This window comes from Petromyzon marinus, unplaced genomic scaffold, assembly GCF_048934315.1.
Source record: "Petromyzon marinus isolate PM22_M1 ecotype Great Lakes invasive population unplaced genomic scaffold, UKy_Petmar_22M1.pri1.0 PM_G_Scaffold_1, whole genome shotgun sequence".
In the NCBI taxonomy this organism is placed as follows: Eukaryota; Metazoa; Chordata; class Hyperoartia; order Petromyzontiformes; family Petromyzontidae; genus Petromyzon; species Petromyzon marinus.
In genome coordinates, this window is record NW_027422650.1 from 11,687,225 (window position 1) to 11,828,831 (window position 141,607).

At 41.3% G+C, this 141,607-nt stretch overlaps 1 protein-coding gene across 1 annotated transcript in view; it reads left to right on the forward strand.

Moving 5' to 3' along the window:
• LOC142908563 (uncharacterized) overlaps positions 1-2,314 on the forward strand; it is a 4,436-nt gene extending 2,122 nt beyond the window's left edge. Inside the window, exons 2-3 of the mRNA XM_076059322.1 lie at positions 1-591; positions 2,271-2,314. The exon at positions 1-591 is cut by the window's left edge and continues 177 nt beyond it. Coding sequence (XP_075915437.1) covers positions 1-591; positions 2,271-2,314 — 635 coding nt within the window. The remainder of the gene's footprint in view (positions 592-2,270) is intronic.
• Positions 2,315-141,607: the final 139,293 nt, after the last annotated feature.

Sequence of the window (141,607 nt, forward strand, 5' to 3'; positions counted from 1 at the left end):
GGGACCAGTGGCGGAGAGAGATGCCCGTGAGGAGGCTGGTGAACCGGTCGGTGCCCCGCGGGGAGGACGTGGAGATGGCGATGCCCAACGCGGAGAGAGCCAGGCTGCTGACGGCGTGGGTGAGACGAGCCATTGGCGAAGAGAGGACGCTCAACAGGGAGGAGGCGGGGAGAGAGAGGCTGGAGGCGGAGAGGGCTGCGTGGGACAGACAGGCAGACGCGAGGAGGCGAGTGGATCAGAGGGTCGGCGACTCGCGGCCAAGGACCGAGGCGCAGCAAGCTCGGTTTGATATTGCCGCGAGGGAGAACGAGAGGACGGTCGACAGACTGGTGGAGAGGGCGGTGGAGGCGACGAGGCGAGAGGTGGGGAGAGCGAGAGAGGGAGGCCGCCGGGACGTGGAGGGGGGGCGGCCGCAGACGGGGGCGGCGGCGGAGCAGAGACGGACGCTGCGGCAGATCGCCGCGGCCGTGGGCGCCGTGGGGCTGCCGGGAAGGGTCGTGCCGATTAGGAACCGACAGGGAGAGAGCGGGAGGGAGGGCGGGAGAGGAGGTGGAGAGAGGGAGGGCGGGAGAGGAGGTGGAGAGAGGGAGGGTGGGAGAGGAGGTGGAGAGAGGGAGGGCGGGAGAGGAGGTGGAGAGAGGGAGGGTGGGAGAGGAGGTGGAGAGAGGGAGGGCGGGAGAGGAGGTGGAGAGGGAGAGAGGCAGAGGGGTCTGTTGAGATTGTTGGGGAGATTCGTTCCGATTAGGAGCCCTGAGGGAGGCCAGGAGAGGGAGGGAGGGAGAGAGTGAGAGGGACACGGGGTGCTGTAAGGAGAGGGTGAGCGGGGGGGAGGGAGGGAGAGGTGTGGGGTAGAAATGAAGGAGAGAGTGAGAGGGCTGGATGTGCGAGAGGAAAGGAGCGCGGTAGCTGTGGCACACTGCAGGTTCACTTCCCTGCAGAGTGGTGCTCACTTTAGTTGTGATGATGATGGGCTGCGTCAACCAGGGATTGAATCTGGCCCCCTTTTCCACTGAGCCACTTTGCCGGTGTTCATTGTTAACTGCTCGTTCACCGTTGGTTCTTCACGGGCGATCATATTTTAATATTTTGACTTGAAGAGGATTTGTCATTCCTTTGCCGAACACGACGATTGTGCGTATATCCGCCGTGTGATGATGCGTAGCGAGAATTGTAATTTGAGAGTTAATTTTACAAACTGCAACTCGATGCCGGGATGTTTAATTGTATTTACTTAATGTTCATTGTAAAAAAAAAAATGTTTTATCATTTCCACCGCCCTCTACGGGACATCGACCGCTCAAACCGAAAGCGAGATAGACACAGACAGGGAGACAGAGAGAGACATGGAGAGACAGAGAGAGAGAGTTGGAGACGGAGAGACATGGGGAAAGAGATGGGGAGAAATAGAGAGAGAGACACAGAGACAGCGGAGACACAGAGAGACAGAGAGATACATGGCCACACAGAGAGACGGATAGGGAGAGGCATGGGGAAAGAGACGGGGAGAAATACAGAGACACAGAGACAGCGGAGACACAGAGAGACAGAGAGATACATGGCCACACAGAGAGATGGATAGGGAGAGGCATGGGGAAAGAGACGGGGAGATATGCACAGAGAGACACAAAGAGACAGAGAGAGAGAGAGACGATGTTGATGATGTTGAAGATGGTGTTAATGATTTTGATGTTGATGATGTTTTGAATGTTGTTAGTGATGTTGAGGATGGTGTTGATGCAAGGTAAATCAACACCCGTTCATAATAAAAATTCATCCATCCACCACTACCACTGCTGCTTGTTGCCTGCTCCTGGTGGTGCGATTCCAACCTTCTGCAGTCCGAACCAGAAATTGCCATTGGCCTGCGAGAGTGCCGAGGCGAGTGGGGGGAGTTGAACACCCGGTCAGCCTATCCCTTGGACAATAAGTTAATGCGCACTTGTTATCGGTGTGCGACTCAAGTCTCCATTTGTCACGAGTCTTAACTTTATCACAAACTCTTAGCTTAGTGCAGTACACCTTCTTGAGGTCCTTGACTCTGCAAGTGACTCGAAATATTAAGAAAAAAAATAAAATAAAACTTTCAGTGATACTTCATCTGCTTGAGCAATAACTGAACTCTTAATTGATCAGAGCTTTTGCTTCTGCAAATCTCAACTTAAGGCTGATTGCGAGTACTACTCGGAATCTGTGCAGGACTGACGAATGTGAAGTTTGTACACGGTACCTGTTATGTAGGAATTTCTACCTTGCTTCATTAATTCTCTTAGACGCATCAAAAGCTCAAAGCTCCTGCCACTTTCACGCCTCCTGAGGATTCATGGGGCCAGCCTTGGGTCATCTTTGCTTCTGGCTCCACGGACCTCCTGGCGTTTAATGTCATCACCCCCCCCCCCCCCCCCGCTAGTATTCTCCCTCCGGAGGTCGTCCCAAAAAACTTGTGTAGATACAGGGCCACTGAATTGCCCCTTGGAATGTTTTTCAACTCATTAGAGCGAGCCCCCGGATGTGGTGTGTTTGTGTATGATGTCACAAAGCAGTCCTTATAAGGGCCTCAGTGCACGTTGGTGTATGACGTCACAAAGCAGTCCTTACAAGGGCCTCAATGCACGTTGGTGTATGACGTCACAAAGCAGTCCTTACAAGGGCCTCAATGCACATTGGTGTATGACGTCACAAAGCAGTCCTTACAAGGGCCTCAATGCACGTTGGTGTATGACGTCACAAAGCAGTCCTTACAAGGGCCTCAATGCACGTTGGTGTATGACGTCACAAAGCAGTCCTTACAAGGGCCTCAATGCACGTTGGTGTATGACGTCACAAAGCAGTCCTTACAAGGGCCTCAATGCACGTTGGTGTATGACGTCACAAAGCAGTCCTTACAAGGGCCTCAATGCACGTTGGTGTATGACGTATCAAAGCAGTCCTTACAAGCGCCTCAATGCACGTTGGTGTATGACATCACAAAGCAGTCACGAGGCCGTCCCCCGGCGCGACAAACGAGGTTTCCTCCTCCTCCACCCCCCCCCCCCCCCCCCACCGAAATCTTTGGCCTTTTCGCGGTGAGAGCATGGAGCGGTTTGCAATTTTTGCAAAATTTGGGCACAAAGCGGCGGTAATACGACAAATCTGCAAACATCACCCACCGACGTGGGGGTTGGCCATGTTGCGCACGCACGCAGTTTTGTTGGGGTCCGTGGCTATCCCCGGACTCGCTGACGACGCGCCCCAAGTAGCGAACCGATGTCTGCAGGAGGTGACACTTGACTGTGGTTTAAACGTAAGATTGGCCGCCCGAACTTTGAACAAACACCGATCGCGGCCGCTGCAGCTGCTCCTGGAACGTGCGTCCGAAGACGATCACGTCGTCCAAATAAACGAGGCGCGAGTCCCATTGGAGGCCTGCTAGGTCCAGCTGCGTGAGTCGCTGGAACGTGACAGGAGCCGAGTGGAGTCCCATCGGGAGACAATTAAACTGGAACAGAGCCCGAGGTGTTCTTAGCTCTTTCGGTAAAGTCACCACGTTGAAGGGAAACAATAAAATAATAAAATATATAAAACAATAAAAATTCTCACGACGTTTCGACCATAACACAAACTGATGATGACCGTTTGCGTTATGGTCGAAACGTCGTGAGAATTTTTATTTTTTATATATATTTTATTATTTTATTGTTTCCCTTCAACGTGACTTTACCGAAAGAGCTAAGAATATGAATCACTGCAGTCACGAAAGCTTTAAATCAAAATTTAGAGCCCGAGGTGTTCAGAACACAGGATTTGGTTTAGAGCTCTCATCAAGAGGCAACTGCCAACACCCCGACGACAAGTCAAGTGTGGTAGAAAACCCACACAGCCGACAGGGCATCCAATGAATCGTCCAACCGTGGGAGCGGGTGTGCATCTGCCACGGAGACCTTGTTCAATTGGCAGAAATCCGCGCGAAGCCGCAGACTCCCATCGTGTTTCTTAACGGGAACAACGTGAGCTCCCCTCGTCGACCGCAGTGGCGAACGTGGTCCTCCTCCTGACGACTGAGCCCGTGTGAATTCTGGCGTACGGAAGCGGCGTTGCCCGTGTCAATGCGGTGCTGCCATCAGGGACGTGCGGCCAAAGTGTCATATTTACCCTGACTGAAAATGTTTTGAAAATTCGCCCCGCCGCTCGCCGGATAAAATCGGAATTCTTGCAACGCAGCGCGTCCATCCATGATTCGCCCGGCTCGCTCCTCCGCTTCACCGTGGCCACGAGACATCTGTGGTCGCCTCGCCGGCCTTCCCGCGACACGCGGCCACTGCGTGGGCCAGAACGGTGCCCGCCTGGACGACCGCAGCACCCAGGCCGACGTTGAACACTCTGAACGACTACGTATGCATAGTCACACCGTTAGTGTCAGTAGCATAACTCTCAACCACTTATCAGTGCCCTACCTTATTACAGACCAACTCAGACCTTACTGATCACCCCGTGGCCCTTATAAATCTCAACGTTCATCCTATACATGGGCCAGAACGGTGCCCGCCTGGACGACCGCAGCACCCAGGCCGACGTTGAACACTCTGAACGACTACGTATGCATAGTCACACCGTTAGTGTCAGTAGCATAACTCTCAACCACTTATCAGTGCCCTACCTTATTACAGACCAACTCAGACCTTACTGATCACCCCGTGGCCCTTATAAATCTCAACGTTCATCCTATACATTATACTACACTATACACTACACAGCTGTCAACCCCTTATCGGCGCTCTGCCTTATTACAGACCAATTCAGACCTTGTCGATCACCCCGTGCCCCTTATAAATCTCAACGTTCATCCTATACATTATACTACACTATACACTACACAGCTGTCAACCCCTTATCAGTGCCCTACCTTATTACAGACCAATTCAGACCTTACTGATCACCCCGTGCCCCTTATAAATCTCAACGTTAATCCTACAAAGTCCCATCACAAGGAAGAAACACAAACAAATCGACACGGATTTGTATTGTTGTTTGCCCGTATTGAAACGGCTGTACGCCCGTACGGGCCTGAGAACTCACTTTGCCTGCGCAAAGACCACGACGGGGTAAAAGCGTGATGGGCTTCTACAGCTCCGCAATAGTCGAGTGTGAATAGTCGCCTAATAGTCGCTATTGGCTATCAGAGGTTCTCCCCAACAACCAGTCAAACAACGTTTGGGCGGTCATCTTGGGTAGGGGGGTGTGTGGTGGCTTCTCCCTTACCAAGATGGCAACCCCCCTCCCACCACGAGTCACGTGGTGTTGATATTTTGTGGGTGTTTTTTTTAATTGGTCAGCTCCATTGCACGTGACATTGAACTTTATTTCATAGCCCGATTAAGGCCCATGGTAAATAGCATAGACTAGATAAGGCGCTGCTGCGTTTCAGACTATACCAAGCATAGCCCGGAAGAGGGGGAGGGGGATGAAAAGCATAAAAACTCAAGACGCGCTGAATAAATGTAGCGAATTTGTTTGATGTTTAATTATTTCATCCATAGCGACAAGAAGCAAGAGGGGCTCGCTAGCGTTAGTGAAAGGTGGAGTTTGCTGTGTACCCCCCTAAATTAAAACAATTTAAGTTCGCCGGTTACATTCACCCCTCCCTCGCCCGCTGCCCGTGTTGGTTTTGCCCACACGACCCTCTCCCTCCACCACCAAAGTGTCGCGTTTTGGCGGGAGAAGGCGGCTGTGTGTTCTGAGGAGACCAGCAACCACCACCACAACATCTATAATCATAAGTATAACTACTACTAAAATAACAACATCTACAATCGTAACTATAACACTAATAATAACATCAACAACTTACAACAACAATAATATAAACAATAATAACATCAACGACTTACAACAGCAATAATATAAACAATTACACTAGTAATAAAAACATGAACTGCTATAATAACTAATACTGTAACAACAACAACTACTACGACTATAATAAAACAAAAACGTGAACGAGAGCGGGCGACACAACATCGAGGGCGGTGAGTGAGAGAGTGGAGCCGACCTCTCGCTCACAGCCTGAGGCCCACAAAGACGCGCGGGCTCTGTCAGCCTCACGCAGCCCGTCAGGGAGACAACACGGGGAGACATTTGTGTTGTCTCTGTGTGTGTGTGTCTGTGTGTGTGTGTCTGTGTGTGTCTCTGTGTGTGTATCTGTGTGTGTATCTGTGTGTGTATCTGTGTGAGTCTCTGTGTGAGTCTCTGTGTGTGTGTGTCTCTGTGTGTGTGTGTCTCTGTGTGTGTGTGTCTCTGTGTGTGTCTCTGTGTGTGTGTCTCTGTGTGTGTCTCTCTGTGTGTCTCTGTAAGCCTCACGCAGCCCGTCAGGGAGACTACACGGGGAGACATTTGTGTTGTGTCTGTGTGTGTGTGTCTGTGTGTGTGTCTGTGTGTGTGTCTCTGTGTGTGTCTGTGTGTGTGTCTCTGTGTGTGTGTCTGTGTATCTGTGTGAGTCTCTGTGTGTGTGTCTCTGTGTGTGTGTGTCTGTGTGTGTAAGCCTCACGCAGCCCGTCAGGGAGACTACACGGGGAGACATTTGTGTTGTGTTTGTGTGTCTGTGTGTGTCTCTTGTGCCGGAGGCCCCGGGGGGCCAGGCGTCTATGACGTCTCCTGGCCAAACCCCAATTGGCGGAGCCAGGAGATTGAATACCTACCCTCGGGGCTACTCCAGAAACAACGAAAAGCCACTACGGGTGGCCACGTGGAATGTTCGAACGCTCACTGCAGAGGAGAGGCTGCCACTCCTCTGTCGGGAGCTGGACCGGTACCGCCTGGATCTATGCGGCATTCAGGAGGTCCGGTGGACCGGCTCTGGCTCCTGCCACCATGAGGGGTGGACAGTCCTCTACTCGGGGCAGCAGACTGCCAAACAACAGGGTGTGGGTCTTCTTTTGAACAAAAGAATGAAGGGGGCGTGGGAGCGTGGCGGTGAGGTGTGGGAAGCTGTAAGCCCCAGGCTACTTTGGGCTCGCCTTCCCATCAACCGGAGGCGAGGAATGGTGGTCGTGGTTACTTATGCCCCCACCGAAGATGAACATCCGTGGAGGGATGCAGGCAAAGCCGATGAGTCAGATGCCTTCTATGACCTCCTGTCATAGGTGCTGGCTAAAGTGGCCCCTCGGGATAGAGTCATCATGTTGGGTGACTTCAATACCCGAGTTGGTCATGATACTGGCACCTGGTCTGGAGTGATTGGAGGGCATGGGCCAGATCAGCTCAATAACAACGGTAGGAGGCTGCTAGATTTTTGTGCAGCCCATGGGCTTGTAATTACCAACACGCTGTTCCGGCATCGGCGCATCCACACAACATCATGGATGCATGCCGGGTCCAAGCAAGAACATCTGCTGGACTACATAGTGACGGACCAGCGAATGCGAGCCCATGTCCTTGACACCAGGACCTACCGTGGAGCTGATCTGCCCTCTGACCATCGACTAGTCATCTGTAAGATGCGCCTGCCATTCTTCCACTCCGGTGGTGGGTGTACACCCAGGACCCCATTCCAACCTAAAGTGGCCTGGTCTCAGTTATCTGATGAAAGTTGCAAGCGAGAATTTCATCATCGCTTGCGGCTGGGATTGGCATCGTCCCCGACTCCTCCTGATGTCGAGGGTAAATGGGCGAGGTTTAGGACTGTGACTCATGCAGCTGCAATGGCTGCTTTGAGTACGCGGTCCAGACCTCCCCAGACACCCTGGATGACAGAGGAGTTGTTCAGGATGGTTGAGAAAAAGCGACAGGCCCACTGTCATTGGCTACAGAATCCCACGTCAGAGAATGAGGAGGCTTACCGCAGCCTTCGCTCGGAGGTTCGGAGAGCCGTGAGGCGCTGCAAGGATGGGTGGTGGTCGCGGGTTGCTGATGAGATGGAGTCTGCCTCAGTGGCCCGTGATCACAAATCTCTATTTAACTCCATCAAAAAAGTAACCTGCAGTGCCACACCTATTACCATCATTAGGGGAAAAAACGGTGATCCAATTTCCGACCCCCAGGAACAGGTTCGCAGATTTGCTGAGCATTTCTGTGAGGTCCTGGGGGAGGGAAAATCCCTCAGCCAGGAAAACATCGTGGCACAAAGTGAGGATGACCCTGCTGAGGCTGCGGTGCCTCAAATATTGGATGAAGTCACCCCCTGTGAGTGGCTGGCTGAGGTGCCATCTGCTGAGGAAGTATTGAAGGCGATCTGGAGTCTGAGACCAGGAAAGGCAGCGGGCAGAGATGATCTCTCAAGCGAAATGCTGAGGGAGGGTGGCGTTTGTGCACAGACTGCCCTATATGACATCATAACAACAGTCTGGACCACTGGACGGGTTCCGCAGGATTGGAAGGATGCCCTGGTGGTCCCCCTTTTTAAGAAGGGGGACCGCACAGACTGTAACAACTACAGGGGCATCTCACTCCTCAGTGTGCCGGGAAAGGTCCTGGCAAGGATTATTCAGCATCGCCTTGCCAGGCACGCTGAGGAGAGGCTTTCGGAGCCCCAATGCGGTTTCAGGAAAGGGCGGTCCTGCACAGATGCCATATTTTCTGTCCGTCTGCTACAGCAGAGGTGTAGGGAATTCCAACAAGACCTACATCTCTGCTTTATTGACCTGGTCAAGGCCTATGATACCATCAGTAGGCCTGGGCTCTGGGTCGTTCTTCGTGCTTTTGGAGTACCTGACCCTCTGCTCACGATCATTAAGGACCTTCATGATGGTGAGCGGGCCCGGGTAAAACTACGTGGCCGGGAGTCAGAGCCATTCCCTGTACACCTTGGGGTGCGACAGGGATGTCCTCTGGCTCCCACATTATTTAACACCTATTTTGACCACGTAGTTCGTGAAGCCTTCAATAGCTGTACCGGGGGAATCTCCATATGGTACAGATATAATGGGAGGCTAATCGATGCCCGGGTGCGGTCAAGGGATGGCTCCCTATTGCTCAACCACGTTATGTATGCTGATGACTTGATAATAGCTGCTCAGTCAGAGGAGGAGTTGGAGACGCTGCTGCTGAGACTGGAGCGTGCCACTAAGAGGTGGGGCCTTACCATCAGCCCCACCAAAACTAAGCACCTGCCTGGGTATTTTGTACCATCGGACACTCCACCCCCACAACTCCCAATCGGTGATGGGGCAGTTGTGGAGAGAGTGGAGAGTTTCCCATACCTGGGCAGTGTGCTTATGACTGGCTCCAGTTTAACAGCAGAGGTCTCACTCCGAATCAGTCGAGCGGCAATATCTTTTCATCGGTTGCGTAACGCTGTGTGGAAGCTACCTGGTCTGTCGCTCCGCACTAAGCTTCAGGTCTTCTCGGCCACGGTCATTCCCTCCCTTCTCTACGCTTGCGAAACGTGGACCCCCCTAATGGAACATCTTCGCCGGTTAGAAACATTTAGGCTGGCCTGCCTACGATCCATCCTGGGTTTAACCAGACTGGATTGTGTGAGGAGCTCACAAATCCTTGAAAGATCTGGGCAGGGTCCCATCGGTGAGCTCCTCCGGCAGGCAAGGCTGCGATGGCTGGGTCATGTAGCCCGCATGCCCAGCCACCGCATGCCGAAACAGCTTTTGTTTGGCCGGATTGAGGGGGCTAAGCGGGCGCGGCACGGGCTAGAGAAGAGATGGAGTGATGTGGTACAGGAGGACGTGGAGCTGAGTGGACTTGCCGATGACTGGTACCAGCGGTGTCAAGATCGGCCTCTGTGGAGGAGGCTCGTGAAGGATGCTACTGGGCAGTTGGAGGCAGTCGCCCTCCAACAACAACGGAGGGCGGAGGAGCGACGCTCACAACAGCGAGCGGAGCGCCGGGTGGCTAAAGCACAGCAGGTTGGCACAGTAGGGGGCACAGGTGGTGCATCAGCCAGTCATCTCAGTCAGTCGACCCGTGGCACCTGGGTCTGCCCCGTGACCTCCTGCCAGCGGGCGTTCGACACTTCACGTGGCCTCAGGGTGCACATAGCTTGGCACAAGCGTCGTGGTGACGTCACCGCCACTTAGTGGCGAATGGCGGTTGTTGTTGTTGTTGTCTCTGTGTATGTCTCTGTGTGTGTGTCTCTGTGTGTGTGTCTCTGTGTGTGTGTCTCTGTGTGTGTAAGCCTCACGCAGCCCGTCAGGGAGACTACACGGGGAGACATTTGTGTTGTGTTTGTGTGTCTGTGTGTGTCTCTGTTTGTGTATGTCTGTGTGTGTGTGTCTGTGTGTGTGTGTGTCTCTGTGTGTGTCTGTGTCTCTGTGTGTGTCTGTGTCTCTGTGTGTCTCTGTGTGTGTAAGCCTCACGCAGCCCGTCAGGGAGACTACACGGGGAGACATTTGTGTTGTGTTTGTGTGTCTGTGTGTGTCTCTGTTTGTGTATGTCTGTGTGTGTGTGTCTGTGTGTGTGTCTTTGTGTGTGTCTGTGTCTCTGTGTGTGTCTGTGTCTCTGTGTGTGTTTGTGTGTAAGCCTCACGCAGCCCGTCAGGGAGACTACACGGGGAGACATTTGTGTTGTGTCTGTGTGTGTGTGTCTGTGTGTGTGTGTCTGTGTGTGTCTCTGTGTGTGTATCTGTGTGTGTATCTGTGTGTGTATCTGTGTGAGTCTCTGTGTGTGTGTGTCTCTGTGTGTGTGTGTCTCTGTGTGTGTCTCTGTGTGTGTCTCTGTGTGTGTGTCTGTGTGTGTGTCTCTGTGTGTGTGTGTCTGTGTGTGTGTCTGTGTGTGTGTCTGTGTCTCTGTGTGTGTGTGTGTCTCTGTGTGTGTGTGTCTCTGTGTGTGTTGTGTCTGTTGTGTCTGTGACTTCAATGCCCGAGTTGGTCACGATACTGGCACCTGGTCTGGAGTGATTGGAGGGCATGGGCCAGATCAGCTCAATAACAATGGTAGGAGGCTGCTAGATTTTTGTGCAGCCCATGGGCTTGTAATTACCAACATGCTGTTCCGGCATCGGCGCATCCACACAACATCATGGATGCATGCCGGGTCCAAGCAAGAACATCTGCTGGACTACATAGTGACGGACCAGCGGATGCGAGCCCATGTCCTTGACACCAGGACCTACCGTGGAGCTGATCTGCCCTCTGACCATCGACTAGTCATCTGTAAGATGCGCCTGCCATTCTTCCACTCCGGTGGTGGGTGTACACCCAGGACCCCATTCCGACCTAATTTGGCCTGGTCTCAGTTATCTGATGAAAGTTGCAAGCGAGAATTTCATCATCGCTTGCGGCTGGGATTGGCATCGTCCTCGACTCCTCCTGATGTCGAGGGTAAATGGGCGCGGTTTAGGACTGTGACTCATGCAGCTGCAATGGCTGCTTTGGGTACGCGGTCCAGACCTCCCCAGAGACCCTGGCTGACAGAGGAGGTGTTCAGGATGGTTGAGAAAAAGCAATAGGCCCACTGCCATCGGCTACAGAATGCCACGTCAGAGAATGAGGAGGCTTACCGCAGCCTTTGCTCGGAGGTTCGGAGAGCCGTGAGGCGCTGCAAGGATGGGTGGTGGTCGCGGGTTGCTGAGGAGATGGAGTCTGCCTCAGTGGCCCGTGATCACAAATCTCTATTTAACTCCATCAAAAAAGTAACCTGCAGCGCCACACCTATTACCATCATTAGGAGAAAAAACGGTGATCCAATCTCAGGAACAGGTTTGCAGATTTGCTGAGCATTTCTGTGAGGTCCTGGGGGAGGGAAAATCCCTCAGCCAGGAAAACATCTTGGCACAAAGTGAGGATGACCCTGCTGAGGCTGCGGTGCCTCAAATATTGGAAGAAGTCACCCCCTGTGAGTGGCTGGCTGAGGTGCCATCTGTTGAGGAAGTACTGAAGGCGATCTGGAGTCTGAGACCAGGAAAGGCAGCTGGCAGAGATGATCTCCCAAGCGAAATGCTGAGGGAGGGTGGCGTTTGTGCACAGACTGCCCTATATAACATCATAACAACAGTCTGGACCACTGGACGGGTTCCGCAGGATTGGAAGGATGCCCTGGTGGTCCCCCTTTTTAAGAAGGGGGACCGCACAGACTGTAACAACTACAGGGGCATCTCACTCCTCAACGAGTAGAGTTGCATAATAATCAGTCACCCTATTGTTAACAACGTGACAATAAGGGCCGCGCATGATCAATGACCGAATGCTGTGTTGTGTGACAATTCAAGTAACGAAACATTGCGGCCATTGAGTGGTATTGATAAGGCAATTAGAAGTATTTCAGTCGAACACTTTAATTTCATAATCGTTATGAATCAATGAACGAACATCGACGTGGTACTGTGCTGACGATTTCAAGCATAATAACTTCGCATATCAGAATGTGTTAAGGATTGGATACGAATCAAAGACCGAGTGCCGTGTTGTGTAACAATTCAAGTATACGAGTTTGCATATTATAAAGTTAAGGTTTGATAGAATAGTTTGCATGTTTTTAATCTCTCTCTCAACAACCGATCGTTTGCGTTACGCGTCGGGAATTAACCACAGGTGCAGCTATCGAGGTGAAACAACGCAATCGTGATGGTATCATGTTAACGCTGTGTTGAAATTCCAAAATCCCGAGATTGAGTTTTCATATTATCCAAAAATTAAAGTTAGCTAGAAAATATAATTGATTAAAGCAGAAGGTTTGTGTGTGATTCTTCCTGAAATTCTGCATAATATTGTTCTGCGTATGAGATCTGAATCCTGGGGACCTATCATAAGCACACTATCACCACACATAATCCATAACACACATAATTCATAATGTTCAATCAAGAGTAATCGTATCCTTATCGATAATACGGAATTAAAGAGCAGAGTCGAATCGACTCTCTCTCATTCACGCTCACAACGCCTGCGTCACTGCATACGATTAATTGCGTTATTCCAATTCATAACACAATCCTAGTCACCGAGGCTCGACCTGATAATCCATAACGACCTGCATTATCCTAACCACGCTCACTCGCATAAATGAATACGATTATCTCTCGAATCAGCATAATTTATGCGCATAATTACACCAATTAACATAAATTCGGATAAATTATGCAAATATCAAATTTCATTTAATTTTCATCATTTTCATCAATTTTCATAACACCTATATATACAACAGTGTACACAGACAGTGTACACACACACTGTACACACAGTATACACACAGTGTAAACACAGTATAAACACACTGTACACACACACAGTGTACACACACAGTGTACACACACGCATTGTGTACACACACAAACAGTGTACACACACATTATGTACACACACATTGTGTACACACACATTGTGTACACACACAGTGTACACACTGTGCACACAGTGTACACACACAGTTTACACACACACAGTGTACACACACACAGTGTACACACACAGTGTACACACACACGCAGTGTACACACACACACAGTGTACACACAAACAGTGTATACACACAGTGTACACACACACATTGTACACACACAGTATATACACACAGTGTGCACACACAGTATATATACACACACACAGTGTACACACACAGTGTAAACACACACAGAGTAAACACACACAGTGTAAACACACACAGTGTAAACACACAAAGTGTACACACACGCATTGTGTACACACACAAACAGTGTACACACACATTGTGTACACACACACATTATGTACACACACATTGTGTACACACACAGTGTACACACTGTGCACACACAGTGTACACACACAGTTTACACACACACAGTGTACACACAGACACATTGCGTACACACACAGTGTACACACAGACACATTGCGTACACACACAGTGTATACACACACAGTGTACACACACACAGTGTACACACGCAGTGTACACACACACATTGTGTACACACACAGTGTACACAAACACTGTACACACACACACACACAGTGTACACACACACACAGTGTACACACACACAGTGTACACACACAGTGTACACACACATATTGTGTACATACACACAGTGTACACACACACACAGTGTACACACACACACACAGTGTACACACAAACAGTGTATACACACAGTGTACACACACACATTGTACACACACACAGTATATACACACAGTGTGCACACACAGTATATATACACACACAGTGTACACACAGTGTACACACACACACACTGTCCACACACACACTGTCCACACACACACAGTGTACACACACACAGTATACACACAGTGTACACACACACACAGTGTACACACACACTGTACACACACACAGTGTATACACACAGTGTATACACACAGAGTGTACACACACACACACAGTGTATACACACAGTGTACACACACACGGTGTATACACAATAATGTCCACGTTGTTGTAGCTGAGCCCACGCACCCAAGGGAGGGAGCAATGGAAAATGAATCTAAATCAACTTAAACTCCAATCCCGCACCACTCAGCATTACTTCATCGGCGTGAAACGCCAGGGGGGGTGTTCCTCGCTAGTGACGTCATGTTACCAAGGTATTCCACCGAGCTCTTGAGCGTGACGTCAGCTCCGCTTGGGTTACTGCCGATTGCATTCCAGTGCCAATCCTTATTTGGGCAAAGCTACGCCCAGTGACGGCAACTCATTAACATAATGTGTTCGTTAAAGCCATCCCGAGTTTTTTGCGACGAGTTCATTGCCCACGACACACGGGACGAGTAACATTAACATAATTTATTCATTCTCTAATTTATTTAGTTACGGAGCCGCTCATTGTGGGAGGAGCGTGTCTCGTACCCCGGATGTGACGTCACGTCACCTGCTGCCGCGTGACGTCACTAGGTAACAGGAAGCTATCGCTTCCTGCACTGAAATCCGAGGTGAAAAATTCTCATTGCGATTGTGGTGGTGGTCGTTGTGGTGGTTGTGGTGATGGCTGTTGTGGTTGTTGTTTACCAAGGTAGAGCCTCGCTCTCTCTCGTAGGGATGTCAGTTGAGTAGCAGCGGGCATGGGAATCGATGTCCAGGTTGGAACTTTACAACGCGGGGCCTAGCCACGCGGGGCCTTGCCTCCTGCCCTCGCCTGATTGAATTCACTTTAATTATCTCGCTTAAGTTTAATTTGTCTTCACCCGGCTCGCCACTTTGTAACTTTGTTTTATTGTAAATATTCACGCAGTTTTTATTTTCTTTTGTTAGCAGGCCAAGCCCGCTTGAGCTGCTATACCGCTCTTGTTATTAGAAGCGACCTGCCCACAACAACACAAGGTGAGGCTTTGTCAACGTGTGTGAATGTTTTGACTTAAAACTTTGGTGACTGCAGGAATTAATATTCTTGGTTCTTTCGGTAAAGTCACGTAGATAAAAAATACAATAAAAATAAAATATTTTTTTTAAAATAAAGCAAAAAACCCACAACGTTTCGATCGCAACACAAGTGGTCTTTATCTTATTAAATTTAATCTGTTATTTTTATTTTCTATCTACGTGACTTTACTGAAAGAACCAACAATACGTGTGTCAATGTATCTATCGGTCAAAGACGCTAAGCGCGTGCCGCTGTTGACTCTGAATGTGTGGAGGGGAACACCTTCACCACGGGGAGAGAGAGACAGAGACACGGATAGCCTCGGCTGTGTTGATTGATCCTCGATTCATTACTTGGTGGAGTGAGGAAGAATTGATGCTGAGCAGATGAAGGTGGCCAGGCATGGTTCTGGTCACACCACCACCTGTTTACTCATGGCAGTGTGTGACAGTGTCAAGTTTGTGTTTGCAGTAAAGTCTATTAACTCTGTTGAACACGGAGGTTATATCAAAATAATAGTTTATTTTTGTTTTCCTCTGGAACTCTTTATACGAATGGAAACAGGAGGTGAACACAGCACACACATGCATCTGAGCCTGGATTCACACCTCTAAGTTGCGATTGAACATTGATTTATGCATTTCTGCATAACACAAATAGTATTGTTTTCAACACCCTTTGCTATGTCAGCTGAATTTAGCTCTCATAAATATTCCTTTTGTAGTCAGACAGCCGAAATTGTGTGCTTAGAGTTTTGGGTTAACATTCATCTTGAAGATATGAAGGCTTCCAGGCATATTAATGACATTTGCCCTCTCATTGTGTGCCATAGCAGCCCGTGGAGAGAAACCCTTCAGGTGCACTCTGTACGTGAAGGCGTTTGCACGTTCATCAAATCTGATGAATTTGGGAAACTTTTTCACTACATCATGAATATATTAATAAGTATAGACGTGTAAGTCACGTGTGCATTCCTCTGTGCCTGACGTGTAGATGGTGTGGATATTCTTTTTTATGTCTGCAGCTGACGCTTCCTCTGCAGAATTGGTCTGATGGAGCAAAGGCAGTCAGCCCAGCAGCTCGGTACGACAAGTCAACAATGCGACCAGCATGCATACAGCACGGATCGGACTGGAAATTTGACACGGCACCAGAGAACTCACACAGGAGAGAAACCCTTCAAGTGCACTGTGTGTGACAAGGCATTTGCATGGCCATCAGTTCTTGAGACCCACCAGAGAACTCACACAGGAGAGCAACCCTTCAAATGTACTGTGTGTGGGAAGGCATTTTCACGGTCATCTGCTCTTAAAAAACACCAGAGAACACACACTGGAGAGAAACCCTTCAGGTGCAGTGTTTGTGGGAAGACATTTTCATGGTCATCTACTCTTAAAAAACACCAGAGAACACACACAGGAGAGAAACCCTTCAAGTGCAGTGTGTGTGGGAAGACATTTTCAGATTCATATAATCTTGTAACACACCAGAGAACACACACGGGAGAGAAACCCTTCAGGTGCACTCTGTGCGGGAAGGCGTTTGCACAGTCACCACATCTTAAAGTACACCAGAGAACACACACGGGAGAGAAACCCTTCAAGTGCAGTGTGTGCATGAAGGCATTTGCACATTCATCTGCTCTTGTAAAACACCAGAGAACACACACGGGAGAGAAACCCTTCAGGTGCACGATGTGCGGGATGGCGTTTACACAGTCATCAACTTTTCGAAGACACCAGAGAACACAAAAGCATCTGAAGATCCACAAGGAGCGGAGTCGGAGTCTGAAATCAGCTTGTGAAAGTCAAAGTGCCGCAATGATCCCATCCCTCATGAAACAAGAACCGGACGAAAATCTCAGCTTGGACACTTTTAAAGGTATAAAGGTGAAATATGAAGAGGTGATGGTGAAATGTGAAGAAGTGATGAGCGAAGAAGTGAAGGTAAAAAGTGAAGATGAAGATTCAACTCCAAAATGGGACCTTCACATCGTGAAGCAGGAGGAGAATTCTGACTGTGAATCAGAGTGAGGCAACTCCCAGCAGTTTGTGGAAGTGGAGGTGTGGGTGGACTTGCTCCTAGACAATACAAAGTCAAGTGGAGACCCGGTAGATGTGTAAGCCAGAGACGATGTCGCTACAATAGATGCACCTTTGTCACAGGCCTTTAATGATAAGAACGTGAATTTGGACACTCAATTCCTAGGTTCAACCTGCAGAGTAAGGGCGGCCAGTCTTAGTGGGCCCGTGGGTTGGGTAGACCTCTAGCCAGGAGCAAGAGCGAATAAGCTTCCACTATGTTATAATAATTGCTTTTACATGGTGCTTGCTTAATTGCCTCAGCAACTCGGAGTTTTGTGACGTACCTCGCCTCAAACACTCGAAGAGCATCCCCAAGTAGCAGCTTCCCCTGTGTGGCACAAGGTGGTGGCCCTGCACCGGCCTGCATGTGGACAAGAGCCTGTCAGTAGGGGGCGATGATTGATGTGTCATCTCAGTTGTGTAGTTTGTAGGTAATGTTTAGAATTTGCTACATTTTCACTCAGACGCCAGCATGCAATGGCCTACTCGTTTTGAATGACACAATAGTATGTTTTACATACACTGTGAAGCACAATGTGCAACTTTTTTTAAAAGCTTCTTGTTAATACGATGTAACGTGATGCAGTATATTTCACTGCAGTAATCCAATTTTGTTAATATGCCTGTCAATAATTTAGAATGTATACTTGTCTGGTTTTGTGCATACTTGTAACATTTGATCTATAAGGGTCAAACATTGATTAAGTGATGTTAGGACAAAGTGTGTGTGTGTGTTTGAAAGTAACCTGTACAGAGAACTCAGGTGAGACCCGTTGTTCTTGTGATACAGGTCAAACGGTGTTTTTGTGTTCCACGAAGCATCTGGAGCAACTCATTGTGTTTGAAATAGGTAGCACGCTCGGATCATTCATCAGTTACAAGGCATACCACTTAAATGTTACACGTATAGGAGGAGGTACATTCTCTACAACATGAATTGTTGTTTTGTCTTACGTGTTGACGTAGATTTTGTCTAGCTAGGACTAGAAATGCTCCTTGCTGATTCACGTCTGGATGTTCGTAACCATCGGTTGAAGCAAACCCCACTGCTGTTGAGACGCTGTGCACCAATAATGGTCAAACACATTGACGGCCTTTAGGCCAGGAAAGTCACAACATTTGCACACGAAGGACGCATTCACGCAAGTACCCCATGCTCCGTTTTGAAGTTTTAAAATGAAACATCTTTGAATTGTGTTGTGTTTTGAATTAGATTATTTTATTTCTTCATTAAAAGCTTATATACACTACAATATGCACTACTATACACTACACACTACTATACACTACACTATACACTACACTATACACTACACTACTATACACTACACTATACACTACACCATACACTACTATACACTACACTATACACTACTATACACTACACTACTATACACTACACTACTATACACTACACTATCCACTACATTATACACTACTATACACTACTATACAATACACTATACACTACACTATACACTACACCATACACTACTTTACACTACACTATACACTACTATACACTACTATACACTACACTATACACTACTATGCACTACACTACTATACACTACACTATACACTACTACACACTAGTGCTGCACTAGTCCCCAAAATGCAAAGACAAAGGCTCCCCAATGTAGACTGACGCATCCACAGACCCACACGTGGACCCACGGACTCGCACAGAAACCCACGGACTCATCGACTCCCACTGGGCGTGCGCTGTTAGCGAGCAACGGTGAGGGTCGCGATGGAACATCACCAGGGGCTGGTGTGGACAGAACCACAGCTGGCCGCTCGTCTCTCCAATTCTGATGTTAGCACCCCCACCCACCTCACCACCTCCTTAATTATGGCTGAGTCCACCTAAGTGACGCTCAGGACTGCTTCAGGTCAGGGGCCGACCTTAAATGACGTCACGTGATTTTAGAGGATTTTTGACCCCCCCCGCCCCCATCGTCACACGACGTCACAAAGTCAGACCCCTCCCCCTCAAATATGACGTCACAAAGCTCTGCCCCCCTCCGCCCCCTCCACCCAAAAAAAAGATAAAACATGCTTCAAATCGCTTTAAACTATTGTTGTCATTGTAGTGCGTTGTTAATGTGGCGCTGCACTCTGATGTAGGTAGAAAACATTTATTACAAAGTCTAATTAAGTAGAACGTGTCTATATTTATTTAAAGTTGCGCAATTTGGTGTGATGTCACATTTCTCAAACCCCCCCCCCTCGTCACACATCGTCACAAACGTCTGACCCCGCCCACCCCCCCCCCCCCCCTCTAGGTGCGTGACGTCATTCACGGACGGCCCCTAATTGTCGCTGGTATTTGCCGTGAGCGAGAATAGCGCAGCGCCGCTAACCGCTACGCCGTGATGGTGCCCTTACCTGCATGAACGGAGACGCGGTCAGACGATGCGTGAGCCGCTGGTGCGGGCAGGACGAATGATCTCGGGCGTACCTCCTGACGTGGAAGGCGAGGGAGGTCGGAGTGCGCGTGTGAAGAGAGACAGCAAGGGGCGGGAGGAGAGGGGGGCGATCGGACGGAGCGGAAGCAGGAGGACGAGGGCAGGAGAGGCAGCGGAGCCGTGGAGGAGTCTGGGCGCGCTTGATGGTGAAACTTGACGTGGACGCACGCTGCAGAAGAGAAGAAAATCTTCACGCTCGGCACCACACACAGCCAGACGTAGCTCACCTCATCCGTCTTGCTGACGATGTGTAGGACGACTAGACTCTGATTGTCTTGTAGCTCTGTGGAAAGAAGGAGAGGTGTCTTCTTTGGTTCTTTCGGTAAAGTCACGTAGAATGAGAATAAAATAATAAATTGATCAAATAAAATAACACAATAATATTCTCACGACGTTTCGGCCACAACACAAGCGGCCTTCATCAGGTGAAGGGAGCGAGACTGTCTGGTAGGACAGCGCTGGAGTGAGAGAGCCACGTTCAGATCACGGCTTTTAAGCTGTGTGAGAGGAACAAAGAGCCTTGACGAAGGAATTAGCATAAAATTTAGCATTGAAAAGGCTGAATGATTAGCTTGTGACTGGTCACAGAAATAGCTATGTTAAAAGTTAAAGCATACACATCCGCAGAGGCACCCATTGTTAAAAGGAATTAGCATAGAATTTAGCATTGAAATAGCTAAATTAAGGCATTCGCTTGTAACTGCTACAGAAATAGTTACGTTGAAGTCAGAGCATACACATTCACCGAGGCACTTAGTACAAATCAAAACAGGAGAATTTAGCATTGAAATAACTAGGCGAATTTAGCATTGAAATAACTGGGTGATTTGCTAGTGACTGGTCACAGAAATGCCTACACATCTGAGCTATTCACAGTACTATATAGTGAACCAATAAAAAACTAAAATATAAATTACCTTCATGTTATCAATAAACTCTATATTCTCCAATCAGCTAAGCTACCAACCATAAGTCGTTATATATCACAATGCTATATGGCGAAAAAATGGGTGGATTCTTACTCTCAAATTTCCGTACCACGGATAGCTACGGGCCCCGTTCAGACGGACGAGTTCGTCCATGGTCGGAACAGAGGAGGGGGAGAGAGACAGCTGCGAAGCCCTAGTATACTCCATGTTGTAAACCATACCATTAACCGTGGTGTGAGAGGTATTAAGAGGCAATGCTGGCGAAAGAGCTGCGGTCTGAAGGTCATCGTAAAATTACAATTAATTAAGAACAGAAATTATTTAACACATCTTTCCAGTGGTTACTAAGCCTGAATCCATCTTCTCGGTTGAAATTGTCTCTGTGCTTGTATATGTGAATGGCCTCATGAACGAATCTCTCATGGTAGCCAGTTGGTTTGCAAAGAACCTCCGTCTTGGAGAAGTCAATGTCATGTGAGCCCACTGAATTGTAACAGTGATCTGCCACGGCAGAGGAGTTCGTCTTACCGTGTTTCAAGTCTGCTTTATGTTCGCGGATGCGGTCCGAGATATGTCTTTTGGTTTCTCCAATGTAGCTACTACCACAGAGGCACTTTAGTTTGTAAACGCCCGGGTACTGTATGTCTGGAAGAGCATCTTTTACAGATGGAACTAAATCACGGATTTTGTGTACTGTGTTGAATCGGACCTGGATCTTGTGTTTATTCAGGATTTTGGAGATCTTTTTAGTGACCCCTGCAATGTAGGGTAAGGTGATGGTTTTGAGTGGCTCCACAAGAGGATCCTTCTTCATGACTGGAGTGATGGCTTTGCGGATTGTGTAGTCGGAGTAGCCATTAGCCCTGAGAGCCTGGTGTACGTGCTTGAGTTCACTGGTAATGTGTTCCTGGTCGGAAATGCATTGGGCTCTATGGTATAGAGTCTTGATGAGGCAGTTCTTCTGGGATGGATGGTGGTGGGAATCCGGTTTCAAGTAAGCATCTGTATGGGTAGCTTTCCTGTAGACAGAGTGGCTCATTGAACCATCATGTCTCCTTTTAATTAAGACATCCAGAAAGGGTAGTTTGCCATCTTTTTCGACCTCCATGGTAAATCTGATGGCTGGTTGTATGGAATTGATGTGGTCGCGGAATTGGTCTAGAGCAGGCTGGCCATGTGGCCAGATGACAAAGGTGTCATCAACGTACCTCTTCCATAAGGTCGGGCGTAGAGTGGCAGTCTGGATGGCGTCAGTTTCAAATTTTTCCATGAATACGTTGGCTACAACCGGAGATAGGGGGGAGCCCATTGGGGTGCCCTCAGTTTGTTTGTAGAAAGTTCCATTCCAGGTGAAGTATGTGTTGGTTAAGCAATGTCTCACCAGGGGGGGTACATCAGTATGCAGTCCTTGATGAACCAGGTCGTCAATGATAGCGATGGTGTCAGGTACCGGGACTTTGGTGAACAAGGACACCACATCAAAACTGACAAGCAGGTCGTTTGGGGACAGGGAAATGTCTTTGATTGTCGATACCAGGTGAGTAGAATTTAGTACCGCAGAGGTGGTTTTTCCAGTGAAAGGTCGCAGTATATCAGCCAGAAAACGTGCCAGTTTGTAGGTGGGGGAGCTGATAGTAGAGACGATGGGACGAAGGGGTGTATCTTCTTTGTGTATCTTTGGAAGGCCATATAATCTTGGTGGTCTGGCAGCAGAGGGTTTCAACAAGAACTGTTTGTTCTCATCAATTAATGCTGTTGAATCAGAGATAATTTTGTTCGTTTTGGTGACCAGGCTGTTGGTGGGATCTCTTTTTATTTTTGTATAGCTGCCATCGTTGAGTAGTTCTTGAATTTTGTTGTTATATTCTGTTTTGTCCATGATGACAGTGGCATTGCCTTTGTCGGCTGAGAGAACGACAATATCATCCCTCTTTTTTAATTGAGATAATTCAAAACGTTCGTCTTTGCTGATGTTGCTAGGTGGCAACTTAGCGTTTTTGAGGGTTGCAGCGATTTCAGATCTTGCTACGTCTGCAGAGATGTGACTCAAGCCCTTGAGTGCAACGTCGACATGGGCAATGATATCATTAACCGGTAAGTGTCTCGGTGTGACAGCAAAGTTTAGACCTTTAGCTAAAACGGATTTCAGACCATCAGAAATGGAACTGTTACTGCGATTAATTACGACTTTGTTGACGTCTATCTTTTCGGTGTGTGGATCCGATTTTTTGCTGGAGAGGTGATTGAATTTGGAAATCAAATTGTCCCTACATTGGTTCGACATAGTGGCAGCCGAAGAGGTAGTCATATTGTTTACATGTTCCCAATCCGATGTAGACATTGTTGCTGTCAATTTTAAGTGTGATTTGTAGAGTGTCTTGTCTAACTGATCGAGTTCGGTGCGTGTAAGTCTGATTTTTTCCGAGATAAGAGCGAAGCTAGTTCTAGCTAGAATTCGTTTTGCATTGAGAGAAGTTGCAACAGCAGAGGTAGCCTACACATCTGATGCGGTTGGTATTACCTTAGAGTCGCGGCATCTCTTCAGAAAGGTGAGAGACTCGATTAGTTGAGCCTTCTTATCCCGAAGTCTGTTGAATGATCTTAAGGATGTGTGGAATCCCTCCCCGTAGAGGCGGTTAAATTTCGATTTAAAGCTTTCGTGACTGCAATGATTCATCTTCTTTGGTTCTTTCGGTAAAGTCACGTAGAATGAGAATAAAATAATAAATTGATAAAATAAAATAACACAATAATATTCTCACGACGTTTCGGCCACAACACAAGCGGCCTTCATCAGGTGAAGGGAGCGAGACTGTCTGGTAGGACAGTGCTAGAGTGAGAGAGCCACGTTCAGATCACGGCTTTTAAGCTGTGTGAGAGGAACAAAGAGCCTTGACGAAGGAATTAGCATAAAATTTAGCATTGAAAAGGCTGAATGATTAGCTTGTGACTGGTCACAGAAATAGCTATGTTAAAAGTTAAAGCATACACATCCGCAGAGGCACCCATTGTTAAAAGGAATTAGCATAGAATTTAGCATTGAAATAGCTAAATTAAGGCATTCGCTTGTAACTGCTACAGAAATAGTTACGTTGAAGTCAGAGCATACACATTCACCGAGGCACTTAGTACAAATCAAAACAGGAGAATTTAGCATTGAAATAACTAGGCGAATTTAGCATTGAAATAACTGGGTGATTTGCTAGTGACTGGTCACAGAAATGCCTACACATCTGAGCTATTCACAGTACTATATAGTGAACCAATAAAAAACTAAAATATAAATTACCTTCATGTTATCAATAAACTCTATATTCTCCAATCAGCTAAGCTACCAACCATAAGTCGTTAAGACTCTATACCATAGAGCCCAATGCATTTCCGACCAGGAACACATTACCAGTGAACTCAAGCACGTACACCAGGCTCTCAGGGCTAATGGCTACTCCGACTACACAATCCGCAAAGCCATCACTCCAGTCATGAAGAAGGATCCTCTTGTGGAGCCACTCAAAACCATCACCTTACCCTACATTGCAGGGGTCACTAAAAAGATCTCCAAAATCCTGAATAAACACAAGATCCAGGTCCGATTCAACACAGTACACAAAATCCGTGATTTAGTTCCATCTGTAAAAGATGCTCTTCCAGACATACAGTACCCGGGCGTTTACAAACTAAAGTGCCTCTGTGGTAGTAGCTACATTGGAGAAACCAAAAGACATATCTCGGACCGCATCCGCGAACATAAAGCAGACTTGAAACACGGTAAGACGAACTCCTCTGCCGTGGCAGATCACTGTTACAATTCAGTGGGCTCACATGACATTGACTTCTCCAAGACGGAGGTTCTTTGCAAACCAACTGGCTACCATGAGAGATTCGTTCATGAGGCCATTCACATATACAAGCACAGAGACAATTTCAACCGAGAAGATGGATTCAGGCTTAGTAACCACTGGAAAGATGTGTTAAATAATTTCTGTTCTTAATTAATTGTAATTTTACGATGACCTTCAGACCGCAGCTCTTTCGCCAGCATTGCCTCTTAATACCTCTCACACCACGGTTAATGGTATGGTTTACAACATGGAGTATACTAGGGCTTCGCAGCTGTCTCTCTCCCCCTCCTCTGTTCCGACCATGGACGAACTCGTCCGTCTGAACGGGGCCCGTAGCTATCCGTGGTACGGAAATTTGAGGGTAAGAATCCACCCATTTTTTCGCCATATAGCATTGTGATATATAACGACTTATGGTTGGTAGCTTAGCTGATTGGAGAATATAGAGTTTATTGATAACATGAAGGTAATTTATATTTTAGTTTTTTATTGGTTCACTATATAGTACTGTGAATAGCTCAGATGTGTAGGCATTTCTGTGACCAGTCACTAGCAAATCACCCAGTTATTTCAATGCTAAATTCGCCTAGTTATTTCAATGCTAAATTCTCCTGTTTTGATTTGTACTAAGTGCCTCGGTGAATGTGTATGCTCTGACTTCAACGTAACTATTTCTGTAGCAGTTACAAGCGAATGCCTTAATTTAGCTATTTCAATGCTAAATTCTATGCTAATTCCTTTTAACAATGGGTGCCTCTGCGGATGTGTATGCTTTAACTTTTAACATAGCTATTTCTGTGACCAGTCACAAGCTAATCATTCAGCCTTTTCAATGCTAAATTTTATGCTAATTCCTTCGTCAAGGCTCTTTGTTCCTCTCACACAGCTTAAAAGCCGTGATCTGAACGTGGCTCTCTCACTCCAGCGCTGTCCTACCAGACAGTCTCGCTCCCTTCACCTGATGAAGGCCGCTTGTGTTGTGGCCGAAACGTCGTGAGAATATTATTGTTATTTTATTTGATCAATTTATTATTTTATTCTCACTCTACGTGACTTTACCGAAAGAACCAAAGAAGATGAATCATTGCAGTCACGAAAGCTTTAAATCGAAATTTAACCGCCTCTACGGGGAGGGATTCCACACATCCTTAAGATCATTCAACAGACTTCGGGATAAGAAGGCTCAACTAATCGAGTCTCTCACCTTTCTGAAGAGATGCCGCGACTCTAAGGTAATACCAACCGCATTTACACTAACCTCTGCTGTTGCAACTTCTCTCAAAGCAAAACGAATTCTAGCTAGAACTAGCTTCGCCCTTATCTCGGAAAAAATCAGACTTACACGCACCGAACTCGATCAGTTAGACAAGACACTCTACAAATCACACTTAAAATTGACAGCAACAATGTCTACATCGGATTGGGAACATGTAGACAATATGACTACCTCTTCGGCTGCCACTATGTCGAACCAATGTAGGGACAATTTGATTTCCAAATTCAATCACCTCTCCAGCAAAAAATCGGATCCACACACCGAAAAGATAGACGTCAACAAAGTCGTAATTAATCGCAGTAACAGTTCCATTTCTGATGGTCTGAAATCCGTTTTAGCTAAAGGTCTAAACTTTGCTGTCACACCGAGACACTTACCGGTTAATGATATCATTGCCCATGTCGACGTTGCACTCAAGGGCTTGAGTCACATCTCTGCAGACGTAGCAAGATCTGAAATCGCTGCAACCCTCAAAAACGCTAAGTTGCCACCTAGCAACATCAGCAAAGACGAACGTTTTGAATTATCTCAATTAAAAAAGAGGGATGATATTGTCGTTCTCTCAGCCGACAAAGGCAATGCCACTGTCATCATGGACAAAACAGAATATAACAACAAAATTCAAGAACTACTCAACGATGGCAGCTATACAAAAATAAAAAGAGATCCCACCAACAGCCTGGTCACCAAAACGAACAAAATTATCTCTGATTCAACAGCATTAATTGATGAGAACAAACAGTTCTTGTTGAAACCCTCTGCTGCCAGACCACCAAGATTATATGGCCTTCCAAAGATACACAAAGAAGATACACCCCTTCGTCCCATCGTCTCTACTATCAGCTCCCCCACCTACAAACTGGCACGTTTTCTGGCTGATATACTGCGACCTTTCACTGGAAAAACCACCTCTGCGGTACTAAATTCTACTCACCTGGTATCGACAATCAAAGACATTTCCCTGTCCCCAAACGACCTGCTTGTCAGTTTTGATGTGGTGTCCTTGTTCACCAAAGTCCCGGTACCTGACACCATCGCTATCATTGAAGACCTGGTTCATCAAGGACTGCATACTGATGTACCCCCCCTGGTGAGACATTGCTTAACCAACACATACTTAACCTGGAATGGAACTTTCTACAAACAAACTGAGGGCACCCCAATGGGCTCCCCCCTATCTCCGGTTGTAGCCAACGTATTCATGGAAAAATTTGAAACTGACGCCATCCAGACTGCCACTCTACGCCCGACCTTATGGAAGAGGTACGTTGATGACACCTTTGTCATCTGGCCACATGGCCAGCCTGCTCTAGACCAATTCCGCGACCACATCAATTCCATACACCCAGCCATCAGATTTACCATGGAGGTCGAAAAAGATGGCAAACTACCCTTTCTGGATGTCTTAATTAAAAGGAGACATGATGGTTCAATGAGCCACTCTGTCTACAGGAAAGCTACCCATACAGATGCTTACTTGAAACCGGATTCCCACCACCATCCATCCCAGAAGAACTGCCTCATCAAGACTCTATACCATAGAGCCCAATGCATTTCCGACCAGGAACACATTACCAGTGAACTCAAGCACGTACACCAGGCTCTCAGGGCTAATGGCTACTCCGACTACACAATCCGCAAAGCCATCACTCCAGTCATGAAGAAGGATCCTCTTGTGGAGCCACTCAAAACCATCACCTTACCCTACATTGCAGGGGTCACTAAAAAGATCTCCAAAATCCTGAATAAACACAAGATCCAGGTCCGATTCAACACAGTACACAAAATCCGTGATTTAGTTCCATCTGTAAAAGATGCTCTTCCAGACATACAGTACCCGGGCGTTTACAAACTAAAGTGCCTCTGTGGTAGTAGCTACATTGGAGAAACCAAAAGACATATCTCGGACCGCATCCGCGAACATAAAGCAGACTTGAAACACGGTAAGACGAACTCCTCTGCCGTGGCAGATCACTGTTACAATTCAGTGGGCTCACATGACATTGACTTCTCCAAGACGGAGGTTCTTTGCAAACCAACTGGCTACCATGAGAGATTCGTTCATGAGGCCATTCACATATACAAGCACAGAGACAATTTCAACCGAGAAGATGGATTCAGGCTTAGTAACCACTGGAAAGATGTGTTAAATCATTTCTGTTCTTAATTAATTGTAATTTTACGATGACCTTCAGACCGCAGCTCTTTCGCCAGCATTGCCTCTTAATACCTCTCACACCACGGTTAATGGTATGGTTTACAACATGGAGTATACTAGGGCTTCGCAGCTGTCTCTCTCCCCCTCCTCTGTTCCGACCATGGACGAACTCGTCCGTCTGAACGGGGCCCGTAGCTATCCGTGGTACGGAAATTTGAGGGTAAGAATCCACCCATTTTTTCGCCATATAGCATTGTGATATATAACGACTTATGGTTGGTAGCTTAGCTGATTGGAGAATATAGAGTTTATTGATAACATGAAGGTAATTTATATTTTAGTTTTTTATTGGTTCACTATATAGTACTGTGAATAGCTCAGATGTGTAGGCATTTCTGTGACCAGTCACTAGCAAATCACTCAGTTATTTCAATGCTAAATTCGCCTAGTTATTTCAATGCTAAATTCTCCTGTTTTGATTTGTACTAAGTGCCTCGGTGAATGTGTATGCTCTGACTTCAACGTAACTATTTCTGTAGCAGTTACAAGCGAATGCCTTAATTTAGCTATTTCAATGCTAAATTCTATGCTAATTCCTTTTAACAATGGGTGCCTCTGCGGATGTGTATGCTTTAACTTTTAACATAGCTATTTCTGTGACCAGTCACAAGCTAATCATTCAGCCTTTTCAATGCTAAATTTTATGCTAATTCCTTCGTCAAGGCTCTTTGTTCCTCTCACACAGCTTAAAAGCCGTGATCTGAACGTGGCTCTCTCACTCCAGCGCTGTCCTACCAGACAGTCTCGCTCCCTTCACCTGATGAAGGCCGCTTGTGTTGTGGCCGAAACGTCGTGAGAATATTATTGTGTTATTTTATTTGATCAATTTATTATTTTATTCTCACTCTACGTGACTTTACCGAAAGAACCAAAGAAGATGAATCATTGCAGTCACGAAAGCTTTAAATCGAAATTTAACCGCCTCTACGGGGAGGGATTCCACACATCCTTAAGATCATTCAACAGACTTCGGGATAAGAAGGCTCAACTAATCGAGTCTCTCACCTTTCTGAAGAGATGCCGCGACTCTAAGGTAATACCAACCGCATCAGATGTGTAGGCTACCTCTGCTGTTGCAACTTCTCTCAATGCAAAACGAATTCTAGCTAGAACTAGCTTCGCTCTTATCTCGGAAAAAATCAGACTTACACGCACCGAACTCGATCAGTTAGACAAGACACTCTACAAATCACACTTAAAATTGACAGCAACAATGTCTACATCGGATTGGGAACATGTAAACAATATGACTACCTCTTCGGCTGCCACTATGTCGAACCAATGTAGGGACAATTTGATTTCCAAATTCAATCACCTCTCCAGCAAAAAATCGGATCCACACACCGAAAAGATAGACGTCAACAAAGTCGTAATTAATCGCAGTAACAGTTCCATTTCTGATGGTCTGAAATCCGTTTTAGCTAAAGGTCTAAACTTTGCTGTCACACCGAGACACTTACCGGTTAATGATATCATTGCCCATGTCGACGTTGCACTCAAGGGCTTGAGTCACATCTCTGCAGACGTAGCAAGATCTGAAATCGCTGCAACCCTCAAAAACGCTAAGTTGCCACCTAGCAACATCAGCAAAGACGAACGTTTTGAATTATCTCAATTAAAAAAGAGGGATGATATTGTCGTTCTCTCAGCCGACAAAGGCAATGCCACTGTCATCATGGACAAAACAGAATATAACAACAAAATTCAAGAACTACTCAACGATGGCAGCTATACAAAAATAAAAAGAGATCCCACCAACAGCCTGGTCACCAAAACGAACAAAATTATCTCTGATTCAACAGCATTAATTGATGAGAACAAACAGTTCTTGTTGAAACCCTCTGCTGCCAGACCACCAAGATTATATGGCCTTCCAAAGATACACAAAGAAGATACACCCCTTCGTCCCATCGTCTCTACTATCAGCTCCCCCACCTACAAACTGGCACGTTTTCTGGCTGATATACTGCGACCTTTCACTGGAAAAACCACCTCTGCGGTACTAAATTCTACTCACCTGGTATCGACAATCAAAGACATTTCCCTGTCCCCAAACGACCTGCTTGTCAGTTTTGATATGGTGTCCTTGTTCACCAAAGTCCCGGTACCTGACACCATCGCTATCATTGAAGACCTGGTTCATCAAGGACTGCATACTGATGTACCCCCCCTGGTGAGACATTGCTTAACCAACACATACTTCACCTGGAATGGAACTTTCTACAAACAAACTGAGGGCACCCCAATGGGCTCCCCCCTATCTCCAGTTGTAGCCAACGTATTCATGGAAAAATTTGAAACTGACGCGATCCAGACTGCCACTCTACGCCCGACCTTATGGAAGAGGTACGTTGATGACACCTTTGTCATCTGGCCACATGGCCAGCCTGCTCTAGACCAATTCCGCGACCACATCAATTCCATACACCCAGCCATCAGATTTACCATGGAGGTCGAAAAAGATGGCAAACTACCCTTTCTGGATGTCTTAATTAAAAGGAGACATGATGGTTCAATGAGCCACTCTGTCTACAGGAAAGCTACCCATACAGATGCTTACTTGAAACCGGATTCCCACCACCATCCATCCCAGAAGAACTGCCTCATCAAGACTCTATACCATAGAGCCCAATGCATTTCCGACCAGGAACACATTACCAGTGAACTCAAGCACGTACACCAGGCTCTCAGGGCTAATGGCTACTCCGACTACACAATCCGCAAAGCCATCACTCCAGTCATGAAGAAGGATCCTCTTGTGGAGCCACTCAAAACCATCACCTTACCCTACATTGCAGGGGTCACTAAAAAGATCTCCAAAATCCTGAATAAACACAAGATCCAGGTCCGATTCAACACAGTACACAAAATCCGTGATTTAGTTCCATCTGTAAAAGATGCTCTTCCAGACATACAGTACCCGGGCGTTTACAAACTAAAGTGCCTCTGTGGTAGTAGCTACATTGGAGAAACCAAAAGACATATCTCGGACCGCATCCGCGAACATAAAGCAGACTTGAAACACGGTAAGACGAACTCCTCTGCCGTGGCAGATCACTGTTACAATTCAGTGGGCTCACATGACATTGACTTCTCCAAGACGGAGGTTCTTTGCAAACCAACTGGCTACCATGAGAGATTCGTTCATGAGGCCATTCACATATACAAGCACAGAGACAATTTCAACCGAGAAGATGGATTCAGGCTTAGCAACCACTGGAAAGATGTGTTAAATCATTTATGTTCTTAATTAATTGTAATTTTACGATGACCTTCAGACCGCAGCTCTTTCGCCAGCATTGCCTCTTAATACCTCTCACACCACGGTTAATGGTATGGTTTACAACATGGAGTATACTAGGGCTTCGCAGCTGTCTCTCTCCCCCTCCTCTGTTCCGACCATGGACGAACTCGTCCGTCTGAACGGGGCCCGTAGCTATCCGTGGTACGGAAATTTGAGGGTAAGAATCCACCCATTTTTTCGCCATATAGCATTGTGATATATAACGACTTATGGTTGGTAGCTTAGCTGATTGGAGAATATAGAGTTTATTGATAACATGAAGGTAATTTATATTTTAGTTTTTTTATTGGTTCACTATATAGTACTGTGAATAGCTCAGATGTGTAGGCATTTCTGTGACCAGTCACTAGCAAATCACCCAGTTATTTCAATGCTAAATTCGCCTAGTTATTTCAATGCTAAATTCTCCTGTTTTGATTTGTACTAAGTGCCTCGGTGAATGCGTATGCTCTGACTTCAACGTAACTATTTCTGTAGCAGTTACAAGCGAATGCCTTAATTTAGCTATTTCAATGCTAAATTCTATGCTAATTCCTTTTAACAATGGGTGCCTCTGCGGATGTGTATGCTTTAACTTTTAACATAGCTATTTCTGTGACCAGTCACAAGCTAATCATTCAGCCTTTTCAATGCTAAATTTTATGCTAATTCCTTCGTCAAGGTTCTTTGTTCCTCTCACACAGCTTAAAAGCCGTGATCTGAACGTGGCTCTCTCACTCCAGCGCTGTCCTACCAGACAGTCTCGCTCCCTTCACCTGATGAAGGCCGCTTGTGTTGTGGCCGAAACGTCGTGAGAATATTATTGTGTTATTTTATTTTATCAATTTATTATTTTATTCTCATTCTACGTGACTTTACCGAAAGAACCAAAGAAGATGAATCATTGCAGTCACGAAAGCTTTAAATCGAAAGGAGAGGTGTCTTGGGTCCAACAAGGCCCTCTGCCACCGGTGTGCACGGGGGGGGGGGGGGGGTACCCTAGTGGAGGGCTGATCGTGGGAGTGAGTCGAGGGGAGGGTGAGTGGTGGTTGACATGAATTTGAATTCTTATACATGCTATGTATTGTAACATTTATTGTCGTATGGGTTTACATATGGTAGAACATATATGCTATTAGACGAGGACCAATTCAATACTAACATGGTTAACACGGACCCACATCGTCATCAGGGACCAACATCGTCAACAGGGATGCTCGCCTCGTCAATAGAGACCCACATCAAAAGAGACGCTCACCTCTTTAATCCGGACCCATATCTTCAATCGGGACCCACATCGTCAACAGTGACCCACAACATGAATATGGACACTCACCTCGTCAGTAGGGACCCATATCGTCAACAGTGACCCACAACATGAATATGTTCACGTTTTTTGTTTGTTGCGGTTGCACCCGAGTCAAGGGCCGCACGGCTCACAGGGCTCTACACCTAAAACGTGAAACTTAAACTGAAGACGACGTCTCGCCAGCATGCGTCTATCCTCCACGCGTGGCCTCTGTCACGCGACTTCCACAATTTCGCCTGAGAGTCTCCCGCCGCGTGCCCCCATAGGTCTTCTCCATCGGTCGCTCGACTCGTGTAGACCATTCATCCGTGTGGTCCATGTGGTCAAAGAAGAAGTTGGTACCAGCCAAGGCAGCACAACGCCAGTAACAGACTTATGTAAATGGTCGGTAAGAGTGAAGTACAGTACGTCATAACCCACTCATTTCAAATGCTTGCCACGTAATTCGTTGCTATTGGTCACATAAAGAACTTGGAATTGCTAATGCTGTGCCACCTCTGGTTCTAAGGCAAAGTGAAATGTCTGCTCTGGGCCGGTCAAGGACACCATTTCTGGGATGAAACTATCACATTCACGACACGTGATAAAGCATATAAGCAGTATGCACTGCTGTAACCTTAGCAGGTACCACCACGGTCAGTATGCACTGCTGTAGTGAAAGCAGGTACCACCACAGTATGCACTGATGTAATTATAGCAGGTACCACTAGTCAGTATACCTGCTGTAATCATAGCAGGTACCACTAGTCAGTATGTACTGCTGTAATCATAGCAGGTACCACCACAGCCAGTATGCACTGCTGTTATAGGATAAAAAATATAACGATACTATCATAGAATGTTAACTAAACGAGCATACATTTTTAACTAATTTAGGATAAACATTAAACTTAATGAGTATGGATAAATAAACTACAATAGCATACAGATTAAAACTAATTAGCATACCAAAATTAGCATAGGACACCTGTTGACCAATCGCTGCGCACCACCGCCGGAGACGCGCCCAGGTTTGCCTCTCGACCAATCGGATCGCTGGCCCTCCCCCCTCCCCACTTTGGCACGCAGGGCGACCAATCAGATCGCGGGAGGACGCTACCATTTTTAATGCGCTGCACGCTGAACGTTGCGCGCCCATGTGCGTGTGAGTGTTTAGTTTTGTTTTAATTATTTTAATCTTTAAAGTTCGCGAGTGTCAAGGTAAGCTACGTTGACTTTTTTTTAAAGCATTTTCTCAAGAGAACCGTTGTTGCTGCTGCTGCTGTTGTGAAAGGCCCGGTACACCCTGAGGCCTTGCCTAGACTAGGACAGCCTTGATGTCACGTGGGTCCACACTCTTTGTTTCTTTCGGTAAAGTCACGGAGATAAAAAATAAAAATTATTTATTAATGAATTTAATTACATTTTATTTTATACCTACGTTAAATTCCATTTAAATTTTTATTTAATTAAAATGTATTTTATACCTACGTATTTTTTTATAAATGAATGAGTTTTTTTATTTAAATTAAATTCATTTTATTGTATACCTACGTTACATTTAATTTAAATGTATTTTATTTCATACCTACGTTAAATTAAATTGAAATTTTTAATAAATTTATTTTATTAAAATAACATTTATTTTATTTAATACCTACGTTTAATTTATTTATTTTAAATTAATTTCATTTATTTAAATTAATTTTATTTTATACCTACGTTAAATTATTTTTTTTATAAATTAAAATTATTTTATTTCAATTAAATTTATTTTATACCTACGTTAAATTATTTTTTTACATTTTTATTTTATTTAAATTAAATTTATTTTATACCTAAGTTAAATTAAGTGTCTGTATGTAAGTGTCTGTATGTAAGTGTCTGTATTTAAGTGTCTCAGTGTCTGTAAGTAAGTGTCTAAGTAAGTGTCTGTATGTAAGTGTCTCTATGTAAGTGTCTGTATATAAGTGTCTGTATGTAAGTGTCTGTATGTTAAGTGTTTGTATGTAAGTGTCTGTATGTAAATATCTCAGTGTCTGTATGTAAGTGTCTGTATGTAAGTGTCTGTATGTAAGTGTCTCAGTGTCTGTATTTAAGTGTCTGTATGTAAGTGTCTGTATGTGTCTGTATGTAAGTGTCTGTATGTAAGTCTCTGTATGTAGGTGGCTGTATGTAAGTGTCTGTAAGTGTCTGTATGTAAGTATCTGTATGTAAGTGTCTGTGTGTAAGTTTCTGTATGTAAGTGTCTGTTTGTAAGTGTCTGTATGTAAGTGTCTGTATGTAAGTGTCTGTATGTAAGTGTCTTCGTGTCTGTATGTAAGTGTCTGTATGTAAGTGTCTGTATGTAAGTGTCTCAGTGTCTGTATGTAAGTGTCTGTATGTAAGCGTCTGTATGTAAGTGTCTATGTAAGTGTCTCAGTGTCTTTATGTAAGTGTCTGTATGTAAGTGTCTCAGTGTCTGTATGTAAGTGTCTCAGTGTCTGTATGTAAGTGTCTGTATGTAAGTGTCTCAGTGTCTGTATGTAAGTGTCTTTATGTAAGTGTCTGTATGTAAGTGTCTGTATGTAAGTGTCTCAGTGTCTGTATGTAAGTGTCTGTATGTAAGTGTCTCAGTGTCTGTATGTAAGTGTCTGTATGTAAGTGTCTGTATGTAAGTGTCTGTATGTAAGTGTCTCAGTGTCTGTATGTAAGTGTCTCAGTGTCTGTATGTAAGTGTCTGTATGTAAGTGTCTCAGTGTCTGTATGTAAATGTCTGTATGTAAGTGTCTGTATGTAAGTGTCTTAGTGTCTGTATGTAAGTGTCTGTATGTAATTGTCTGTATGTAAGTGTCTTTATGTAAGAGTCTGTAAGTGTCTGTATGTAAGTGTCTAAGTGTCTGTATGTAAGTGTCTTTATGTAAGAGTCTGTATGTAAGTGTCTGCATGTAAGTGTCTAAGTGTCTGTATGTAAGGGTCTGTATGTAAGTGTCTGTATGTAAGTGTCTGTATGTAAGTGTCTGTATGTAAGTGTTTGTATGTAAGTGTCTGTATGTAAGTGTCTCAGTGTCTGTTTGTGTCAGTATGTAAGTGTCTGTATGTAAGTGTCTATGTAAGTGTCTGTATGTAAGTGCCTGTATGTAAGTGTCTGTATGTAAGTGTGTGTATGTAAGTGTCTGTATGTAAGTGTCTGTATGTAAGTGTCTCAGTGTCTGTATGTAAATGTCTTTATGTAAGTGTCTGTATGTAAGTGTCTGTATGTAAGTGTCTGTATTTAAGTGTCTCAGTGTCTATAAGTAAGTGTCTAAGTAAGGGTCTGTATGTAAGTGTCTGTATGTAAGTGTCTGTATTTAAGTGTCTCAGTGTCTGTAAGTAAGTGTCTAAGTAAGTGTCTGTATGTAAGTGTCTGTATGTAAGTGTCTGTATGTTAAGTGTTTATATGTAAGTGTCTGTATGTGAATATCTCAGTGTCTGTATGTAAGTGTCTGTATGTAAGTGTCTGTATGTAAGTGTCTCAGTGTCTGTATGTAAGTGTCTGTATGTAAGTTTCTGTATGTAAGTGTCTGTATGTAAGTGTCTGCATGTTAAGTGTCTGTATGTAAGTGTCTGTATGTAAGTATCTCAGTGTCTGTATGTAAGTTTCTGTATGTAAGTGTCTGTATGTAAGTGTCTCAGTGTCTGTATGTAAGTGTCTGTATGTAAGTGTCTGTATGTAAGTATCTGTATGTAAATGTCTGTGTGTAAGTGTCTTAGTGTCTGTATGTAATTGTCTGTATGTAAGTGTCTGTATGTGTCTGTATGTAAGTGTCTGTATGTAAGTGTCTGTATGTAAGTGTCTGTATGTAAGTGGCTGTATGTAAGTGTTTGTATGTAAGTGTCTGTATGTAAAACAACCCCCTACCTCCTCGCGGTGCCGGACGGGCAACTCTGTCGTGGACAGCGCTGTGGGGGGAGATCCAATTTTGATTGGCTCCTCCCCTCATGGCATATGTGTCCACCACAGGGGCTAAACGGGGGCTCTGGACGGGTGCGAGGGGCTGGTAACCCCTCCACCTTCAATTAATTACCACGAAACTACGAATTAAACTGAAATATGTAACAACTAAGCTTGTGCCGGAGGCCCCGGGGGGCCAGGCGTCTATGACGTCTCCTGGCCAAACCCCAATTGGCGGAGCCAGGAGATTGAATACCTACCCTCGGGGCTACTCCAGAAACAACGAAAAGCCACTACGGTTGGCCACGTGGAATGTTCGAACGCTCACTGCAGAGGAGAGGCTGCCACTCCTCTGTCGGGAGCTGGACCGGTACCGCCTGGATCTATGCGGCATTCAGGAGGTCCGGTGGACCGGCTCTGGCTCCTGCCACCATGAGGGGTGGACAGTCCTCTACTCGGGGCAGCAGACTGCCAAACAACAGGGTGTGGGTCTTCTTTTGAACAAAAGAATGAAGGGGGCGTGGGAGCGTGGCGGTGAGGTGTGGGAAGCTGTAAGCCCCAGGCTACTTTGGGCTCGCCTTCCCATCAACCGGAGGCGAGGAATGGTGGTCGTGGTTACTTATGCCCCCACCGAAGATGAACATCCGTGGAGGGATGCAGGCAAAGCCGATGAGTCAGATGCCTTCTATGACCTCCTGTCACAGGTGCTGGCTAAAGTGGCCCCTCGGGATAGAGTCATCATGTTGGGTGACTTCAATGCCCGAGTTGGTCATGATACTGGCACCTGGTCTGGAGTGATTGGAGGGCATGGGCCAGATCAGCTCAATAACAACGGTAGGAGGCTGCTAGATTTTTGTGCAGCCCATGGGCTTGTAATTACCAACACGCTGTTCCGGCATCGGCGCATCCACACAACATCATGGATGCATGCCGGGTCCAAGCAAGAACATCTGCTGGACTACATAGTGACGGACCAGCGAATGCGAGCCCATGTCCTTGACACCAGGACCTACCGTGGAGCTGATCTGCCCTCTGACCATCGACTAGTCATCTGTAAGATGCGCCTGCCATTCTTCCACTCCGGTGGTGGGTGTACACCCAGGACCCCATTCCAACCTAAAGTGGCCTGGTCTCAGTTATCTGATGAAAGTTGCAAGCGAGAATTTCATCATCGCTTGCAGCTGGGATTGGCATCGTCCCCGACTCCTCCTGATGTCGAGGGTAAATGGGCGAGGTTTAGGACTGTGACTCATGCAGCTGCAATGGCTGCTTTGGGTACGCGGTCCAGACCTCCCCAGACACCCTGGATGACAGAGGAGTTGTTCAGGATGGTTGAGAAAAAGCGACAGGCCCACTGTCATCGGCTACAGAATCCCACGTCAGAGAATGAGGAGGCTTACCGCAGCCTTCGCTCGGAGGTTCGGAGAGCCGTGAGGCGCTGCAAGGATGGGTGGTGGTCGCGGGTTGCTGAGGAGATGGAGTCTGCCTCAGTGGCCCGTGATCACAAATCTCTATTTAACTCCATCAAAAAAGTAACCTGCAGCGCCACACCTATTACCATCATTAGGGGAAAAACGGTGATCCAATTTCCGACCCCCAGGAACAGGTTCGCAGATTTGCTGAGCATTTCTGTGAGGTCCTGGGGGAGGGAAAATCCCTCAGCCAGGAAAACATCGCGGCACAAAGTGAGGATGACCCTGCTGAGGCTGCGGTGCCTCAAATATTGGATGAAGTCACCCCCTGTGAGTGGCTGGCTGAGGTGCCATCTGCTGAGGAAGTATTGAAGGCGATCCGGAGTCTGAGACCAGGAAAGGCAGCGGGCAGAGATGATCTCCCAAGCGAAATGCTGAGGGAGGGTGGCGTTTGTGCACAGACTGCCCTATATGACATCATAACAACAGTCTGGACCACTGGACGGGTTCCGCAGGATTGGAAGGATGCCCTGGTGGTCCCCCTTTTTAAGAAGGGGGACCGCACAGACTGTAACAACTACAGGGGCATCTCACTCCTCAGTGTGCCGGGAAAGGTCCTGGCAAGGATTATTCAGCATCGCCTTGCCAGGCACGCTGAGGAGAGGCTTGCGGAGCCCCAATGCGGTTTCAGGAAAGGGCGGTCCTGCACAGATGCCATATTTTCTGTCCGTCTGCTACAGCAGAGGTGTAGGGAATTCCAACAAGACCTACATCTCTGCTTTATTGACCTGGTCAAGGCCTATGATACCATCAGTAGGCCTGGGCTCTGGGTCGTTCTTCGTGCTTTTGGAGTACCTGACCCTCTGCTCACGATCATTAAGGACCTTCATGATGGTGAGCGGGCCCGGGTAAAACTACGTGGCCGGGAGTCAGAGCCATTCCCTGTACACCTTGGGGTGCGACAGGGATGTCCTTTGGCTCCCACATTATTTAACATCTATTTTGACCACGTAGTTCGTGAAGCCTTCAATAGCTGTACCGGGGGAATCTCCATATGGTACAGATATAATGGGAGGCTAATCGATGCCCGGGTGCGGTCAAGGGATGGCTCCCTATTGCTCAACCACGTTATGTATGCTGATGACTTGGTAATAGCTGCTCAGTCAGAGGAGGAGTTGGAGACGCTGCTGCTGAGACTGGAGCATGCCACTAAGAGGTGGGGCCTTACCATCAGCCCCACCAAAACTAAGCACCTGCCTGGGTATTTTGTACCATCGGACACTCCACCCCCACAACTCCCAATCGGTGATGGGGCAGTTGTGGAGAGAGTGGAGAGTTTCCCATACCTGGGCAGTGTGCTTATGACTGGCTCCAGTTTAACAGCAGAGGTCTCACTCCGAATCAGTCGAGCGGCAATATCTTTTCATCGGTTGCGTAACGCTGTGTGGAAGCTACCTGGTCTGTCGCTCCGCACTAAGCTTCAGGTCTTCTCGGCCACGGTCATTCCCTCCCTTCTCTATGCTTGCGAAACGTGGACCCCCCTAATGGAACATCTTCGCCGGTTAGAAACATTTAGGCTGGCCTGCCTACGATCCATCCTGGGTTTAACCAGACTGGATTGTGTGAGGAGCTCACAAATCCTTGAAAGATCTGGGCAGGGTCCCATCGGTGAGCTCCTCTGGCAGGCAAGGCTGCGATGGCTGGGTCATGTAGCCCGCATGCCCAGCCACCGCATGCCGAAACAGCTTTTGTTTGGCCGGATTGAGGGAGCTAAGCGGGCGCGGCACGGGCTAGAGAAAAGATGGAGTGATGTGGTACAGGAGGACGTGGAGCTGAGTGGACTTGCCGATGACTGGTACCAGCGGTGTCAAGATCGGCCTCTGTGGAGGAGGCTCGTGAAGGATGTTACTGGGCAGTTGGAGGCAGTCGCCCTCCAACAACAACGGAGGGCGGAGGAGCGACGCTCACAACAGCGAGCGGAGCGCCGGGTGGCTAAAGCACAGCAGGTTGGCACAGTAGGGGGCACAGGTGGTGCATCAGCCAGTCATCTCAGTCAGTCGACCCGTGGCACCTGGGTCTGCCCCGTGACCTCCTGCCAGCGGGCGTTCGACACTTCACGTGGCCTCAGGGTGCACATAGCCTGGCACAAGCGTCGTGGTGACGTCACCGCCACTTAGTGGCGAATGGCGGTTGTTGTTGTTGTTGTATGTAAGTGTCTCAGTGTCTGTTTGTGTCAGTATGTAAGTGTCTGTATGTAAGTGTCTATGTAAGTGTCTGTATGTAAGTGCCTGTATGTAAGTGTCTGTATGTAAGTGTGTGTATGTAAGTGTCTGTATGTAAGTGTCTGTATGTAAGTGTCTCAGTGTCTGTATGTAAATGTCTTTATGTAAGTGTCTGTATGTAAGTGTCTGTATGTAAGTGTCTGTATTTAAGTGTCTCAGTGTCTATAAGTAAGTGTCTAAGTAAGGGTCTGTATGTAAGTGTCTGTATGTAAGTGTCTGTATTTAAGTGTCTCAGTGTCTGTAAGTAAGTGTCTAAGTAAGTGTCTGTATGTAAGTGTCTGTATGTAAGTGTCTGTATGTTAAGTGTTTATATGTAAGTGTCTGTATGTGAATATCTCAGTGTCTGTATGTAAGTGTCTGTATGTAAGTGTCTGTATGTAAGTGTCTCAGTGTCTGTATGTAAGTGTCTGTATGTAAGTTTCTGTATGTAAGTGTCTGTATGTAAGTGTCTGCATGTTAAGTGTCTGTATGTAAGTGTCTGTATGTAAGTATCTCAGTGTCTGTATGTAAGTTTCTGTATGTAAGTGTCTGTATGTAAGTGTCTCAGTGTCTGTATGTAAGTGTCTGTATGTAAGTGTCTGTATGTAAGTATCTGTATGTAAATGTCTGTGTGTAAGTGTCTTAGTGTCTGTATGTAATTGTCTGTATGTAAGTGTCTGTATGTGTCTGTATGTAAGTGTCTGTATGTAAGTGTCTGTATGTAAGTGGCTGTATGTAAGTGTCTGTAAGTGTCTGTATGTAAGTATCTGTATGTAAGTGTCTGTATGTAAGTTTCTGTATGTAACTGTCTCTATGTAAGTATCTGTATGTAAGTGTCTGTATGTCAGTGTCACAGTGTCAGTATGTAAGTGTCTGTATGTAAGTGTCTGTATGTAAGTGTCTGTATGTAAGTGTCTGTATGTAAGTGTCTGTGTGTAAGTGTCTGTATGTAAGTGTCTCAGTGTCTGTATATAAGTGTCTGTATGTAAGCGTCTGTATGTAAGTGTCTCAGTGTCTGTATGTAAGTGTCTGTATGTAGGTGTCTGTATGTAAGTGTCTCAGTGTTTGTATGTAAGTGTCTGTATGTAAGCGTCTGTATGTAAGTGTCTGTGTAAGTGTCTCAGTGTCTTTATGTAAGTGTCTGTATGTAAGTGTCTCAGTTTCTGTATGTAAGTGTCTCAGTGTCTGTATGTAAGTGTCTGTATGTAAGTGTCTCAGTGTCTGTATGTAAGTGTCTGTATGTAAGTGTCTGTATGTAAGTGTCTGTATGTAAGTGTCTCAGTGTCTGTATGTAAGTGTCTGTATGTAAGTGTCTCAGTGTCTGTATGTAAGTGTCCGTAGTAAGTGTCTGTATGTAAATGTCTCAGTGTCTGTATGTAAGTGTATGTAAGCATCTGTATGTAAGTGTCTATGTAAGTGTCTCAGTGTCTGTATGTAAGTGTCTGTATGTAAGTGTCTGTATGTAAGTGTCTTAGTGTCTGTATGTAAGTGTCTGTATGTAATTGTCTGTATGTAAGTGTCTTTATGTAAGAGTCTGTATGTAAGTGTCTGTATGTAAGTGTCTAAGTGTCTGTATGTAAGTGTCTTTACGTAAGAGTCTGTATGTAAGTGTCTGTATGCAAGTGTCTAAGTGTGTGTATGTAAGGGTCTGTATGTAAGTGTCTGTATATAAGTGTCTGTATGTAAGTGTCTGTATGTAAGTGTTTGTATGTAAGTGTCTGTATGTAAGTGTCTCAGTGTCTGTTTGTGTCAGTATGTAAGTGTCTGTATGTAAGTGTCTATGTAAGTGTCTGTATGTAAGTGCCTGTATGTAAGTGTCTGTATGTAAGTGTCTGTATGTAAGTGTCTGTATGTAAGTGTCTGTATGTAAGTGTCTCAGTATCTGTATGTAAATGTCTTTATGTAAGTGTCTGTATGTAAGTGTCTGTATGTAAGTGTCTGTATGTAAGTCTCAGTGTCTGTATGTCAGTGTGTGTTTGTAAGTGTCTGTATGTAAGTGTCTGTATTTAAGTGTCTCAGTGTCTGTAAGTAAGTGTCTAAGTAAGTGTCTGTATGTAAGTGTCTGTATGTAAGTGTCTGTATGTTAAGTGTTTGTATGTAAGTGTCTGTATGTGAATATCTCAGTGTCTGTATGTAAGTGTCTGTATGTAAGTGTCTGTATGTAAGTGTCTCAGTGTCTGTATGTAAGTGTCTGTATGTAAGTGTCTGTATGTAGGTGTCTCAGTGTCTGTATGTTAAGTGTCTGTATGTAAGTGTCTGTATGTAAGTATCTCAGTGTCTGTATGTAAGTTTCTGTATGTAAGTGTCTGTATGTAAGTGTCTCAGTGTCTGCATGCAAGTGTCTGTATGTAAGTGTCTGTATGTAAGTATCTGTATGTAAATGTCTGTGTGTAAGTGTCTGTATGTAAGTGTCTTAGTGTCTGTATGTAAGTGTCTGTATGTAAGTGTCTGTATGTGTCTGTATGTAAGTGTCTGTATGTAAGTGTCTGTATGTAAGTGTCTGTATGTAAGTGGCTGTATGTAAGTGTCTGTAAGTGTCTATATGTAAGTATCTGTATGTAAGTGTCTGTATGTAAGTTTCTGTATGTAAGTGTATGTTTGTAAGTGTCTGTATGTAAGTGTCTGTATGTAAGTGCCTGTTTGTAAGTGCCTGTATGTAAGTGTCTGTATGTAAGTGCCTCAGTGTCTGTATGTAAGTGTCTGTATGTAAGTGTCTCAGTGTCTGTATGTAAGTGTCTGTATGTCAGCTTCTGTATGTAAGTGTCTGTAAGTAGTGTCTCTATGCAAGTGTCTCAGTGTCTGTATGTAAGTGTCTGTATGTAAGTGTCTCAGTGTCTGTATGTAAGTGTCTGTATGTAAGTGTCTGTATGTAAGTGTCTGTATGTAAATGTCTCAGTGTCTGTATGTAAGTGTATGTAAGCGTCTGTATGTCAGTGTCTATGTAAGTGTCTCAGTGTCTGTATGTAAGTGTCTGTATGTAAGTGTCTGTATGTAAGTGTCTTAGTGTCTGTATGTAAGTGTCTGTATGTAATTGTCTGTGTGTAAGTGTCTTTATGTAAGAGTCTGTATGTAAGTGTCTGTATGTAAGTGTCTAAGTGTCCGTATGTAAGTGTCTTTATGTAAGAGTCTGTATGTGTCTCTATGTAAGTGTCTAAGTGTGTGTATGTAAGGGTCTGTATGTAAGTGTCTGTATGTAAGTGTCTGTATGTAAGTGTCTGTATGTAAGTGTTTGTATGTAAGTGTCTGTATGTAAGTGTCTCAGTGTCTGTTTGTGTCAGTATGTAAGTGTCTGTATGTAAGTGTCTATGTAAGTGTCTGTATGTAAGTGTCTGTATGTAAGTGTCTGTATGTAAGTGTCTCAGTATCTGTATGTAAATGTCTTTATGTAAGTGTCTGTATGTAAGTGTCTGTATGTAAGTGTCTGTATGTAAGTGTCTCAGTGTCTGTATATAAGTGTATGTATGTAAGCATCTGTATGTAAGTGTCTCAGTGTCTGTATGTAAGTGTCTGTATGTAAGTGTCTGTATGTAAGTGTCTCAGTGTCTGTATGTAAGTGTCTGTATGTAAGCGTCTGTATGTAAGTGTCTATGTAAGTGTCTCAGTGTCTTTATGTAAGTGTCTGTATGTAAGTGTCTCAGTGTCTGTATGTAAGTGTCTCAGTGTCTGTATGTAAGTGTCTGTATGTAAGTGTCTCAGTGTCTGTATGTAAGTGTCTGTATGTAAGTGGCTGTATGTAAGTGTCTGTATGTAAGTGTCTCAGTGTCTGTATGTAAGTGTCTGTATGTTAGTGTCTCAGTGTCTGTATGTAAGTGTCTGTATGTAAGTGTCTGTATGTAAGTGTCTGTATGTAAATGTCTCAGTGTCTATATGTAAGTGTATGTAAGCGTCTGTATGTAAGTGTCTATGTAAGTGTCTCAGTGTCTGTATGTAAGTGTCTGTATGTAAGTGTCTGTATGTAAGTGTCTTAGTGTCTGTATGTAAGTGTCTGTATGTAATTGTCTGTATGTAAGTGTCTTTATGTAAGAGTCTGTATGTAAGTGTCTGTATGTAAGTGTCTGTATGTAAGCGTCTGTATGTAAGTGTCTATGTAAGTGTCTCAGTGTCTTTATGTAAGTGTCTGTATGTAAGTGTCTCAGTGTCCGTATGTAAGTGTCTCAGTGTCTGTATGTAAGTGTCTGTATGTAAGTGTCTCAGTGTCTGTATGTAAGTGTCTGTATGTAAGTGGCTGTATGTAAGTGTCTGTATGTAAGTGTCTCAGTGTCTGTATGTAAGTGTCTGTATGTTAGTGTCTCAGTGTCTGTATGAAAGTGTCTGTATGTAAGTGTCTGTATGTAAGTGTCTGTATGTAAATGTCTCAGTGTCTGTATGTAAGTGTATGTAAGCGTCTGTATGTAAGTGTCTATGTAAGTGTCTCAGTGTCTGTATGTAAGTGTCTGTATGTAAGTGTCTGTATGTAAGTGTCTTAGTGTCTGTATGTAAGTGTCTGTATGTAATTGTCTGTATGTAAGTGTCTTTATGTAAGTGTCTGCATGTAAGTGTCTAAGTGTGTGTGTGTAAGGGTCTGTATGTAAGTGTCTGTATGTAAGTGTCTGTATGTAAGTGTCTGTATGAAAGTGTTTGTATGTAAGTGTCTGTATGTAAGTGTCTCAGTGTCTGTTTGTGTCAGTATGTAAGTGTCTGTATGTAAGTGCCTGTATGTAAGTATCTGTATGTAAGTGTCTGTATGTAAGTTTCTGTATGTAACTGTCTCTATGTAAGTATCTGTATGTAAGTGTCTGTATGTCAGTGTCACAGTGTCAGTATGTAAGTGTCTGTATGTAAGTGTCTGTATGTAAGTGTCTGTATGTAAGTGTCTGTATGTAAGTGTCTCAGTGTCTGTATATAAGTGTCTGTATGTAAGCATCTGTATGTAAGTGTCTCAGTGTCTCTATGTAAGTGTCTGTATGTAAGTGTCTGTATGTAAGTGTCTCAGTGTCTGTATGTAAGTGTCTGTATGTAAGCGTTTGTATGTAAGTGTCTATGTAAGTGTCTCAGTGTCTTTATGTAAGTGTCTGTATGTAAGTGTCTCAGTGTCTGTATGTAAGTGTCTCAGTGTCTGTATGTAAGTGTCTGTATGTAAGTGTCTCAGTGTCTGCATGTAAGTGTCTGTAGGTAAGTGTATGTATGTAAGTGTCTGTATGTAAGTGTCTCAGTGTCTGTATGTAAGTGTCTGTATGTAAGTGTCTCAGTGTCTGTATGTAAGTGTCTGTATGTAAGTGTCTGTATGTAAGTGTCTGTATGTAAATGTCTCAGTGTCTGTATGTAAGTGTATGTATGTAAGTGTCTGTATGTAAGTGTCTTAGTGTCTGTATGTAAGTGTCTGTATGTAATTGTCTGTATGTAAGTGTCTTTATGTAAGAGTCTGTATGTAAGGGTCTGTATGTAAGTGTCTCAGTGTCTGTATGTAAGTGTCTTTATGTAAGAGTCTGTATGTAAGTATCTGTATGAAAGTGTCTAAGTGTGTGTATGTAAGGGTATGTATGTAAGTGTCTGTATGTAAGTGTCTGTATGTAAGTGTCTGTATGTAAGTGTTTGTATGTAAGTGTCTGTATGTAAGTGTCTCAGTGTCTGTTTGTGTCAGTATGTAAGTGTCTGTATGTAAGTGTCTATGTAAGTGTCTGTATGTAAGTGCCTGTATGTAAGTGTCTGTATGTAAGTGTCTGTATGTAATGTGTGTATGTAAGTGTCTGTATGTAAGTGTCTGTATGTAAGTGTCTCAGTATCTGTATGTAAATGTCTTTATGTAAGTGTCTGTATGTAAGTGTCTATATGTAAGTGTCTGTATGTAAGTCTCAGTGTCTGTATGTAAGTGTCTGTATGTAAGTGTCTGTATGTGTCTGTATGTAAGTGTCTGTATGTAAGTGTCTGTATGTAAGTGTCTGTATGTAAGTGGCTGTATGTAAGTGTCTGTAAGTGTCTATATGTAAGTATCTGTATGTAAGTGTCTGTATGTAAGTTTCTGTATGTAAGTGTATGTTTGTAAGTGTCTGTATGTAAGTGTCTGTATGTAAGTGCCTGTTTGTAAGTGCCTGTATGTAAGTGTCTGTATGTAAGTGCCTCAGTGTCTGTATGTAAGTGTCTGTATGTAAGTGTCTCAGTGTCTGTATGTAAGTGTCTGTATGTAAGCTTCTGTATGTAAGTGTCTGTAAGTAGTGTCTCTATGCAAGTGTCTCAGTGTCTGTATGTAAGTGTCTGTATGTAAGTGTCTCAGTGTCTGTATGTAAGTGTCTGTATGTAAGTGTCTGTATGTAAGTGTCTGTATGTAAATGTCTCAGTGTCTGTATGTAAGTGTATGTAAGCGTCTGTATGTTAGTGTCTATGTAAGTGTCTCAGTGTCTGTATGTAAGTGTCTGTATGTAAGTGTCTGTTTGTAAGTGTCTTAGTGTCTGTATGTAAGTGTCTGTATGTAATTGTCTGTGTGTAAGTGTCTTTATGTAAGAGTCTGTATGTAAGTGTCTGTATGTAAGTGTCTAAGTGTCTGTATGTAAGTGTCTTTATGTAAGAGTCTGTATGTGTCTCTATGTAAGTGTCTAAGTGTGTGTATGTAAGGGTCTGTATGTAAGTGTCTGTATGTAAGTGTCTGTATGTAAGTGTCTGTATGTAAGTGTTTGTATGTAAGTGTCTGTATGTAAGTGTCTCAGTGTCTGTTTGTGTCAGTATGTAAGTGTCTGTATGTAAGTGTCTATGTAAGTGTCTGTATGTAAGTGTCTGTATGTAAGTGTCTGTATGTAAGTGTCTCAGTATCTGTATGTAAATGTCTTTATGTAAGTGTCTGTATGTAAGTGTCTGTATGTAAGTGTCTCAGTGTCTGTATATAAGTGTATGTATGTAAGCATCTGTATGTAAGTGTCTCAGTGTCTGTATGTAAGTGTCTGTATGTAAGTGTCTGTATGTAAGTGTCTCAGTGTCTGTATGTAAGTGTCTGTATGTAAGCGTCTGTATGTAAGTGTCTATGTAAGTGTCTCAGTGTCTTTATGTAAGTGTCTGTATGTAAGTGTCTCAGTGTCTGTATGTAAGTGTCTCAGTGTCTGTATGTAAGTGTCTGTATGTAAGTGTCTCAGTGTCTGTATGTAAGTGTCTGTATGTAAGTGGCTGTATGTAAGTGTCTGTATGTAAGTGTCTCAGTGTCTGTATGTAAGTGTCTGTATGTTAGTGTCTCAGTGTCTGTATGTAAGGGTCTGTATGTAAGTGTCTGTATGTAAGTGTCTGTATGTAAATGTCTCAGTGTCTGTATGTAAGTGTATGTAAGCGTCTGTATGTAAGTGTCTATGTAAGTGTCTCAGTGTCTGTATGTAAGTGTCTGTATGTAAGTGTCTGTATGTAAGTGTCTTAGTGTCTGTATGTAAGTGTCTGTATGTAATTGTCTGTATGTAAGTGTCTTTATGTAAGAGTCTGTATGTAAGTGTCTGTATGTAAGTGTCTAAGTGTTTGTATGTAAGTGTCTTTATGTAAGAGTCTGTATGTAAGTGTCTGCATGTAAGTGTCTAAGTGTGTGTATGTAAGGGTCTGTATGTAAGTGTCTGTATGTAAGTGTCTGTATGTAAGTGTCTGTATGTAAGTGTTTGTATGTAAGTGTCTGTATGTAAGTGTCTCAGTGTCTGCTTGTGTCAGTATGTAAGTGTCTGTATGTAAGTGTCTATGTAAGTGTCTGTATGTAAGTGCCTGTATGTAAGTATCTGTATGTAAGTGTCTGTATGTAAGTTTCTGTATGTAACTGTCTCTATGTAAGTATCTGTATGTAAGTGTCTGTATGTCAGTGTCACAGTGTCAGCATGTAAGTGTCTGTATGTAAGTGTCTGTATGTAAGTGTCTGTATGTAAGTGTCTGTATGTAAGTGTCTCAGTGTCTGTATATAAGTGTCTATATGTAAGCATCTGTATGTAAGTGTCTCAGTGTCTCTATGTAAGTGTCTGTATGTAAGTGTCTGTATGTAAGTGTCTCAGTGTCTGTATGTAAGTGTCTGTATGTAAGCGTTTGTATGTAAGTGTCTATGTAAGTGTCTCAGTGTCTTTATGTAAGTGTCTGTATGTAAGTGTCTCAGTGTCTGTATGTAAGTGTCTCAGTGTCTGTATGTAAGTGTCTGTATGTAAGTGTCTCAGTGTCTGCATGTAAGTGTCTGTAGGTAAGTGTATGTATGTAAGTGTCTGTATGTAAGTGTCTCAATGTCTGTATGTAAGTGTCCGTATGTAAGTGTCTCAGTGTCTGTATGTAAGTGTCTGTATGTAAGTGTCTGTATGTAAGTGTCTGTATGTAAATGTCTCAGTGTCTGTATGTAAGTGTATGTATGTACGTGTCTGTATGTAAGTGTCTTAGTGTCTGTATGTAAGTGTCTGTATGTAATTGTCTGTATGTAAGTGTCTTTATGTAAGAGTCTGTATGTAAGGGTCTGTATGTAAGTGTCTCAGTGTCTGTATGTAAGTGTCTTTATGTAAGAGTCTGTATGTAAGTGTTTGTATGTAAGTGTCTAAGTGTGTGTATGTAAGGGTCTGTATGTAAGTGTCTATGTAAGTGTCTGTATGTAAGTGCCTGTATGTAAGTGTCTGTATGTAAGTGTCTGTATGTAAGTGTGTGTATGTAAGTGTCTGTATGTAAGTGTCTGTATGTAAGTGTCTCAGTATCTGTATGTAAATGTCTTTATGTAAGTGTCTGTATGTAAGTGTCTATATGTAAGTGTCTGTATGTAAGTCTCAGTGTCTGTATGTCAGTGTGTGTTTGTAAGTGTCTGTATGCAAGTGTCTGTATTTAAGTGTCTCAGTGTCTGTAAGTAAGTGTCTAAGTAAGTGTCTGTATGTAAGTGTCTGTATGTAAGTGTCTGTATGTTAAGTGTTTGTAAGTAAGTGTCTGTATGTGAATATCTCAGTGTCTGTATGTAAGTGTCTGTATGTAAGTGTCTGTATGTAAGTGTCTCAGTGTCTGTATGTAAGTGTCTGTATGTAAGTGTCTGTATGTAAGTGTCTGTATGTTAAGTGTCTGTATGTAAGTGTCTGTATGTAAGTATCTCAGTGTCTGTATGTAAGTTTATGTATGTAAGTGTCTGTATGTAAGTGTCTTTAATGTAAGAGTCTGTATGTAAGTGTCTGTATGTAAGTGTCTGTATGTTAAGTGTTTGTAAGTAAGTGTCTGTATGTGAATATCTCAGTGTCTGTATGTAAGTGTCTGTATGTAAGTGTCTGTATGTAAGTGTCTCAGTGTCTGTATGTAAGTGTCTGTATGTAAGTGTCTGTATGTAAGTGTCTGTATGTTAAGTGTCTGTATGTAAGTGTCTGTATGTAAGTATCTCAGTGTCTGTATGTAAGTTTCTGTATGTAAGTGTCTGTATGTAAGTGTCTCAGTGTCTGTATGTAAGTGTCTGTATGTAAGTTTCTGTATGTAAGTATCTGTATGTAAATGTCTGTGTGTAAGTGTCTGTATGCAAGTGTCTTAGTGTCTGTATGTAAGTGTCTGTATGTAAGTGTCTGTATGTAAGTGGCTGTATGTAAGTGTCTGTAAGTGTCTGTATGTAAGTATCTGTATGTAAGTGTCTGTATGTAAGTTTCTGTATGTAAGTGTATGTTTGTAAGTGTATGTATGTAAGTGTCTGTATGTAAGTGCCTGTTTGTAAGTGCTTGTATGTAAGTGTCTGTATGTAAGTGTCTCAGTGTCTGTATGTAAGTGTCTGTATGTAAGTGTCTCAGTGTCTGTATGTAAGTGTCTGTATGTAAGCTTCTGTATGTAAGTGTCTGTAAGTAGTGTCTCTATGTAAGTGTCTCAGTGTCTGTATGTAAGTGTCTGTATGTAAGTGTCTCAGTGTCTGTATGTAAGTGTCTGTATGTAAGTGTCTGTATGTAAGTGTCTGTATGTAAATGTCTCAGTGTCTGTATGTAAGTGTATGTAAGCGTCTGTATGTAAGTGTATATGTAAGTGTCTCAGTGTCTGTATGTAAGTGTCTGTATGTAAGTGTCTTTATGTAAGTGTCTTAGTGTCTGTATGTAAGTGTCTGTATGTAATTGTCTGTGTGTAAGTGTCTTTATGTAAGAGTCTGTATGTAAGTGTCTGTATGTAAGTGTCTAAGTATCTGTATGTAAGTGTCTTTATGTAAGAGTCTGTATGTAAGTGTCTGTATGTAAGTGTCTAAGTGTGTGTATGTAAGGGTCTGTATGCAAGTGTCTGTATGTAAGTGTCTGTATGTAAGTGTCTGTATGTAAGTGTTTTTATGTAAGTGTCTGTATGTAAGTGTCTCAGTGTCTGTTTGTGTCAGTATGTAAGTGTCTGTATGTAAGTGTCTATGTAAGTGTCTGTATGTAAGTGCCTGTATGTAAGTGTCTGTATGTAAGTGTCTGTATGTAAGTGTCTGTATGTAAGTGTGTGTATGTAAGTGTCTGTATGTAAGTGTCTGTATGTAAGTGTCTCAGTATCTGTATGTAAATGTCTTTATGTAAGTGTCTGTATGTAAGTGTCTATGTAAGTGTCTGTATGTAAGTGTCTCAGTGTCTGTATATAAGTGTCTGTATGTAAGCATCTGTATGTAAGTGTCTCAGTGTCTGTATGTAAGTGTCTGTATGTAAGTGTCTGTATGTAAGTGTCTCAGTGTCTGTATGTAAGTGTCTGTATGTAAGCGTCTGTATGTAAGTGTCTATGTAAGTGTCTCAGTGTCTTTATGTAAGTGTCTGTATGTAAATGTCTCAGTGTCTGTATGTAAGTGTCTCAGTGTCTGTATGTAAGTGTCTGTATGTAAGTGTCTCAGTGTCTGTATGTAAGTGTCTGTATGTAAGTGTCTGTATGTAAGTGTCTGTATGTAAGTGTCTCAGTGTCTGTATGTAAGTGTCTGTATGTTAGTGTCTCAGTGTCTGTATCTAAGTGTCTGTATGTAAGTGTCTGTATGTAAGTGTCTGTATGTAAATGTCTCAGTGTCTGTATGTAAGTGTATGTAAGCGTCTTTATGTAAGTGTCTATGTAAGTGTCTCAGTGTCTGTATGTAAGTGTCTGTATGTAAGTGTCTGTATGTAAGTGTCTTAGTGTCTGTATGTAAGTGTCTGTATGTAATTGTCTGTATGTAAGTGTCTTTATGTAAGAGTCTGTATGTAAGTGTCTGTATGTAAGTGTCTAAGTGTGTGTATGTAAGGGTCTGTATGTAAGTGTCTGTATGTAAGTGTCTGTATGTAAGTGTCTGTATGTAAGTGTTTGTATGTAAGTGTCTGTATGTAAGTGTCTCAGTGTCTGTTTGTGTCAGTATGTAAGTGTCTGTATGTAAGTGTCTATGTAAGTGTCTGTATGTAAGTGCCTGTATGTAAGTGTCTGTATGTAAGTGTCTGTATGTAAGTGTGTGTATGTAAGTGTCTGTATGTAAGTGTCTGTATGTAAGTGTCTCAGTATCTGTATGTAAATGTCTTTATGTAAGTGTCTGTATGTAAGTGTCTGTATGTAAGTGTCTGTATGTAAGTCTCAGTGTCTGTATGTCAGTGTGTGTTTGTAAGTGTCTGTATGTAAGTGTCTGTATGTAAGTGTCTGTATTTAAGTGTCTCAGTGTCTGTAAGTAAGTGTCTGTATGTAAGTGTCTGTTTGTAAGTGTCTTAGTGTCTGTATGTAAGTGTCTGTATGTAATTGTCTGTGTGTAAGTGTCTTTATGTAAGAGTCTGTATGTAAGTGTCTGTATGTAAGTGTCTAAGTGTCTGTATGTAAGTGTCTTTATGTAAGAGTCTGTATGTGTCTCTATGTAAGTGTCTAAGTGTGTGTATGTAAGGGTATGTATGTAAGTGTCTGTATGTAAGTGTCTGTATGTAAGTGTCTGTATGTAAGTGTTTGTATGTAAGTGTCTGTATGTAAGTGTCTCAGTGTCTGTTTGTGTCAGTATGTAAGTGTCTGTATGTAAGTGTCTATGTAAGTGTCTGTATGTAAGTGTCTGTATGTAAGTGTCTGTATGTAAGTGTCTCAGTATCTGTATGTAAATGTCTTTATGTAAGTGTCTGTATGTAAGTGTCTGTATGTAAGTGTCTCAGTGTCTGTATATAAGTGTATGTATGTAAGCATCTGTATGTAAGTGTCTCAGTGTCTGTATGTAAGTGTCTGTATGTAAGCGTCTGTATGTAAGTGTCTCAGTGTCTGTATGTAAGTGTCTGTATGTAAGCGTCTGTATGTAAGTGTCTATGTAAGTGTCTCAGTGTCTTTATGTAAGTGTCTGTATGTAAGTGTCTCAGTGTCTGTATGTAAGTGTCTCAGTGTCTGTATGTAAGTGTCTGTATGTAAGTGTCTCAGTGTCTGTATGTAAGTGTCTGTATGTAAGTGGCTGTATGTAAGTGTCTGTATGTAAGTGTCTCAGTGTCTGTATGTAAGTGTCTGTATGTTAGTGTCTCAGTGTCTGTATGTAAGGGTCTGTATGTAAGTGTCTGTATGTAAGTGTCTGTATGTAAATGTCTCAGTGTCTGTATGTAAGTGTATGTAAGCGTCTGTATGTAAGTGTCTATGTAAGTGTCTCAGTGTCTGTATGTAAGTGTCTGTATGTAAGTGTCTTTATGTAAGTGTCTTAGTGTCTGTATGTAAGTGTCTGTATGTAATTGTCTGTATGTAAGTGTCTTTATGTAAGAGTCTGTATGTAAGTGTCTGTATGTAAGTGTCTAAGTGTTTGTATGTAAGTGTCTTTATGTAAGAGTCTGTATGTAAGTGTCTGCATGTAAGTGTCTAAGTGTGTGTATGTAAGGGTCTGTATGTAAGTGTCTGTATGTAAGTGTCTGTATGTAAGTGTCTGTATGTAAGTGTTTGTATGTAAGTGTCTGTATGTAAGTGTCTCAGTGTCTGCTTGTGTCAGTATGTAAGTGTCTGTATGTAAGTGTCTATGTAAGTGTCTGTATGTAAGTGCCTGTATGTAAGTATCTGTATGTAAGTGTCTGTATGTAAGTTTCTGTATGTAACTGTCTCTATGTAAGTATCTGTATGTAAGTGTCTGTATGTCAGTGTCACAGTGTCAGTATGTAAGTGTCTGTATGTAAGTGTCTGTATGTAAGTGTCTGTATGTAAGTGTCTGTATGTAAGTGTCTCAGTGTCTGTATATAAGTGTCTGTATGTAAGCATCTGTATGTAAGTGTCTCAGTGTCTCTATGTAAGTGTCTGTATGTAAGTGTCTGTATGTAAGTGTCTCAGTGTCTGTATGTAAGTGTCTGTATGTAAGCGTTTGTATGTAAGTGTCTATGTAAGTGTCTCAGTGTCTTTATGTAAGTGTCTGTATGTAAGTGTCTCAGTGTCTGTATGTAAGTGTCTCAGTGTCTGTATGTAAGTGTCTGTATGTAAGTGTCTCAGTGTCTGCATGTAAGTGTCTGTAGGTAAGTGTATGTATGTAAGTGTCTGTATGTAAGTGTCTCAATGTCTGTATGTAAGTGTCCGTATGTAAGTGTCTCAGTGTCTGTATGTAAGTGTCTGTATGTAAGTGTCTGTATGTAAGTGTCTGTATGTAAATGTCTCAGTGTCTGTATGTAAGTGTATGTATGTAAGTGTCTGTATGTAAGTGTCTTAGTGTCTGTATGTAAGTGTCTGTATGTAATTGTCTGTATGTAAGTGTCTTTATGTAAGAGTCTGTATGTAAGGGTCTGTATGTAAGTGTCTCAGTGTCTGTATGTAAGTGTCTTTATGTAAGAGTCTGTATGTAAGTGTTTGTATGTAAGTGTCTAAGTGTGTGTATGTAAGGGTCTGTATGTAAGTGTCTGTATGTAAGTGTCTGTATGTAAGTGTCTGTATGTAAGTGTTTGTATGTAAGTGTCTGTATGTAAGTGTCTCAGTGTCTGTTTGTGTCACTATGTAAGTGTCTGTATGTAAGTGTCTATGTAAGTGTCTGTATGTAAGTGCCTGTATGTAAGTGTCTGTATGTAAGTGTCTGTATGTAAGTGTGTGTATGTAAGTGTCTGTATGTAAGTGTCTGTATGTAAGTGTCTCAGTATCTGTATGTAAATGTCTTTATGTAAGTGTCTGTATGTAAGTGTCTATATGTAAGTGTCTGTATGTAAGTCTCAGTGTCTGTATGTCAGTGTGTGTTTGTAAGTGTCTGTATGTAAGTGTCTGTATTTAAGTGTCTCAGTGTCTGTAAGTAAGTGTCTAAGTAAGTGTCTGTATGTAAGTGTCTGTATGTAAGTGTCTGTATGTTAAGTGTTTGTAAGTAAGTGTCTGTATGTGAATATCTCAGTGTCTGTATGTAAGTGTCTGTATGTAAGTGTCTGTATGTAAGTGTCTCAGTGTCTGTATGTAAGTGTCTGTATGTAAGTGTCTGTATGTAAGTGTCTGTATGTTAAGTGTCTGTATGTAAGTGTCTGTATGTAAGTATCTCAGTGTCTGTATGTAAGTTTCTGTATGTAAGTGTCTGTATGTAAGTGTCTTTAATGTAAGAGTCTGTATGTAAGTGTCTGTATGTAAGTGTCTGTATGTTAAGTGTTTGTAAGTAAGTGTCTGTATGTGAATATCTCAGTGTCTGTATGTAAGTGTCTGTATGTAAGTGTCTGTATGTAAGTGTCTCAGTGTCTGTATGTAAGTGTCTGTATGTAAGTGTCTGTATGTAAGTGTCTGTATGTAAGTGTCTGTATGTTAAGTGTCTGTATGTAAGTGTCTGTATGTAAGTATCTCAGTGTCTGTATGTAAGTTTCTGTATGTAAGTGTCTGTATGTAAGTGTCTCAGTGTCTGTATGTAAGTGTCTGTATGTAAGTTTCTGTATGTAAGTATCTGTATGTAAATGTCTGTGTGTAAGTGTCTGTATGCAAGTGTCTTAGTGTCTGTATGTAAGTGTCTGTATGTAAGTGTCTGTATGTAAGTGGCTGTATGTAAGTGTCTGTAAGTGTCTGTATGTAAGTATCTGTATGTAAGTGTCTGTATGTAAGTTTATGTATGTAAGTGTATGTTTGTAAGTGTCTGTATGTAAGTGTCTGTATGTAAGTGCCTGTTTGTAAGTGCTTGTATGTAAGTGTCTGTATGTAAGTGTCTCAGTGTCTGTATGTAAGTGTCTGTATGTAAGTGTCTCAGTGTCTGTATGTAAGTGTCTGTATGTAAGCTTCTGTATGTAAGTGTCTGTAAGTAGTGTCTCTATGTAAGTGTCTCAGTGTCTGTATGTAAGTTTCTGTATGTAAGTGTCTCAATGTAAGTGTCTGTATGTAAGTGTCTGTATGTAAGTGTCTGCATGTAAGTGTCTGTATGTAAATGTCTCAGTGTCTGTATGTAAGTGTATGTAAGCGTCTGTATGTAAGTGTATATGTAAGTGTCTCAGTGTCTGTATGTAAGTGTCTGTATGTAAGTGTCTTTATGTAAGTGTCTTAGTGTCTGTATGTAAGTGTCTGTATGTAATTGTCTGTGTGTAAGTGTCTTTATGTAAGAGTCTGTATGTAAGTGTCTGTATGTAAGTGTCTAAGTGTCTGTATGTAAGTGTCTTTATGTAAGAGTCTGTATGTAAGTGTCTGTATGTAAGTGTCTAAGTGTGTGTATGTAAGGGTCTGTATGCAAGTGTCTGTATGTAAGTGTCTGTATGTAAGTGTCTGTATGTAAGTGTTTTTATGTAAGTGTCTGTATGTAAGTGTCTCAGTGTCTGTTTGTGTCAGTATGTAAGTGTCTGTATGTAAGTGTCTGTATGTAAGTGCCTGTATGTAAGTGTCTGTATGTAAGTGTCTGTATGTAAGTGTCTGTATGTAAGTGTCTGTATGTAAGTGTCTGTATGTAAGTGTCTCAGTATCTGTATGTAAATGTCTTTATGTAAGTGTCTGTATGTAAGTGTCTATGTAAGTGTCTGTATGTAAGTGTCTCAGTGTCTGTATATAAGTGTCTGTATGTAAGCATCTGTATGTAAGTGTCTCAGTGTCTGTATGTAAGTGTCTGTATGTAAGTGTCTGTATGTAAGTGTCTCAGTGTCTGTATGTAAGTGTCTGTATGTAAGCGTCTGTATGTAAGTGTCTATGTAAGTGTCTCAGTGTCTTTATGTAAGTGTCTGTATGTAAATGTCTCAGTGTCTGTATGTAAGTGTCTCAGTGTCTGTATGTAAGTGTCTGTATGTAAGTGTCTCAGTGTCTGTATGTAAGTGTCTGTATGTAAGTGTCTGTATGTAAGTGTCTGTATGTAAGTGTCTCAGTGTCTGTATGTAAGTGTCTGTATGTTAGTGTCTCAGTGTCTGTATCTAAGTGTCTGTATGTAAGTGTCTGTATGTAAGTGTCTGTATGTAAATGTCTCAGTGTCTGTATGTAAGTGTATGTAAGCGTCTTTATGTAAGTGTCTATGTAAGTGTCTCAGTGTCTGTATGTAAGTGTCTGTATGTAAGTGTCTGTATGTAAGTGTCTTAGTGTCTGTATGTAAGTGTCTGTATGTAATTGTCTGTATGTAAGTGTCTTTATGTAAGAGTCTGTATGTAAGTGTCTGTATGTAAGTGTCTAAGTGTCTGTATGTAAGTGTCTTTATGTAAGAGTCTGTATGTAAGTGTCTGTATGTAAGTGTCTAAGTGTGTGTATGTAAGGGTCTGTATGTAAGTGTCTGTATGTAAGTGTCTGTATGTAAGTGTCTGTATGTAAGTGTTTGTATGTAAGTGTCTGTATGTAAGTGTCTCAGTGTCTGTTTGTGTCAGTATGTAAGTGTCTGTATGTAAGTGTCTATGTAAGTGTCTGTATGTAAGTGCCTGTATGTAAGTGTCTGTATGTAAGTGTCTGTATGTAAGTGTGTGTATGTAAGTGTCTGTATGTAAGTGTCTGTATGTAAGTGTCTCAGTATCTGTATGTAAATGTCTTTATGTAAGTGTCTGTATGTAAGTGTCTGTATGTAAGTGTCTGTATGTAAGTCTCAGTGTCTGTATGTCAGTGTGTGTTTGTAAGTGTCTGTATGTAAGTGTCTGTATGTAAGTGTCTGTATTTAAGTGTCTCAGTGTCTGTAAGTAAGTGTCTAAGTAAGTGTCTGTATGTAAGTGTCTGTATGTAAGTGTCTGTATGTTAAGTGTTTGTATGTAAGTGTCTGTATGTGAATATCTCAGTGTCTGTATGTAAGTGTCTGTATGTAAGTGACTGTATGTAAGTGTCTCAGTGTCTGTATGTAAGTGTCTGTATGTAAGTGTCTGTATGTAAGTGTCTGTATGTAAGTGTCTGTATGTAAGTGTCTGTATGTAAGTGTCTGTATGTAAGTGTCTGTATGTAAGTGTCTGTATGTAAGTGTCTGTATGTAAGTGTCTCAGTATCTGTATGTAAATGTCTTTATGTAAGTGTCTGTATGTAAGTGTCTATGTAAGTGTCTGTATGTAAGTGTCTCAGTGTCTGTATATAAGTGTCTGTATGTAAGCATCTGTATGTAAGTGTCTCAGTGTCTGTATGTAAGTGTCTGTATGTAAGTGTCTGTATGTAAGTGTCTCAGTGTCTGTATGTAAGTGTCTGTATGTAAGCGTCTGTATGTAAGTGTCTATGTAAGTGTCTCAGTGTCTTTATGTAAGTGTCTGTATGTAAATGTCTCAGTGTCTGTATGTAAGTGTCTCAGTGTCTGTATGTAAGTGTCTGTATGTAAGTGTCTCAGTGTCTGTATGTAAGTGTCTGTATGTAAGTGTCTGTATGTAAGTGTCTGTATGTAAGTGTCTCAGTGTCTGTATGTAAGTGTCTGTATGTTAGTGTCTCAGTGTCTGTATCTAAGTGTCTGTATGTAAGTGTCTGTATGTAAGTGTCTGTATGTAAATGTCTCAGTGTCTGTATGTAAGTGTATGTAAGCGTCTTTATGTAAGTGTCTATGTAAGTGTCTCAGTGTCTGTATGTAAGTGTCTGTATGTAAGTGTCTGTATGTAAGTGTCTTAGTGTCTGTATGTAAGTGTCTGTATGTAATTGTCTGTATGTAAGTGTCTTTATGTAAGAGTCTGTATGTAAGTGTCTGTATGTAAGTGTCTAAGTGTCTGTATGTAAGTGTCTTTATGTAAGAGTCTGTATGTAAGTGTCTGTATGTAAGTGTCTAAGTGTGTGTATGTAAGGGTCTGTATGTAAGTGTCTGTATGTAAGTGTCTGTATGTAAGTGTCTGTATGTAAGTGTTTGTATGTAAGTGTCTGTATGTAAGTGTCTCAGTGTCTGTTTGTGTCAGTATGTAAGTGTCTGTATGTAAGTGTCTATGTAAGTGTCTGTATGTAAGTGCCTGTATGTAAGTGTCTGTATGTAAGTGTCTGTATGTAAGTGTGTGTATGTAAGTGTCTGTATGTAAGTGTCTGTATGTAAGTGTCTCAGTATCTGTATGTAAATGTCTTTATGTAAGTGTCTGTATGTAAGTGTCTGTATGTAAGTGTCTGTATGTAAGTCTCAGTGTCTGTATGTCAGTGTGTGTTTGTAAGTGTCTGTATGTAAGTGTCTGTATGTAAGTGTCTGTATTTAAGTGTCTCAGTGTCTGTAAGTAAGTGTCTAAGTAAGTGTCTGTATGTAAGTGTCTGTATGTAAGTGTCTGTATGTTAAGTGTTTGTATGTAAGTGTCTGTATGTGAATATCTCAGTGTCTGTATGTAAGTGTCTGTATGTAAGTGACTGTATGTAAGTGTCTCAGTGTCTGTATGTAAGTGTCTGTATGTAAGTGTCTGTATGTAAGTGTCTGTATGTAAGTGTCTGTATGTTAAGTGTCTGTATGTAAGTGTCTGTATGTAAGTATCTCAGTGTCTGTATGTAAGTTTCTGTATGTAAGTGTCTATATGTAAGTGTCTCAGTGTCTGTATGTAAGTGTCTGTATGTAAGTGTCTGTATGTAAGTATCTGTATGTAAATGTCTGTGTGTAAGTGTCTGTATGTAAGTGTCTTAGTGTCTGTATGTAAGTGTCTGTATGTAAGTGTCTGTATGTGTCTGTATGTAAGTGTCTGTATGTAAGTGTCTGTATGTAAGTGTCTGTATGTAAGTGTCTGAGACCAGGAAAGGCAGCGGGCAGAGATGATCTCCCAAGCGAAATGCTGAGGGAGGGTGGCGTTTGTGCACAGACTGCCCTATATGACATCATAACAACAGTCTGGACCACTGGATGGGTTCCGCAGGATTGGAAGGATGCCCTGGTGGTCCCCCTTTTTAAGAAGGGGGACCGCACAGACTGTAACAACTACAGGGGCATCTCACTCCTCAGTGTGCCGGGAAAGGTCCTGGCAAGGATTATTCAGCATCGCCTTGCCAGGCACGCTGAGGAGAGGCTTGCGGAGCCCCAATGCGGTTTCAGGAAAGGGCGGTCCTGCACAGATGCCATATTTTCTGTCCGTCTGCTACAGCAGAGGTGTAGGGAATTCCAACAAGACCTACATCTCTGCTTTATTGACCTGGTCAAGGCCTATGATACCATCAGTAGGCCTGGGCTCTGGGTCGTTATTCGTGCTTTTGGAGTACCTGACCCTCTGCTCACGATCATTAAGGACCTTCATGATGGTGAGCGGGCCCGGGTAAAACTACGTGGCCGGGAGTCAGAGCCATTCCCTGTACACCTTGGGGTGCGACAGGGATGTCCTCTGGCTCCCACATTATTTAACATTTATTTTGACCACGTAGTTCGTGAAGCCTTCAATAGCTGTACCGGGGGAATCTCCATATGGTACAGATATAATGGGAGGCTAATCGATGCCCGGGTGCGGTCAAGGGATGGCTCCCTATTGCTCAACCACGTTATGTATGCTGATGACTTGGTAATAGCTGCTCAGTCAGAGGAGGAGTTGGAGATGCTGCTGCTGAGACTGGAGCGTGCCACGAAGAGGTGGGGCCTTACCATCAGCCCCACCAAAACTAAGCACCTGCCTGGATATTTTGTACCATCGGACACTCCACCCCCACAACTCCCAATCGGTGATGGGGCAGTTGTGGAGAGAGTGGAGAGTTTCCCATACCTGGGCAGTGTGCTTATGACTGGCTCCAGTTTAACAGCAGAGGTCTCACTCCGAATCAGTCGAGCGGCAATATCTTTTCATCGGTTGCGTAACGCTGTGTGGAAGCTACCTGGTCTGTCGCTCCACACTAAGCTTCAGGTCTTCTCGGCCACGGTCATTCCCTCCCTTATCTACGCTTGCGAAACGTGGACCCCCCTAATGGAACATCTTCGCCGGTTAGAAACATTTAGGCTGGCCTGCCTACGATCCATCCTGGGTTTAACCAGACTGGATTGTGTGAGGAGCTCACAAATCCTTGAAAGATCTGGGCAGGGTCCCATCGGTGAGCTCCTCCGGCAGGCAAGGCTGCGATGGCTGGGTCATGTAGCCCGCATGCCCAGCCACCGCATGCCGAAACAGCTTTTGTTTGGCTGGATTGAGGGTGCTAAGCGGGCGCGGCACGGGCTAGAGAAGAGATGGAGTGATGTGGTACAGGAGGACGTGGAGCTGAGTGGACTTGCCGATGACTGGTACCAGCGGTGTCAAGATCGGCCGCTGTGGAGGAGGCTCGTGAAGGATGCTACTGGGCAGTTGGAGGCAGTCGCCCTCCAACAACAACGGAGGGCGGAGGAGAGACGCTCACAACAGCGAGCGGAGCGCCGGGTGGCTAAAGCACAGCAGGTTGGCACAGTAGGGGGCACAGGTGGTGCATCAGCCAGTCATCTCAGTCAGTCGACCCGTGGCACCTGGGTCTGCCCCGTGACCTCCTGCCAGCGGGCGTTCGACACTTCACGTGGCCTCAGGGTGCACATAGCCTGGCACAAGCGTCGTGGTGACGTCACCGCCACTTAGTGGCGAATGGCGGTTGTTGTTGTTGTATGTAAGTGTCTGTATGTAAGTGGCTGTATGTAAGTGTCTGTAAGTGTCTGTATGTAAGTATCTGTATGTAAGTGTCTGTATGTAAGTTTCTTTATGTAAGTGTATGTTTGTAAGTGTCTGTAAGTAGTGTCTCTATGTAAGTGTCTCAGTGTCTGTATGTAAGTTTCTGTATGTAAGTGTCTCAATGTAAGTGTCTGTATGTAAGTGTCTGTATGTAAGTGTCTCAGTGTCTGTATGTAAGTGTCTGTATGTAAGCGTCTGTATGTGTCTATGTAAGTGTCTCAGCGTCTGTATTTAAGTGTCTGTATGTAAGTGTCTGTATGTAAGTGTCTCAGTGTCTGTATGTAAGTGTATGTAAGTGTCTGTATGTAAGTGTCTCAGTGTCTGTATGTAAGTGTATGTAAGCGTCTGTATGTAAGTGTCTATGTAAGTGTCTCAGTGTTTGTATGTAAGTGTCTGTATGTAAGTGTCTTTATGTAAGTGTCTGTATGTAAGTGTCTATGTAAGTGTCTGTATGTAAGTGTCTCAGTGTCTGTATATAAGTGTCTGTATGTAAGCATCTGTATGTAAGTGTCTCAGTGTCTGTATGTAAGTGTCTGTATGTAAGTGTCTGTATGTAAGTGTCTCAGTGTCTGTATGTAAGTGTCTGTATGTAAGCGTCTGTATGTAAGTGTCTATGTAAGTGTCTCAGTGTCTTTATGTAAGTGTCTGTATGTAAATGTCTCAGTGTCTGTATGTAAGTGTCTCAGTGTCTGTATGTAAGTGTCTGTATGTAAGTGTCTCAGTGTCTGTATGTAAGTGTCTGTATGTAAGTGTCTGTATGTAAGTGTCTGTATGTAAGTGTCTCAGTGTCTGTATGTAAGTGTCTGTATGTTAGTGTCTCAGTGTCTGTATCTAAGTGTCTGTATGTAAGTGTCTGTATGTAAGTGTCTGTATGTAAATGTCTCAGTGTCTGTATGTAAGTGTATGTAAGCGTCTTTATGTAAGTGTCTATGTAAGTGTCTCAGTGTCTGTATGTAAGTGTCTGTATGTAAGTGTCTGTATGTAAGTGTCTTAGTGTCTGTATGTAAGTGTCTGTATGTAATTGTCTGTATGTAAGTGTCTTTATGTAAGAGTCTGTATGTAAGTGTCTGTATGTAAGTGTCTAAGTGTCTGTATGTAAGTGTCTTTATGTAAGAGTCTGTATGTAAGTGTCTGTATGTAAGTGTCTAAGTGTGTGTATGTAAGGGTCTGTATGTAAGTGTCTGTATGTAAGTGTCTGTATGTAAGTGTCTGTATGTAAGTGTTTGTATGTAAGTGTCTGTATGTAAGTGTCTCAGTGTCTGTTTGTGTCAGTATGTAAGTGTCTGTATGTAAGTGTCTATGTAAGTGTCTGTATGTAAGTGCCTGTATGTAAGTGTCTGTATGTAAGTGTCTGTATGTAAGTGTGTGTATGTAAGTGTCTGTATGTAAGTGTCTGTATGTAAGTGTCTCAGTATCTGTATGTAAATGTCTTTATGTAAGTGTCTGTATGTAAGTGTCTGTATGTAAGTGTCTGTATGTAAGTCTCAATGTCTGTATGTCAGTGTGTGTTTGTAAGTGTCTGTATGTAAGTGTCTGTATGTAAGTGTCTGTATTTAAGTGTCTCAGTGTCTGTAAGTAAGTGTCTAAGTAAGTGTCTGTATGTAAGTGTCTGTATGTAAGTGTCTGTATGTTAAGTGTTTGTATGTAAGTGTCTGTATGTGAATATCTCAGTGTCTGTATGTAAGTGTCTGTATGTAAGTGACTGTATGTAAGTGTCTCAGTGTCTGTATGTAAGTGTCTGTATGTAAGTGTCTGTATGTAAGTGTCTGTATGTAAGTGTCTGTATGTTAAGTGTCTGTATGTAAGTATATCAGTGTCTGTATGTAAGTTTCTGTATGTAAGTGTCTATATGTAAGTGTCTCAGTGTCTGTATGTAAGTGTCTGTATGTAAGTGTCTGTATGTAAGTATCTGTATGTAAATGTCTGTGTGTAAGTGTCTGTATGTAAGTGTCTTAGTGTCTGTATATAAGTGTCTGTATGTAAGTGTCTGTATGTGTCTGTATGTAAGTGTCTGTATGTAAGTGTCTGTATGTAAGTGTCTGTATGTAAGTGTCTGAGACCAGGAAAGGCAGCGGGCAGAGATGATCTCCCAAGCGAAATGCTGAGGGAGGGTGGCGTTTGTGCACAGACTGCCCTATATGACATCATAACAACAGTCTGGACCACTGGATGGGTTCCGCAGGATTGGAAGGATGCCCTGGTGGTCCCCCTTTTTAAGAAGGGGGACCGCACAGACTGTAACAACTACAGGGGCATCTCACTCCTCAGTGTGCCGGGAAAGGTCCTGGCAAGGATTATTCAGCATCGCCTTGCCAGGCACGCTGAGGAGAGGCTTGCGGAGCCCCAATGCGGTTTCAGGAAAGGGCGGTCCTGCACAGATGCCATATTTTCTGTCCGTCTGCTACAGCAGAGGTGTAGGGAATTCCAACAAGACCTACATCTCTGCTTTATTGACCTGGTCAAGGCCTATGATACCATCAGTAGGCCTGGGCTCTGGATCGTTATTCGTGCTTTTGGAGTACCTGACCCTCTGCTCACGATCATTAAGGACCTTCATGATGGTGAGCGGGCCCGGGTAAAACTACGTGGCCGGGAGTCAGAGCCATTCCCTGTACACCTTGGGGTGCGACAGGGATGTCCTCTGGCTCCCACATTATTTAACATTTATTTTGACCACGTAGTTCGTGAAGCCTTCAATAGCTGTACCGGGGGAATCTCCATATGGTACAGATATAATGGGAGGCTAATCGATGCCCGGGTGCGGTCAAGGGATGGCTCCCTATTGCTCAACCACGTTATGTATGCTGATGACTTGGTAATAGCTGCTCAGTCAGAGGAGGAGTTGGAGACGCTGCTGCTGAGACTGGAGCATGCCACGAAGAGGTGGGGCCTTACCATCAGCCCCACCAAAACTAAGCACCTGCCTGGATATTTTGTACCATCGGACACTCCACCCCCACAACTCCCAATCGGTGATGGGGCAGTTGTGGAGAGAGTGGAGAGTTTCCCATACCTGGGCAGTGTGCTTATGACTGGCTCCAGTTTAACAGCAGAGGTCTCACTCCGAATCAGTCGAGCGGCAATATCTTTTCATCGGTTGCGTAACGCTGTGTGGAAGCTACCTGGTCTGTCGCTCCACACTAAGCTTCAGGTCTTCTCGGCCACGGTCATTCCCTCCCTTATCTACGCTTGCGAAACGTGGACCCCCCTAATGGAACATCTTCGCCGGTTAGAAACATTTAGGCTGGCCTGCCTACGATCCATCCTGGGTTTAACCAGACTGGATTGTGTGAGGAGCTCACAAATCCTTGAAAGATCTGGGCAGGGTCCCATCGGTGAGCTCCTCCGGCAGGCAAGGCTGCGATGGCTGGGTCATGTAGCCCGCATGCCCAGCCACCGCATGCCGAAACAGCTTTTGTTTGGCTGGATTGAGGGTGCTAAGCGGGCGCGGCACGGGCTAGAGAAGAGATGGAGTGATGTGGTACAGGAGGACGTGGAGCTGAGTGGACTTGCCGATGACTGGTACCAGCGGTGTCAAGATCGGCCGCTGTGGAGGAGGCTCGTGAAGGATGCTACTGGGCAGTTGGAGGCAGTCGCCCTCCAACAACAACGGAGGGCGGAGGAGAGACGCTCACAACAGCGAGCGGAGCGCCGGGTGGCTAAAGCACAGCAGGTTGGCACAGTAGGGGGCACAGGTGGTGCATCAGCCAGTCATCTCAGTCAGTCGACCCGTGGCACCTGGGTCTGCCCCGTGACCTCCTGCCAGCGGGCGTTCGACACTTCACGTGGCCTCAGGGTGCACATAGCCTGGCACAAGCGTCGTGGTGACGTCACCGCCACTTAGTGGCGAATGGCGGTTGTTGTTGTTGTTGTTGTATGTAAGTGTCTGTATGTAAGTGGCTGTATGTAAGTGTCTGTAAGTGTCTGTATGTAAGTATCTGTATGTAAGTGTCTGTATGTAAGTTTCTTTATGTAAGTGTATGTTTGTAAGTGTCTGTATGTAAGTGTCTCAGTGTCTGTATGTAAGTGTCTGTATGTAAGTGTCTCAGTGTCTGTATGTAAGTGTCTGTATGTAAGCTTCTGTATGTAAGTGTCTGTAAGTAGTGTCTCTATGTAAGTGTCTCAGTGTCTGTATGTAAGTGTCTGTATGTAAGTGTCTGTATGTAAGTATCTGTATGTAAATGTCTGTGTGTAAGTGTCTGTATGTAAGTGTCTTAGTGTCTGTATATAAGTGTCTGTATGTAAGTGTCTGTATGTGTCTGTATGTAAGTGTCTGTATGTAAGTGTCTGTATGTAAGTGTCTGTATGTAAGTGTCTGAGACCAGGAAAGGCAGCGGGCAGAGATGATCTCCCAAGCGAAATGCTGAGGGAGGGTGGCGTTTGTGCACAGACTGCCCTATATGACATCATAACAACAGTCTGGACCACTGGATGGGTTCCGCAGGATTGGAAGGATGCCCTGGTGGTCCCCCTTTTTAAGAAGAGGGACCGCACAGACTGTAACAACTACAGGGGCATCTCACTCCTCAGTGTGCCGGGAAAGGTCCTGGCAAGGATTATTCAGCATCGCCTTGCCAGGCACGCTGAGGAGAGGCTTGCGGAGCCCCAATGCGGTTTCAGGAAAGGGCGGTCCTGCACAGATGCCATATTTTCTGTCCGTCTGCTACAGCAGAGGTGTAGGGAATTCCAACAAGACCTACATCTCTGCTTTATTGACCTGGTCAAGGCCTATGATACCATCAGTAGGCCTGGGCTCTGGGTCGTTCTTCGTGCTTTTGGAGTACCTGACCCTCTGCTCACGATCATTAAGGACCTTCATGATGGTGAGCGGGCCCGGGTAAAACTACGTGGCCGGGAGTCAGAGCCATTCCCTGTACACCTTGGGGTGCGACAGGGATGTCCTCTGGCTCCCACATTATTTAACATTTATTTTGACCACGTAGTTCGTGAAGCCTTCAATAGCTGTACCGGGGGAATCTCCATATGGTACAGATATAATGGGAGGCTAATCGATGCCCGGGTGCGGTCAAGGGATGGCTCCCTATTGCTCAACCACGTTATGTATGCTGATGACTTGGTAATAGCTGCTCAGTCAGAGGAGGAGTTGGAGACGCTGCTGCTGAGACTGGAGCGTGCCACGAAGAGGTGGGGCCTTACCATCAGCCCCACCAAAACTAAGCACCTGCCTGGATATTTTGTACCATCGGACACTCCACCCCCACAACTCCCAATCGGTGATGGGGCAGTTGTGGAGAGAGTGGAGAGTTTCCCATACCTGGGCAGTGTGCTTATGACTGGCTCCAGTTTAACAGCAGAGGTCTCACTCCGAATCAGTCGAGCGGCAATATCTTTTCATCGGTTGCGTAATGCTGTGTGGAAGCTACCTGGTCTGTCGCTCCACACTAAGCTTCAGGTCTTCTCGGCCACGGTCATTCCCTCCCTTATCTATGCTTGCGAAACGTGGACCCCCCTAATGGAACATCTTCGCCGGTTAGAAACATTTAGGCTGGCCTGCCTACGATCCATCCTGGGTTTAACCAGACTGGATTGTGTGAGGAGCTCACAAATCCTTGAAAGATCTGGGCAGGGTCCCATCGGTGAGCTCCTCCGGCAGGCAAGGCTGCGATGGCTGGGTCATGTAGCCCGCATGCCCAGCCACCGCATGCCGAAACAGCTTTTGTTTGGCTGGATTGAGGGTGCTAAGCGGGCGCGGCACGGGCTAGAGAAGAGATGGAGTGATGTGGTACAGGAGGACGTGGAGCTGAGTGGACTTGCCGATGACTGGTACCAGCGGTGTCAAGATCGGCCGCTGTGGAGGAGGCTCGTGAAGGATGCTACTGGGCAGTTGGAGGCAGTCGCCCTCCAACAACAACGGAGGGCGGAGGAGAGACGCTCACAACAGCGAGCGGAGCGCCGGGTGGCTAAAGCACAGCAGGTTGGCACAGTAGGGGGCACAGGTGGTGCATCAGCCAGTCATCTCAGTCAGTCGACCCGTGGCACCTGGGTCTGCCCCGTGACCTCCTGCCAGCGGGCGTTCGACACTTCACGTGGCCTCAGGGTGCACATAGCCTGGCACAAGCGTCGTGGTGACGTCACCGCCACTTAGTGGCGAATGGCGGTTGTTGTTGTTGTTGTATGTAAGTGTCTGTATGTAAGTGGCTGTATGTAAGTGTCTGTAAGTGTCTGTATGTAAGTATCTGTATGTAAGTGTCTGTATGTAAGTTTCTTTATGTAAGTGTATGTTTGTAAGTGTCTGTATGTAAGTGTCTCAGTGTCTGTATGTAAGTGTCTGTATGTAAGTGTCTCAGTGTCTGTATGTAAGTGTCTGTATGTAAGCTTCTGTATGTAAGTGTCTGTAAGTAGTGTCTCTATGTAAGTGTCTCAGTGTCTGTATGTAAGTGTCTGTATGTAAGTGTCTGTATGTAAGTATCTGTATGTAAATGTCTGTGTGTAAGTGTCTGTATGTAAGTGTCTTAGTGTCTGTATATAAGTGTCTGTATGTAAGTGTCTGTATGTGTCTGTATGTAAGTGTCTGTATGTAAGTGTCTGTATGTAAGTGTCTGTATGTAAGTGTCTGAGACCAGGAAAGGCAGCGGGCAGAGATGATCTCCCAAGCGAAATGCTGAGGGAGGGTGGCGTTTGTGCACAGACTGCCCTATATGACATCATAACAACAGTCTGGACCACTGGATGGGTTCCGCAGGATTGGAAGGATGCCCTGGTGGTCCCCCTTTTTAAGAAGAGGGACCGCACAGACTGTAACAACTACAGGGGCATCTCACTCCTCAGTGTGCCGGGAAAGGTCCTGGCAAGGATTATTCAGTATCGCCTTGCCAGGCACGCTGAGGAGAGGCTTGCGGAGCCCCAATGCGGTTTCAGGAAAGGGCGGTCCTGCACAGATGCCATATTTTCTGTCCGTCTGCTACAGCAGAGGTGTAGGGAATTCCAACAAGACCTACATCTCTGCTTTATTGACCTGGTCAAGGCCTATGATACCATCAGTAGGCCTGGGCTCTGGGTCGTTCTTCGTGCTTTTGGAGTACCTGACCCTCTGCTCACGATCATTAAGGACCTTCATGATGGTGAGCGGGCCCGGGTAAAACTACGTGGCCGGGAGTCAGAGCCATTCCCTGTACACCTTGGGGTGCGACAGGGATGTCCTCTGGCTCCCACATTATTTAACATTTATTTTGACCACGTAGTTCGTGAAGCCTTCAATAGCTGTACCGGGGGAATCTCCATATGGTACAGATATAATGGGAGGCTAATCGATGCCCGGGTGCGGTCAAGGGATGGCTCCCTATTGCTCAACCACGTTATGTATGCTGATGACTTGGTAATAGCTGCTCAGTCAGAGGAGGAGTTGGAGACGCTGCTGCTGAGACTGGAGCGTGCCACGAAGAGGTGGGGCCTTACCATCAGCCCCACCAAAACTAAGCACCTGCCTGGATATTTTGTACCATCGGACACTCCACCCCCACAACTCCCAATCGGTGATGGGGCAGTTGTGGAGAGAGTGGAGAGTTTCCCATACCTGGGCAGTGTGCTTATGACTGGCTCCAGTTTAACAGCAGAGGTCTCACTCCGAATCAGTCGAGCGGCAATATCTTTTCATCGGTTGCGTAATGCTGTGTGGAAGCTACCTGGTCTGTCGCTCCACACTAAGCTTCAGGTCTTCTCGGCCACGGTCATTCCCTCCCTTATCTATGCTTGCGAAACGTGGACCCCCCTAATGGAACATCTTCGCCGGTTAGAAACATTTAGGCTGGCCTGCCTACGATCCATCCTGGGTTTAACCAGACTGGATTGTGTGAGGAGCTCACAAATCCTTGAAAGATCTGGGCAGGGTCCCATCGGTGAGCTCCTCCGGCAGGCAAGGCTGCGATGGCTGGGTCATGTAGCCCGCATGCCCAGCCACCGCATGCCGAAACAGCTTTTGTTTGGCTGGATTGAGGGTGCTAAGCGGGCGCGGCACGGGCTAGAGAAGAGATGGAGTGATGTGGTACAGGAGGACGTGGAGCTGAGTGGACTTGCCGATGACTGGTACCAGCGGTGTCAAGATCGGCCGCTGTGGAGGAGGCTCGTGAAGGATGCTACTGGGCAGTTGGAGGCAGTCGCCCTCCAACAACAACGGAGGGCGGAGGAGAGACGCTCACAACAGCGAGCGGAGCGCCGGGTGGCTAAAGCACAGCAGGTTGGCACAGTAGGGGGCACAGGTGGTGCATCAGCCAGTCATCTCAGTCAGTCGACCCGTGGCACCTGGGTCTGCCCCGTGACCTCCTGCCAGCGGGCGTTCGACACTTCACGTGGCCTCAGGGTGCACATAGCCTGGCACAAGCGTCGTGGTGACGTCACCGCCACTTAGTGGCGAATGGCGGTTGTTGTTGTTGTTGTATGTAAGTGTCTGTATGTAAGTGGCTGTATGTAAGTGCCTGTAAGTGTCTGTATGTAAGTATCTGTATGTAAGTGTCTGTATGTAAGTTTCTGTATGTAAGTGTATGTTTGTAAGTGTCTGTATGTAAGTGTCTCAGTGTCTGTATGTAAGTGTCTGTATGTAAGTGTCTCAGTGTCTGTATGTAAGTATCTGTATGTAAGCTTCTGTATGTAAGTGTCTGTAAGTAGTGTCTCTATGTAAGTGTCTCAGTGTCTGTATGTAAATATCTGTATGTAAGTGTCTCAATGTAAGTGTCTGTATGTAAGTGTCTGTATGTAAGTGTCTGTATGTGTCTATGTAAGTGTCTCAGTGTCTGTATTTAAGTGTCTGTATATAAGTGTCTGTATGTAAGTGTCTCAGTGTCTGTATGTAAGTGTATGTAAGTGTCTGTATGTAAGTGTCTGTATGTAAGTGTCTCAGTGTCTGTATGTAAGTGTATGTAAGCGTCTGTATGTAAGTGTCTATGTAAGTGTCTCAGTGTTTGTATGTAAGTGTCTGTATGTAAGTGTCTGTATGTAAGTGTCTGTATGTAAGTGTCTGTATATAAGTGTCTGTATGTAAGTGTCTGTATGTAAGTGTTTGTATGTAAGTGTCTCAGTATCTGTATGTAAATGTCTTTATGTAAGTGTCTGTATGTAAGTGTCTCAGTGTCTGTTTGTGTCAGTATGTAAGTGTCTGTATGTAAGTGTCTGTATGTAAGTGTCTATGTAAGTGTCTCAGTGTCTGTATGTAAGTGTCTGTATGTAAGTGTCTGTATGTAAGTGTCTTAGTGTCTGTATGTAAGTGTCTGTATGTAATTGTCTGTATGTAAGTGTCTTTATATAAGAGTCTGTATGTAAGTATCTGTATGTAAGTGTCTAAGTGTCTGTATGTAAGTGTCTTTATGTAAGAGTCTGTATGTAAGTGTCTGTATGTAAGTGTCTAAGTGTGTGTATGTAAGGGTCTGTATGTAAGTGTCTGTATGTAAGTGTCTGTATGTAAGTGTCTGTATGTAAGTGTTTGTATGTAAGTGTCTGTATGTAAGTTTCTCAGTGTCTGTTTGTGTCAGTATGTAAGTGTCTGTATGTAAGTGTCTGTATGTAAGTGTCTGTATGTAAGTGTGTGTATGTAAGTGTCTGTATGTAAGTGTCTGTATGTAAGTGTCTCACTATCTGTATGTAAATGTCTTTATGTAAGTGTCTGTATGTAAGTGTCTGTATGTAAGTGTCTGTATGTAAGTCTCAGTGTCTGTATGTCAGTGTGTGTTTGTAAGTGTCTGTATGTAAGTATCTGTATGTAAGTGTCTGTATTTAAGTGTCTCAGTGTCTGTAAGTAAGTGTCTAAGTGTCTGTATGTAAGTGTCTATATGTAAGCTTCTGTATGTAAGTGTCTGTATGTAAGTGTCTCAATGTAAGTGTCTGTATGTAAGTGTCTGTATGTCAGTGTCACAGTGTCTGTATGTAAGTGTCTGTATGTAAGTGTCTCAGTGTCTGTATGTAAGTGTCTGTATGTAAGCATCTGTATGTGTCTATGTAAGTGTCTCAGTGTCTGTATGTAAGTGTCTGTATGTAAGTGTCTGTATGTAAGTGTCTCAATGTCTGTATGTAAGTGTATGTAAGTGTCTGTATGTAAGTGTCTCAGTGTCTGTATGTAAGTGTATGTAAGCATCTGTATGTAAGTGTCTATGTAAGTGTCTCAGTGTCTGTATGTAAGTGTCTGTATGTAAGTGTCTGTATGTAAGTGTCTCAGTGTCTGTATGTAAGTGTCTGTATGTAATTGTCTGTGTGTAAGTGTCTTTATGTAAGAGTCTGTATGTAAGTGTCTGTATGTAAGTGTCTAAGTGTCTGTATGTAATTGTCTTTATGTAAGAGTCTGTATGTAAGTGTCTGTATGTAAGTGTCTAAGTGTGTGTATGTAAGGGTCTGTATGTAAGTGTCTGTATGTAAGTGTCTGTATGTAAGTGTTTTTATGTAAGTGTCTGTATGTAAGTGTCTCAGTGTCTGTTTGTGTCAGTATGTAAGTGTCTGTATGTAAGTGTCTATGTAAGTGTCTGTATGTAAGTGTCTGTATGTAAGTGTGTGTATGTAAGTGTCTGTATGTAAGTGTCTGTATGTAAGTGTCTCAGTATCTGTATGTAAATGTCTTTATGTAAGTGTCTGTATGTAAGTGTCTATGTAAGTGTCTGTATGTAAGTGTCTCAGTGTCTGTATATAAGTGTCTGTATGTAAGCATCTGTATGTAAGTGTCTCAGTGTCTGTATGTAAGTGTCTGTATGTAAGTGTCTGTATGTAAGTGTCTCAGTGTCTGTATGTAAGTGTCTGTATGTAAGCGTCTGTATGTAAGTGTCTATGTAAGTGTCTCAGTGTCTTTATGGAAGTGTCTGTATGTAAATGTCTCAGTGTCTGTATGTAAGTATCTCAGTGTCTGTATGTAAGTGTCTGTATGTAAGTGTCTCAGTGTCTGTATGTAAGTGTCTGTATGTAAGTGTCTGTATGTAAGTGTCTGTATGTAAGTGTCTCAGTGTCTGTATGTAAGTGTCTGTATGTTAGTGTCTCAGTGTCTGTATCTAAGTGTCTGTATGTAAGTGTCTGTATGTAAGTGTCTGTATGTAAATGTCTCAGTGTCTGTATGTAAGTGTATATAAGCGTCTTTATGTAAGTGTCTATGTAAGTGTCTCAGTGTCTGTATGTAAGTGTCTGTATGTAAATGTCTGTATGTAAGTGTCTTAGTGTCTGTATGTAAGTGTCTGTATGTAATTGTCTGTATGTAAGTGTCTTTATGTAAGAGTCTGTATGTAAGTGTCTGTATGTAAGTGTCTAAGTGTCTGTATGTAAGTGTCTGTATGTAAGTGTCTAAGTGTGTGTATGTAAGGGTCTGTATGTAAGTGTCTGTATGTAAGTGTCTGTATGTAAGTGTCTGTATGTAAGTGTTTGTATGTAAGTGTCTGTATGTAAGTTTCTCAGTGTCTGTTTGTGTCAGTATGTAAGTGTCTGTATGTAAGTGTCTGTATGTAAGTGTCTGTATGTAAGTGTGTGTATGTAAGTGTCTGTATGTAAGTGTCTGTATGTAAGTGTCTCACTATCTGTATGTAAATGTCTTTATGTAAGTGTCTGTATGTAAGTGTCTGTATGTAAGTGTCTGTATGTAAGTCTCAGTGTCTGTATGTCAGTATGTGTTTGTAAGTGTCTGTATGTAAGTATCTGTATGTAAGTGTCTGTATTTAAGTGTCTCAGTGTCTGTAAGTAAGTGTCTAAGTGTCTGTATGTAAGTGTCTATATGTAAGCTTCTGTATGTAAGTGTCTGTAAGTAATGTCTCTATGTAAGTGTCTCAGTGTCTGTATGTAAGTGTCTGTATGTAAGTGTCTCAATGTAAGTGTCTGTATGTAAGTGTCTGTATGTCAGTGTCACAGTGTCTGTATGTAAGTGTCTGTATGTAAGTGTCTCAGTGTCTGTATGTAAGTGTCTGTATGTAAGCATCTGTATGTGTCTATGTAAGTGTCTCAGTGTCTGTATGTAAGTGTCTGTATGTAAGTGTCTGTATGTAAGTGTCTCAGTGTCTGTATGTAAGTGTATGTAAGTGTCTGTATGTAAGTGTCTCAGTGTCTGTATGTAAGTGTATGTAAGCATCTGTATGTAAGTGTCTATGTAAGTGTCTCAGTGTCTGTATGTAAGTGTCTGTATGTAAGTGTCTGTATGTAAGTGTCTCAGTGTCTGTATGTAAGTGTCTGTATGTAATTGTCTGTGTGTAAGTGTCTTTATGTAAGAGTCTGTATGTAAGTGTCTGTATGTAAGTGTCTAAGTGTCTGTATGTAATTGTCTTTATGTAAGAGTCTGTATGTAAGTGTCTGTATGTAAGTGTCTAAGTGTGTGTATGTAAGGGTCTGTATGTAAGTGTCTGTATGTAAGTGTCTGTATGTAAGTGTTTTTATGTAAGTGTCTGTATGTAAGTGTCTGTATGTAAGTGTCTGTATGTAAGTGTCTGTATGTAAGTGTGTGTATGTAAGTGTCTGTATGTAAGTGTCTGTATGTAAGTGTGTGTATGTAAGTGTCTGTATGTAAGTGTCTGTATGTAAGTGTCTCAGTGTCTGTATATAAGTGTCTGTATGTAAGCATCTGTATGTAAGTGTCTCAGTGTCTGTATGTAAGTGTCTGTATGTAAGTGTCTGCATGTAAGTGTCTCAGTGTCTGTATGTAAGTGTCTGTATGTAAGTGCCTGTATGTAAGTGTCTGTATGTAAGTGTCTGTATGTAAGTGTCTGTATGTAAGTGTGTGTATGTAAGTGTCTGTATGTAAGTGTCTGTATGTAAGTGTCTCAGTATCTGTATGTAAATGTCTTTATGTAAGTGTCTGTATGTAAGTGTCTATGTAAGTGTCTGTATGTAAGTGTCTCAGTGTCTGTATATAAGTGTCTGTATGTAAGCATCTGTATGTAAGTGTCTCAGTGTCTGTATGTAAGTGTCTGTATGTAAGTGTCTGTATGTAAGTGTCTCAGTGTCTGTATGTAAGTGTCTGTATGTAAGCGTCTGTATGTAAGTGTCTATGTAAGTGTCTCAGTGTCTTTATGGAAGTGTCTGTATGTAAATGTCTCAGTGTCTGTATGTAAGTGTCTCAGTGTCTGTATGTAAGTGTCTGTATGTAAGTGTCTCAGTGTCTGTATGTAAGTGTCTGTATGTAAGTGTCTGTATGTAAGTGTCTGTATGTAAGTGTCTCAGTGTCTGTATGTAAGTGTCTGTATGTTAGTGTCTCAGTGTCTGTATGTAAGTGTCTGTATGTAATTGTCTGTGTGTAAGTGTCTTTATGTAAGAGTCTGTATGTAAGTGTCTGTATGTAAGTGTCTAAGTGTCTGTATGTAATTGTCTTTATGTAAGAGTCTGTATGTAAGTGTCTGTATGTAAGTGTCTAAGTGTGTGTATGTAAGGGTCTGTATGTAAGTGTCTGTATGTAAGTGTCTGTATGTAAGTGTTTTTATGTAAGTGTCTGTATGTAAGTGTCTCAGTGTCTGTTTATGTCAGTATGTAAGTGTCTGTATGTAAGTGTCTATGTAAGTGTCTGTATGTAAGTGTCTAAGTGTCTGTATGTAATTGTCTTTATGTAAGAGTCTGTATGTAAGTATCTGTATGTAAGTGTCTAAGTGTGTGTATGTAAGGGTCTGTATGTAAGTGTCTGTATGTAAGTGTCTGTATGTAAGTGTTTTTATGTAAGTGTCTGTATGTAAGTGTCTCAGTGTCTGTTTGTGTCAGTATGTAAGTGTCTGTATGTAAGTGTCTATGTAAGTGTCTGTATGTAAGTGCCTGTATGTAAGTGTCTGTATGTAAGTGTCTGTATGTAAGTGTCTGTATGTAAGTGTGTGTATGTAAGTGTCTGTATGTAAGTGTCTGTATGTAAGTGTCTCAGTATCTGTATGTAAATGTCTTTATGTAAGTGTCTGTATGTAAGTGTCTATGTAAGTGTCTGTATGTAAGTGTCTCAGTGTCTGTATATAAGTGTCTGTATGTAAGCATCTGTATGTAAGTGTCTCAGTGTCTGTATGTAAGTGTCTGTATGTAAGTGTCTGTATGTAAGTGTCTCAGTGTCTGTATGTAAGTGTCTGTATGTAAGCGTCTGTATGTAAGTGTCTATGTAAGTGTCTCAGTGTCTTTATGTAAGTTTCTGTATGTAAATGTCTCAGTGTCTGTATGTAAGTGTCTCAGTGTCTGTATGTAAGTGTCTGTATGTAAGTGTCTCAGTGTCTGTATGTAAGTGTCTGTATGTAAGTGTCTGTATGTAAGTGTCTGTATGTAAGTGTCTCAGTGTCTGTATGTAAGTGTCTGTATGTTAGTGTCTCAGTGTCTGTATCTAAGTGTCTGTATGTAAGTGTCTGTATGTAAGTGTCTGTATGTAAATGTCTCAGTGTCTGTAGGTAAGTGTATATAAGCGTCTTTATGTAAGTGTCTATGTAAGTGTCTCAGTGTCTGTATGTAAGTGTCTGTATGTAAATGTCTGTATGTAAGTGTCTTAGTGTCTGTATGTAAGTGTCTGTATGTAATTGTCTGTATGTAAGTGTCTTTATGTAAGAGTCTGTATGTAAGTGTCTGTATGTAAGTGTCTAAGTGTCTGTATGTAAGTGTCTTTATGTAAGAGTCTGTATGTAAGTGTCTGTATGTAAGTGTCTAAGTGTGTGTATGTAAGGGTCTGTATGTAAGTGTCTGTATGTAAGTGTCTGTATGTAAGTGTCTGTATGTAAGTGTTTGTATGTAAGTGTCTGTATGTAAGTGTCTCAGTGTCTGTATGTAAGTGTCTGTATGTAAGTATCTGTATGTAAGTGTCTCAGTGTCTGTATGTAAGTGTCTGTATGTTAGTGTCTCAGTGTCTGTATCTAAGTGTCTGTATGTAAGTGTCTGTATGTAAGTGTCTGTATGTAAATGTCTCAGTGTCTGTATGTAAGTGTATATAAGCGTCTTTATGTAAGTGTCTATGTAAGTGTCTCAGTGTCTGTATGTAAGTGTCTGTATGTAAATGTCTGTATGTAAGTGTCTTAGTGTCTGTATGTAAGTGTCTGTATGTAATTGTCTGTATGTAATTGTCTTTATGTAAGAGTCTGTATGTAAGTGTCTGTATGTAAGTGTCTAAGTGTCTGTATGTAAGTGTCTTTATGTAAGAGTCTGTATGTAAGTGTCTGTATGTAAGTGTCTAAGTGTGTGTATGTAAGGGTCTGTATGTAAGTGTCTGTATGTAAGTGTCTGTATGTAAGTGTCTGTATGTAAGTGTTTGTATGTAAGTGTCTGTATGTAAGTGTCTCAGTGTCTGTTTGTGTCAGTATGTAAGTGTCTGTATGTAAGTGTCTATGTAAGTGTCTGTATGTAAGTATCTGTATGTAAGTGTCTCAGTGTCTGTATGTAAGTGTCTGTATGTTAGTGTCTCAGTGTCTGTATCTAAGTGTCTGTATGTAAGTGTCTGTATGTAAGTGTCTGTATGTAAATGTCTCAGTGTCTGTATGTAAGTGTATATAAGCGTCTTTATGTAAGTGTCTATGTAAGTGTCTCAGTGTCTGTATGTAAGTGTCTGTATGTAAATGTCTGTATGTAAGTGTCTTAGTGTCTGTATGTAGGTGTCTGTATGTAATTGTCTGTATGTAATTGTCTTTATGTAAGAGTCTGTATGTAAGTGTCTGTATGTAAGTGTCTAAGTGTCTGTATGTAAGTGTCTTTATGTAAGAGTCTGTATGTAAGTGTCTGTATGTAAGTGTCTAAGTGTGTGTATGTAAGGGTCTGTATGTAAGTGTCTGTATGTAAGTGTCTGTATGTAAGTGTCTGTATGTAAGTGTTTGTATGTAAGTGTCTGTATGTAAGTGTCTCAGTGTCTGTTTGTGTCAGTATGTAAGTGTCTGTATGTAAGTGTCTATGTAAGTGTCTGTATGTAAGTGCCTGTGTGTAAGTGTCTGTATGTAAGTGTCTGTATGTAAGTGTGTGTATGTAAGTGTCTGTATGTAAGTGTCTGTATGTAAGTGTCTCAGTATCTGTATGTAAATGTCTTTATGTAAGTGTCTTTATGTAAGTGTCTGTATGTAAGTGTCTGTATGTAAGTCTCAGTGTCTGTATGTCAGTGTGTGTTTGTAAGTGTCTGTATGTAAGTGTCTGTATGTAAGTGTCTGTATTTAAGTGTCTCAGTGTCTGTAAGTAAGTGTCTAAGTAAGTGTCTGTATGTAAGTGTCTGTATGTAAGTGTCTGTATGTTAAGTGTTTGTATGTAAGTGTCTGTATGTGAATATCTCAGTGTCTGTATGTAAGTGTCTGTATGTAAGTGTCTTAGTGTCTGTATGTAAGTGTCTGTATGTAATTGTCTGTATGTAAGTGTCTTTATGTAAGAGTCTGTATGTAAGTGTCTGTATGCAAGTGTTAAAGTGTCTGTATGTAAGTGTCTTTATGTAAGAGTCTGTATGTAAGTGTCTGTATGTAAGTGTCTAAGTGTGTGTATGTAAGGGTCTGTATGTAAGTGTCTGTATGTAAGTGTCTGTATGTAAGTGTCTGTATGTAAGTGTTTGTATGTAAGTGTCTGTATGTAAGTGTCTCAGTGTCTGTTTGTGTCAGTATGTAACTGTCTGTATGTAAGTGTCTATGTAAGTGTCTGTATGTAAGTGCCTGTATGTAAGTGTCTGTATGTAAGTGTCTGTATGTAAGTGTGTGTATGTAAGTGTCTGTATGTAAGTGTCTGTATGTAAGTGTCTCAGTATCTGTATGTAAATGTCTTTATGTAAGTGTCTGTATGTAAGTGTCTGTATGTAAGTGTCTGTATGTAAGTCTCAGTGTCTGTATGTCAGTGTGTGTTTGTAAGTGTCTGTATGTAAGTGTCTGTATGTAAGTATCTGTATGTAAGTGTCTGTATGTAAGTGTCTGTATGTACGTGTCTTAGTGTCTGTATGTAAGTGTCTGTATGTAAGTGTCTGTATGTAAGTGTCTGTATGTAAGTGGCTGTATGTAAGTGTCCGTATGTAAGTGTCTGTATGTAAGTGTCTGTATGTGTCTGTATGTAAGTGTCTGTATGTAAGTGTCTGTATGTAAGTGTCTGTATGTAAGTGTCTGTATGTTAAGTGTCTGTATGTAAGTATCTCAGTGTCTGTATGTAAGTTTCTGTATGTAAGTGTCTGTATGTAAGTGTCTCAGTGTCTGTATGTAAGTGTCTGTATGTAAGTGTCTCAGTGTCTGTATGTAAGTGTCTGTATGTAAGCTTCTGTATGTAAGTGTCTGTAAGTAATGTCTTTATATAAGTGTCTCAGTGTCTGTATGTAAGTGTCTGTATGTAAGTTTCTCAATGTAAGTGTCTGTATGTAAGTGTCTGTATGTCAGTGTCACAGTGTCTGTATGTAAGTGTCTGTATGTAAGTGTCTCAGTGTCTGTATGTAAGTGTCTGTATGTAAGCATCTGTATGTGTCTATGTAAGTGTCTCAGTGTCTGTATATAAGTGTCTGTATGTAAGTGTCTGTATGTAAGTGTCTCAGTGTCTGTATGTAAGTGTATGTAAGTGTCTGTATGTAAGTGTCTCAGTGTCTGTATGTAAGTGTATGTAAGCGTCTGTATGTAAGTGTCTATGTAAGTGTCTCAGTGTCTGTATGTAAGTGTCTGTATGTAAGTGTCTCAGTGTCTGTATGTAAGTGTATGTAAGTGTCTGTATGTAAGTGTCTCAGTGTCTGTATGTAAGTGTATGTAAGCGTCTGTATGTAAGTGTCTATATAAGTGTCTCAGTGTCTGTTTGTAAGTGTCTGTATGTAAGTGTCTGTATGTAAGTGTCTCAGTGTCTGTATGTAAGTGTCTGTATGTAATTGTCTGTATGTAAGTGTCTTTATGTAAGAGTCTGTATGTAAGTGCCTGTATGTAAGTGTCTAAGTGTCTGTATGTAAGGGTCTGTATGTAAGTGTCTGTATGGAAGTGTCTGTATGTAAGTGTTTGTATGTAAGTGTCTGTATGTAAGTGTCTCAGTGTCTGTTTGTAAGTGTCAGTATGTAAGTGTCTGTATGTAAGTGTCTATGTAAGTGTCTGTATGTAAGTATCTGTATGTAAGTGTCTGTATGTAAGTGTCTGTATGTAAGTGGCTGTATGTAAGTGTCCGTATGTAAGTGTCTGTATGTAAGTGTCTGTATGTGTCTGTATGTAAGTGTCTGTATGTAAGTGTCTGTATGTAAGTGTCTGTATGTAAGTGTCTGTATGTTAAGTGTCTGTATGTAAGTGTCTGTATGTAAGTATCTCAGTGTCTGTATGTAAGTTTCTGTATGTAAGTGTCTGTATGTAAGTGTCTCAGTGTCTCTATGTAAGTGTCTGTATGTAAGTGTCTGTATGTAAGTATCTGTATGTAAATGTCTGTGTGTAAGTGTCTGTATGTAAGTGGCTTAGTGTCTGTATGTAAGTGTCTGTATGTAAGTGTCTGTATGTGTCTGTATGTAAGTGTCTGTATGCAAGGGTCTGTATGTAAGTTTCTGTATGTAAGTGTATGTTTGTAAGTGTCTGTATGTAAGTGCCTGTTTGTAAGTGTCTGTATGTAAGTGCGTGTATATAAGTGCATGTATGTAAGTGTCTGTATGTAAGTGTCTCAGTGTCTGTATGTAAGTGTCTGTATGTAAGTGTCTGTATGTAAGTGTCTCACTATCTGTATGTAAATGTCTTTATGTAAGTGTCTGTATGTAAGTGTCTGTATGTAAGTGTCTGTATGTAAGTCTCAGTGTCTGTATGTCAGTGTGTGTTTGTAAGTGTCTGTATGTAAGTATCTGTATGTAAGTGTCTGTATTTAAGTGTTTCAGTGTCTGTAAGTAAGTGTCTAAGTGTCTGTATGTAAGTGTCTGTATGTAAGCTTCTGTATGTAAGTGTCTGTAAGTAATGTCTCTATGTAAGTGTCTCAGTGTCTGTATGTAAGTGTCTGTATGTAAGTGTCTCAATGTAAGTGTCTGTATGTAAGTGTCTGTATGTCAGTGTCACAGTGTCTGTATGTAAGTGTCTGTATGTAAGTGTCTCAGTGTCTGTATGTAAGTGTCTGTATGTAAGCATCTGTATGTGTCTATGTAAGTGTCTCAGTGTCTGTATGTAAGTGTCTGTATGTAAGTGTCTTTATGTAAGTGTCTCAGTGTCTGTATGTAAGTGTATGTAAGTGTCTGTATGTAAGTGTCTCAGTGTCTGTATGTAAGTGTATGTAAGCGTCTGTATGTAAGTGTCTATGTAAGTGTCTCAGTGTCTGTATGTAAGTGTCTGTATGTAAGTGTCTGTATGTAAGTGTCTCAGTGTCTGTATGTAAGTGTCTGTATGTAATTGTCTGTATGTAAGTGTCTTTATTTAAGAGTCTGTATGTAAGTGTCTGTATGTAAGTGTCTAAGTGTCTGTATGTAAGTGTCTCTATGTAAGAGTCTTTATGTAAGTGTCTGTATGTAAGTGTCTAAGTGTCTGTATGTAAGGGTCTGTATGTAAGTGTCTATATGTAAGTGTCTGTATGTAAGTGTCTGTATGTAAGTGTATGTATGTAAGTGTTTGTATGTAAGTGTCTGTATGTAAGTGTCTCAGTGTCTGTTTGTAAGTGTCAGTATGTAAGTGTCTGTATGTAAGTGTCTATGTAAGTGTCTGTATGTAAGTGCCTGTATGTAAGTGTCTGTATGTAAGTGTCTGTATGTAAGTATCTGTATGTAAGTGACTGTATGTAAGTGTGTGTATGTAAGTGTCTGTATGTAAGTGTCTGTATGTAAGTGTCTCTATGTAAGTCTCAGTGTCTGTATGTCAGTGTGTGTTTGTAAGTGTCTCTATGTAAGTGTCTGTATGTAAGTGTCTGTATTTAAGTGTCTCAGTGTCTGTAAGTAAGTGTCTAAGTAAGTGTCTGTATGTAAGTGTCTGTATGTAAGTGTCTGTATATAAGTGTCTGTATGTAAGTGTCTGTATGTAAGTGTCTAAGTGTGTGTATGTAAGGGTCTGTATGTAAGTGTCTGTATGTAAGTGTCTGTATGTAAGTGTCTGAATGTAAGTGTCTGTATGTAAGTATCTGTATGTAAGTGTCTGTATGTAAGTGTCTGTATGTACGTGTCTTAGTGTCTGTATGTAAGTGTCTGTATGGAAGTGTCTGTATGTAAGTGTCTGTATGTAAGTGTCTCAGATCTCTATGTGTCTGTATGTAAGTGTCTGTATGTAAGTGTCTGTATGGAAGTGGCTGTATGTAAGTGTCCGTATGTAAGTGTCTGTATGCAAGTGTCTGTATGTGTCTGTATGTAAGTGTCTGTATGTAAGTGTCTGTATGTAAGTGTCTGTATGTAAGTGTCTGTATGTTAAGTGTCTGTATGTAAGTATCTCAGTGTCTGTATGTAAGTTTCTGTATGTAAGTGTCTGTATGTAAGTGTCTCAGTGTCTGTATGTAAGTGTCTGTATGTAAGTGTCTCAGTGTCTGTATGTAAGTGTCTGTATGTAAGCTTCTGTATGTAAGTGTCTGTAAGTAATGTCTCTATGTAAGTGTCTCAGTGTCTGTATGTAAGTGTCTGTATGTAAGTGTCTCAATGTAAGTGTCTGTATGTAAGTGTCTGTATGTCAGTGTCACAGTGTCTGTATGTAAGTGTCTGTATGTAAGTGTCTCAGTGTCTGTATGTAAGTGTCTGTATGTAAGCATCTGTATGTGTCTATGTAAGTGTCTCAGTGTCTGTATATAAGTGTCTGTATGTAAGTGTCTGTATGTAAGTGTCTCAGTGTCTGTATGTAAGTGTATGTAAGTGTCTGTATGTAAGTGTCTTTATGTAAGAGTCTGTATGTAAGTGTCTGTATGTAAGTGTCTAAGTGTGTGTATGTAAGGGTCTGTATGTAAGTGTCTGTATGTAAGTGTCTGTATGTAAGTGTCTGTATGTAAGTGTTTGTATGTAAGTGTCTGTATGTAAGTTTCTCAGTGTCTGTTTGTGTCAGTATGTAAGTGTCTGTATGTAAGTGTCTGTATGTAAGTGTCTGTATGTAAGTGTGTGTATGTAAGTGTCTGTATGTAAGTGTCTGTATGTAAGTGTCTCACTATCTGTATGTAAATGTCTTTATGTAAGTGTCTGTATGTAAGTGTCTGTATGTAAGTGTCTGTATGTAAGTCTCAGTGTCTGTATGTCAGTGTGTGTTTGTAAGTGTCTGTATGTAAGTATCTGTATGTAAGTGTCTGTATTTAAGTGTCTCAGTGTCTGTAAGTAAGTGTCTAAGTGTCTGTATGTAAGTGTCTGTATGTAAGCTTCTGTATGTAAGTGTCTGTAAGTAATGTCTCTATGTAAGTGTCTCAGTGTCTGTATGTAAGTGTCTGTATGTAAGTGTCTCAATGTAAGTGTCTGTATGTAAGTGTCTGTATGTCAGTGTCACAGTGTCCGTATGTAAGTGTCTGTATGTAAGTGTCTCAGTGTCTGTTTGTAAGTGTCAGTATGTAAGTGTCTGTATGTAAGTGTCTATGTAAGTGTCTGTATGTAAGTGCCTGTATGTAAGTGTCTGTATGTAAGTGTCTGTATGTAAGTATCTGTATGTAAGTGACTGTATGTAAGTGTGTGTATGTAAGTGTCTGTATGTAAGTGTCTGTATGTAAGTGTCTCTATGTAAGTCTCAGTGTCTGTATGTCAGTGTGTGTTTGTAAGTGTCTCTATGTAAGTGTCTGTATGTAAGTGTCTGTATTTAAGTGTCTCAGTGTCTGTAAGTAAGTGTCTAAGTAAGTGTCTGTATGTAAGTGTCTGTATGTAAGTGTCTGTATATAAGTGTCTGTATGTAAGTGTCTGTATGTAAGTGTCTAAGTGTGTGTATGTAAGGGTCTGTATGTAAGTGTCTGTATGTAAGTGTCTGTATGTAAGTGTCTGAATGTAAGTGTCTGTATGTAAGTATCTGTATGTAAGTGTCTGTATGTAAGTGTCTGTATGTACGTGTCTTAGTGTCTGTATGTAAGTGTCTGTATGGAAGTGTCTGTATGTAAGTGTCTGTATGTAAGTGTCTCAGATCTCTATGTGTCTGTATGTAAGTGTCTGTATGTAAGTGTCTGTATGGAAGTGGCTGTATGTAAGTGTCCGTATGTAAGTGTCTGTATGCAAGTGTCTGTATGTGTCTGTATGTAAGTGTCTGTATGTAAGTGTCTGTATGTAAGTGTCTGTATGTAAGTGTCTGTATGTTAAGTGTCTGTATGTAAGTATCTCAGTGTCTGTATGTAAGTTTCTGTATGTAAGTGTCTGTATGTAAGTGTCTCAGTGTCTGTATGTAAGTGTCTGTATGTAAGTGTCTCAGTGTCTGTATGTAAGTGTCTGTATGTAAGCTTCTGTATGTAAGTGTCTGTAAGTAATGTCTCTATGTAAGTGTCTCAGTGTCTGTATGTAAGTGTCTGTATGTAAGTGTCTCAATGTAAGTGTCTGTATGTAAGTGTCTGTATGTCAGTGTCACAGTGTCTGTATGTAAGTGTCTGTATGTAAGTGTCTCAGTGTCTGTATGTAAGTGTCTGTATGTAAGCATCTGTATGTGTCTATGTAAGTGTCTCAGTGTCTGTATATAAGTGTCTGTATGTAAGTGTCTGTATGTAAGTGTCTCAGTGTCTGTATGTAAGTGTATGTAAGTGTCTGTATGTAAGTGTCTTTATGTAAGAGTCTGTATGTAAGTGTCTGTATGTAAGTGTCTAAGTGTGTGTATGTAAGGGTCTGTATGTAAGTGTCTGTATGTAAGTGTCTGTATGTAAGTGTCTGTATGTAAGTGTTTGTATGTAAGTGTCTGTATGTAAGTTTCTCAGTGTCTGTTTGTGTCAGTATGTAAGTGTCTGTATGTAAGTGTCTGTATGTAAGTGTCTGTATGTAAGTGTGTGTATGTAAGTGTCTGTATGTAAGTGTCTGTATGTAAGTGTCTCACTATCTGTATGTAAATGTCTTTATGTAAGTGTCTGTATGTAAGTGTCTGTATGTAAGTGTCTGTATGTAAGTCTCAGTGTCTGTATGTCAGTGTGTGTTTGTAAGTGTCTGTATGTAAGTATCTGTATGTAAGTGTCTGTATTTAAGTGTCTCAGTGTCTGTAAGTAAGTGTCTAAGTGTCTGTATGTAAGTGTCTGTATGTAAGCTTCTGTATGTAAGTGTCTGTAAGTAATGTCTCTATGTAAGTGTCTCAGTGTCTGTATGTAAGTGTCTGTATGTAAGTGTCTCAATGTAAGTGTCTGTATGTAAGTGTCTGTATGTCAGTGTCACAGTGTCCGTATGTAAGTGTCTGTATGTAAGTGTCTCAGTGTCTGTATGTAAGTGTCTGTATGTAAGTGTCTCAGTGTCTGTATGTAAGTGTATGTAAGTGTCTGTATGTAAGTGTCTGTATGTAAGTGTCTCAGTGTCTGTATGTAAGTGTATGTAAGCGTCTGTATGTAAGTGTCTGTATGTAAGTGGCTGTATATAAGTGTCTGTATGTAAGTGTCTGTATGTAAGTGTTTGTATGTAAGTGTCTCAGTATCTGTATGTAAATGTCTTCATGTAAGTGTCTGTATGTAAGTGTCTCAGTGTCTGTTTGTGTCAGTATGTAAGTGTCTGTATGTAAGTGTCTGTATGTAAGTGTCTATGTAAGTGTCTCAGTGTCTGTATGTAAGTGTCTCTATGTAAGTGTCTGTATGTAAGTGTCTTAGTGTCTGTATGTAAGTGTCTGTATGTAATTGTCTGTATGTAAGTGTCTTTATGTAAGAGTCTGTATGTAAGTGTCTGTATGTAAGTGTCTAAGTGTGTGTATGTAAGGGTCTGTATGTAAGTGTCTGTATGTAAGTGTCTGTATGTAAGTGTCTGTATGTAAGTGTTTGTATGTAAGTGTCTGTATGTAAGTTTCTCAGTGTCTGTTTGTGTCAGTATGTAAGTGTCTGTATGTAAGTGTCTGTATGTAAGTGTCTGTATGTAAGTGTGTGTATGTAAGTGTCTGTATGTAAGTGTCTGTATGTAAGTGTCTCACTATCTGTATGTAAATGTCTTTATGTAAGTGTCTGTATGTAAGTGTCTGTATGTAAGTGTCTGTATGTAAGTCTCAGTGTCTGTATGTCAGTGTGTGTTTGTAAGTGTCTGTATGTAAGTATCTGTATGTAAGTGTCTGTATTTAAGTGTCTCAGTGTCTGTAAGTAAGTGTCTAAGTGTCTGTATGTAAGTGTCTGTATGTAAGCTTCTGTATGTAAGTGTCTGTAAGTAATGTCTCTATGTAAGTGTCTCAGTGTCTGTATGTAAGTGTCTGTATGTAAGTGTCTCAGTGTCTGTATGTAAGTGTCTGTATGTAAGTGTCTGTATGTAAGTGTCTGTATGTAAGTGTTTGTATGTAAGTATCTATATGTAAGTGTCTCAGTGTCTGTTTGTAAGTGTCAGTATGTAAGTGTCTGTATGTAAGTGTGTCAGTATCTGTATGTAAGTGTCTGTATGTAAGTGTCTGTATGTAAGTGTCTCTATGTAAGTCTCAGTGTCTGTATGTCAGTGTGTGTTTGTAAGTGTCTGTATGTAAGTGTCTGTATGTAAGTGTCTGTATTTAAGTGTCTCAGTGTCTGTAAGTAAGTGTCTAAGTAAGTGTCTGTATGTAAGTGTCTGTATGTAAGTGTCTGTATATAAGTGTCTGTATGTAAGTGTCTGTATGTAAGTGTCTAAGTGTGTGTATGTAAGGGTCTGTATGTAAGTGTCTGTATGTAAGTGTCTGTATGTAAGTGTCTGAATGTAAGTGTCTGTATGTAAGTATCTGTATGTAAGTGTCTGTATGTAAGTGTCTGTATGTACGTGTCTTAGTGTCTGTATGTAAGTGTCTGTATGTGAGTGTCTGTATGTAAGTGTCTGTATGTAAGTGGCTGTATGTAAGTGTCCGTATGTAAGTGTCTGTATGTAAGTGTCTGTATGTGTCTGTATGTAAGTGTCTGTATGTAAGTGTCTGTATGTAAGTGTCTGTATGTAAGTGTCTGTATGTTAAGTGTCTGTATGTAAGTATCTCAGTGTCTGTATGTAAGTTTCTGTATGTAAGTGTCTGTATGTAAGTGTCTCAGTGTCTGTATGTAAGTGTCTGTATGTAAGTGTCTCAGTGTCTGTATGTAAGTGTCTGTATGTAAGCTTCTGTATGTAAGTGTCTGTAAGTAATGTCTTTATATAAGTGTCTCAGTGTCTGTATGTAAGTGTCTGTATGTAAGTTTCTCAATGTAAGTGTCTGTATGTAAGTGTCTGTATGTCAGTGTCACAGTGTCTGTATGTAAGTGTCTGTATGTAAGTGTCTCAGTGTCTGTATGTATGTGTCTGTATGTAAGCATCTGTATGTGTCTATGTAAGTGTCTCAGTGTCTGTATATAAGTGTCTGTATGTAAGTGTCTGTATGTAAGTGTCTCAGTGTCTGTATGTAAGTGTATGTAAGTGTCTGTATGTAAGTGTCTCAGTGTCTGTATGTAAGTGTATGTAAGCGTCTGTATGTAAGTGTCTATGTAAGTGTCTCAGTGTCTGTATGTAAGTGTCTGTATGTAAGTGTCTCAGTGTCTGTATGTAAGTGTATGTAAGTGTCTGTATGTAAGTGTCTATGTAAGTGTCTCAGTGTCTGTATGTAAGCGTCTGCATGTAAGTGTCTATGTAAGTGTCTCAGTGTCTGTATGTAAGTGTCTGTATGTAAGTGTCTGTATGTAAGTGTCTCAGTGTCTGTATGTAAGTGTCTGTATGTAATTGTCTGTATGTAAGTGTCTTTATGTAAGAGTCTGTATGTAAGTGTCTGTATGTAAGTGTCTAAGTGTCTGTATGTAAGTGTCTCTATGTAAGAGTCTGTATGTAAGTGTCTGTATGTAAGTGTCTAAGTGTCTGTATGTAAGGGTCTGTATGTAAGTGTCTGTATGGAAGTGTCTGTATGTAAGTGTTTGTATGTAAGTGTCTGTATGTAAGTGTCTCAGTGTCTGTTTGTAAGTGTCAGTATGTAAGTGTCTGTATGTAAGTGTCTATGTAAGTGTCTGTATGTAAGTATCTGTATGTAAGTGTCTGTATGTAAGTGTCTGTATGTAAGTGGCTGTATGTAAGTGTCCGTATGTAAGTGTCTGTATGTAAGTGTCTGTATGTGTCTGTATGTAAGTGTCTGTATGTAAGTGTCTGTATGTAAGTGTCTGTATGTAAGTGTCTGTATGTTAAGTGTCTGTATGTAAGTGTCTGTATGTAAGTATCTTAGTGTCTGTATGTAAGTTTCTGTATGTAAGTGTCTGTATGTAAGTGTCTCAGTGTCTCTATGTAAGTGTCTGTATGTAAGTGTCTGTATGTAAGTATCTGTATGTAAATGTCTGTGTGTAAGTGTCTGTATGTAAGTGGCTTAGTGTCTGTATGTAAGTGTCTGTATGTAAGTGTCTGTATGTGTCTGTATGTAAGTGTCTGTATGCAAGTGTCTGTATGTAAGTGTCTGTATGTAAGTGGCTGTATGTAAGTGTCTGTAAGTGTCTGTATGTAAGTATCTGTATGTAAGTGTCTGTATGTAAGTTTCTGTATGTAAGTGTATGTTTGTAAGTGTCTGTATGTAAGTGTCTGTATGTAAGTGCCTGTTTGTAAGTGTCTGTATGTAAGTGCGTGTATATAAGTGCATGTATGTAAGTGTCTGTATGTAAGTGTCTCAGTGTCTGTATGTAAGTGTCTGTATGTAAGTGTCTGTATGTAAGTGTCTCACTATCTGTATGTAAATGTCTTTATGTAAGTGTCTGTATGTAAGTGTCTGTATGTAAGTGTCTGTATGTAAGTCTCAGTGTCTGTAAGTAAGTGTCTAAGTGTCTGTATGTAAGTGTCTGTATGTAAGCTTCTGTATGTAAGTGTCTGTAAGTAATGTCTCTATGTAAGTGTCTCAGTGTCTGTATGTAAGTGTCTGTATGTAAGTGTCTCAATGTAAGTGTCTGTATGTAAGTGTCTGTATGTCAGTGTCACAGTGTCTGTATGTAAGTGTCTGTATGTAAGTGTCTCAGTGTCTGTATGTAAGTGTCTGTATGTAAGCATCTGTATGTGTCTATGTAAGTGTCTCAGTGTCTGTATGTAAGTGTCTGTATGTAAGTGTCTTTATGTAAGTGTCTCAGTGTCTGTATGTAAGTGTATGTAAGTGTCTGTATGTAAGTGTCTCAGTGTCTGTATGTAAGTGTATGTAAGCGTCTGTATGTAAGTGTCTATGTAAGTGTCTCAGTGTCTGTATGTAAGTGTCTGTATGTAAGTGTCTGTATGTAAGTGTCTCAGTGTCTGTATGTATGTGTCTGTATGTAATTGTCTGTATGTAAGTGTCTTTATGTAAGAGTCTGTATGTAAGTGTCTGTATGTAAGTGTCTAAGTGTCTGTATGTAAGTGTCTCTATGTAAGAGTCTTTATGTAAGTGTCTGTATGTAAGTGTCTAAGTGTCTGTATGTAAGGGTCTGTATGTAAGTGTCTATATGTAAGTGTCTGTATGTAAGTGTCTGTATGTAAGTGTCTGTATGTAAGTGTTTGTATGTAAGTGTCTGTATGTAAGTGTCTCAGTGTCTGTTTGTAAGTGTCAGTATGTAAGTGTCTGTATGTAAGTGTCTATGTAAGTGTCTGTATGTAAGTGCCTGTATGTAAGTGTCTGTATGTAAGTGTCTGTATGTAAGTATCTGTATGTAAGTGACTGTATGTAAGTGTGTGTATGTAAGTGTCTGTATGTAAGTGTCTGTATGTAAGTGTGTCAGTATCTGTATGTAAGTATCTGTATGTAAGTGTATGTTTGTAAGTGTCTGTATGTAAGTGTCTGTATGTAAGTGCCTGTTTGTAAGTGTCTGTATGTAAGTGCGTGTATATAAGTGCATGTATGTAAGTGTCTGTATGTAAGTGTCTCAGTGTCTGTATGTAAGTGTCTGTATGTAAGTGTCTGTATGTAAGTGTCTCACTATCTGTATGTAAATGTCTTTATGTAAGTGTCTGTATGTAAGTGTCTGTATGTAAGTGTCTGTATGTAAGTCTCAGTGTCTGTAAGTAAGTGTCTAAGTGTCTGTATGTAAGTGTCTGTATGTAAGCTTCTGTATGTAAGTGTCTGTATGTAAGCATCTGTATGTGTCTATGTAAGTGTCTCAGTGTCTGTATGTAAGTGTCTGTATGTAAGTGTCTTTATGTAAGTGTCTCAGTGTCTGTATGTAAGTGTATGTAAGTGTCTGTATGTAAGTGTCTCAGTGTCTGTATGTAAGTGTATGTAAGCGTCTGTATGTAAGTGTCTATGTAAGTGTCTCAGTGTCTGTATGTAAGTGTCTGTATGTAAGTGTCTGTATGTAAGTGTCTCAGTGTCTGTATGTATGTGTCTGTATGTAATTGTCTGTATGTAAGTGTCTTTATGTAAGAGTCTGTATGTAAGTGTCTGTATGTAAGTGTCTAAGTGTCTGTATGTAAGTGTCTCTATGTAAGAGTCTTTATGTAAGTGTCTGTATGTAAGTGTCTAAGTGTCTGTATGTAAGGGTCTGTATGTAAGTGTCTATATGTAAGTGTCTGTATGTAAGGTGTCTGTATGTAAGTGTCTGTATGTAAGTGTTTGTATGTAAGTGTCTGTATGTAAGTGTCTCAGTGTCTGTTTGTAAGTGTCAGTATGTAAGTGTCTGTATGTAAGTGTCTATGTAAGTGTCTGTATGTAAGTGCCTGTATGTAAGTGTCTGTATGTAAGTGTCTGTATGTAAGTATCTGTATGTAAGTGACTGTATGTAAGTGTGTGTATGTAAGTGTCTGTATGTAAGTGTCTGTATGTAAGTGTGTCAGTATCTGTATGTAAGTATCTGTATGTAAGTGTCTGTATGTAAGTGTCTCTATGTAAGTCTCAGTGTCTGTATGTCAGTGTGTGTTTGTAAGTGTCTCTATGTAAGTGTCTGTATGTAAGTGTCTGTATTTAAGTGACTCAGTGTCTGTAAGTAAGTGTCTAAGTAAGTGTCTGTATGTAAGTGTCTGTATGTAAGTGTCTGTATATAAGTGTCTGTATGTAAGTGTCTGTATGTAAGTGTCTGTATGTAAGTGTCTAAGTGTGTGTATGTAAGGGTCTGTATGTAAGTGTCTGTATGTAAGTGTCTGTATGTAAGTGTCTGAATGTAAGTGTCTGTATGTAAGTATCTGTATGTAAGTGTCTGTATGTAAGTGTCTGTATGTACGTGTCTTAGTGTCTGTATGTAAGTGTCTGTATGGAAGTGTCTGTATGTAAGTGTCTGTATGTAAGTGTCTCAGATCTGTATGTGTCTGTATGTAAGTGTCTGTATGTAAGTGTCTGTATGTAAGTGTCTGTATGTAAGTGTCTGTATGTAAGTGTCTGTATGTAAGTGTCTGTATATAAGTGTCTGTATGTAAGTGTCTGTATGTAAGTGTCTGTATGTAAGTGTCTAAGTGTGTGTATGTAAGGGTCTGTATGTAAGTGTCTGTATGTAAGTGTCTGTATGTAAGTGTCTGAATGTAAGTGTCTGTATGTAAGTATCTGTATGTAAGTGTCTGTATGTAAGTGTCTGTATGTACGTGTCTTAGTGTCTGTATGTAAGTGTCTGTATGGAAGTGTCTGTATGTAAGTGTCTGTATGTAAGTGTCTCAGATCTGTATGTGTCTGTATGTAAGTGTCTGTATGTAAGTGTCTGTATGTAAGTGGCTGTATGTAAGTGTCCGTATGTAAGTGTCTGTATGTAAGTGTCTGTATGTGTCTGTATGTAAGTGTCTGTATGTAAGTGTCTGTATGTAAGTGGCTGTATGTAAGTGTCTGTATGTTAAGTGTCTGTATGTAAGTATCTCAGTGTCTGTATGTAAGTTTCTGTATGTAAGTGTCTGTATGTAAGTGTCTCAGTGTCTGTATGAAAGTGTCTGTATGTAAGTGTCTCAGTGTCTGTATGTAAGTGTCTGTATGTAAGCTTCTGTATGTAAGTGTCTGTAAGTAATGTCTCTATGTAAGTGTCTCAGTGTCTGTATGTAAGTGTCTGTATGTAAGTGTCTCAATGTAAGTGTCTGTATGTAAGTGTCTGTATGTCAGTGTCACAGTGTCTGTATGTAAGTGTCTGTATGTAAGTGTCTCAGTGTCTGTATGTAAGTGTCTGTATGTAAGCATCTGTATGTGTCTATGTAAGTGTCTCAGTGTCTGTATATAAGTGTCTGTATGTAAGTGTCTGTATGTAAGTGTCTCAGTGTCTGTATGTAAGTGTATGTAAGTGTCTGTATGTAAGTGTCTCAGTGTCTGTATGTAAGTGTATGTAAGCGTCTGTATGTAAGTGTCTATGTAAGTGTCTCAGTGTCTGTATGTAAGTGTCTGTATGTAAGTGTCTCAGTGTCTGTATGTAAGTGTATGTAAGTGTCTATATGTAAGTGTCTCAGTGTCTGTATGTAAGTGTATGTAAGCGTCTGTATGTAAGTGTCTATGTAAGTGTCTCAGTGTCTGTATGTAAGTGTCTGTATGTAAGTGTCTGTATGTAAGTGTCTCAGTGTCTGTATGTAAGTGTCTGTATGTAATTGTCTGTATGTAAGTGTCTTTATGTAAGAGTCTGTATGTAAGTGTTTGTATGTAAGTGTCTAAGTGTCTGTATGTAAGTGTCTCTATGTAAGAGTCTGTATGTAAGTGTCTGTATGTAAGTGTCTAAGTGTCTGTATGTAAGGGTCTGTATGTAAGTGTCTATATGTAAGTGTCTGTATGTAAGTGTCTGTATGGAAGTGTCTGTATGTAAGTGTTTGTATGTAAGTGTCTGTATGTAAGTGTCTCAGTGTCTGTTTGTAAGTGTCAGTATGTAAGTGTCTGTATGTAAGTGTCTATGTAAGTGTCTGTATGTAAGTGCTTGTATGTAAGTGTCTGTATGTAAGTGTCTGTATGTAAGTGTCTGTATGTAGGTGACTGTATGTAAGTGTGTGTATGTAAGTGTCTGTATGTAAGTGTCTGTATGTGTGTCAGTATCTGTATGTAAGTGTCTGTATGTAAGTGTCTGTATGTAAGTGTCTGTATGTTAAGTGTCTGTATGTAAGTGTCTGTATGTAAGTATCTCAGTGTCTGTATGTAAGTTTCTGTATGTAAGTTTCTGTATGTAAGTGTCTCAGTGTCTGTATGTAAGTGTCTGTATGTAAGTGTCTGTATGTAAGTATCTGTATGTAAATGTCTGTGTGTAAGTGTCTGTATGTAAGTGGCTTAGTGTCTGTATGTAAGTGTCTGTATGTAAGTGTCTGTATGTGTCTGTATGTAAGTGTCTGTATGCAAGTGTCTGTATGTAAGTGGCTGTATGTAAGTGTCTGTAAGTGTCTGTATGTAAGTATCTGTATGTAAGTGTCTGTATGTAAGTTTCTGTATGTAAGTGTATGTTTGTAAGTGTCTGTATGTAAGTGTCTGTATGTAAGTGCCTGTTTGTAAGTGTCTGTATGTAAGTGCGTGTATATAAGTGCATGTATGTAAGTGTCTGTATGTAAGTGTCTCAGTGTCTGTATGTAAGTGTCTGTATGTAAGTGTCTCAGTGTCTGTATGTAAGTGTCTGTATGTAAGCTTCTGTATGTAAGTGTCTGTAAGTAGTGGCTCTATGTAAGTTTCTCAGTGTCTGTATGTAAGTGTCTGTATGTAAGTGTCTCAGTGTCTATATGTAAGTGTCTGTATGTAAGTGTCTGTATGTAAGTGTCTGTATGTAAATGTCTCAGTGTCTGTATGTAAGTGTATGTAAGCGTCTGTATGTAAGTGTCTATGTAAGTGTCTCAGTGTCTGTATGTAAGTGTCTGAATGTAAGTGTCTGTATGTAAGTGTCTTAGTGTCTGTATGTAAGTGTCTGTATGTAATTGTCTGTGTGTAAGTGTCTTTATGTAAGAGTCTGTATGTAAGTGTCTGTATGTAAGTGTCTAAGTGTGTGTATGTAAGGGTCTGTATGTAAGTGTCTGTATGTAAGTGTCTGTATGTAAGTGTCTGTATGTAAATGTTTGTATGTAAGTGTCTGTATGTAAGTGTCTCAGTGTCTGTTTGTGTCAGTATGTAAGTGTCTGTATGTAAGTGTCTATGTAAGTGTCTGTATGTAAGTGCCTGTATGTAAGTGTCTGTATGTAAGTGTCTGTATGTAAGTGTCTGTATGTAAGTGTGTGTATGTAAGTGTCTGTATGTAAGTGTCTGTATGTAAGTGTCTCAGTATCTGTATGTAAATGTCTTTATGTAAGTGTCTGTATGTAAGTGTCTGTATGTAAGTGTCTGTATGTAAGTCTCAGTGTCTGTATGTCAGTGTGTGTTTGTAAGTGTCTGTATGTAAGTGTCTGTATGTAAGTGTCTGTATTTAAGTGCCTCAGTGTCTGTAAGTAAGTGTCTAAGTAAGTGTCTGTATGTAAGTGTCTGTATGTAAGTGTCTGTATGTTAAGTGTTTGTATGTAAGTGTCTGTATGTGAATATCTCAGTGTCTGTATGTAAGTGTCTGTATGTAAGTGTCTGTATGTAAGTGTCTCAGTGTCTGTATGTAATTGTCTGTATATAAGTGTCTGTATGTAAGTGTCTGTATGTAAGTGTCTGTGTGTTAAGTGTCAGTCCGGCAAAACAACCCCCTACCTCCTCGCGGTGCCGGACGGGCAACTCTGTCGTGGACAGTGCTGTGGGGGGAGTTCCAATTTTGATTGGCTCCTCCCCTCATGGCATATGTGTCCACCACAGGGGCTAAACGGGGGCTCTGGACGGGTGCGAGGGGCTGGTTACCCCTCCACCTTCAATTAATTACCACAAAACCACGAATTAAAGTGAAATATGTAACAACTAAGCTTGTGCCGGAGGCCCCGGGGGGCCAGGCGTCTATGACGTCTCCTGGCAAAACCCCAATTGGCGGAGCCAGGAGATTGAATACCTACCCTCGGGGCTACTCCAGAAACAACGAAAAGCCACTACGGGTGGCCACGTGGAATGTTCGAACGCTCACTGCAGAGGAGAGGCTGCCACTCCTCTGTCGGGAGCTGGACCGGTACCGCCTGGATCTATGCGGCATTCAGGAGGTCCGGTGGACCGGCTCTGGCTCCTGCCACCATGAGGGGTGGACAGTCCTCTACTCGGGGCAGCAGACTGCCAAACAACAGGGTGTGGGTCTTCTTTTGAACAAAAGAATGAAGGGGGCGTGGGAGCATGGCGGTGAGGTGTGGGAAGCTGTAAGCCCCAGGCTACTTTGGGCTCGCCTTCCCATCAACCGGAGGCGAGGAATGGTGGTCGTGGTTACTTATGCCCCCACCGAAGATGAACATCCGTGGAGGGATGCAGGCAAAGCCGATGAGTCAGATGCCTTCTATGACCTCCTGTCACAGGTGCTGGCTAAAGTGGCCCCTCGGGATAGAGTCATCATGTTGGGTGACTTCAATGCCCGAGTTGGTCATGATACTGGCACCTGGTCTGGAGTGATTGGAGGGCATGGGCCAGATCAGCTCAATAACAATGGTAGGAGGCTGCTAGATTTTTGTGCAGCCCATGGGCTTGTAATTACCAACACGCTGTTCCGGCATCGGCGCATCCACACAACATCATGGATGCATGCCGGGTCCAAGCAAGAACATCTGCTGGACTACATAGTGACGGACCAGCGAATGCGAGCCCATGTCCTTGACACCAGGACCTACCGTGGAGCTGATCTGCCCTCTGACCATCGACTAGTCATCTGTAAGATGCGCCTGCCATTCTTCCACTCCGGTGGTGGGTGTACACCCAGGACCCCATTCCAACCTAAAGTGGCCTGGTCTCAGTTATCTGATGAAAGTTGCAAGCGAGAATTTCATCATCGCTTGCGGCTGGGATTGGCATCGTCCCCGACTCCTCCTGATGTCGAGGGTAAATGGGCGAGGTTTAGGACTGTGACTCATGCAGCTGCAATGGCTGCTTTGGGTACGCGGTCCAGACCTCCCCAGACACCCTGGATGACAGAGGAGTTGTTCAGGATGGTTGAGAAAAAGCGACAGGCCCACTGTCATCGGCTACAGAATCCCACGTCAGAGAATGAGGAGGCTTACCGCAGCCTTCGCTCGGAGGTTCGGAGAACCGTGAGGCGCTGCAAGGATGGGTGGTGGTCGCGGGTTGCTGAGGAGATGGAGTCTGCCTCAGTGGCCCGTGATCACAAATCGCTATTTAACTCCATCAAAAAAGTAACCTGCAGCGCCACACCTATTACCATCATTAGGGGAAAAAACGGTGATCCAATTTCCGACCCCCAGGAACAGGTTCGCAGATTTGCTGAGCATTTCTGTGAGGTCCTGGGGGAGGGAAAATCCCACAGCCAGGAAAACATCGTGGCACAAAGTGAGGATGACCCTGCTGAGGCTGCGGTGCCTCAAATATTGGATGAAGTCACCCCCTGTGAGTGGCTGGCTGAGGTGCCATCTGCTGAGGAAGTATTGAAGGCGATCCGGAGTCTGAGACCAGGAAAGGCAGCGGGCAGAGATGATCTCCCAAGCGAAATGCTGAGGGAGGGTGGCGTTTGTGCACAGACTGCCCTATATGACATCATAACAACAGTCTGGACCACTGGACGGGTTCCGCAGGATTGGAAGGATGCCCTGGTGGTCCCCCTTTTTAAGAAGGGGGACCTTTTTAAGAAGGGGGACCGCACAGACTGTAACAACTACAGGGGCATCTCACTCCTCAGTGTGCCGGGAAAGGTCCTGGCAAGGATTATTCAGCATCGCCTTGCCGGGCACGCTGAGGAGAGGCTTGCGGAGCCCCAATGCGGTTTCAGGAAAGGGCGGTCCTGCACAGATGCCATATTTTCTGTCCGTCTGCTACAGCAGAGGTGTAGGGAATTCCAACAAGACCTACATCTCTGCTTTATTGACCTGGTCAAGGCCTATGATACCATCAGTAGGCCTGGGCTCTGGGTCGTTCTTCGTGCTTTTGGAGTACCTGACCCTCTGCTCACGATCATTAAGGACCTTCATGATGGTGAGCGGGCCCGGGTAAAACTACGTGGCCGGGAGTCAGAGCCATTCCCTGTACACCTTGGGGTGCGACAGGGATGTCCTCTGGCTCCCACATTATTTAACATCTATTTTGACCACGTAGTTCGTGAAGCCTTCAATAGCTGTACCGGGGGAATCTCCATATGGTACAGATATAATGGGAGGCTAATCGATGCCCGGGTGCGGTCAAGGGATGGCTCCCTATTGCTCAACCACGTTATGTATGCTGATGACTTGGTAATAGCTGCTCAGTCAGAGGAGGAGTTGCAGACGCTGCTGCTGAGACTGGAGCGTGCCACTAAGAGGTGGGGCCTTACCATCAGCCCCACCAAAACTAAGCACCTGCCTGGGTATTTTGTACCATCGGACACTCCACCCCCACAACTCCCAATCGGTGATGGGGCAGTTGTGGAGAGAGTGGAGAGTTTCCCATACCTGGGCAGTGTGCTTATGACTGGCTCCAGTTTAACAGCAGAGGTCTCACTCCGAATCAGTCGAGCGGCAATATCTTTTCATCGGTTGCGTAACGCTGTGTGGAAGCTACCTGGTCTGTCGCTCCGCACTAAGCTTCAGGTCTTCTCGGCCACGGTCATTCCCTCCCTTCTCTACGCTTGCGAAACGTGGACCCCCCTAATGGAACATCTTCGCCGGTTAGAAACATTTAGGCTGACCTGCCTACGATCCATTCTGGGTTTAACCAGACTGGATTGTGTGAGGAGCTCACAAATCCTTGAAAGAAATGGGCAGGGTCCCATCGGTGAGCTCCTCCGGCAGGCAAGGCTGCGATGGCTGGGTCATGTAGCCCGCATGCCCAGCCACCGCATGCCGAAACAGCTTTTGTTTGGCCGGATTGAGGGGGCTAAGCGGGCGCGGCACGGGCTAGAGAAGAGATGGAGTGATGTGGTACAGGAGGACGTGGAGCTGAGTGGACTTGCCGATGACTGGTACCAGCGGTGTCAAGATCGGCCTCTGTGGAGGAGGCTCGTGAAGGATGCTACTGGGCAGTTGGAGGCAGTCGCCCTCCAACAACAACGGAGGGCGGAGGAGCGACGCTCACAACAGCGAGCGGAGCGCCGGGTGGCTAAAGCACAGCAGGTTGGCACAGTAGGGGGCACAGGTGGTGCATCAGCCAGTCATCTCAGTCAGTCGACCCGTGGCACCTGGGTCTGCCCCGTGACCTCCTGCCAGCGGGCGTTCGACACTTCACGTGGCCTCAGGGTGCACATAGCCTGGCACAAGCGTCGTGGTGACGTCACCGCCACTTAGTGGTGAATGGCGGTTGTTGTTGTTGTATGTAAGTATCTCAGTGTCTGTATGTAAGTTTCTGTATGTAAGTGTCTGTATGTAAGTGTCTCAGTGTCTGTATGTAAGTGTCTGTATGTAAGTATCTGTATGTAAATGTCTGTGTGTAAGTGTCTGTATGTAAGTGTCTTAGTGTCTGTATGTAAGTGTCTGTATGTAAGTGTCTGTATGTGTCTGTATGTAAGTGTCTGTATGTAAGTGTCTGTATGTAAGTGTCTGTATGTAAGTGGCTGTATGTAAGTGTCTGTAAGTGTCTGTATGTAAGTATCTGTATGTAAGTGTCTGTATGTAAGTTTCTGTATGTAAGTGTATGTTTGTAAGTGTCTGTATGTAAGTGTCTGTATGTAAGTGCCTGTTTGTAAGTGTCTGTATGTAAGTGTCTGTATATAAATGCCTGTATGTAAGTGTCTGTATGTAAGTGTCTCAGTGTCTGTATGTAAGTGTCTGTATGTAAGTGTCTCAGTGTCTGTATGTAAGTGTCTGTATGTAAGCTTCTGTATGGAAGTGTCTGTAAGTAGTGTCTCTATGTGTCTCAGTGTCTGTATGTAAGTTTCTGTATGTAAGTGTCTGAATGTAAGTGTCTGTATGTAAGTGTCTGTATGTCAGTGTCTCAGTGTCTATATGTAAGTGTCTGTATGTAAGTGTCTCAGTGTCTGTATGTAAGTGTCTGTATGTAAGCGTCTGTATGTGTCTATGTAAGTGTCTCAGTGTCTATATTTAAGTGTCTGTATGTAAGTGTCTGTATGTAAGTGTCTCAGTGTCTGTATGTAAGTGTATGTAAGTGTCTGTATGTAAGTGTATGTATGTAAGTGTCTTAGTGTCTGTATGTAAGTGTATGTAAGCGTCTGTATGTAAGTGTCTATGTAAGTGTCTCAGTGTCTGTATGTAAGTGTCTGTATGTAATTGTCTGTATGTAAGTGTCTGTATGTAAGTGTCTGTATATAAGTGTCTGTATGTAAGTGTCTGTATGTAAGTGTCTCAGTGTCTGTTTGTCAGTATGTAAGTGTCTGTATGTAAGTGTATGTATGTAAGTGTCTGTATGTAAGTGTCTGTATGTGTCTGTATGTAATTGTCTGTATGCAAGTGTCTGTATGTAAGTGTCTGTATGTAAGTGGCTGTATGTAAGTGTCTGTAAGTGTCTGTATGTAAGTATCTGTATGTAAGTGTCTGTATGTAAGTTTCTGTATGTAAGTGTATGTTTGTAAGTGTCTGTAGTAAGTGTCTGTATGTAAGTGCCTGTTTGTAAGTGTCTGTATGCAAGTGCGTGTATATAAGTGCATGTATGTAAGTGTCTGTATGTAAGTGTCTCAGTGTCTGTATGTAAGTGTCTGTATGTAAGTGTCTCAGTGTCTGTATGTAAGTGTCTGTATGTAAGCTTCTGTATGTAAGTGTCTGTAAGTAGTGGCTCTATGTAAGTGTCTCAGTGTCTGTATGTAAGTGTCTGTATGTAAGTGTCTCAGTGTCTGTATGTAAGTGTCTGTATGTAAGTGTCTGTATGTAAGTGTCTGTATGTAAATGTCTCAGTGTCTGTATGTAAGTGTATGTAAGCGTCTGTATGTAAGTGTCTATGTAAGTGTCTCAGTGTCTGTATGTAAGTGTCTGTATGTAAGTGTCTGTATGTAAGTGTCTTAGTGTCTGTATGTAAGTGTCTGTATGTAATTGTCTGTGTGTAAGTGTCTTTATGTAAGAGTCTGTATGTAAGTGTCTGTATGTAAGTGTCTAAGTGTCTGTATGTAAGTGTCTTTATGTAAGAGTCTGTATGTAAGTGTCTGTATGTAAGTGTCTAAGTGTGTGTATGTAAGGGTCTGTATGTAAGTGTCTGTATGTAAGTGGCTGTATGTAAGTGTCTGTAAGTGTCTGTATGTAAGTATCTGTATGTAAGTGTCTGTATGTAAGTTTCTGTATGTAAGTGTCTCTATGTAAGTATCTGTATGTAAGTGTCTGTATGTCAGTGTCACAGTGTCAGTATGTAACTGTCTGTATGTAAGTGTCTGTATGTAATTGTCTGTATGTAAGTGTCTGTATGTAAGTGTCTGTATGTAAATGTCTCAGTGTCTGTATGTAAGTGTCTGTATGTAAGCGTCTGTATGTAAGTGTCTCAGTGTCTGTATGTAAGTGTCTGTATGTAAGCGTCTGTATGTAAGTGTCTATGTAAGTGTCTCAGTGTCTTTATGTAAATGTCTGTATGTAAGTGTCTCAGTGTCTGTATGTGTCTCAGTGTCTGTATGTAAGTGTCTGTATGTAAGTGTCTCAGTGTCTGTATGTAAGTGTCTGTATGTAAGTGTCTGTATGTAAGTGTGTGTATGTAAGTGTCTGTATGTAAGTGTCTCAGTGTCTGTATGTAAGTGTCTGTATGTAAGTGTCTCAGTGTCTGTATGTAAATGTCTGTATGTAGGTGTCTGTATGTAAGTGTCTTAGTGTCTGTATGTAAGTGTCTGTATGTAATTGTCTGTATGTAAGTGTCTTTATGTAAGAGTCTGTATGTAAGTGTCTGTATGTAAGTGTCTAAGTGTCTGTATGTAAGTGTCTTTATGTAAGAGTCTGTATGTAAGTGTCTGTATGTAAGTGTCTAAGTGTCTGTATGTAAGGGTCTGTATGTAAGTGTCTGTATGTAAGTGTCTGTATGTAAGTGTCTGTATGTAAGTGTTTGTATGTAAGTGTCTGTATGTAAGTGTCTCAGTGTCTGTTTGTGTCAGTATGTAAGTGTCTGTATGTAAGTGTCTGTATGTAAGTCTCAGTGTCTGTATGTCAGTGTGTGTTTGTAAGTGTCTGTATGTAAGTGTCCGTATGTAAGTGTCTGTATTTAAGTGTCTCAGTGTCTGTAAGTAAGTGTCTAAGTAAGTGTCTGTATGTAAGTGTCTGTATGTAAGTGTCTGTAAGTAGTGGCTCTATGTAAGTGTCTCAGTGTCTGTATGTAAGTGTCTGTATGTAAGTGTCTCAGTGTCTGTATGTAAGTGTCTGTATGTAAGTGTCTGTATGTAAGTGTCTGTATGTAAATGTCTCAGTGTCTGTATGTAAGTGTATGTAAGCGTCTGTATGTAAGTGTCTATGTAAGTGTCTCAGTGTCTGTATGTAAGTGTCTGTATGTAAGTGTCTGTATGTAAGTGTCTTAGTGTCTGTATGTAAGTGTCTGTATGTAATTGTCTGTGTGTAAGTGTCTTTATGTAAGAGTCTGTATGTAAGTGTCTGTATGTAAGTGTCTAAGTGTCTGTATGTAAGTGTCTTTATGTAAGAGTCTGTATGTAAGTGTCTGTATGTAAGTGTCTAAGTGTGTGTATGTAAGGGTCTGTATGTAAGTGTCTGTATGTAAGTGGCTGTATGTAAGTGTCTGTAAGTGTCTGTATGTAAGTATCTGTATGTAAGTGTCTGTATGTAAGTTTCTGTATGTAAGTGTCTCTATGTAAGTATCTGTATGTAAGTGTCTGTATGTCAGTGTCACAGTGTCAGTATGTAACTGTCTGTATGTAAGTGTCTGTATGTAATTGTCTGTATGTAAGTGTCTGTATGTAAGTGTCTGTATGTAAATGTCTCAGTGTCTGTATGTAAGTGTCTGTATGTAAGCGTCTGTATGTAAGTGTCTCAGTGTCTGTATGTAAGTGTCTGTATGTAAGCATCTGTATGTAAGTGTCTATGTAAGTGTCTCAGTGTCTGTATGTGTCTCAGTGTCTGTATGTAAGTGTCTGTATGTAAGTGTCTCAGTGTCTGTATGTAAGTGTCTGTATGTAAGTGTCTGTATGTAAGTGTGTGTATGTAAGTGTCTGTATGTAAGTGTCTCAGTGTCTGTATGTAAGTGTCTGTATGTAAGTGTCTCAGTGTCTGTATGTAAATGTCTGTATGTAGGTGTCTGTATGTAAGTGTCTTAGTGTCTGTATGTAAGTGTCTGTATGTAATTGTCTGTATGTAAGTGTCTTTATGTAAGAGTCTGTATGTAAGTGTCTGTATGTAAGTGTCTAAGTGTCTGTATGTAAGTGTCTTTATGTAAGAGTCTGTATGTAAGTGTCTGTATTTAAGTGTCTAAGTGTCTGTATGTAAGGGTCTGTATGTAAGTGTCTGTATGTAAGTGTCTGTATGTAAGTGTCTGTATGTAAGTGTTTGTATGTAAGTGTCTGTATGTAAGTGTCTCAGTGTCTGTTTGTGTCAGTATGTAAGTGTCTGTATGTAAGTGTCTGTATGTAAGTCTCAGTGTCTGTATGTCAGTGTGTGTTTGTAAGTGTCTGTATGTAAGTGTCTGTATGTAAGTGTCTGTATTTAAGTGTCTCAGTGTCTGTAAGTAAGTGTCTAAGTAAGTGTCTGTATGTAAGTGTCTGTATGTAAGTGTCTGTAAGTAGTGGCTCTATGTAAGTGTCTCAGTGTCTGTATGTAAGTGTCTGTATGTAAGTGTCTCAGTGTCTGTATGTAAGTGTCTGTATGTAAGTGTCTGTATGTAAGTGTCTGTATGTAAATGTCTCAGTGTCTGTATGTAAGTGTATGTAAGCGTCTGTATGTAAGTGTCTATGTAAGTGTCTCAGTGTCTGTATGTAAGTGTCTGTATGTAAGTGTCTGTATGTAAGTGTCTTAGTGTCTGTATGTAAGTGTCTGTATGTAATTGTCTGTGTGTAAGTGTCTTTATGTAAGAGTCTGTATGTAAGTGTCTGTATGTAAGTGTCTAAGTGTCTGTATGTAAGTGTCTTTATGTAAGAGTCTGTATGTAAGTGTCTGTATGTAAGTGTCTAAGTGTGTGTATGTAAGGGTCTGTATGTAAGTGTCTGTATGTAAGTGGCTGTATGTAAGTGTCTGTAAGTGTCTGTATGTAAGTATCTGTATGTAAGTGTCTGTATGTAAGTTTCTGTATGTAAGTGTCTCTATGTAAGTATCTGTATGTAAGTGTCTGTATGTCAGTGTCACAGTGTCAGTATGTAACTGTCTGTATGTAAGTGTCTGTATGTAATTGTCTGTATGTAAGTGTCTGTATGTAAGTGTCTGTATGTAAATGTCTCAGTGTCTGTATGTAAGTGTCTGTATGTAAGCGTCTGTATGTAAGTGTCTCAGTGTCTGTATGTAAGTGTCTGTATGTAAGCATCTGTATGTAAGTGTCTATGTAAGTGTCTCAGTGTCTTTATGTAAATGTCTGTATGTAAGTGTCTCAGTGTCTGTATGTGTCTCAGTGTCTGTATGTAAGTGTCTGTATGTAAGTGTCTCAGTGTCTGTATGTAAGTGTCTGTATGTAAGTGTCTGTATGTAAGTGTGTGTATGTAAGTGTCTGTATGTAAGTGTCTCAGTGTCTGTATGTAAGTGTCTGTATGTAAGTGTCTCAGTGTCTGTATGTAAATGTCTGTATGTAGGTGTCTGTATGTAAGTGTCTTAGTGTCTGTATGTAAGTGTCTGTATGTAATTGTCTGTATGTAAGTGTCTTTATGTAAGAGTCTGTATGTAAGTGTCTGTATGTAAGTGTCTAAGTGTCTGTATGTAAGTGTCTTTATGTAAGAGTCTGTATGTAAGTGTCTGTATTTAAGTGTCTAAGTGTCTGTATGTAAGGGTCTGTATGTAAGTGTCTGTATGTAAGTGTCTGTATGTAAGTGTCTGTATGTAAGTGTTTGTATGTAAGTGTCTGTATGTAAGTGTCTCAGTGTCTGTTTGTGTCAGTATGTAAGTGTCTGTATGTAAGTGTCTGTATGTAAGTCTCAGTGTCTGTATGTCAGTGTGTGTTTGTAAGTGTCTGTATGTAAGTGTCTGTATGTAAGTGTCTGTATTTAAGTGTCTCAGTGTCTGTAAGTAAGTGTCTAAGTAAGTGTCTGTATGTAAGTGTCTGTATGTAAGTGTCTGTAAGTAGTGGCTCTATGTAAGTGTCTCAGTGTCTGTATGTAAGTGTCTGTATGTAAGTGTCTCAGTGTCTGTATGTAAGTGTCTGTATGTAAGTGTCTGTATGTAAGTGTCTGTATGTAAATGTCTCAGTGTCTGTATGTAAGTGTATGTAAGCGTCTGTATGTAAGTGTCTATGTAAGTGTCTCAGTGTCTGTATGTAAGTGTCTGTATGTAAGTGTCTGTATGTAAGTGTCTTAGTGTCTGTATGTAAGTGTCTGTATGTAATTGTCTGTGTGTAAGTGTCTTTATGTAAGAGTCTGTATGTAAGTGTCTGTATGTAAGTGTCTAAGTGTCTGTATGTAAGTGTCTTTATGTAAGAGTCTGTATGTAAGTGTCTGTATGTAAGTGTCTAAGTGTGTGTATGTAAGGGTCTGTATGTAAGTGTCTGTATGTAAGTGGCTGTATGTAAGTGTCTGTAAGTGTCTGTATGTAAGTATCTGTATGTAAGTGTCTGTATGTAAGTTTCTGTATGTAAGTGTCTCTATGTAAGTATCTGTATGTAAGTGTCTGTATGTCAGTGTCACAGTGTCAGTATGTAACTGTCTGTATGTAAGTGTCTGTATGTAATTGTCTGTATGTAAGTGTCTGTATGTAAGTGTCTGTATGTAAATGTCTCATTGTCTGTATGTAAGTGTCTGTATGTAAGCGTCTGTATGTAAGTGTCTGTATGTAAATGTTTGTATGTAAGTGTCTGTATGTAAGTGTCTCAGTGTCTGTTTGTGTCAGTATGTAAGTGTCTGTATGTAAGTGTCTGTATGTAAGTGTCTGTATGTAAATGTTTGTATGTAAGTGTCTGTATGTAAGTGTCTCAGTGTCTGTTTGTGTCAGTATGTAAGTGTCTGTATGTAAGTGTCTATGTAAGTGTCTGTATGTAAGTGCCTGTATGTAAGTGTCTGTATGTAAGTGTCTGTATGTAAGTGTCTGTATGTAAGTGTGTGTATGTAAGTGTCTGTATGTAAGTGTCTGTATGTAAGTGTCTCAGTATCTGTATGTAAATGTCTTTATGTAAGTGTCTGTATTTAAGTGTCTGTATGTAAGTGTCTGTATGTAAGTCTCAGTGTCTGTATGTCAGTGTGTGTTTGTAAGTGTCTGTATGTAAGTGTCTGTATGTAAGTGTCTGTATTTAAGTGCCTCAGTGTCTGTAAGTAAGTGTCTAAGTAAGTGTCTGTATGTAAGTGTCTGTATGTAAGTGTCTGTATGTTAAGTGTTTGTATGTAAGTGTCTGTATGTGAATATCTCAGTGTCTGTATGTAAGTGTCTGTATGTAAGTGTCTGTATGTAAGTGTCTCAGTGTCTGTATGTAAGTGTCTGTATGTAAGTGTCTGTATGTAAGTGTCTGTATGTAAGTGTCTGTGTGTTAAGTGTCTGTATGTAAGTGTCTGTATGTAAGTATCTCAGTGTCTATATGTAAGTTTCTGTATGTAAGTGTCTGTATGTAAGTGTCTCAGTGTCTGTATGTAAGTGTCTGTATGTAAGTATCTGTATGTAAATGTCTGTGTGTAAGTGTCTGTATGTAAGTGTCTTAGTGTCTGTATGTAAGTGTCTGTATGTAAGTGTCTGTATGTGTCTGTATGTAAGTGTCTGTATGTAAGTGTCTGTATGTAAGTGTCTGTATGTAAGTGGATGTATGTAAGTGTCTGTAAGTGTCTGTATGTAAGTATCTGTATGTAAGTGTCTGTATGTAAGTTTCTGTATGTAAGTGTATGTTTGTAAGTGTCTGTATGTAAGTGTCTGTATGTAAGTGCCTGTTTGTAAGTGTCTGTATGTAAGTGTCTGTATATAAGTGCCTGTATGTAAGTGTCTGTATGTAAGTGTCTCAGTGTCTGTATGTAAGTGTCTGTATGTAAGTGTCTCAGTGTCTGTATGTAAGTGTCTGTATGTAAGCTTCTGTATGGAAGTGTCTGTAAGTAGTGTCTCTATGTGTCTCAGTGTCTGTATGTAAGTTTCTGTATGTAAGTGTCTGAATGTAAGTGTCTGTATGTAAGTGTCTGTATGTCAGTGTCTCAGTGTCTGTATGTAAGTGTCTGTATGTAAGTGTCTCAGTGTCTGTATGTAAGTGTCTGTATGTAAGCGTCTGTATGTGTCTATGTAAGTGTCTCAGTGTCTATATTTAAGTGTCTGTATGTAAGTGTCTGTATGTAAGTGTCTCAGTGTCTGTATGTAAGTGTATGTAAGTGTCTGTATGTAAGTGTATGTATGTAAGTGTCTTAGTGTCTGTATGTAAGTGTATGTAAGCGTCTGTATGTAAGTGTCTATGTAAGTGTCTCAGTGTCTGTATGTAAGTGTCTGTATGTAATTGTCTGTATGTAAGTGTCTGTATGTAAGTGTCTGTATATAAGTGTCTGTATGTAAGTGTCTGTATGTAAGTGTCTCAGTGTCTGTTTGTGTCAGTATGTAAGTGTCTGTATGTAAGTGTATGTATGTAAGTGTCTGTATGTAAGTGTCTGTATGTGTCTGTATGTAATTGTCTGTATGCAAGTGTCTGTATGTAAGTGTCTGTATGTAAGTGGCTGTATGTAAGTGTCTGTAAGTGTCTGTATGTAAGTATCTGTATGTAAGTGTCTGTATGTAAGTTTCTGTATGTAAGTGTATGTTTGTAAGTGTCTGTAGTAAGTGTCTGTATGTAAGTGCCTGTTTGTAAGTGTCTGTATGCAAGTGCGTGTATATAAGTGCATGTATGTAAGTGTCTGTATGTAAGTGTCTCAGTGTCTGTATGTAAGTGTCTGTATGTAAGTGTCTCAGTGTCTGTATGTAAGTGTCTGTATGTAAGCTTCTGTATGTAAGTGTCTGTAAGTAGTGGCTCTATGTAAGTGTCTCAGTGTCTGTATGTAAGTGTCTGTATGTAAGTGTCTCAGTGTCTGTATGTAAGTGTCTGTATGTAAGTGTCTGTATGTAAGTGTCTGTATGTAAATGTCTCAGTGTCTGTATGTAAGTGTATGTAAGCGTCTGTATGTAAGTGTCTATGTAAGTGTCTCAGTGTCTGTATGTAAGTGTCTGTATGTAAGTGTCTGTATGTAAGTGTCTTAGTGTCTGTATGTAAGTGTCTGTATGTAATTGTCTGTGTGTAAGTGTCTTTATGTAAGAGTCTGTATGTAAGTGTCTGTATGTAAGTGTCTAAGTGTCTGTATGTAAGTGTCTTTATGTAAGAGTCTGTATGTAAGTGTCTGTATGTAAGTGTCTAAGTGTGTGTATGTAAGGGTCTGTATGTAAGTGTCTGTATGTAAGTGGCTGTATGTAAGTGTCTGTAAGTGTCTGTATGTAAGTATCTGTATGTAAGTGTCTGTATGTAAGTTTCTGTATGTAAGTGTCTGTATGTCAGTGTCACAGTGTCAGTATGTAACTGTCTGTATGTAAGTGTCTGTATGTAATTGTCTGTATGTAAGTGTCTGTATGTAAGTGTCTGTATGTAAATGTCTCAGTGTCTGTATGTAAGTGTCTGTATGTAAGCGTCTGTATGTAAGTGTCTCAGTGTCTGTATGTAAGTGTCTGTATGTAAGCGTCTGTATGTAAGTGTCTATGTAAGTGTCTCAGTGTCTTTATGTAAATGTCTGTATGTAAGTGTCTCAGTGTCTGTATGTGTCTCAGTGTCTGTATGTAAGTGTCTGTATGTAAGTGTCTCAGTGTCTGTATGTAAGTGTCTGTATGTAAGTGTCTGTATGTAAGTGTGTGTATGTAAGTGTCTGTATGTAAGTGTCTCAGTGTCTGTATGTAAGTGTCTGTATGTAAGTGTCTCAGTGTCTGTATGTAAATGTCTGTATGTAGGTGTCTGTATGTAAGTGTCTTAGTGTCTGTATGTAAGTGTCTGTATGTAATTGTCTGTATGTAAGTGTCTTTATGTAAGAGTCTGTATGTAAGTGTCTGTATGTAAGTGTCTAAGTGTCTGTATGTAAGTGTCTTTATGTAAGAGTCTGTATGTAAGTGTCTGTATGTAAGTGTCTAAGTGTCTGTATGTAAGGGTCTGTATGTAAGTGTCTGTATGTAAGTGTCTGTATGTAAGTGTCTGTATGTAAGTGTTTGTATGTAAGTGTCTGTATGTAAGTGTCTCAGTGTCTGTTTGTGTCAGTATGTAAGTGTCTGTATGTAAGTGTCTGTATGTAAGTCTCAGTGTCTGTATGTCAGTGTGTGTTTGTAAGTGTCTGTATGTAAGTGTCTGTATGTAAGTGTCTGTATTTAAGTGTCTCAGTGTCTGTAAGTAAGTGTCTAAGTAAGTGTCTGTATGTAAGTGTCTGTATGTAAGTGTCTGTAAGTAGTGGCTCTATGTAAGTGTCTCAGTGTCTGTATGTAAGTGTCTGTATGTAAGTGTCTCAGTGTCTGTATGTAAGTGTCTGTATGTAAGTGTCTGTATGTAAGTGTCTGTATGTAAATGTCTCAGTGTCTGTATGTAAGTGTATGTAAGCGTCTGTATGTAAGTGTCTATGTAAGTGTCTCAGTGTCTGTATGTAAGTGTCTGTATGTAAGTGTCTGTATGTAAGTGTCTTAGTGTCTGTATGTAAGTGTCTGTATGTAATTGTCTGTGTGTAAGTGTCTTTATGTAAGAGTCTGTATGTAAGTGTCTGTATGTAAGTGTCTAAGTGTCTGTATGTAAGTGTCTTTATGTAAGAGTCTGTATGTAAGTGTCTGTATGTAAGTGTCTAAGTGTGTGTATGTAAGGGTCTGTATGTAAGTGTCTGTATGTAAGTGGCTGTATGTAAGTGTCTGTAAGTGTCTGTATGTAAGTATCTGTATGTAAGTGTCTGTATGTAAGTTTCTGTATGTAAGTGTCTCTATGTAAGTATCTGTATGTAAGTGTCTGTATGTCAGTGTCACAGTGTCAGTATGTAACTGTCTGTATGTAAGTGTCTGTATGTAATTGTCTGTATGTAAGTGTCTGTATGTAAGTGTCTGTATGTAAATGTCTCAGTGTCTGTATGTAAGTGTCTGTATGTAAGCGTCTGTATGTAAGTGTCTCAGTGTCTGTATGTAAGCTTCTGTATGTAAGTGTCTGTAAGTAGTGGCTCTATGTAAGTTCCTCAGTGTCTGTATGTAAGTGTCTGTATGTAAGTGTCTCAGTGTCTGTATGTAAGTGTCTGTATGTAAGTGTCTGTATGTAAGTGTCTGTATGTAAATGTCTCAGTGTCTGTATGTAAGTGTATGTAAGCGTCTGTATGTAAGTGTCTATGTAAGTGTCTCAGTGTCTGTATGTAAGTGTCTGAATGTAAGTGTCTGTATGTAAGTGTCTTAGTGTCTGTATGTAAGTGTCTGTATGTAATTGTCTGTGTGTAAGTGTCTTTATGTAAGAGTCTGTATGTAAGTGTCTGTATGTAAGTGTCTAAGTGTCTGTATGTAAGTGTCTTTATGTAAGAGTCTGTATGTAAGTGTCTGTATGTAAGTGTCTAAGTGTGTGTATGTAAGGGTCTGTATGTAAGTGTCTGTATGTAAGTGTCTGTATGTAAGTGTCTGTATGTAAATGTTTGTATGTAAGTGTCTGTATGTAAGTGTCTCAGTGTCTGTTTGTGTCAGTATGTAAGTGTCTGTATGTAAGTGTCTATGTAAGTGTCTGTATGTAAGTGCCTGTATGTAAGTGTCTGTATGTAAGTGTCTGTATGTAAGTGTCTGTATGTAAGTGTGTGTATGTAAGTGTCTGTATGTAAGTGTCTGTATGTAAGTGTCTCAGTATCTGTATGTAAATGTCTTTATGTAAGTGTCTGTATGTAAGTGTCTGTATGTAAGTGTCTGTATGTAAGTCTCAGTGTCTGTATGTCAGTGTGTGTTTGTAAGTGTCTGTATGTAAGTGTCTGTATGTAAGTGTCTGTATTTAAGTGCCTCAGTGTCTGTAAGTAAGTGTATAAGTAAGTGTCTGTATGTAAGTGTCTGTATGTAAGTGTCTGTATGTTAAGTGTTTGTATGTAAGTGTCTGTATGTGAATATCTCAGTGTCTGTATGTAAGTGTCTGTATGTAAGTGTCTGTATGTAAGTGTCTCAGTGTCTGTATGTAAGTGTCTGTATGTAAGTGTCTGTATGTAAGTGTCTGTATGTAAGTGTCTGTGTGTTAAGTGTCTGTATGTAAGTGTCTGTATGTAAGTATCTCAGTGTCTGTATGTAAGTTTCTGTATGTAAGTGTCTGTATGTAAGTGTCTCAGTGTCTGTATGTAAGTGTCTGTATGTAAGTATCTGTATGTAAATGTCTGTGTGTAAGTGTCTGTATGTAAGTGTCTTAGTGTCTGTATGTAAGTGTCTGTATGTAAGTGTCTGTATGTGTCTGTATGTAAGTGCTTGTATGTAAGTGTCTGTATGTAAGTGTCTGTATGTAAGTGGCTGTATGTAAGTGTCTGTAAGTGTCTGTATGTAAGTATCTGTATGTAAGTGTCTGTATGTAAGTTTCTGTATGTAAGTGTATGTTTGTAAGTGTCTGTATGTAAGTGTCTGTATGTAAGTGCCTGTTTGTAAGTGTCTGTATGTAAGTGTCTGTATATAAGTGCCTGTATGTAAGTGTCTGTATGTAAGTGTCTCAGTGTCTGTATGTAAGTGTCTGTATGTAAGTGTCTCAGTGTCTGTATGTAAGTGTCTGTATGTAAGCTTCTGTATGGAAGTGTCTGTAAGTAGTGTCTCTATGTGTCTCAGTGTCTGTATGTAAGTTTCTGTATGTAAGTGTCTGAATGTAAGTGTCTGTATGTAAGTGTCTGTATGTCAGTGTCTCAGTGTCTGTATGTAAGTGTCTGTATGTAAGTGTCTCAGTGTCTGTATGTAAGTGTCTGTATGTAAGCGTCTGTATGTGTCTATGTAAGTGTCTCAGTGTCTATATTTAAGTGTCTGTATGTAAGTGTCTGTATGTAAGTGTCTCAGTGTCTGTATGTAAGTGTATGTAAGTGTCTGTATGTAAGTGTATGTATGTAAGTGTCTTAGTGTCTGTATGTAAGTGTATGTAAGCGTCTGTATGTAAGTGTCTATGTAAGTGTCTCAGTGTCTGTATGTAAGTGTCTGTATGTAATTGTCTGTATGTAAGTGTCTGTATGTAAGTGTCTGTATATAAGTGTCTGTATGTAAGTGTCTGTATGTAAGTGTCTCAGTGTCTGTTTGTGTCAGTATGTAAGTGTCTGTATGTAAGTGTCTGTATGTAAGTGTCTAAGTGTCTGTATGTAAGTGTCTTTATGTAAGAGTCTGTATGTAAGTGTCTGTATGTAAGTGTCTAAGTGTGTGTATGTAAGGGTCTGTATGTAAGTGTCTGTATGTAAGTGGCTGTATGTAAGTGTCTGTAAGTGTCTGTATGTAAGTATCTGTATGTAAGTGTCTGTATGTAAGTTTCTGTATGTAAGTGTCTGTATGTCAGTGTCACAGTGTCAGTATGTAACTGTCTGTATGTAAGTGTCTGTATGTAATTGTCTGTATGTAAGTGTCTGTATGTAAGTGTCTGTATGTAAATGTCTCAGTGTCTGTATGTAAGTGTCTGTATGTAAGCGTCTGTATGTAAGTGTCTCAGTGTCTGTATGTAAGTGTCTGTATGTAAGCGTCTGTATGTAAGTGTCTATGTAAGTGTCTCAGTGTCTTTATGTAAATGTCTGTATGTAAGTGTCTCAGTGTCTGTATGTGTCTCAGTGTCTGTATGTAAGTGTCTGTATGTAAGTGTCTCAGTGTCTGTATGTAAGTGTCTGTATGTAAGTGTCTGTATGTAAGTGTGTGTATGTAAGTGTCTGTATGTAAGTGTCTCAGTGTCTGTATGTAAGTGTCTGTATGTAAGTGTCTCAGTGTCTGTATGTAAATGTCTGTATGTAGGTGTCTGTATGTAAGTGTCTTAGTGTCTGTATGTAAGTGTCTGTATGTAATTGTCTGTATGTAAGTGTCTTTATGTAAGAGTCTGTATGTAAGTGTCTGTATGTAAGTGTCTAAGTGTCTGTATGTAAGTGTCTTTATGTAAGAGTCTGTATGTAAGTGTCTGTATGTAAGTGTCTAAGTGTCTGTATGTAAGGGTCTGTATGTAAGTGTCTGTATGTAAGTGTCTGTATGTAAGTGTCTGTATGTAAGTGTTTGTATGTAAGTGTCTGTATGTAAGTGTCTCAGTGTCTGTTTGTGTCAGTATGTAAGTGTCTGTATGTAAGTGTCTGTATGTAAGTCTCAGTGTCTGTATGTCAGTGTGTGTTTGTAAGTGTCTGTATGTAAGTGTCTGTATGTAAGTGTCTGTATTTAAGTGTCTCAGTGTCTGTAAGTAAGTGTCTAAGTAAGTGTCTGTATGTAAGTGTCTGTATGTAAGTGTCTGTAAGTAGTGGCTCTATGTAAGTGTCTCAGTGTCTGTATGTAAGTGTCTGTATGTAAGTGTCTCAGTGTCTGTATGTAAGTGTCTGTATGTAAGTGTCTGTATGTAAGTGTCTGTATGTAAATGTCTCAGTGTCTGTATGTAAGTGTATGTAAGCGTCTGTATGTAAGTGTCTATGTAAGTGTCTCAGTGTCTGTATGTAAGTGTCTGTATGTAAGTGTCTGTATGTAAGTGTCTTAGTGTCTGTATGTAAGTGTCTGTATGTAATTGTCTGTGTGTAAGTGTCTTTATGTAAGAGTCTGTATGTAAGTGTCTGTATGTAAGTGTCTAAGTGTCTGTATGTAAGTGTCTTTATGTAAGAGTCTGTATGTAAGTGTCTGTATGTAAGTGTCTAAGTGTGTGTATGTAAGGGTCTGTATGTAAGTGTCTGTATGTAAGTGGCTGTATGTAAGTGTCTGTAAGTGTCTGTATGTAAGTATCTGTATGTAAGTGTCTGTATGTAAGTTTCTGTATGTAAGTGTCTCTATGTAAGTATCTGTATGTAAGTGTCTGTATGTCAGTGTCACAGTGTCAGTATGTAACTGTCTGTATGTAAGTGTCTGTATGTAATTGTCTGTATGTAAGTGTCTGTATGTAAGTGTCTGTATGTAAATGTCTCAGTGTCTGTATGTAAGTGTCTGTATGTAAGCGTCTGTATGTAAGTGTCTCAGTGTCTGTATGTAAGCTTCTGTATGTAAGTGTCTGTAAGTAGTGGCTCTATGTAAGTTTCTCAGTGTCTGTATGTAAGTGTCTGTATGTAAGTGTCTCAGTGTCTGTATGTAAGTGTCTGTATGTAAGTGTCTGTATGTAAGTGTCTGTATGTAAATGTCTCAGTGTCTGTATGTAAGTGTATGTAAGCGTCTGTATGTAAGTGTCTATGTAAGTGTCTCAGTGTCTGTATGTAAGTGTCTGAATGTAAGTGTCTGTATGTAAGTGTCTTAGTGTCTGTATGTAAGTGTCTGTATGTAATTGTCTGTGTGTAAGTGTCTTTATGTAAGAGTCTGTATGTAAGTGTCTGTATGTAAGTGTCTAAGTGTCTGTATGTAAGTGTCTTTATGTAAGAGTCTGTATGTAAGTGTCTGTATGTAAGTGTCTAAGTGTGTGTATGTAAGGGTCTGTATGTAAGTGTCTGTATGTAAGTGTCTGTATGTAAGTGTCTGTATGTAAATGTTTGTATGTAAGTGTCTGTATGTAAGTGTCTCAGTGTCTGTTTGTGTCAGTATGTAAGTGTCTGTATGTAAGTGTCTATGTAAGTGTCTGTATGTAAGTGCCTGTATGTAAGTGTCTGTATGTAAGTGTCTGTATGTAAGTGTCTGTATGTAAGTGTGTGTATGTAAGTGTCTGTATGTAAGTGTCTGTATGTAAGTGTCTCAGTATCTGTAAGTGTCTGTATGTAAGTGTCTGTATGTAAGTGTCTGTATGTAAGTCTCAGTGTCTGTATGTCAGTGTGTGTTTGTAAGTGTCTGTATGTAAGTGTCTGTATGTAAGTGTCTGTATTTAAGTGCCTCAGTGTCTGTAAGTAAGTGTCTAAGTAAGTGTCTGTATGTAAGTGTCTGTATGTAAGTGTCTGTATGTTAAGTGTTTGTATGTAAGTGTCTGTATGTGAATATCTCAGTGTCTGTATGTAAGTGTCTGTATGTAAGTGTCTGTATGTAAGTGTCTCAGTGTCTGTATGTAAGTGTCTGTATGTAAGTGTCTGTATGTAAGTGTCTGTATGTAAGTGTCTGTGTGTTAAGTGTCTGTATGTAAGTGTCTGTATGTAAGTATCTCAGTGTCTGTATGTAAGTTTCTGTATGTAAGTGTCTGTATGTAAGTGTCTCAGTGTCTGTATGTAAGTGTCTGTATGTAAGTATCTGTATGTAAATGTCTGTGTGTAAGTGTCTGTATGTAAGTGTCTTAGTGTCTGTATGTAAGTGTCTGTATGTAAGTGTCTGTATGTGTCTGTATGTAAGTGCTTGTATGTAAGTGTCTGTATGTAAGTGTCTGTATGTAAGTGGCTGTATGTAAGTGTCTGTAAGTGTCTGTATGTAAGTATCTGTATGTAAGTGTCTGTATGTAAGTTTCTGTATGTAAGTGTATGTTTGTAAGTGTCTGTATGTAAGTGTCTGTATGTAAGTGCCTGTTTGTAAGTGTCTGTATGTAAGTGTCTGTATATAAGTGCCTGTATGTAAGTGTCTGTATGTAAGTGTCTCAGTGTCTGTATGTAAGTGTCTGTATGTAAGTGTCTCAGTGTCTGTATGTAAGTGTCTGTATGTAAGCTTCTGTATGGAAGTGTCTGTAAGTAGTGTCTCTATGTGTCTCAGTGTCTGTATGTAAGTTTCTGTATGTAAGTGTCTGAATGTAAGTGTCTGTATGTAAGTGTCTGTATGTCAGTGTCTCAGTGTCTGTATGTAAGTGTCTGTATGTAAGTGTCTCAGTGTCTGTATGTAAGTGTCTGTATGTAAGCGTCTGTATGTGTCTATGTAAGTGTCTCAGTGTCTATATTTAAGTGTCTGTATGTAAGTGTCTGTATGTAAGTGTCTCAGTGTCTGTATGTAAGTGTATGTAAGTGTCTGTATGTAAGTGTATGTATGTAAGTGTCTTAGTGTCTGTATGTAAGTGTATGTAAGCGTCTGTATGTAAGTGTCTATGTAAGTGTCTCAGTGTCTGTATGTAAGTGTCTGTATGTAATTGTCTGTATGTAAGTGTCTGTATGTAAGTGTCTGTATATAAGTGTCTGTATGTAAGTGTCTGTATGTAAGTGTCTCAGTGTCTGTTTGTGTCAGTATGTAAGTGTCTGTATGTAAGTGTATGTATGTAAGTGTCTGTATGTAAGTGTCTGTATGTGTCTGTATGTAATTGTCTGTATGCAAGTGTCTGTATGTAAGTGTCTGTATGTAAGTGGCTGTATGTAAGTGTCTGTAAGTGTCTGTATGTAAGTATCTGTATGTAAGTGTCTGTATGTAAGTTTCTGTATGTAAGTGTATGTTTGTAAGTGTCTGTAGTAAGTGTCTGTATGTAAGTGCCTGTTTGTAAGTGTCTGTATGCAAGTGCGTGTATATAAGTGCATGTATGTAAGTGTCTGTATGTAAGTGTCTCAGTGTCTGTATGTAAGTGTCTGTATGTAAGTGTCTCAGTGTCTGTATGTAAGTGTCTGTATGTAAGCTTCTGTATGTAAGTGTCTGTAAGTAGTGGCTCTATGTAAGTGTCTCAGTGTCTGTATGTAAGTGTCTGTATGTAAGTGTCTCAGTGTCTGTATGTAAGTGTCTGTATGTAAGTGTCTGTATGTAAGTGTCTGTATGTAAATGTCTCAGTGTCTGTATGTAAGTGTATGTAAGCGTCTGTATGTAAGTGTCTATGTAAGTGTCTCAGTGTCTGTATGTAAGTGTCTGTATGTAAGTGTCTGTATGTAAGTGTCTTAGTGTCTGTATGTAAGTGTCTGTATGTAATTGTCTGTGTGTAAGTGTCTTTATGTAAGAGTCTGTATGTAAGTGTCTGTATGTAAGTGTCTAAGTGTCTGTATGTAAGTGTCTTTATGTAAGAGTCTGTATGTAAGTGTCTGTATGTAAGTGTCTAAGTGTGTGTATGTAAGGGTCTGTATGTAAGTGTCTGTATGTAAGTGGCTGTATGTAAGTGTCTGTAAGTGTCTGTATGTAAGTATCTGTATGTAAGTGTCTGTATGTAAGTTTCTGTATGTAAGTGTCTCTATGTAAGTATCTGTATGTAAGTGTCTGTATGTCAGTGTCACAGTGTCAGTATGTAACTGTCTGTATGTAAGTGTCTGTATGTAATTGTCTGTATGTAAGTGTCTGTATGTAAGTGTCTGTATGTAAATGTCTCAGTGTCTGTATGTAAGTGTCTGTATGTAAGCGTCTGTATGTAAGTGTCTCAGTGTCTGTATGTAAGTGTCTGTATGTAAGTGTCTGTATGTAAGTGTCTTAGTGTCTGTATGTAAGTGTCTGTATGTAATTGTCTGTGTGTAAGTGTCTTTATGTAAGAGTCTGTATGTAAGTGTCTGTATGTAAGTGTCTAAGTGTCTGTATGTAAGTGTCTTTATGTAAGAGTCTGTATGTAAGTGTCTGTATGTAAGTGTCTAAGTGTGTGTATGTAAGGGTCTGTATGTAAGTGTCTGTATGTAAGTGGCTGTATGTAAGTGTCTGTAAGTGTCTGTATGTAAGTATCTGTATGTAAGTGTCTGTATGTAAGTTTCTGTATGTAAGTGTCTCTATGTAAGTATCTGTATGTAAGTGTCTGTATGTCAGTGTCACAGTGTCAGTATGTAACTGTCTGTATGTAAGTGTCTGTATGTAATTGTCTGTATGTAAGTGTCTGTATGTAAGTGTCTGTATGTAAATGTCTCAGTGTCTGTATGTAAGTGTCTGTATGTAAGCGTCTGTATGTAAGTGTCTCAGTGTCTGTATGTAAGTGTCTGTATGTAAGCGTCTGTATGTAAGTGTCTATGTAAGTGTCTGTATGTAAGTGCCTCAGTGTCTGTAAGTAAGTGTCTAAGTAAGTGTCTGTATGTAAGTTTCTGTATGTAAGTGTCTGTATGTTAAGTGTTTGTATGTAAGTGTCTGTATGTGAATATCTCAGTGTCTGTATGTAAGTGTCTGTATGTAAGTGTCTGTATGTAAGTGTCTCAGTGTCTGTATGTAAGTGTCTGTATGTAAGTGTCTGTATGTAAGTGTCTGTATGTAAGTGTCTGTGTGTTAAGTGTCTGTATGTAAGTGTCTGTATGTAAGTATCTCAGTGTCTGTATGTAAGTTTCTGTATGTAAGTGTCTGTATGTAAGTGTCTCAGTGTCTGTATGTAAGTGTCTGTATGTAAGTATCTGTATGTAAATGTCTGTGTGTAAGTGTCTGTATGTAAGTGTCTTAGTGTCTGTATGTAAGTGTCTGTATGTAAGTGTCTGTATGTGTCTGTATGTAAGTGTCTGTATGTAAGTGTCTGTATGTAAGTGTCTGTATGTAAGTGGCTGTATGTAAGTGTCTGTAAGTGTCTGTATGTAAGTATCTGTATGTAAGTGTCTGTATGTAAGTTTCTGTATGTAAGTGTATGTTTGTAAGTGTCTGTATGTAAGTGTCTGTATGTAAGTGCCTGTTTGTATGTAAGTGATGGGGAGCGATAGTGTAGCGGTTAGCGCGCTGCGCTATGAACCTGGCGACCCGGGTTCGATTCCCGCTCACGGCCAACACCAGTGACGATTATCTGAACCGGTCCCGGGCCTCCCCTAGGTCGACTCAGCCTCAAATGAGTACCTGGTGCGGTGTGTAAACATTGCCACTGGGGAGACAAAGGCGGTCGGGCGTGGTGCTGGCCACCCACCCCCTCGTGTACCGTTCCGGCCTTCATAGGTGCTCGCTAACAGCACTTGCCCCTACAGTCTGTTAAGGCTATATGGGGGATCTTTGTCTTTGTCTTTGTATGTAAGTGTCTCAGTGTCTGTATGTAAGTGTCTGTATGTAAGCTTCTGTATGGAAGTGTCTGTAAGTAGTGTCTCTATGTGTCTCAGTGTCTGTATGTAAGTTTCTGTATGTAAGTGTCTGAATGTAAGTGTCTGTATGTAAGTGTCTGTATGTCAGTGTCTCAGTGTCTGTATGTAAGTGTCTGTATGTAAGTGTCTCAGTGTCTGTATGTAAGTGTCTGTATGTAAGCGTCTGTATGTGTCTATGTAAGTGTCTCAGTGTCTATATTTAAGTGTCTGTATGTAAGTGTCTGTATGTAAGTGTCTCAGTGTCTGTATGTAAGTGTATGTAAGTGTCTGTATGTAAGTGTATGTATGTAAGTGTCTTAGTGTCTGTATGTAAGTGTATGTAAGCGTCTGTATGTAAGTGTCTATGTAAGTGTCTCAGTGTCTGTATGTAAGTGTCTGTATGTAATTGTCTGTATGTAAGTGTCTGTATGTAAGTGTCTGTATATAAGTGTCTGTATGTAAGTGTCTGTATGTAAGTGTCTCAGTGTCTGTTTGTGTCAGTATGTAAGTGTCTGTATGTAAGTGTATGTATGTAAGTGTCTGTATGTAAGTGTCTGTATGTGTCTGTATGTAATTGTCTGTATGCAAGTGTCTGTATGTAAGTGTCTGTATGTAAGTGGCTGTATGTGTCTGTAAGTGTCTGTATGTAAGTATCTGTATGTAAGTGTCTGTATGTAAGTTTCTGTATGTAAGTGTATGTTTGTAAGTGTCTGTAGTAAGTGTCTGTATGTAAGTGCCTGTTTGTAAGTGTCTGTATGCAAGTGCGTGTATATAAGTGCATGTATGTAAGTGTCTGTATGTAAGTGTCTCAGTGTCTGTATGTAAGTGTCTGTATGTAAGTGTCTCAGTGTCTGTATGTAAGTGTCTGTATGTAAGCTTCTGTATGTAAGTGTCTGTAAGTAGTGGCTCTATGTAAGTGTCTCAGTGTCTGTATGTAAGTGTCTGTATGTAAGTGTCTCAGTGTCTGTATGTAAGTGTCTGTATGTAAGTGTCTGTATGTAAGTGTCTGTATGTAAATGTCTCAGTGTCTGTATGTAAGTGTATGTAAGCGTCTGTATGTAAGTGTCTATGTAAGTGTCTCAGTGTCTGTATGTAAGTGTCTGTATGTAAGTGTCTGTATGTAAGTGTCTTAGTGTCTGTATGTAAGTGTCTGTATGTAATTGTCTGTGTGTAAGTGTCTTTATGTAAGAGTCTGTATGTAAGTGTCTGTATGTAAGTGTCTAAGTGTCTGTATGTAAGTGTCTTTATGTAAGAGTCTGTATGTAAGTGTCTGTATGTAAGTGTCTAAGTGTGTGTATGTAAGGGTCTGTATGTAAGTGTCTGTATGTAAGTGGCTGTATGTAAGTGTCTGTAAGTGTCTGTATGTAAGTATCTGTATGTAAGTGTCTGTATGTAAGTTTCTGTATGTAAGTGTCTCTATGTAAGTATCTGTATGTAAGTGTCTGTATGTCAGTGTCACAGTGTCAGTATGTAACTGTCTGTATGTAAGTGTCTGTATGTAATTGTCTGTATGTAAGTGTCTGTATGTAAGTGTCTGTATGTAAATGTCTCAGTGTCTGTATGTAAGTGTCTGTATGTAAGCGTCTGTATGTAAGTGTCTCAGTGTCTGTATGTAAGTGTCTGTATGTAAGCGTCTGTATGTAAGTGTCTATGTAAGTGTCTCAGTGTCTTTATGTAAATGTCTGTATGTAAGTGTCTCAGTGTCTGTATGTGTCTCAGTGTCTGTATGTAAGTGTCTGTATGTAAGTGTCTCAGTGTCTGTATGTAAGTGTCTGTATGTAAGTGTCTGTATGTAAGTGTGTGTATGTAAGTGTCTGTATGTAAGTGTCTCAGTGTCTGTATGTAAGTGTCTGTATGTAAGTGTCTCAGTGTCTGTATGTAAATGTCTGTATGTAGGTGTCTGTATGTAAGTGTCTTAGTGTCTGTATGTAAGTGTCTGTATGTAATTGTCTGTATGTAAGTGTCTTTATGTAAGAGTCTGTATGTAAGTGTCTGTATGTAAGTGTCTAAGTGTCTGTATGTAAGTGTCTTTATGTAAGAGTCTGTATGTAAGTGTCTGTATGTAAGTGTCTAAGTGTCTGTATGTAAGGGTCTGTATGTAAGTGTCTGTATGTAAGTGTCTGTATGTAAGTGTCTGTATGTAAGTGTTTGTATGTAAGTGTCTGTATGTAAGTGTCTCAGTGTCTGTTTGTGTCAGTATGTAAGTGTCTGTATGTAAGTGTCTGTATGTAAGTCTCAGTGTCTGTATGTCAGTGTGTGTTTGTAAGTGTCTGTATGTAAGTGTCTGTATGTAAGTGTCTGTATTTAAGTGTCTCAGTGTCTGTAAGTAAGTGTCTAAGTAAGTGTCTGTATGTAAGTGTCTGTATGTAAGTGTCTGTAAGTAGTGGCTCTATGTAAGTGTCTCAGTGTCTGTATGTAAGTGTCTGTATGTAAGTGTCTCAGTGTCTGTATGTAAGTGTCTGTATGTAAGTGTCTGTATGTAAGTGTCTGTATGTAAATGTCTCAGTGTCTGTATGTAAGTGTATGTAAGCGTCTGTATGTAAGTGTCTATGTAAGTGTCTCAGTGTCTGTATGTAAGTGTCTGTATGTAAGTGTCTGTATGTAAGTGTCTTAGTGTCTGTATGTAAGTGTCTGTATGTAATTGTCTGTGTGTAAGTGTCTTTATGTAAGAGTCTGTATGTAAGTGTCTGTATGTAAGTGTCTAAGTGTCTGTATGTAAGTGTCTTTATGTAAGAGTCTGTATGTAAGTGTCTGTATGTAAGTGTCTAAGTGTGTGTATGTAAGGGTCTGTATGTAAGTGTCTGTATGTAAGTGGCTGTATGTAAGTGTCTGTAAGTGTCTGTATGTAAGTATCTGTATGTAAGTGTCTGTATGTAAGTTTCTGTATGTAAGTGTCTCTATGTAAGTATCTGTATGTAAGTGTCTGTATGTCAGTGTCACAGTGTCAGTATGTAACTGTCTGTATGTAAGTGTCTGTATGTAATTGTCTGTATGTAAGTGTCTGTATGTAAGTGTCTGTATGTAAATGTCTCAGTGTCTGTATGTAAGTGTCTGTATGTAAGCGTCTGTATGTAAGTGTCTCAGTGTCTGTATGTAAGTGTCTGTATGTAAGCGTCTGTATGTAAGTGTCTATGTAAGTGTCTCAGTGTCTTTATGTAAATGTCTGTATGTAAGTGTCTCAGTGTCTGTATGTGTCTCAGTGTCTGTATGTAAGTGTCTGTATTTAAGTGTCTCAGTGTCTGTAAGTAAGTGTCTAAGTAAGTGTCTGTATGTAAGTGTCTGTATGTAAGTGTCTGTAAGTAGTGGCTCTATGTAAGTGTCTCAGTGTCTGTATGTAAGTGTCTGTATGTAAGTGTCTCAGTGTCTGTATGTAAGTGTCTGTATGTAAGTGTCTGTATGTAAGTGTCTGTATGTAAATGTCTCAGTGTCTGTATGTAAGTGTATGTAAGCGTCTGTATGTAAGTGTCTATGTAAGTGTCTCAGTGTCTGTATGTAAGTGTCTGTATGTAAGTGTCTGTATGTAAGTGTCTTAGTGTCTGTATGTAAGTGTCTGTATGTAATTGTCTGTGTGTAAGTGTCTTTATGTAAGAGTCTGTATGTAAGTGTCTGTATGTAAGTGTCTAAGTGTCTGTATGTAAGTGTCTTTATGTAAGAGTCTGTATGTAAGTGTCTGTATGTAAGTGTCTAAGTGTGTGTATGTAAGGGTCTGTATGTAAGTGTCTGTATGTAAGTGGCTGTATGTAAGTGTCTGTAAGTGTCTGTATGTAAGTATCTGTATGTAAGTGTCTGTATGTAAGTTTCTGTATGTAAGTGTCTCTATGTAAGTATCTGTATGTAAGTGTCTGTATGTCAGTGTCACAGTGTCAGTATGTAACTGTCTGTATGTAAGTGTCTGTATGTAATTGTCTGTATGTAAGTGTCTGTATGTAAGTGTCTGTATGTAAATGTCTCAGTGTCTGTATGTAAGTGTCTGTATGTAAGCGTCTGTATGTAAGTGTCTCAGTGTCTGTATGTAAGTGTCTGTATGTAAGCGTCTGTATGTAAGTGTCTATGTAAGTGTCTCAGTGTCTTTATGTAAATGTCTGTATGTAAGTGTCTCAGTGTCTGTATGTGTCTCAGTGTCTGTATGTAAGTGTCTGTATGTAAGTGTCTCAGTGTCTGTATGTAAGTGTCTGTATGTAAGTGTCTGTATGTAAGTGTGTGTATGTAAGTGTCTGTATGTAAGTGTCTCAGTGTCTGTATGTAAGTGTCTGTATGTAAGTGTCTCAGTTTCTGTATGTAAATGTCTGTATGTAGGTGTCTGTATGTAAGTGTCTTAGTGTCTGTATGTAAGTGTCTGTATGTAATTGTCTGTATGTAAGTGTCTTTATGTAAGAGTCTGTATGTAAGTGTCTGTATGTAAGTGTCTAAGTGTCTGTATGTAAGTGTCTTTATGTAAGAGTCTGTATGTAAGTGTCTGTATGTAAGTGTCTAAGTGTCTGTATGTAAGGGTCTGTATGTAAGTGTCTGTATGTAAGTGTCTGTATGTAAGTGTCTGTATGAAAGTGTTTGTATGTAAGTGTCTGTATGTAAGTGTCTCAGTGTCTGTTTGTGTCAGTATGTAAGTGTCTGTATGTAAGTGTCTGTATGTAAGTCTCAGTGTCTGTATGTCAGTGTGTGTTTGTAAGTGTCTGTATGTAAGTGTCTGTATGTAAGTGTCTGTATTTAAGTGTCTCAGTGTCTGTAAGTAAGTGTCTAAGTAAGTGTCTGTATGTAAGTGTCTGTATGTAAGTGTCTGTATGTGAATATCTCAGTGTCTGTATGTAAGTGTCTGTATGTAAGTGTCTGTATGTAAGTGTCTCAGTGTCTGTATGTAAGTGTCTGTATGTAAGTTTCTGTATGTAAGTGTCTGTATGTAAGCGTCTGTATGTTAAGTGTCTGTATGTAAGTGTCTGTATGTAAGTATCTCAGTGTCTGTATGTAAGTTTCTGTATGTAAGTGTCTGTATGTAAGTGTCTCAGTGTCTGTATGTAAGTGTCTGTATGTAAGTTTCTGTATGTAAGTATCTGTATGTAAATGTCTGTGTGTAAGTGTCTTAGTGTCTGTATGTAAGTGTCTGTATGTGTCTGTATGTAAGTGTCTGTATGTAAGTGTCTGTATGTAAGTGTCTGTATGTAAGTGTCTGTATGTAAGTGGCTGTATGTAAGTGTCTGTAAGTGTCTGTATATAAGTATCTGTATGTAAGTGTCTGTATGTAAGTTTCTGTATGTAACTGTCTCTATGTAAGTATCTGTATGTAAGTGTCTGTATGTCAGTGTCACAGTGTCAATATGTAAGTGTCTGTATATAAGTGCCTGTATGTAAGTGTCTGTATGTAAGTGTCTGTGTGTAAGTGTCTGTATGTAAGTGTCTCAGTGTCTGTATATAAGTGTCTGTATGTAAGCGGCTGTATGTAAGTGTCTCAGTGTCTGTATGTAAGTGTCTGTATGTAAGCTTCTGTATGTAAGTGTCTGTAAGTAGTGGCTCTATGTAAGTGTCTCAGTGTCTGTATGTAAGTGTCTGTATGTAAGTGTCTCAGTGTCTGTATGTAAGTGTCTGTATGTAAGTGTCTGTATGTAAGTGTCTGTATGTAAATGTCTCAGTGTCTGTATGTAAGTGTATGTAAGCGTCTGTATGTAAGTGTCTATGTAAGTGTCTCAGTGTCTGTATGTAAGTGTCTGTATGTAAGTGTCTGTATGTAAGTGTCTTAGTGTCTGTATGTAAGTGTCTGTATGTAATTGTCTGTGTGTAAGTGTCTTTATGTAAGAGTCTGTATGTAAGTGTCTGTATGTAAGTGTCTAAGTGTCTGTATGTAAGTGTCTTTATGTAAGAGTCTGTATGTAAGTGTCTGTATGTAAGTGTCTAAGTGTGTGTATGTAAGGGTCTGTATGTAAGTGTCTGTATGTAAGTGGCTGTATGTAAGTGTCTGTAAGTGTCTGTATGTAAGTATCTGTATGTAAGTGTCTGTATGTAAGTTTCTGTATGTAAGTGTCTCTATGTAAGTATCTGTATGTAAGTGTCTGTATGTCAGTGTCACAGTGTCAGTATGTAACTGTCTGTATGTAAGTGTCTGTATGTAATTGTCTGTATGTAAGTGTCTGTATGTAAGTGTCTGTATGTAAATGTCTCAGTGTCTGTATGTAAGTGTCTGTATGTAAGCGTCTGTATGTAAGTGTCTCAGTGTCTGTATGTAAGTGTCTGTATGTAAGCGTCTGTATGTAAGTGTCTATGTAAGTGTCTCAGTGTCTTTATGTAAATGTCTGTATGTAAGTGTCTCAGTGTCTGTATGCGTCTCAGTGTCTGTATGTAAGTGTCTGTATGTAAGTGTCTCAGTGTCTGTATGTAAGTGTCTGTATGTAAGTGTCTGTATGTAAGTGTGTGTATGTAAGTGTCTGTATGTAAGTGTCTCAGTGTCTGTATGTAAGTGTCTGTATGTAAGTGTCTCAGTGTCTGTATGTAAATGTCTGTATGTAGGTGTCTGTATGTAAGTGTCTTAGTGTCTGTATGTAAGTGTCTGTATGTAATTGTCTGTATGTAAGTGTCTTTATGTAAGAGTCTGTATGTAAGTGTCTGTATGTAAGTGTCTAAGTGTCTGTATGTAAGTGTCTTTATGTAAGAGTCTGTATGTAAGTGTCTGTATGTAAGTGTCTAAGTGTCTGTATGTAAGGGTCTGTATGTAAGTGTCTGTATGTAAGTGTCTGTATGTAAGTGTCTGTATGTAAGTGTTTGTATGTAAGTGTCTGTATGTAAGTGTCTCAGTGTCTGTTTGTGTCAGTATGTAAGTGTCTGTATGTAAGTGTCTGTATGTAAGTCTCAGTGTCTGTATGTCAGTGTGTGTTTGTAAGTGTCTGTATGTAAGTGTCTGTATGTAAGTGTCTGTATTTAAGTGTCTCAGTGTCTGTAAGTAAGTGTCTAAGTAAGTGTCTGTATGTAAGTGTCTGTATGTAAGTGTCTGTAAGTAGTGGCTCTATGTAAGTGTCTCAGTGTCTGTATGTAAGTGTCTGTATGTAAGGAGTGATTGGAGGGCATGGGCCAGATCAGCTCAATAACAATGGTAGGAGGCTGCTAGATTTTTGTGCAGCCCATGGGCTTGTAATTACCAACACGCTGTTCCGGCATCGGCGCATCCACACAACATCATGGATGCATGCCGGGTCCAAGCAAGAACATCTGCTGGACTACATAGTGACGGACCAGCGAATGCGAGCCCATGTCCTTGACACCAGGACCTACCGTGGAGCTGATCTGCCCTCTGACCATCGACTAGTCATCTGTAAGATGCGCCTGCCATTCTTCCACTCCGGTGGTGGGTGTACACCCAGGACCCCATTCCAACCTAAAGTGGCCTGGTCTCAGTTATCTGATGAAAGTTGCAAGCGAGAATTTCATCATCGCTTGCGGCTGGGATTGGCATCGTCCCCGACTCCTCCTGATGTCGAGGGTAAATGGGCGAGGTTTAGGACTGTGACTCATGCAGCTGCAATGGCTGCTTTGGGTACGCGGTCCAGACCTCCCCAGACACCCTGGATGACAGAGGAGTTGTTCAGGATGGTTGAGAAAAAGCGACAGGCCCACTGTCATCGGCTACAGAATCCCACGTCAGAGAATGAGGAGGCTTACCGCAGCCTTCGCTCGGAGGTTCGGAGAGCCGTGAGGCGCTGCAAGGATGGGTGGTGGTCGCGGGTTGCTGAGGAGATGGAGTCTGCCTCAGTGGCCCGTGATCACAAATCGCTATTTAACTCCATCAAAAAAGTAACCTGCAGCGCCACACCTATTACCATCATTAGGGGAAAAAACGGTGATCCAATTTCCGACCCCCAGGAACAGGTTCGCAGATTTGCTGAGCATTTCTGTGAGGTCCTGGGGGAGGGAAAATCCCACAGCCAGGAAAACATCGTGGCACAAAGTGAGGATGACCCTGCTGAGGCTGCGGTGCCTCAAATATTGGATGAAGTCACCCCCTGTGAGTGGCTGGCTGAGGTGCCATCTGCTGAGGAAGTATTGAAGGCGATCCGGAGTCTGAGACCAGGAAGGGCAGCGGGCAGAGATGATCTCCCAGGCGAAATGCTGGGGGAGGGTGGCGTTTGTGCACAGGCTGCCCTATATGACATCATAACAGCGGTCTGGACCACTGGACGGGTTCCGCAGGATTGGAAGGATGCCCTGGTGGTCCCCCTTTTTAAGAAGGGGGACCGCACAGACTGTAACAACTACAGGGGCATCTCACTCCTCAGTGTGCCGGGAAAGGTCCTGGCAAGGATTATTCAGCATCGCCTTGCCAGGCACGCTGAGGAGAGGCTTGCGGAGCCCCAATGCGGTTTCAGGAAGGGGCGGTCCTGCACGGATGCCATATTTTCTGTCCGTCTGCTACAGCAGAGGTGTAGGGAATTCCAACAAGACCTACATCTCTGCTTTATTGACCTGGTCAAGGCCTATGATACCATCAGTAGGCCTGGGCTCTGGGTCGTTCTTCGTGCTTTTGGAGTACCTGACCCTCTGCTCACGATCATTAAGGACCTTCATGATGGTGAGCGGGCCCGGGTAAAACTACGTGGCCGGGAGTCAGAGCCATTCCCTGTACACCTTGGGGTGCGACAGGGATGTCCTCTGGCTCCCACATTATTTAACATCTATTTTGACCACGTAGTTCGTGAAGCCTTCAATAGCTGTACCGGGGGAATCTCCATATGGTACAGATATAATGGGAGGCTAATCGATGCCCGGGTGCGGTCAAGGGATGGCTCCCTATTGCTCAACCACGTTATGTATGCTGATGACTTGGTAATAGCTGCTCAGTCAGAGGAGGAGTTGCAGACGCTGCTGCTGAGACTGGAGCGTGCCACTAAGAGGTGGGGCCTTACCATCAGCCCCACCAAAACTAAGCACCTGCCTGGGTATTTTGTACCATCGGACACTCCGCCCCCACAGCTCCCAGTCGGTGATGGGGCAGTTGTGGAGAGAGTGGAGAGTTTCCCATACCTGGGCAGTGTGCTTATGACTGGCTCCAGTTTAACAGCAGAGGTCTCACTCCGAATCAGTCGAGCGGCAATATCTTTTCATCGGTTGCGTAACGCTGTGTGGAAGCTACCTGGTCTGTCGCTCCGCACTAAGCTTCAGGTCTTCTCGGCCACGGTCATTCCCTCCCTTCTCTACGCTTGCGAAACGTGGACCCCCCTAATGGAACATCTTCGCCGGTTAGAAACATTTAGGCTGACCTGCCTACGATCCATCCTGGGTTTAACCAGACTGGATTGTGTGAGGAGCTCACAAATCCTTGAAAGATCTGGGCAGGGTCCCATCGGTGAGCTCCTCCGGCAGGCAAGGCTGCGATGGCTGGGTCATGTAGCCCGCATGCCCAGCCACCGCATGCCGAAACAGCTTTTGTTTGGCCGGATTGAGGGGGCTAAGCGGGCGCGGCACGGGCTAGAGAAGAGATGGAGTGATGTGGTACAGGAGGACGTGGAGCTGAGTGGACTTGCCGATGACTGGTACCAGCGGTGTCAAGATCGGCCTCTGTGGAGGAGGCTCGTGAAGGATGCTACTGGGCAGTTGGAGGCAGTCGCCCTCCAACAACAACGGAGGGCGGAGGAGCGACGCTCACAACAGCGAGCGGAGCGCCGGGTGGCTAAAGCACAGCAGGTTGGCACAGTAGGGGGCACAGGTGGTGCATCAGCCAGTCATCTCAGTCAGTCGACCCGTGGCACCTGGGTCTGCCCCGTGACCTCCTGCCAGCGGGCGTTCGACACTTCACGTGGCCTCAGGGTGCACATAGCCTGGCACAAGCGTCGTGGTGACGTCACCGCCACTTAGTGGTGAATGGCGGTTGTTGTTGTTGTTGTATGTAAGTGTCTCAGTGTCTGTATGTAAGTGTCTGTATGTAAGTGTCTGTATGTAAGTGTCTGTATGTAAATGTCTCAGTGTCTGTATGTAAGTGTATGTAAGCGTCTGTATGTAAGTGTCTATGTAAGTGTCTCAGTGTCTGTATGTAAGTGTCTGTATGTAAGTGTCTGTATGTAAGTGTCTTAGTGTCTGTATGTAAGTGTCTGTATGTAATTGTCTGTGTGTAAGTGTTTTTATGTAAGAGTCTGTATGTAAGTGTCTGTATGTAAGTGTCTAAGTGTCTGTATGTAAGTGTCTTTATGTAAGAGTCTGTATGTAAGTGTCTGTATGTAAGTGTCTAAGTGTGTGTATGTAAGGGTCTGTATGTAAGTGTCTGTATGTAAGTGGCTGTATGTAAGTGTCTGTAAGTGTCTGTATGTAAGTATCTGTATGTAAGTGTCTGTATGTAAGTTTCTGTATGTAAGTGTCTCTATGTAAGTATCTGTATGTAAGTGTCTGTATGTCAGTGTCACAGTGTCAGTATGTAACTGTCTGTATGTAAGTGTCTGTATGTAATTGTCTGTATGTAAGTGTCTGTATGTAAGTGTCCGTATGTAAATGTCTCAGTGTCTGTATGTAAGTGTCTGTATGTAAGCGTCTGTATGTAAGTGTCTCAGTGTCTGTATGTAAGTGTCTGTATGTAAGCGTCTGTATGTAAGTGTCTATGTAAGTGTCTCAGTGTCTTTATGTAAATGTCTGTATGTAAGTGTCTCAGTGTCTGTATGTGTCTCAGTGTCTGTATGTAAGTGTCTGTATGTAAGTGTCTCAGTGTCTGTATGTAAGTGTCTGTATGTAAGTGTCTGTATGTAAGTGTGTGTATGTAAGTGTCTGTATGTAAGTGTCTCAGTGTCTGTATGTAAGTGTCTGTATGTAAGTGTCTCAGTGTCTGTATGTAAATGTCTGTATGTAGGTGTCTGTATGTAAGTGTCTTAGTGTCTGTATGTAAGTGTCTGTATGTAATTGTCTGTATGTAAGTGTCTTTATGTAAGAGTCTGTATGTAAGTGTCTGTATGTAAGTGTCTAAGTGTCTGTATGTAAGTGTCTTTATGTAAGAGTCTGTATGTAAGTGTCTGTATGTAAGTGTCTAAGTGTCTGTATGTAAGGGTCTGTATGTAAGTGTCTGTATGTAAGTGTCTGTATGTAAGTGTCTGTATGTAAGTGTTTGTATGTAAGTGTCTGTATGTAAGTGTCTCAGTGTCTGTTTGTGTCAGTATGTAAGTGTCTGTATGTAAGTGTCTGTATGTAAGTCTCAGTGTCTGTATGTCAGTGTGTGTTTGTAAGTGTCTGTATGTAAGTGTCTGTATGTAAGTGTCTGTATTTAAGTGTCTCAGTGTCTGTAAGTAAGTGTCTAAGTAAGTGTCTGTATGTAAGTGTCTGTATGTAAGTGTCTGTATGTTAAGTGTTTATATGTAAGTGTCTGTATGTGAATATCTCAGTGTCTGTATGTAAGTGTCTGTATGTAAGTGTCTGTATGTAAGTGTCTCAGTGTCTGTATGTAAGTGTCTGTATGTAAGTTTCTGTATGTAAGTGTCTGTATGTAAGCGTCTGTATGTTAAGTGTCTGTATGTAAGTGTCTGTATGTAAGTATCTCAGTGTCTGTATGTAAGTTTCTGTATGTAAGTGTCTGTATGTAAGTGTCTCAGTGTCTGTATGTAAGTGTCTGTATGTAAGTTTCTGTATGTAAGTATCTGTATGTAAATGTCTGTGTGTAAGTGTCTTAGTGTCTGTATGTAAGTGTCTGTATGTGTCTGTATGTAAGTGTCTGTATGTAAGTGTCTGTATGTAAGTGTCTGTATGTAAGTGGCTGTATGTAAGTGTCTGTAAGTGTCTGTATATAAGTATCTGTATGTAAGTGTCTGTATGTAAGTTTCTGTATGTAACTGTCTCTATGTAAGTATCTGTATGTAAGTGTCTGTATGTCAGTGTCACAGTGTCAATATGTAAGTGTCTGTATATAAGTGCCTGTATGTAAGTGTCTGTATGTAAGTGTCTGTGTGTAAGTGTCTGTATGTAAGTGTCTCAGTGTCTGTATATAAGTGTCTGTATGTAAGCGGCTGTATGTAAGTGTCTCAGTGTCTGTATGTAAGTGTCTGTATGTAAGTGTCTGTATGTAAGTGTCTCAGTGTTTGTATGTAAGTGTCTGTATGTAAGCGTCTGTATGTAAGTGTCTATTTAAGTGTCTCAGTGTCTTTATGTAAGTGTCTGTATGTAAGTGTCTCAGTGTCTGTATGTAAGTGTCTCAGTGTCTGTATGTAAGTGTCTGTATGTAAGTGTCTCAGTGTCTGTATGTAAGTGTCTGTATGTAAGTGTCTGTATGTAAGTGTCTGTATGTAAGTGTCTGTATGTAAGTGGCTGTATGTAAGTGTCCGTATGTAAGTGTCTGTATGTAAGTGTCTGTATGTGTCTGTATGTAAGTGTCTGTATGTAAGTGTCTGTATGTAAGTGTCTGTATGTAAGTGTCTGTATGTAAGTGTCTGTATGTTAAGTGTCTGTATGTAAGTGTCTGTATGTAAGTATCTCAGTGTCTGTATGTAAGTTTCTGTATGTAAGTGTCTGTATGTAAGTGTCTCAGTGTCTGTATGTAAGTGTCTGTATGTAAGTATCTGTATGTAAATGTCTGTGTGTAAGTGTCTGTATGTAAGTGTCTTAGTGTCTGTATGTAAGTGTCTGTATGTAAGTGTCTGTATGTGTCTGTATGTAAGTGTCTGTATGCAAGTGTCTGTATGTAAGTGTCTGTATGTAAGTGGCTGTATGTAAGTGTCTGTAAGTGTCTGTATGTAAGTATCTGTATGTAAGTGTCTGTATGTAAGTTTCTGTATGTAAGTGTATGTTTGTAAGTGTCTGTATGTAAGTGTCTATATGTAAGTGCCTGTTTGTAAGTGTCTGTATGTAAGTGCGTGTATATAAGTGCATGTATGTAAGTGTCTGTATGTAAGTGTCTCAGTGTCTGTATGTAAGTGTCTGTATGTAAGTGTCTCAGTGTCTGTATGTAAGTGTCTGTATGTAAGCTTCTGTATGTAAGTGTCTGTAAGTAGTGCCTCTATGTAAGTGTCTCAGTGTCTGTATGTAAGTGTCTGTATGTAAGTGTCTCAGTGTCTGTATGTAAGTGTCTGTAGGTAAGTGTCTGTATGTAAGTGTCTGTATGTAAGTGTCTCAGTGTCTGTATGTAAGTGTATGTAAGCGTCTGTATGTAAGTGTCTATGTAAGTGTCTCAGTGTCTGTATGTAATTGTTTGTATGTAAGTGTCTGTATGTAAGTGTCTCAGTGTCTGTATGTAAGTGTCTGTATGTAATTGTCTGTATGTAAGTGTCTTTATGTAAGAGTCTGTATGTAAGTGTATGTATGTAAGTGTCTAAGTGTCTGTATGTAAGTGTCTGTATGTAAGTGTCTGTATGTAAGTGTCTGTATGTAAGTGTCTCAGTATCTGTATGTAAATGTCTGTATGTAAGTGTCTGTATGTAAGTGTCTCTATGTAAGTCTCAGTGTCTGTATGTCAGTGTGTGTTTGGAAGTGTCTGTGTGTAAGTGTCTGTATGTAAGTGTCTCAGTGTCTGTATATAAGTGTCTGTATGTAAGCGTCTGTATGTAAGTGTCTCAGTGTCTGTATGTAAGTGTCTGTATGTAAGTGTCTGTATGTAAGTGTCTCAGTGTCTGTATGTAAGTGTCTATGTAAGTGTCTCAGTGTCTTTATGTAAGTGTCTGTATGTAAGTGTCTCAGTGTCTGTATGTAAGTGTCTCAGTGTCTGTATGTAAGTGTCTGTATGTAAGTGTCTCAGTGTCTGTATGTAAGTGTCTGTATGTAAGTGTCTGTATGTAAGTGTCTCAGTGTCTGTATGTAAGTGTCTGTATGTAAGCGTCTGTATGTAAGTGTCTATGTAAGTGTCTCAGTGTCTTTATGTAAATGTCTGTATGTAAGTGTCTCAGTGTCTGTATGTAAGTGTCTCAGTGTCTGTATGTAAGTGTCTGTATGTAAGTGTCTCAGTGTCTGTATGTAAGTGTCTATGTAAGTGTCTCAGTGTCTTTATGTAAGTGTCTGTATGTAAGTGTCTCAGTGTCTGTATGTAAGTGTCTCAGTGTCTGTATGTAAGTGTCTGTATGTAAGTGTCTCAGTGTCTGTATGTAAGTGTCTGTATGTAAGTGTCTGTATGTAAGTGTCTCAGTGTCTGTATGTAAGTTTCTGTATGTAAGCGTCTGTATGTAAGTGTCTATGTAAGTGTCTCAGTGTCTTTATGTAAATGTCTGTATGTAAGTGTCTCAGTGTCTGTATGTAAGTGTCTCAGTGTCTGTATGTAAGTGTCTGTATGTAAGTGTCTCAATGTCTGTATGTAAGTGTCTGTATGTAAGTGTCTGTATGTAAGTGTGTGTATGTAAGTGTCTGTATGTAAGTGTCTCAGTGTCTGTATGTAAGTGTCTGCATGTAAGTGTCTCAGTGTCTGTATGTAAATGTCTGTATGTAAGTGTCTGTATGTAATTGTCTGTATGTAAGTGTCTTTATGTAAGAGTCTGTATGTAAGTGTCTGTATGTAAGTGTCTAAGTGTCTGTATGTAAGTGTCTTTATGTAAGAGTCTGTATGTAAGTGTCTGTATGTAAGTGTCTAAGTGTCTGTATGTAAGGGTCTGTATGTAAGTGTCTGTATGTAAGTGTCTGTGTGTAAGGGTCTATATGTAAGTGTTTGTATGTAAGTGTCTGTATGTAAGTGTCTCAGTGTCTGTTTGTGTCAGTATGTAAGTGTCTGTATGTAAGTGTCTATGTAAGTGTATGTATGTAAGTGCCTGTATGTAAGTGTATGTATGTAAGTGTGTGTATGTAAGTGTCTGTATGTAAGTGTCTGTATGTAAGTATCTCTATGTAAATGTCTGTGTGTAAGTGTCTGTATGTAAGTGTCTTAGTGTCTGTATGTAAGTGTCTGTATGTAAGTGTCTGTATGTGTCTGTATGTAAGTGTCTGTATGTAAGTGTCTGTATGTAAGTGTCTGTATGTAAGTGTCTGTATGTAAGTGGCTGTATGTAAGTGTCTGTAAGTGTCTGTATGTAAGTATCTGTATGTAAGTGTCTGTATGTAAGTTTCTGTATGTAAGTGTCTCTATGTAGGTATCTGTATGTAAGTGTCTGTATGTCAGTGTCACAGTGTCAGTATGTAACTGTCTGTATGTAAGTGTCTGTATGTAATTGTCTGTATGTAAGTGTCTGTATGTAAGTGTCTGTATGTAAATGTCTCAGTGTCTGTATGTAAGTGTCTGTATGTAAGCGTCTGTATGTAAGTGTCTCAGTGTCTGTATGTAAGTGTCTGTATGTAAGCGTCTGTATGTAAGTGTCTATGTAAGTGTCTCAGTGTCTTTATGTAAATGTCTGTATGTAAGTGTCTCAGTGTCTGTATGTGTCTCAGTGTCTGTATGTAAGTGTCTGTATGTAAATGTCTCAGTGTCTGTATGTAAGTGTCTGTATGTAAGTGTCTGTATGTAAGTGTGTGTATGTAAGTGTCTGTATGTAAGTGTCTCAGTGTCTGTATGTAAGTGTCTGTATGTAAGTGTCTCAGTGTCTGTATGTAAATGTCTGTATGTAAGTGTCTGTATGTAAGTGTCTTAGTGTCTGTATGTAAGTGTCTGTATGTAATTGTCTGTATGTAAGTGTCTTTATGTAAGAGTCTGTATGTAAGTGTCTGTATGTAAGTGTCTCAGTGTCTGTATGTAAGTGTCTTTATGTAAGAGTCTGTATGTAAGTGTCTGTATGTAAGTGTCTAAGTGTCTGTATGTAAGGGTCTGTATGTAAGTGTCTGTATGTAAGTGTCTGTATGTAAGTGTCTGTATGTAAGTGTTTGTATGTAAGTGTCTGTATGTAAGTGTCTCAGTGTCTGTTTGTGTCAGTATGTAAGAGTCTGTATGTAAGTGTCTGTATGTAAGTGTCTAAGTGTCTGTATGTAAGTGTCTTTATGTAAGAGTCTGTATGTAAGTGTCTCAGTGTCTGTTTGTGTCAGTATGTAAGTGTCTGTATGTAAGTGTCTATGTAAGTGTATGTATGTAAGTGCCTGTATGTAAGTGTATGTATGTAAGTGTGTGTATGTAAGTGTCTGTATGTAAGTGTCTGTATGTAAGTATCTCTATGTAAATGTCTGTGTGTAAGTGTCTGTATGTAAGTGTCTTAGTGTCTGTATGTAAGTGTCTGTATGTAAGTGTCTGTATGTGTCTGTATGTAAGTGTCTGTATGTAAGTGTCTGTATGTAAGTGTCTGTATGTAAGTGTCTGTATGTAAGTGGCTGTATGTAAGTGTCTGTAAGTGTCTGTATGTAAGTATCTGTATGTAAGTGTCTGTATGTAAGTTTCTGTATGTAAGTGTCTCTATGTAGGTATCTGTATGTAAGTGTCTGTATGTCAGTGTCACAGTGTCAGTATGTAACTGTCTGTATGTAAGTGTCTGTATGTAATTGTCTGTATGTAAGTGTCTGTATGTAAGTGTCTGTATGTAAATGTCTCAGTGTCTGTATGTAAGTGTCTGTATGTAAGCGTCTGTATGTAAGTGTCTCAGTGTCTGTATGTAAGTGTCTGTATGTAAGCGTCTGTATGTAAGTGTCTATGTAAGTGTCTCAGTGTCTTTATGTAAATGTCTGTATGTAAGTGTCTCAGTGTCTGTATGTGTCTCAGTGTCTGTATGTAAGTGTCTGTATGTAAATGTCTCAGTGTCTGTATGTAAGTGTCTGTATGTAAGTGTCTGTATGTAAGTGTGTGTATGTAAGTGTCTGTATGTAAGTGTCTCAGTGTCTGTATGTAAGTGTCTGTATGTAAGTGTCTCAGTGTCTGTATGTAAATGTCTGTATGTAAGTGTCTGTATGTAAGTGTCTTAGTGTCTGTATGTAAGTGTCTGTATGTAATTGTCTGTATGTAAGTGTCTTTATGTAAGAGTCTGTATGTAAGTGTCTGTATGTAAGTGTCTCAGTGTCTGTATGTAAGTGTCTTTATGTAAGAGTCTGTATGTAAGTGTCTGTATGTAAGTGTCTAAGTGTCTGTATGTAAGGGTCTGTATGTAAGTGTCTGTATGTAAGTGTCTGTATGTAAGTGTCTGTATGTAAGTGTTTGTATGTAAGTGTCTGTATGTAAGTGTCTCAGTGTCTGTTTGTGTCAGTATGTAAGAGTCTGTATGTAAGTGTCTGTATGTAAGTGTCTAAGTGTCTGTATGTAAGTGTCTTTATGTAAGAGTCTGTATGTAAGTGTCTCAGTGTCTGTTTGTGTCAGTATGTAAGTGTCTGTATGTAAGTGTCTGTATGTAAGTGTCTATGTAAGTGTCTCAGTGTCTGTATGTAAGTGTATATATGTAAGTGTCTGTATGTAAGTGTCTTAGTGTCTGTATGTAAGTGTCTGTATGTAATTGTCTGTATGTAAGTGTCTTTATGTAAGAGTCTGTATGTAAGTGTCTGTATGTAAGTGTCTAAGTGTCTGTATGTAAGTGTCTTTATGTAAGAGTCTGTATGTAAGTGTCTGTATGTAAGTGTCTAAGTGTGTGTATGTAAGGGTCTGTATGTAAGTGTCTGTATGTAAGTGTCTGTATGTAAGTGTCTGTATGTAAGTGTTTGTATGTAAGTGTCTGTATGTAAGTGTCTCAGTGTCTGTTTGTGTCAGTATGTAAGTGTCTGTATGTAAGTGTCTATGTAAGTGTCTGTATGTAAGTGCCTGTATGTAAGTGTCTGTATGTAAGTGTCTGTATGTAAGTGTCTCTATGTAAGTGTGTGTATGTAAGTGTCTGTATGTAAGTGTCTGTATGTAAGTGTCTCACTATCTGTATATAAATGTCTTTATGTAAGTGTCTGTATGTAAGTGTCTGTATGTAAGTGTCTGTATGTAAGTCTCAGTGTCTGTATGTCAGTGTGTGTTTGTAAGTGTCTGTATGTAAGTGTCTGTATTTAAGTGTCTCAGTGTCTGTAAGTAAGTGTCTAAGTAATTGTCTGTATGTAAGTGCCTGTATGTAAGTGTCTGTATGTAAGTGTCTCGGTGTCTGTATGTAAGTGTCTGTATGTAAGTGTCTCAGTGTCTGTATGTAAGTGTCTGTATGCAAGCTTCTGTATGTAAGTGTCTGTAAGTAGTGTCTCTATGTAAGTGTCTCAGTGTCTGTATGTAAGTGTCTGTATGTAAGTGTCTCAATGTAAGTGTCTGTATGTAAGTGTCTGTATGTCAGTGTCACAGTGTCTGTATGTAAATGTCTGTATGTAAGTGTCTCAGTGTCTGTATGTAAGTGTCTGTATGTAAGCATCTGTATGTGTCTATGTAAGTGTCTCAGTGTCTGTATGTAAGTGTCTGTATGTAAGTGTCTGTATGTAAGTGTCTCAGTGTCTGTATGTAAGTGTATGTAAGTGTCTGTATGTAAGTGTCTGTATGTAAGTGTCTCAGTGTCTGTATGTAAGTGTATGTAAGCGTCTGTATGTAAGTGTCTATGTAAGTGTCTCAGTGTCTGTATGTAATTGTTTGTATGTAAGTGTCTGTATGTAAGTGTCTCAGTGTCTGTATGTAAGTGTCTGTATGTAATTGTCTGTATGTAAGTGTCTTTATGTAAGAGTCTGTATGTAAGTGTATGTATGTGTCTAAGTGTCTGTATGTAAGTGTCTCTATGTAAGAGTCTGTATGTAAGTGTCTGTATGTAAGTGTCTAAGTGTCTGTATGTAAGGGTCTGTATGTAAGTGTCTATATGTAAGTGTCTGTATGTAAGTGTCTGTATGTAAGTGTCTGTATGTAAGTGTTTGTATGTAAGTGTACGTATGTAAGTGTCTCAGTGTCTGTTTGTAAGTGTCAGTATGCAAGTGTCTGTATGTAAGTGTCTATGTAAGTGTCTGTATTTAAGTGCCTGTATGTAAGTGTCTGTATGTAAGTGTCTGTATGTAAGTGTCTGTATGTAAGTGTCTGTATGTAAGTGTCTCAGTATCTGTATGTAAATGTCTGTATGTAAGTGTCTGTATGTAAGTGTCTCTATGTAAGTCTCAGTGTCTGTATGTCAGTGTGTGTTTGGAAGTGTCTGTGTGTAAGTGTCTGTATGTAAGTGTCTCAGTGTCTGTATATAAGTGTCTGTATGTAAGCGTCTGTATGTAAGTGTCTCAGTGTCTGTATGTAAGTGTCTGTATGTAAGTGTCTGTATGTAAGTGTCTCAGTGTCTGTATGTAAGTGTCTATGTAAGTGTCTCAGTGTCTTTATGTAAGTGTCTGTATGTAAGTGTCTCAGTGTCTGTATGTAAGTGTCTCAGTGTCTGTATGTAAGTGTCTGTATGTAAGTGTCTCAGTGTCTGTATGTAAGTGTCTGTATGTAAGTGTCTGTATGTAAGTGTCTCAGTGTCTGTATGTAAGTGTCTGTATGTAAGCGTCTGTATGTAAGTGTCTATGTAAGTGTCTCAGTGTCTTTATGTAAATGTCTGTATGTAAGTGTCTCAGTGTCTGTATGTAAGTGTCTCAGTGTCTGTATGTAAGTGTCTGTATGTAAGTGTCTCAGTGTCTGTATGTAAGTGTCTGTATGTAAGTGTCTGTATGTAAGTGTGTGTATGTAAGTGTCTGTATGTAAGTGTCTCAGTGTCTGTATGTAAGTGTCTGCATGTAAGTGTCTCAGTGTCTGTATGTAAATGTCTGTATGTAAGTGTCTGTATGTAAGTGTCTTAGTGTCTGTATGTAAGTGTCTGTATGTAATTGTCTGTATGTAAGTGTCTTTATGTAAGAGTCTGTATGTAAGTGTCTTTATGTAAGAGTCTGTATGTAAGTGTCTCAGTGTCTGTTTGTGTCAGTATGTAAGTGTCTGTATGTAAGTGTCTGTATGTAAGTGTCTATGTAAGTGTCTCAGTGTCTGTATGTAAGTGTATATATGTAAGTGTCTGTATGTAAGTGTCTTAGTGTCTGTATGTAAGTGTCTGTATGTAATTGTCTGTATGTAAGTGTCTTTATGTAAGAGTCTGTATGTAAGTGTCTGTATGTAAGTGTCTAAGTGTCTGTATGTAAGTGTCTTTATGTAAGAGTCTGTATGTAAGTGTCTGTATGTAAGTGTCTAAGTGTGTGTATGTAAGGGTCTGTATGTAAGTGTCTGTATGTAAGTGTCTGTATGTAAGTGTCTGTATGTAAGTGTTTGTATGTAAGTGTCTGTATGTAAGTGTCTCAGTGTCTGTTTGTGTCAGTATGTAAGTGTCTGTATGTAAGTGTCTATGTAAGTGTCTGTATGTAAGTGCCTGTATGTAAGTGTCTGTATGTAAGTGTCTGTATGTAAGTGTCTCTATGTAAGTGTGTGTATGTAAGTGTCTGTATGTAAGTGTCTGTATGTAAGTGTCTCACTATCTGTATATAAATGTCTTTATGTAAGTGTCTGTATGTAAGTGTCTGTATGTAAGTGTCTGTATGTAAGTCTCAGTGTCTGTATGTCAGTGTGTGTTTGTAAGTGTCTGTATGTAAGTGTCTGTATTTAAGTGTCTCAGTGTCTGTAAGTAAGTGTCTAAGTAATTGTCTGTATGTAAGTGCCTGTATGTAAGTGTCTGTATGTAAGTGTCTCGGTGTCTGTATGTAAGTGTCTGTATGTAAGTGTCTCAGTGTCTGTATGTAAGTGTCTGTATGCAAGCTTCTGTATGTAAGTGTCTGTAAGTAGTGTCTCTATGTAAGTGTCTCAGTGTCTGTATGTAAGTGTCTGTATGTAAGTGTCTCAATGTAAGTGTCTGTATGTAAGTGTCTGTATGTCAGTGTCACAGTGTCTGTATGTAAATGTCTGTATGTAAGTGTCTCAGTGTCTGTATGTAAGTGTCTGTATGTAAGCATCTGTATGTGTCTATGTAAGTGTCTCAGTGTCTGTATGTAAGTGTCTGTATGTAAGTGTCTGTATGTAAGTGTCTCAGTGTCTGTATGTAAGTGTATGTAAGTGTCTGTATGTAAGTGTCTGTATGTAAGTGTCTCAGTGTCTGTATGTAAGTGTATGTAAGCGTCTGTATGTAAGTGTCTATGTAAGTGTCTCAGTGTCTGTATGTAATTGTTTGTATGTAAGTGTCTGTATGTAAGTGTCTCAGTGTCTGTATGTAAGTGTCTGTATGTAATTGTCTGTATGTAAGTGTCTTTATGTAAGAGTCTGTATGTAAGTGTATGTATGTGTCTAAGTGTCTGTATGTAAGTGTCTCTATGTAAGAGTCTGTATGTAAGTGTCTGTATGTAAGTGTCTAAGTGTCTGTATGTAAGGGTCTGTATGTAAGTGTCTATATGTAAGTGTCTGTATGTAAGTGTCTGTATGTAAGTGTCTGTATGTAAGTGTTTGTATGTAAGTGTACGTATGTAAGTGTCTCAGTGTCTGTTTGTAAGTGTCAGTATGCAAGTGTCTGTATGTAAGTGTCTATGTAAGTGTCTGTATTTAAGTGCCTGTATGTAAGTGTCTGTATGTAAGTGTCTGTATGTAAGTGTCTGTATGTAAGTGTCTGTATGTAAGTGTCTCAGTATCTGTATGTAAATGTCTGTATGTAAGTGTCTGTATGTAAGTGTCTCTATGTAAGCCTCAGTGTCTGTATGTCAGTGTGTGTTTGGAAGTGTCTGTGTGTAAGTGTCTGTATGTAAGTATCTCAGTGTCTGTATATAAGTGTCTGTATGTAAGCGTCTGTATGTAAGTGTCTCAGTGTCTGTATGTAAGTGTCTGTATGTAAGTGTCTGTATGTAAGTGTCTCAGTGTCTGTATGTAAGTGTCTATGTAAGTGTCTCAGTGTCTTTATGTAAGTGTCTGTATGTAAGTGTCTCAGTGTCTGTATGTAAGTGTCTCAGTGTCTGTATGTAAGTGTCTGTATGTAAGTGTCTCAGTGTCTGTATGTAAGTGTCTGTATGTAAGTGTCTGTATGTAAGTGTCTCAGTGTCTGTATGTAAGTGTCTGTATGTAAGCGTCTGTATGTAAGTGTCTATGTAAGTGTCTCAGTGTCTTTATGTAAATGTCTGTATGTAAGTGTCTCAGTGTCTGTATGTAAGTGTCTCAGTGTCTGTATGTAAGTGTCTGTATGTAAGTGTCTCAGTGTCTGTATGTAAGTGTCTGTATGTAAGTGTCTGTATGTAAGTGTGTGTATGTAAGTGTCTGTATGTAAGTGTCTCAGTGTCTGTATGTAAGTGTCTGCATGTAAGTGTCTCAGTGTCTGTATGTAAATGTCTGTATGTAAGTGTCTGTATGTAAGTGTCTTAGTGTCTGTATGTAAGTGTCTGTATGTAATTGTCTGTATGTAAGTGTCTTTATGTAAGAGTCTGTATGTAAGTGTCTGTATGTAAGTGTCTAAGTGTCTGTATGTAAGTGTCTTTATGTAAGAGTCTGTATGTAAGTGTCTGTATGTAAGTGTCTAAGTGTCTGTATGTAAGGGTCTGTATGTAAGTGTCTGTATGTAAGTGTCTGTGTGTAAGGGTCTATATGTAAGTGTTTGTATGTAAGTGTCTGTATGTAAGTGTCTCAGTGTCTGTATGTAAGTGTCTGTATGTAATTGTCTGTATGTAAGTGTCTTTATGTAAGAGTCTGTATGTAAGTGTATGTATGTGTCTAAGTGTCTGTATGTAAGTGTCTCTATGTAAGAGTCTGTATGTAAGTGTCTGTATGTAAGTGTCTAAGTGTCTGTATGTAAGGGTCTGTATGTAAGTGTCTATATGTAAGTGTCTGTATGTAAGTGTCTGTATGTAAGTGTCTGTATGTAAGTGTTTGTATGTAAGTGTACGTATGTAAGTGTCTCAGTGTCTGTTTGTAAGTGTCAGTATGCAAGTGTCTGTATGTAAGTGTCTATGTAAGTGTCTGTATTTAAGTGCCTGTATGTAAGTGTCTGTATGTAAGTGTCTGTATGTAAGTGTCTGTATGTAAGTGTCTGTATGTAAGTGTCTCAGTATCTGTATGTAAATGTCTGTATGTAAGTGTCTGTATGTAAGTGTCTCTATGTAAGTCTCAGTGTCTGTATGTCAGTGTGTGTTTGGAAGTGTCTGTGTGTAAGTGTCTGTATGTAAGTGTCTCAGTGTCTGTATATAAGTGTCTGTATGTAAGCGTCTGTATGTAAGTGTCTCAGTGTCTGTATGTAAGTGTCTGTATGTAAGTGTCTGTATGTAAGTGTCTCAGTGTCTGTATGTAAGTGTCTATGTAAGTGTCTCAGTGTCTTTATGTAAGTGTCTGTATGTAAGTGTCTCAGTGTCTGTATGTAAGTGTCTCAGTGTCTGTATGTAAGTGTCTGTATGTAAGTGTCTCAGTGTCTGTATGTAAGTGTCTGTATGTAAGTGTCTGTATGTAAGTGTCTCAGTGTCTGTATGTAAGTGTCTGTATGTAAGCGTCTGTATGTAAGTGTCTATGTAAGTGTCTCAGTGTCTTTATGTAAATGTCTGTATGTAAGTGTCTCAGTGTCTGTATGTAAGTGTCTCAGTGTCTGTATGTAAGTGTCTGTATGTAAGTGTCTCAGTGTCTGTATGTAAGTGTCTGTATGTAAGTGTCTGTATGTAAGTGTGTGTATGTAAGTGTCTGTATGTAAGTGTCTCAGTGTCTGTATGTAAGTGTCTGCATGTAAGTGTCTCAGTGTCTGTATGTAAATGTCTGTATGTAAGTGTCTGTATGTAAGTGTCTTAGTGTCTGTATGTAAGTGTCTGTATGTAATTGTCTGTATGTAAGTGTCTTTATGTAAGAGTCTGTATGTAAGTGTCTTTATGTAAGAGTCTGTATGTAAGTGTCTCAGTGTCTGTTTGTGTCAGTATGTAAGTGTCTGTATGTAAGTGTCTGTATGTAAGTGTCTATGTAAGTGTCTCAGTGTCTGTATGTAAGTGTATATATGTAAGTGTCTGTATGTAAGTGTCTTAGTGTCTGTATGTAAGTGTCTGTATGTAATTGTCTGTATGTAAGTGTCTTTATGTAAGAGTCTGTATGTAAGTGTCTGTATGTAAGTGTCTAAGTGTCTGTATGTAAGTGTCTTTATGTAAGAGTCTGTATGTAAGTGTCTGTATGTAAGTGTCTAAGTGTGTGTATGTAAGGGTCTGTATGTAAGTGTCTGTATGTAAGTGTCTGTATGTAAGTGTCTGTATGTAAGTGTTTGTATGTAAGTGTCTGTATGTAAGTGTCTCAGTGTCTGTTTGTGTCAGTATGTAAGTGTCTGTATGTAAGTGTCTATGTAAGTGTCTGTATGTAAGTGCCTGTATGTAAGTGTCTGTATGTAAGTGTCTGTATGTAAGTGTCTCTATGTAAGTGTGTGTATGTAAGTGTCTGTATGTAAGTGTCTGTATGTAAGTGTCTCACTATCTGTATATAAATGTCTTTATGTAAGTGTCTGTATGTAAGTGTCTGTATGTAAGTGTCTGTATGTAAGTCTCAGTGTCTGTATGTCAGTGTGTGTTTGTAAGTGTCTGTATGTAAGTGTCTGTATTTAAGTGTCTCAGTGTCTGTAAGTAAGTGTCTAAGTAATTGTCTGTATGTAAGTGCCTGTATGTAAGTGTCTGTATGTAAGTGTCTCGGTGTCTGTATGTAAGTGTCTGTATGTAAGTGTCTCAGTGTCTGTATGTAAGTGTCTGTATGCAAGCTTCTGTATGTAAGTGTCTGTAAGTAGTGTCTCTATGTAAGTGTCTCAGTGTCTGTATGTAAGTGTCTGTATGTAAGTGTCTCAATGTAAGTGTCTGTATGTAAGTGTCTGTATGTCAGTGTCACAGTGTCTGTATGTAAATGTCTGTATGTAAGTGTCTCAGTGTCTGTATGTAAGTGTCTGTATGTAAGCATCTGTATGTGTCTATGTAAGTGTCTCAGTGTCTGTATGTAAGTGTCTGTATGTAAGTGTCTGTATGTAAGTGTCTCAGTGTCTGTATGTAAGTGTATGTAAGTGTCTGTATGTAAGTGTCTGTATGTAAGTGTCTCAGTGTCTGTATGTAAGTGTATGTAAGCGTCTGTATGTAAGTGTCTATGTAAGTGTCTCAGTGTCTGTATGTAATTGTTTGTATGTAAGTGTCTGTATGTAAGTGTCTCAGTGTCTGTATGTAAGTGTCTGTATGTAATTGTCTGTATGTAAGTGTCTTTATGTAAGAGTCTGTATGTAAGTGTATGTATGTGTCTAAGTGTCTGTATGTAAGTGTCTCTATGTAAGAGTCTGTATGTAAGTGTCTGTATGTAAGTGTCTAAGTGTCTGTATGTAAGGGTCTGTATGTAAGTGTCTATATGTAAGTGTCTGTATGTAAGTGTTTGTATGTAAGTGTACGTATGTAAGTGTCTCAGTGTCTGTTTGTAAGTGTCAGTATGCAAGTGTCTG